Source organism: Hemitrygon akajei, chromosome 8 (assembly GCF_048418815.1).
Source record: "Hemitrygon akajei chromosome 8, sHemAka1.3, whole genome shotgun sequence".
Lineage (NCBI taxonomy): Eukaryota > Metazoa > Chordata > Chondrichthyes > Myliobatiformes > Dasyatidae > Hemitrygon > Hemitrygon akajei.
Genome location: NC_133131.1, coordinates 45,576,331 through 45,683,144, shown reverse-complemented (window position 1 = coordinate 45,683,144; position 106,814 = coordinate 45,576,331). Strand labels below are relative to the sequence as shown.

General features: G+C 42.9%; 1 protein-coding gene across 1 annotated transcript; it reads left to right on the top strand.

The window, feature by feature from the left end:
• Positions 1-55,071: 55,071 nt before the first annotated feature.
• Positions 55,072-97,038, top strand: LOC140731857 (cytochrome P450 2D4-like). The gene is made up of 9 exons (XM_073053778.1): positions 55,072-55,495; positions 71,300-71,468; positions 73,704-73,856; positions 80,209-80,369; positions 87,074-87,247; positions 87,993-88,134; positions 88,531-88,718; positions 96,262-96,403; positions 96,821-97,038. Exons 1-9 carry the CDS (start codon positions 55,286-55,288, stop codon positions 97,000-97,002), a joined length of 1,521 nt encoding a protein of 506 aa, XP_072909879.1. The 5' UTR covers positions 55,072-55,285; the 3' UTR covers positions 97,003-97,038.
• Positions 97,039-106,814: the final 9,776 nt, after the last annotated feature.

The following is a 106,814-nucleotide window of genomic DNA, read 5'->3' as shown; positions in this document are numbered from 1 at the left end:
CCATGTGCCTGTCCAAGAGGTTCTTAAATACCCCTAATGTTTTAGCCTCCACCACCATCCCTGGTGAGTCATTCCAGGCACCCACAACCCTCTGTGTAAAAAAACTTGTCCCTGATGTCTCCCCTAAACTTCCTTCCCTTAATTTTGTACATATGCCCTTTGGTGTTTGCTATTGGTGCCCTGGGAAACAGGTACTGACTATCCATCCTATCTATGCCTCTCATAATCTTGTAGAACTCAATCGTCCCCTCTCATCCTTCTACGCTCTGAAGAAAAAAGTCCCAGCTCTGCTAACCTTGCCTCATAAAACTTATTTTCCAATCTAGGCAACGTCCTTGTCAGGAACGCGGCCGGATGGACCCAAACGCAGGACGCAGACACTGAAGTACTAGGGGGAGGACAGGATGGGGATGCCATGGCATTTAAGGGTAGAGCTGGGGTTCAGGTAGATTGAGTGTCAGGCAGGCAGAGCGGAGCGGGCTCCCGGAGTCCGGGCAGGCAGAGCGGAGCGGAGCGGGCTCCCGGAGTCCGGGCAGGCAGAGCGGAGCGGAGCGGGCTCCCGGAGTCCGGGCAGGCAGAGCGGAGCGGAGCGGGCTCCCGGAGTCCGGGCAGGCAGAGCGGAGCGGAGCGGAGCGGGCTCCCGGAGTCCGGGCAGGCAGAGCGGAGCGGAGCGGGCTCCCGGAGTCCGGGCAGGCAGAGCGGAGCGGAGCGGGCTCCCGGAGTCCGGGCAGGCAGAGCGGAGCGGAGCGGAGCGGAGCGGAGCGGGCTCCCGGAGTCCGGGCAGGCAGAGCGGAGCGGAGCGGGCTCCCGGAGTCCGGGCAGGCAGAGCGGAGCGGAGCGGGCTCCCGGAGTCCAGGCAGGCAGACAGGTCTAGGTGGCTAGATAAGCTGGCGGAGAGCCCTCCTTGGGCGGGCCGCATATGTCCCGGGTAGGGCTGCCTCCCAGGCGGAAACACCGGAGGCCAGGGCACGATGCGGACCCCTAGGCGGGTGCGGGGCACAATCCCAGGGTTCAGGCGGAAGAGGAGGATGGGGCAGAACCCCTGCCAGGCAGCGACAGACCGGCCGGGCCTGCCCAACAGAGGCAAGGGGTAGGAACGGGCAGAACTACCGCCGGGCAGTGGCAGGTCGGCCGGACCTGCCCGACAGAGGCAAGGGGTAGGAACGGGCAGAACTACCGCCGGGCAGTGGCAGGTCGGCCGGACCTGCCCGACGGAGGCAAGGGGTAGGAACGGGCATAGGTCCAGGGTGATCAACACAACAGCCATGATAGCGGGAAAATTGGCAACGGCCGACAGTGCGAACAACACTAACGAGCGGAGAAGCGGGACCAGCGCATGGGAAGAAAGGTGGGGGAGAGGACCAACCTGGCAGTACTGGTACGGGGCAGAGAAGCCTGATGAGGAGTAGATCTGAGCCCGGGCAGGATAACAGAATGCGGAGACGAGTTCAGAGCCGACAGAAAACAAAACAACCACCCGCCTGTTCCCAGTCCCAAGGCCCCTTATAAACACCTGCAGCTCAATGAGTTACAGGTATGCCTCCCTGAGCCAGGAGGGTCCTAACTAGTTCACGGGTGATGAGAGGGACAACTGCAGGACCCGGAGTCCGGAGCCCTCGGACCGGATCAAGACCCGGAACGTGGATTCAGGACCAGACCGGACCCTGACAGTCCTGCTAAATCTCCTCTGCACCCTCTACATAGCTTCCACATCCTTCCTATTATGAGGTTACTAGAATTGAACACAATACTCTAAGTGTGGTCTCACCAGAGATTTGTAGAGTTGCAACATGACCTCTCTACTCTTGAACTCAGTCCCCCTGTTAATGTAGCCTAGCATCCCATAGGCCTTCTTAACTATCCTATGAACCTGTGCAGTGACCTTGAGGGATGTATGGATTTGAACCCCAAAGTCCCTCTGTTCATCCACACTCTTCAGTAACCGGCCATTAACCCTGTCCTCAGCCTTCTGGTTTGAACTTCCAAAATGCATCACCTCACACTTATCTGGATTGAACTCCATCTGCCCCTTTTCTGCCCAACTTTGCATCCTGTCTATATCCTCTTGTAACTTTCGACAACCTACAGTTCCATCCACAACTCCGCCAATCTTCGTGTCATCCGCAAACTTACTCACCCATCCTTCTGCCTCTTCATCCAGGTCATTTATAAAAATCACAAAGAGCAGGCGTCCCAGGACAGATCCCTGCAGCACTCCACTAGTCACCGACATCCAGGCAGAATACTTTCCTTCCACAACTACCCTCTGCTTTCTTCCTGTAAGTCAATATTTTTATCCAAACAGCCAAGGTTCCACTGATCCCATGCCTCATGACTTTCTGGATGAGTCTCTCATGGGGGACCTTGTCAAATGCTTTGCTAAAATCCAGGTAGACCACATCTACCATCCTACCCACATCAATTTCTTTCGTTACCTCTTCAAAAAAGCCACTTAGGCTCATGAGGCATGACCTTCCATTCACAAAACCATGTTGACTATCCTTGAGTAGACTGTACTTCTCCAAATGCTCAAAGATGCTATCCTTAAGGATCCTTTCCAATAGTTTGCAGACCACCGATGTAAGACTCACTGGTCTATAGTTCCCAGGACTCTCCCTATTACCTTTTTTAAACAAGGGAACTACATTTGCCATTCTCCAATCCTCAGGCACCTCCCCTGCAGCCAAAGAGGATTCAAAGATCATAGCTACTGCTCCAGCGATCTCTTCTCTCACTTCCCACAGCAACCTGGGGTATATCACGTCCAGCCCTGGGCACTTAACAATCCTGATATTTTAAAGAAGATCCAGCACTTCTTCTTCATTAATCTCCACATTGTCCAGCACACAGGCCTCTTCTATTTCGACCTCACCCTGATCAAAGTCCTTTTCCCTTGTGAATACTGAAGCTAAGTATTCATTTAGGACCTCCCCAACCTCCTCTGCCTCCAGGCACATGTTGCCTTCTTTATCCTTTAGTAGCCCCACCTTCATTCTTGTCATCCTTCTGTTCTTCACATACACATAGATTGCCTTGGGGTTCTCCTTAATCCTACATGCCATGGCCTTCTCATGCCCCCTTCGAGCTCTCCTAAGTCATTTCTTAAGCTCCTTCCTGGCTACCCTATATTCCTCATGAGCCCCTCCTGCTTCCTGCTTCTTATACCTAACATATGCTTCCTTCTTCCTCTTGACAAGTTGCCTCACGTGTTTCGTCAACCATGGTTCCCTTTTCCTACCATTTTCTCCATGTCTCAGTGGGACAAACCTATCCTGAACCCAGCATAAGTGGTCCCTAAACTTCCTCCACATTACTTCTGTGCTTTCACCCTTGAATATCTGTTTCCAATTTACTCTCGCTAGTTCCTGTCTCATCCCTTCATAGTTAGCCCTTCCCCAGTTAAGCACTTCCCCATTTTGTCTATTTTTATCCTTTTCCATAGCTATGCTGAAGCGAAGGGAGTTGTGGTCACTCTCAATGGAATGCTCCCCCACCAGGAGGTCCGCCACCTGACCAGGTTCATTACCCAGACCTAGATCCAGTATAGCCTCTCCTCTCATCGGCCAGTCCACATACTGTGTCAGAAATCCTTCTTGAATACACCTGACAAATTTAGTTCCATCTATCCCCCTTGCAGTCAGGAGGTGCCAGTCAATATGAGGGAAGTTGAAATCACCCATAACTACAACCCTGTATTTCCTGCACAATTCTCAAATCTGCCTGCTTATCTGCTCCTTGATGTCCCGAGGGCTATTTGGGGGCCGATAGACTACTCCCAGCACAGTGATTTTTCCCTTCCTATTTCTGACTTCCACCCACACTGACTCAGTGGACACTCCCTCTGCAGCGTCCTCCCTTTCTATAGCCGTGATACTATCCCTGACCAGTAGTGCTACTCCACCCCCCCACTTTCTACCTCCCATCCTATTCCTTTTAAAACACCTGAAACTCTGGGACCTGCATCAGCCAATCCTGCTCTTCCTGCAGCCAAGTTTCAGTAATGGCCACAACATTGTAGTTCCACGTACTGATCCATGCTCTAGGTTCATCCCCTTTATTCCTAATACTCCCAGTGTTGAAGTAGACACATTTCAACCCCTCTGACTGGCTACATTTATGTTTTGCCCCCTGCCTGTCCTTCCTCACTAACTCAGAACTCATAGCATCATGCCCTTGTCCTTCTCTACAGTCACATTCTGATTCCTACCCCACCTGCCAAACTAGTTTAAATCCTCCCCAACTGCTCTAGCAAACCGGCCTGCCAGGATATTGGTCCCTTTTCAGTTCAGGTGCAGCCCGTCCTTTTTGTACAGGTCAGACCTTCTCCAGAAGAGATCCCAATGATCCAGAAATCTGAACCCCTGCCCCTTGCACAAACTCCTCAGCCACGCATTCATCTGCTATAACTTCCTGTTCCTATCCTCTCTGTCTCATGGCACAGGCAGCAATCCCAAGATTAACACCCTTGAGGTCCTGCTTTTTAACTTCTTTCCTAACACCCTGTATTCCTTCTTCAGGATCTCATCCCTACTCCTATCCATGTTATTGGTCCCCACATGGACCACGACATTTGGCTGCTCACCCTCTCTCCTGAGGATACCGAGAACTCGATCCAAGATATCGTGGACCCTGGCACCAGGGAGGCAAGAGACCATCCAGAATTCTCAGTCTCTCTCACAGAACCTCTTATCTGCCCCCTCAACTATCAAATCCCCTATCACTACTACTCTCTTCTTTTCCTTCCTTCCTTTTTGAGGATCCAGTCTCGGTGCCAGAGACGTGACCACTACAACTTGTCCCTGGTAGGTCACTCTTACCAACAGTATCCAAAATAGTATACTTATTGTTGATGGCAATGGCCACAGGGGTGCTCTGCCCCTTCCCTCTCCTGACAGTCACCCAGTTGCCTGTCTTCAGACTTTTAGGGGTGACTGTCTCCCTGAAACTCTGATCTATTACTGCCTCTTCCTCCCGAATGATCCAAAATTCATCCAGCTCCAGCTCTAGTTCCCTAACTCGGTTTGACAACAGCTGCAGCTGGATGCACATTTTGCAGGTGTAGTCCTCAGAGACAATTGTGCCGTCCCTGACTTCCCACATCCTACAATCAGAGCACTGGACTGCCCTATCTATTGCCTCCACTACCAGCTCTTAAGTTAATTAAATTAATTAAAGAAACTTACCCGGCCTTACCTCACTGGGAGCAAGCTCATCCTCCGCCTCTTCTTGCTGAATCCTCTCAAGCCAAAGCCTCAAAGCTCCACTCCTTCACTGGCCCACTCACTCACTGGCTGCTCTGCTTGAGCTACTCCTCTTTTTATTTGTTTGAGCTTTTCAATTTTTGATTGCCCAATCAGCTGCTTTCTGCTGAGTCTGAGCTATTCAAATCTTGTTTGACTTGATTTCACAATTCAACTGCCAAAACCTCTTGAGCCAAAGCATCAATGCTCCACTCCTTCACTGGCCGCTCTCCACTGTGACAGTAACTGGAATAACCACGTGTTACAACAATGGTGTGCAGAAGAACCTGCAGGAATGCACAACACATTGAACCTCGAAGTAGATCTGTGACACCAGAAGACCATGAACATACACTCAGTCACCACTTTATTAAGTACAGAAGGTACAGAAGGTGAGCCAGCACTGTCGCCTAGCAGTCAGCACGATCTTTTACAGCACCATCTGTAAGATTATGGTTTGATTGCTACCACTGTCTAAAAGGAGATTTTACATTCTCCTGTGACATAGTGTGTTTCCTTCAGGTGCTTCATTTTCCTTTCACATTCCAAAGATGTACATTTAAGGTTACAGAGTTGTGGACATGCTACGTTGGCACTGGAACGATGATAACACTTGCGGCCTAGTCAGCTTAAACCTCTCTGATTTGATTTGAAAAATGGACACATTTCACTGCATGTTTCGATGCACATGACAAATAAAGCTAATCTTTCCATCCATTTTTCTCTCTTTATACTCCTCACTTATGATACAACCAAGTACTTTCGTAGGTCATTTTTTTAAATGGGAGTTGTTGGTTAAGAGTTAATCACTGTTCTATGGATCTGGTGGTATATTTGGGTCAGACTGGGTAATGATGATAGATTGTGTTCCAGATGAGGTGCTGTTTATGATCTTCCCCTGGTATTTGGAACTCATACTGAGGGCTAGATGCAAAGATAAATTTAATTTGTGCTGGCTGAGTTGTAAAGCCTAAATTCCTTCAGTGTTAGTCTTCTACTAAGTTCAAGTGGTTTGGCTGTGAACTAGAATGATGAAGTATCTTCAAGGCAGGAGACAAATCCCAAGTTCTCTCAGGAGGGTAGCAGAGTGTACTAGGAGCATCACCCGAAGTGACAGCCATTTGATGCTATGACACAGGACATAATCAGTGAAGAAGGGAAGTCGCGTTGAGAACTTGTTCTCCAGAACTAATTGTTCTAGTTTAGTTGTAGAACTTTCACATCTGGGTAACATCTGCTAACATCTATCTTGCAAGCTGTGGCATAAATCCAAGTCACCTAATTTCCTTTCTTTTCTTTTTCAATCTTATTATTATTATTATTATTATTAATATCAACATGATAAGATTAATACATAGATAGTGGGATTACAAACTTACAAATTTAAACTGAACATGAAAGGATACACAAGCAATAGTTACAATATAGTTAAGTCTTCCCAAATCATGGATGAAACAAATATCATATAAACAAAGCAAAACTAGGTATATCATATTATATGTAAATAAAAACAGAAAAGAGAAAAAAAAAATAACCCTAAGAAAAACTAATCTAACAACCTAATAACTAATAAAGAGAAAAAAAAGAAGAAAAAAAATAATAATGAATAATGGGCTGTTTATAGTATCTATAAAAAAAAATACAAAATCATCAGTGTCGCCAACTCTGATCCTCTCAACATATGTATAATCAAAACCGGAAAAACGAATAGGTTTGGAACAGGGTCAAATTACATCATATGAAAATATTGAATAAATGGTCTCTGTGTCTTTTCAAATTTAATAGAAGGGTCAAATACAACACTTCTAATTTTCTCCAAATTTAGACATAACATAGTTTGAGAAAACCAATGGAATACGGTAGGGGAATTAATTTCTTTCCAATTCAACAAAATAGATCTTCTAGCCATAATGTAAGAAATGCAATCATTCAACAAGCAGAAGAAGATAAATGGATTGAGTCCATCATTGGTAAACCAGAAATTGCAGTAATAGGATGAGGTTGTAAATCAACGTTCAATACCGTGGAAATAATATCAAAAATGTCTTTCCAATATTTTTTCAAAAGCAGACATGACCAAAACATATGAGTTAAAGATGCTATCTCAGAATGACATCTGTCACATATAGGATTTATATAGGAATAAAAATGAGCCAATTTATCCTTGGACATATGAGCCCTGTGCACAACTTTAAACTGTATTAATGAATGTTTAGCACATATAGATGATAAATTGACTAATTGAAGAATTTTATCCCAATTCTCAATAGGGATAGTAAGGTTAAGTTCTCTTTCCCAATCATTTTTAATCTTATAGAAGGGCTCTGAACATATTTTCATAATTATATTGTAGAGTTTTGATATTACACCTTTCTGAGAAGGATTTAGTTCTAACAAATTCTCCAAAATACCCAAAGACTCAAGATTTGGAAAGGTAGGAAGTATAGTGTTTAAGAAATCCCTAATCTGTAAATATCTAAAAAAATGAAATCTAGGAAAATTATATTTATTAGATAATTGTTCAAAAGACATAAAACAATTATCCAAAAATAAATCAGAAAATCGTAGTAATCCTTTAGTCTTCCAAGCCGAATAAGCTTGGTCTATAATAGAAGGATGAAAAAAGAAATTGGATACAATAGGAATAGTTAAAACAAATTGATTCAACCCAAAAAATTTCCGAAATTGAAACCATATACGTAAAGTATGTTTAACTATCGGATTGTCAATTCGTTTCTGCAATTTAGAAAGAGCAAAGGGAAGAGAAGACCCTAAAATAGAACCCAATGAAAATCCTTGTACAGATTTAGTTTCCAGGTTTACCCAATGAGGACTAAAAGATAAATCCCAATCCTTTAACCAAAATATCAAATATCGGATATTAATTGCCCAATAATAAAATCTAAAATTAGGCAATGCCAATCCACCTTACTTCCTTGCCTTCTGTAAATATTTTTTACCTAATCTAGGATTTTTATTCTGCCATATATATGAGGAAATTTTTGAATCAACATTAGCAAAAAAAGATTTCGTAATAAAAATTGGTACCGCTTGAAATATATATAAAAACTTGGGTAAAAAAATCATCTTAATAGCATTAATCTGACCTATCAGAGATAAAGATAATGGTGACCATTTAGTGAACAAACATTTAATCTGATCAATTAAGGGTAAAAAATTAACCTTAAATAACTCCTTATAATTTGTTTGTAATTTTAATCCCTAAGTATATAAAAGAGTCATTAACTAACTTAAAAGGTAAATTTCCATAAATTGGAACCTGTCTATTTAAAGGAAACAATTCACTCTTATTAAGATTTAATTTATACCTGGAAAAATTACTAAATTGAGCCAACAATGATATAACTAAAGGAATGGATTTCTCAGGATCAGAAATATATAATAATAAATCATCTGCGTATAATGATAACATACGTATATCCATCCCATGAGTAATGCCAAAAATGTTCGGTGATTCTCTAATAGCAATTGCCAAAGGTTCTAAAGCAATATCAAATAATAATGGACTAAGAGGAAACCCTTGCCTGGTACCCCGAAATAAACGAAAAAAGGGAGATCTTTGATTGTTAGTAAAGACTGAGGCTACTGAAGTATGATATATTAGTTTAATCCAGGATATGAATGTCAGACTAAAATTAAACTTCTCAAGCACGGTAAATAAGTATTGCCATTCAACTCTATCAAATGCTTTCTCCACATCTAATGAAATGACACATTCTGAGGTGCTATGTGAAGCAGTATAAACAATATTCAATAATCTCCTAATATTGAAAAAAGAATAGCGATTTTTAATAAAACCAGTTTGATCTTCCGAGATAATTTGAGGTAATACCTTCTCCAGCCTGGATGCCAGTAACTTGGAAAAGATCTTGGAATCTACATTCAATAAGGATATTGGTCTATAGGATGCACAGTCAGTAGGGTCTTTATCTTTTTTCAATATTAAAGAAATGGAAGCTCTATAAAAAGATTGTGGCAGTTTACCCAATCTAATTGCTTCTTCAAAAACCCTGCATAACCAAGGAGAAAGAGTAGAGGCAAAACACTTAAAAAATTCCACTGTATACCTATCTGGACCTGGTGCTTTCCCAGAATTCATAGAGGAAATAACCCCTTTAATTTCTGCATCCGTAATAGGAGTTTCTAATATTGAAAGGTCATCTGATGATAATTTTGGAAAGTTCAATTTCCCAAGAAAATCATGCATGTTATTATGATCATGAGGGAATTCAGAATGATACAGGGAGGTATAAAAATCTTGAAAAGATTTGTTTATCTCATCATGGTTAACTGTCAATTCACCATTCTGTTGACGAATCTTAATAATTTGATGTTTAACCAAAGCATTCTTCAATTGATTAGCTAACAGTTTACCCGATTATCACTATGTATATAAAAATCAGATCTGGTTTTCATTAATTGATTTTCAATTGAAGATGTAAGTAATAAACTGTGTTCCATTTGAAGTTCAACCCTTTGTTTGTAAAGCTCCTTACTAGGAGCAGTCGAATATTTCTTGTCAATTTCTTTAATTTTATCAACCAATAAAAGAGTTTCCTTCTTAATACGTTTTCTCAAACCAACGGAATAGGAAATAATCTGTCCACGTATATATGCTTTAAAAGTGTCCCAAAGTGTTCCGCAAGAAATTTCATTTGTGGAATTAGTTGAAAAGAAGAAATCGATCTGTTCCTTCATAAATTTAATGAAATCTGGATCTTGCAGTAAGGTAGAATCAAATCGCCACTGCCTAATACTAGAAGCTGTATCCATTAATTTAATAGAAAGTTTCAATGGAGTATGATCAGAGATGGCTATAATGTCATAATTACAACCAATTACAGATGGAATAAAATGAGAGTCAATGAAAAAATAGTCAATTCTCGAGTAAGAAGATAAACATGTGAGAAAAATGAAAACTCTTTGTCCTTAGAATGCTGAAATCTCCAAATATTGAAAATTCCATTATCAGTCAAAACAGAATTAATGGAAGTGGCTGACTTATTAGGTAAAGTCTGAGTGAATATAGATCTGTCCAGCAAAGGATTTAAACAACAATTAAAGTCACCACCCATTATTAACATATATTCATTTAGATCAGGTAGAGAAGTAAATAAGGACTTAAAAAAATCAGGATAATCCACATTTGGAGCATAAACGTTAACCATAGCAACCTTTTTGTTAAAAAGTAACCCAGTAATTAACAAAAATCTGCCATTCAGATCCGAAATAATATCATGTTGGACAAAAGTTATAGAGGAGTCAATAAAAATTGAAACTCCTTTAACTTTGGCATTCGAATTCGAATGGTACTGTTGACTCCACCTAAACCTAAAAAAACGCTGATTATCCTCTTCCTTCACATGAGTTTCTTTTACAAAAATAATATGTGCATTCAGTTTTTGGAATACTTTGAAAATCTTTTTCCGTCTAATCGGATGGTTTAAGCCATTAGTATTCCAAGAGACAAAATTAATGGTCTGAGCCATGTTTCTAAAATCAACCCTTTAGTATATAAAGAGTTAACCAAATTATGAACTCATGCACCCGGAAGAGGAACAAAAATATGGGGTGGACCTGGAAGTGACGACACCGCAGACATTTTAATAGTTTAAAATCAGCCCAAATGAAAAAACTAAAAAAAACTAGTAAAAAGAGCAATAGAGTTAGAAAGGAATCCTCCACCCAACACCCATGAAAAAAAGCCCTTCCTGAGCCTGGAGGAGGCCAGGAAAAAAAAGGAATGACACTAAATCTACCCCCATGTCTCCAGAAGGCAACTCCAAATATATAAAGGAGGGAAAAAAGAGATCCACCCAAACTCCAAAAAAGTAATTAACACTATACTAAAACAAACTTCTTAATATAATTGCTAGTAAAAAAAAACCCAAAAAGAATATAAACACTAGTATCTTATAAATCGGGTTAAAACCCAAACAAAAAAAAGTTAAAATGTGATCAGAAATGCATTATAGGAAGAAGACGAGAGAAAAAAATGGCAAAATCAAAAAAAAGCAAGAAATATTTTAGAGAAGAAACCGCCATCTTAGTCACACAAAAAATGAAAAGGATATATATCAAACCGTTAAAAAAATTCACCTTCAAAGGATTAATAATAATGACCAAAAATAAAGTACAATGGTTAAAGTAAGTAAATTGAAAAGATTAGTATGTCGAAAAAAAACTTTAATTAGAATATAAAATTTAGAATAAACCTACACCAATAGCCAGGAACAAAATCTGGTTTTGGAAACAAAAACTATCTTGTAACAATCAAAATCACTCATTTGTTAGAAACGAGAGACCAAAGCAGTATGATAATTCTCATCCAGAAAGCTTCGAGCTTCAGATGTGGAGAGAAAAACACGCCGTGGTGCATTCGGAGGCGAGATTCTAAGTTTCACAGGGTATAAAAGCGCTGGTTTTAGATTTTTCTCATAACATTCGGACATCAGAGGTTTAAAAAGGAGCCTTGCCTTCATTACTTCTGGGCTAAAATGTTCCACTAATCGGAATTGGAAATCTTTAAATTTAACCATCCCTAAACGCCGAGCCACACGAATAAGTTGCTCTTTAATATGCACATAATGAAATTGAACAATTACCACAGGTGGTTTAGATGAAGAACTTGATGGTCGATGCATAATTCTATAGGCGCGATCAAGTAATGGAGGACTGTCTGGGAATACAGAAGGGAACGCATCCTTTAAAAGTTGAGCAAAATACTTCGAGGGGTTCCCTTGTTCGATACCTTTCGGGAGACCAAGTATGCGTAAGTTCTGTCTTCTGGACCGATTTTCAAAGTCGACACTCTTGGCTTTAAGTGTTTCCACCTGTTTAATTGTCAAAGATAACTTCTGCTCCAGTTTTCCGATTATCAAGTCTCGCTTCCGAGCGTCCTCTTGCTAAGTTGCGATTAGAGTTTTCTGCTGTTTAACTACTGAATTAGTCTTATCCATAGAATCCTGGAAAGCCTTTAGATCTTGTTTGAAAGTTTGTCATTGTTCTTCAAATTTTTCATTTAAGAGCTCCAATAACATATCATAAGTCAATTCAGTACGCTTAGGATCGGTCTCTTTTTTTCTTTCCGTTGTCGTTAGGATCTTTCCCAGGGTCTCGCCCTTTAGATCTTAAAGCCATTTCTGTACTCATTTCTTCAAATTTCACAGTACACTCTTAAAGATAAGTCCAAAAAAATAGCAAGAATTTTTTGGTGTAGGTAAAAGTAAGTTAAATAAGGGTGATCATAGGTTAAAAAAAGTAAAGGTAATGGAGCGAATCTGAAACAGTACTCACTCCATGAGTGTCTCCTGGTGACTCCCCAAGTCACCTAATTTCCAACAGACTATTATTAATCAGTATCACAAACAGAAAAGATTCTGCAGATGCTGGAAATCCAGAGTACCACACACACAATGCTGGAGGAACTCAGCAGGTCAGGCAGCATCTATGGGCAAGAATAAAGAGTAGATAGTTGATTGCTTTTTTCCTCTTCCTACATCCTGCCAGGCCTGTTGAGTTCCTCAAGTATTTTGTGCCTTTTAATCAGAGGCACTTCCTATCATTTTGTCTTTGATAACTTAATGAAGTAGCACTTGCATATTAACACCTTGTTCACTGAAGCTCAGTATGGACTCTGTGTAGAATGGGGATGTTCAGGTGAATACACACCATCCTTACTGAGGAGGAAAGTGCAAGCAGCTTCTAGCTGTCAGTATCTTGATGGTGTATCCTGGACTCGGCACATACAGTAGTTTCACTTATAAGACCATAAGACATAGGAGCAGAAATAGGCCATTTGGCCCATCGAGCCTGCTCCACCATTCAATCATGCCTGATCCCTTTTTCCCCTCCTCCACCCTACTCCCTGGCCTTCTCCCCATAACCTTTGATACCATGGCCAGTCAGGAACCTATCAATTTCCACCTTAAGTACACTCAACAACCTAACCTCCACAGCTGCCTGTGGTAACTAGTTCACCACTTGGCTAAAGAAATTACACTGCATGTTTGTTTTAAATGGACGTCCTCTACCCTGAGGCTGTGCACACTTGTCCTAGACTCCCCCACCATGGGAAACATCCTTTCCACATCTACTCCGTCTAAGCCTTTCAACATTCAAAAGGTTTCAATAAGATCCCACCTCATCCTTCTAAATTCCAGCAAATCCAGACCCCGAGCTTTCAAATGTTCCTTGCATGATACCTTTTCATTCCCAGAATCATCCTTGTGTACCTCCTCTGAACTTTCTCCAACACCAGCACATCTTTTCTTAGATAAGGAGCCCAAAACGGTTCAGAATGCTCAAAGTGAGGCCTCGGCAGTGCCTTATATCACCTCAGAATCAGATTCAGATTTAGATTCAGTTTATTGTCGTTTAAAAACCACAAATGCAATGCCGTTAAAAAATGAGACAACGTTCCTCCAGAATGATATCACAAAAGCACATGACAAAACAGACTACACCAGAAAATCCACATAACGTGTGGCAATCCCCAATCCAGAGTCCGGAGAGGCTGCTGCATATTAATATCGCACTACTGTCTTAGCGCGTTCCCCAGAAAGGAGCTCCAAATCCACCAGACAAACAAGACCAAAAACTAAAGCTACAAAACCTGCACAAAACCACAGAGTTACAACATATAGTTACAACAGTGCAAACAATACCATAATTTGATTAAAAAAAACAAACCGTGGGCATGGTAAAAATAGTCCAAAGATGTTAAAAGACTAAGTTCGAAAGAAGCCACCACACAGTTTCCACAAGTCCTCAGGGTCCTGATAGACTCGTCATCCCACGCCGGCGGCAGAAGGGAATACCCCGGCTATGGACTTTAATGGTGCTGCCCGACTCAGTCTCACAGACGCAGCACACAATGAAAGCTCCGTTGAACCCAGCCTCGCAGACACAGCACACACTGAAAGCGACCTGACAGCAGCGGACTCCGAGTCCGTCGAACCTCCGAGCCTCTGACCATCCCCTCCAGCACAGCTTCTCCGAGCACCATCCTCTGCCGAATGTATTAAGATGCCCCTGCCAACGGCCATCATCAACGTGATCTCGAGGACTGGGGGCCTATTCTTCTCAGCAGAGACCCAGACCTCACTGCAGCAGCAGCAACGAAGAAGGCCTTCCTGGAGATTTCCAGATGTTCCTCCGTGCTCCCATGTCCGTTTTTCATCAGATTAGGATTGTGCATGGCACACCGCTTGACAAATACCAGACATCAACTCCGGAGAGGCTACTGCAGACTGCGTCGTGCCGCCATCTTGAAGGCTTAAGCATCATATCCATCTTGAAGCCATCTTGAAGGCTCAGCATCATATCCATGCTTTTATATTCTAGACCTCTTGAATTTAATGCTAATATTTCATTTTCCTTCCTCACCACTGACTCAACTTGCAAGTTACCCTTTAGGGTGTTCTGCACAAGGACTCCCAAGCCCCTTTGCATCTTAGATTTTTTGATTTTTGCCCTGTTTAGGAAATAGTCTTCACATTTACTTCCTTTATCAAAGTGCATGACAATGCATTTTCCAGCATGGTATTTGATTTTCCACTTACTTGAGCATTCAAGCTAAAGAAATTTCTCCATATCTGTTTTAAATGGACACCCCTGTACAGGTGACCCTGCTTTACAAATGTTCGCTTTAGGCCACTTCGCTTTTACAAAAGACCATGGTAGGGCTCTGAAAACCTGTGCCAACCAACTGGTGGGTGTGTTCAAAGACATTTCCAGTCTCTCATTGCTACATTCAGAAGTTCCCACCTGCTTCAAAAAAGCAACATTCAAACCAGTGCTCGGGATGAACAGGGTGAACTGCCTTAATGACTATTGGGAAGTAGCACTCACACCTTCGGTGATGAAGTGCTTTGAGAGGTTGGTTATTGCTAGAATCAATACCTGTCTGAGCAAGGACTTGGACCCACTGCAATTTGCCTATCGGCACAATAGGTCTACGGCAGATGTGATCTCATTGGCTCTTCATGTGGCCTTGGATCAGCTGAACAATACTAATACTTATGTCAGGTCTCGGCCCGAAACGTTAACTGTACTTTTTCCCATGGGTGCTGCCTGACTTGCTGACTTCCTTCGGCATTTTGTGTGTGTTGCTTGGATTTCCAACATCTGCTGACTTTCTCTTACTTATGTTGGGCTGCAGCTTATTGACTATAGCTTAGTGTTTAATACAATCTTTCCCACAAGTCTGATCAAAAAGCTCCAAAACCTGGATCTCTGTACCTCCGTCTGCAACCGGCTCAAATGCCATCTATAAGTTTGCTAATGACACGATTACTGTTGACAGAATTTCAGATGATGATGAGAAGCCGTACAGCAGTGCGATACCTCAGCTAGTTCAGTGGAGTTGCAGCAAAATCCTTGCACTCAATGTCAGGAAGATCAAAGAATTTACAGTGGATTTCAGAAAGGGTAAGACGAGGGATGACACACCAGTCCTCTTAGAGGGATCAGAAGTGGAGAGTGTGAGCAATTTCAAGTTCCTGGGTGTGAACATCTCTGAGGATCCATTCTGGACCCAAAATACTGATGCAGTTACAAAGAAGGCACAACAAAGAAGGATTTGTTTCCTTAGGAGTTTGAGGAGATTTGGTCTGTCACCAAATACACTTGCAAATTTCTACAGATGTACTGTGAAGAGCATTCTAACTGGCTGCATTCCTGTCCAGTATTATGGGGGGCTCTACACAGGATCAGAGTAAGCTGCAGAAAGTTGTAAACTCAGCAAGGTCCATCATGGGCACGAGCCTCCCCAGCATCTAGGGCATCTTCAAGGATAGATGCCTCAGAAATGTGGCATCCATCATTAAGGAGCCCCATCACCCTGGACATGTCCTCTACTCATTCCTACCATCAGGGAAGAGGTTCAGGAGTGTGAAGGCACAACCTCAACAATTCATGAACAGCAATTCCCCTCTGCGTCAGATTTCTGAATGGCCATTAGAACCATGAACTCTACCTCATGACTTTTTCTTTGCTCTACTTATATACTTTAACTTTTTATTATTATGTATTGCACTGAACTGCTGCCAACAAATTTCAGGACATATGATAGTGATATTAAACCTGATTCTGATCTCCAATGTAAACGTATGCAGGGACGGTGAAGTACGAGCCGGCAAGTGAAAGGTCGATCCAGGTGAGAAGGAGTGATCAGCAGACAGAGATTTAGGGTTTAAGATTCAGGATTGTTTATTGTCATTCTTCAGTATACAAGTGTAAAGGAGAACAAAATGATTGTTTTTTCCAGATCTGATGCAGAATATAAATACACAATAAGCATGAAGAACATAAATAAGAAAACCACAATAAACATAACCACATGCTGGTGGCATCCGTTAGTCTCGCGAGACCATGGATCTGTGCCTGGAAAGTCTTGTGTTGTCTTGGTCTGTGTTGGTAGAGCAGCATCTGTTGTGGCTGTAGAGGCTCACATGGGAGTGACCGTCTCGACTGCAGGGACTGCACTTGAAGGCGCTGTCCTCCAGTGTTGTCTTGGTGCTGTTTTTCGGCAAGTGCACTTTTCTTCAGCAGCAAGCCTCAGCTTCTCTTCTCTTTTTAGCCCTCTGCGTAGTTCCAGCCTCCAGCGAGAGCGATCGCTTGCAATCTCCTCCCACCTCTCGACATTCCTGTTCAGTGACTCCATATCTCTCTTGCAGACATCTTTGAAACGAAGATGGGGCCACCCTTGTGCTCTCTTGCCGGAGGCCAGTTCACCGTACAGCAGGTCTTTCGGGATCCTCCGGTCTAACATGCGGTGTATGCGGCCCAGCCAGCGGAGACAACGTTGTTGCAGCAGGGTGAAGAGGCTGGGTATCTGGGCGCGGGCCCAACACGCTGCTCTTCTTCAGGCTGATGGTCAAGCTGAAGTCCTGTCAGCCTCTGGAGAGGCCGCCCATGAGGCGTTGCAGTTGCTCTTCAGTGTGTTGCCAGTCATCGTCTGCAAACAACATATCCCTGATGAGTACTTCGCGAACCTTGGTTTTCACCCTCAGCCCGGACACACTGAACAGCCTCCCGTCCAATTTGGTGTGGAGGTAGACACCATCAGTTGATGTTCCAAAGGCGTGCTTCAGCATGACTGCGAAGAAGATGCCGAACAGGGTGGGGTAAGCACACAGCCCTGCTTCACGTCGCTGCGGATGTTGAAGGCCTTCGAAGAAGAGCCGTCAAACTGAACGATGTCCTTCATGTCTGTGGGGAATGACTGAACTATCCCGAGGAGCCTCGGGGGACAACCGATCCTGGCGAGGATTTCGAACAGGCCGTCTCTGCTCACGAGGTCGAAGGCCTTCCTGAGGTCAATGAAAGAGATATAGAGTGGGTGTCTTTGCTCTCTGCATTTCTCTTGTAGCTGTCGAAGAGAGAAGATCATGTCGATTGTGGAACGTTCTGATCTGAAACCACACTGAGACTCAGGATATACCCTTTCAGCTATTTTCTGCAGTCTGTTCAGGACCACGCGGGCAAAGACCTTCCCAACGATGCTCAGCAAGCAGATTCCCCTGGAGTTGTTACAGTCGCTTCGGTCCCTTTGTTCTTATATGGGATGACAATGTTGCAGTCTCTCTTGTCTTGCGGCACAGCTCCCTCAGTCCAACACTGGCACAGTAGTTCGTGCAGGTGGTTTAGCAGGATGTCCTTTGCGCACTTGACGGCCTCTGGTGGAATGCCATCCATTCCTGGTGCCTTTCCAGTGGGCAGGCTGTCGGTGGCTTTACTCAGCTCTTCGGCAGTCGGCAATGCATTCAGTGCCTCCACGACAAGCAGGCATTCCACGGCGTCTAGCGCGCTGTCTGAGATGCTGTTTTCTCTGGTGAAGAGTTCAGAGTAATGCTCCACCCATCTCTCCATTTGCTTGCCTTTGTCATTGATGGTCTCGCCTGTTACGGCTTTCAATGGTGCTGTCTTGCTCTGGGTTGGACCAATGGCTTTCTTGACCCCTCGTACACTCCACGGATGTTGCCTGTGTCAAATGATGACTGAATGCTTTCGCATAGTTGTAGCCAGTAGTCATTTGCACAGCATCTGGCTGTTTTCTGGGCCTTGCTTCGTGCTGTCCTTAGTGCTTGCAGTGTTGCCTGGGCGGGGTGGCGTTTGTGTTCTAGGAGTGCAACATTCTTTAGCTCAATGACAGCGGTGAGCTCACTTCAAACCAGTCCTGTTTCTTGCCCCGTTTCTTCCCGAAGGCCTTGAGTGCAGTGCTGTGGGTAGTGTTCCTGAGAGAGTCCCATCTCTGCTGAGCATCTCCTTCTGCTGGGCCTGCAAGGAGAGCATCCTCCAGTGACTTGATGAACTCCACCGCTTTGTCTGGCTGTTGTGTCTTACCGGCATCGATGCGCTGCTTGCCTGGTGGCTTGGCGTAGTGCATCTTCTTTGGCCGAAGTCTGATCTTGCAGCAAACCAGAGAGTGATCCATGTCGCAGTCGGTACTCTGAAAGGAGCGAGTCAGGAGCACGTTTCTGTGATTATCAGGTCTAGCTGGTGCCAGTGTTTGGAGCAGGGATGTCGCCAAGACACTTTGTGCTGAAATTTGGTCTGGAAGTAGTTGTTGGTGACACACAATTCGAGGAGAATGCAAAGCTCGATCAGTCATTGCCCATTGTCATTCATGCTGCCAATCCCATACCACCCCTGGCAGCTTGGCCCGGAGTCGTGGTCGGTGCCCACTCTGGCGTTGAAGTTGCCAAGTAGCAGCAACTGTTCCTGACTTGGGATCTCCTGTGTCATCATTGAGAGCTGGTTGTAGAACTCGTCCTTCGCGTCTTGTGTAGAGTTGAGGGTTGGGGCATAAACACTGACAAGGTTGACAGACCCGTCGGATGTGTAGAGTGGAAGTGAAAAAATCTGTTCTGTTCCTTTCTCACTGGGCTCTACCATCTTCAGCGAGTTCTTCACGGCAAAGCCAACACCATGCTCTCTGGTCTCGTCTGAGCCCTTCCCCTGCCAGAAGAAGGTATAGTCTCTCTCACATAGGGTTCCCGATTCTGTGAGATGTGTCTCTTGGAGGGTTGCGATGGCCACTTGGAGTCTCAACAGTTCATTGTTAATCACTGCTGTCTTGTGTGTGTCGCTGATCTCCCGAAGGTCATCTGATATACCAGTGGTCATGGTTCGTATATTCCAGCTTCCTAGTCTGAGTGCTGGCTTCTTTCTTTCTCTTCTTGTTGTGCCTGGTGCAGTGTTTACAGTCCACAGTTCCGGCTACTTGTATCGTTAAGCCCCACGCACCCAGTGGAGTGGGCGGACTGTGGCGGGACAGTGCCTAATTGGCTGGGGGTTGCCCAGCTTGAGGTGGGTGGTAGTTGTTCAATGAGACGCCATGGTCCCTCCCTCTGTCAAAAGCAACCCCTGGCGCCTTGCTCTATGCCAATCGAGCGCAGACTTATAACTGGTAGACTACTGCTTTCCGTGTTGTGCTGTCACGGTGAGGCGATGCTGGAGTGTCCTCTCCAGGGCGCAGGCCTGGGCAAGGTTGTATGGAAGACCGGCAGTTGCCCATGCAGCGAGTCTCCCCTCTCCATGCCACCGATGTTGTCCAAGGGAAGGGCAAGGGCCAACACAGCTTGGCACCAGTGTTGGCGCTGGAATTGCCAGAACGAGGTTGAAGGCAATGCCGGACTGCCTTAGGGACTCCAGCTCCAGATTTGACCTCAGGGTTTACTACCGAAGCCTTTCCCAAGAGTGGGTATGGCTTCATGGTGTGGAGGTTTGAAATCAGAGTTTTCCCTCTCTTAGGTGGACTGCCCTCTCAGGCTGACAAGCTCCATCTACCCAAAGCACTGGTTTTAATACATCAGGACCCGTCTTCACTCCTTCCTCTGTCAGTAGAAACAGTTCCGCTGGGCTTAGACGCTAAGCCACACGAGAAGGCCAGGAGTTGGACTTGGTTGTGAGGAGCACTTTCAGGTAGTGCTTGCCTCCACTACCACTCCTCAGCTTGATGACCTTGGAACCTATAAAAACATAAGATTAGCTTATATAAATTAACTGATTATTCTGTATGTACGTACATAAAGTGAAGCGAGGTACGGGAGTGTCTGTACATAATGAGTCTCTGACAGAAAACCATAAAGTAGTGCTGGTGGGGTTTGTGGTGGAGTGGATGAGTGGATGGAGCCATTGACCAGCCTAATCGTTTGGAGGAAGTAACTCGGTTTGAGTTTGGTGGTCCTAGCATGGATACTCTGCAGCTTCTTCCCCGATGGGAGTGGAACAGTCTTTGAACAGTGATGTCAGGATGCTCTCAACTATAAGAAGGTCATGAGTATTGATGTGCATGATCCAGCTCTCTTCAGCCTCCTCAGAAAGTAGAGGTGTTGGTGACCTTTCTTGGCTGTGGAGGATATGTTCTAGGACTATGAGAGGTTGTGTGAGATGTGCCCACTTGCAGTTTGAAACTGCTCATGCTTTCCACTGCTGTGCCACTGAAGTGAAGGAAGGTGTGAGTGCTGTGAGTTTTGCTGAAGTCGATAACCATCCGCTTTGTCTTGTTGGCATTGAGGAAGGGATATTTGCCTGGCTCCAGGCCTCGAGCTCTTCCTCCTCCTCTCAGTAGGCCATCTCATCATTGATGTCGTTAAGCCCAACCACTGCCATGTTACTGGTGAAGCTTGGATCCTTGGCCATGTCTGAGCAGAGGGTACAGCAGTTGAGGGGAGGGAAGAGTGGAGATCGCAACAGAGGCTGATAGGTGGGTATAAGAGAGAGCTGCCAATGGTGCACCTGTTAGGAGAGGAAGGTGCAGCATGGGACCAAATACAGGTGGACAGATGGGAATAGTGGAAGGAGTGTGTGGGTGATGGACAAGTTCAGTGGATGGAGGGCGGCAAAAAACTGAGTAACAAAGGTCTAGGGGTGTCGGAGGAATTGGGCTGAGTGGGAGACATTAAAAACAATAATGTCTCGTTGGGAGTCTGCCATACTTTGAAGTAGCAATAGAGAGAGCAAAATCTGTGTTAAGTGAGAGCCTTGTTGGGAATGAGGCACTTAAAAGAAGTGAGGTTTTTTTTTGTAATTCAAATTTTTATTATTATTTATTCCTATTTTACAAAGCAGCACAGCATATCATAGAGCAGATACAGTACAGCATATTTACACAGCCATCGCATGACGGGAAAACATATAAAACTGAGAAACTGAAAAAACTTCTAATTTAAGTTTAAATTAACATACAATCAAAATTAATCCCACATGTCTTGTGCTTTTCCCTCACTGTTATTTCTTCCCAACATGTGTTCATATGATAAAATCTTAACCATTTCCTCAGTCCATTCCCTCACAGTGGGACATCTGGGTTTTTTCCAGTATTGCAATATAATTCTTGCAGCTGTGTTGAGACCCACCTTTAAAATAGTAAATTCATCATTGTTTACATTAGGTATCATTGTCCTATCACCCAGGAGACAAAACCGTGGGCACAAGGGCAGTGTAGGATCCGACCAATTCCCCAACAAATCAAGAACTTTACACCAAAATTGGTGAACCATAGAACACCCCCAAATCATGTGAAAATATGTGCCCACCTCATTTTTACATTTCCAGCATAAATGATTATCAACAACCCCTATTTTGTAGAGTCTAGTTGGTGTCCAATAATATCTGTGTACTATCTTATACTGAATAAATTTCCCTCTTGCTTCCCTAATATGTCTACCCACATTTGATAAAATATTTGACCACTCATTATCTTCAATATCACTTCCGAGATCCTTCTGCCATACTGCTTTGAGATTGTTACACGGTTCACCCATAGAATGCTTGAACATTTTATAAAACACTGATGCTTAATGAACTTCCTGTGGTAGTGTAAAGTATTCAGTTGAAAGGTTACTTTGTGGGCCACCATTCTTGAATATGCTCCTAACGCAATGTCTTATTTGTAAGTAACTTCCAGAAATTCCCCTTATCTACAAAGTTATATTTCCTCTGCAAATCCACATACGACATAAAAATCCCATTCTCTCAGAGATCACCTACTGTATTTACACCTTTAATCTTCCATTCTTTCCAGTACACCATTCTTTTCCCAATGCATATTTCAGGGTTATTCCAGAGCGAGGAGTGTAACTGGTTTAAATGTGACATTCTACAAGCTTTATGAATTGTACTCCACACACTTCTTGAGTGAAATAGTATACGATTTAGATTAGTCCTGTTTTCTACATGTTGTGAGAGAATGTTAAGGGGAGAATGTGGTGCAGCCAAGCTGCATTCTTTTATCAATAACAGGATCACAGGATCCATTACTTGGTTAAAGTCTCCTGATAAAATTATTTTTCCTTCCTTGGCACCTAAAATTTCATTCACCTTGTTAAGAAAGTCTGGGTCTTCCTTATTAGGTGCATATATGTTACAAAGTACCACCTTCACCCCATTAGTAAGTGCATCTATACAAATTATCCTGCCTTCCTTGTCCTTAAATTCTCCAAGCAATACTGTTATGAGTGATGGACAGACCTGATGGACAATGGGGTGCAGAGTTAACCATTTCCTCCCCCCTCCTGAGAACTACGAACTATTGCTGTTGCTATGCTGCTATTGAGAGAGAGAGATAAAGCCCAGGCAAGAAAATCTGCTACAGATAAGAGGGGGAGAGAGACTGTTAATTTACTGTATTATGACTCTTCCTGGATTATTCACCTTCCACTACAAGAACTGTACTTTGCTCGTTAACATTCCTCAGGAGACAGCAGGAGTGGCCTGATTTGATGGACACAATCATTCAGAGTTGATGGATAGCTGAGACCCCGTGAGTGGGGATAAAAAGACAGGTCTGGAGAGACACCCTTCAGACACACCAGTGGACACTGACTGAGTGTTGGGAACCCACAGAAAGGTGGGGGGGGGGGCTTCGGAGACCGAACCAGGAGATCGGTCAGTAAAGCTCACAGTGTTACAGCAGGGCCGGTGGGGACTTGTGTGTGTGTCCACTCATGCCAGAGTGATGAGTCCACCACAGAAGAACGGTCTAGCTGAGGAACAGAGGGGTCATAACTGAATGACCACAATGATATGACGGATTAAGAAAGCAAAGGAAGGTTTGGCTGCTGTTGCTGTTACATCTCGCTCTCTCTCTCTCTCCCCAATGATTTCAATACAACAACCATAACTACCTCAGCATTTATGAACTGAACTCTATACTTTCCTATGACAATTCATTTACCCCTAGACATCGGTAGAGCTTGTTTATTATTGATTATTATTATTCCTACACTTTTAGGTTTATTACTGCTAACTTGTTTTATTTGTATATTTGCATTTTTGATATTGTATTGTGTAGTTTACTAATAAACACCTTTAGTTTGGTACCACCAGACTCCAACAGATTCTTCTTTCTCTGCTGGTCAGACACCTCATTATGGGGTATGTAACAATACAAAATTAAGTTCTCTGTTAACTAAAATCATTGTCCCATTTTGTTTGCTATTAAGTGATGAAGAATACCTGGCCCACCCAATCTCTTCTAAATTACAGTGCTTCAACATCTTTAAAATGTGTTTCCTGGCCAAATGCAACATCAATTTGTTTACCTTTAAGGTATGATAAGATCTTTTTCCACTTGATTAGGTTTCCACACCCATTAATGTTCCATGATATGAAATTAACCATTTTCAAGCACACGTGCAAAAATATACATTTCTCTGGATGACTGAGTCTGGAATGCAATAAATCCAAAAAAAAATCCAAAAAAAAATCCAAAGAAAAACCTGCTGTACTCTATCCCCATGCTCAATTACCAACAAACACTGCAAATGCTGCACTTTCAAACAACAACTAAACAATCAACATAACCCAAAAACATAGCGATAATATATTCCTGCTAGATTAACTAACAAATAAAAACAAACAGGCAGGATAAACTCTGCACAGAAACAGAAAAGAAAAAGACACATGATATGGTCCGCAAAGTACCGTGCCAGCTAGTAAGCCTAGCACTAAACAGACCGCTTTATCCAGCTCCCCACCAACCCTGTTGTACCTAAACAGTTATCTCCACCTATTACTGTCAGTCAATGCCAGCGCTGCACTTTTCCTGAATGAATTTCTCTGCTTCTGCAGCAGTAGTAAAGAACTTGTTCTTTCCTTTCCACGTGAATCGTAGAACTACTGGATAAGTGAGTGTATACCTCACGTTGAATCTTTGCAGCATTTTCCAAGCCGTAGTAAATGCCCTCCGTTTTTCAGCCAATTCTCTGGACATAACTGGAAAGAAGGAAACTTTGCATCCCTCCCACTCAACTCCTCGTTTTGCTTTGGCCGCTTGCAGCACTTTCTCTCTTGCCGAAGAGCCCAAGAATCGTATTAGGACTATTCTGGGGGGGGGGGGGGGTGGCGATCCTCGCCCAGCCTAGGAGCCAGGGCCTGATGCACCCTCCCAATCTCAAACTCTGCGTTCAGTTCGATGCCAAATCCCTCGGATATGATTTTTGTACACATTTAATCAGACCGCTTGTTTCCACACCCTCTTTTAGACCAATCAGCCTGACGTTGTTGCATCTGTTCCTGTTCTCAAGCTCCTCAGCACGGTTCCACAGCAGATCCAAGCGTTTATTATTCTGCTCGCTGGCACCCACCAGTTGCACAGTGGTGTCCTCCACACTGGAGAAGTGACCCTCGGCTTCCATCAGCCTCTCTTGAATGACTTTGACGGAGTTCTTCAACTCCATTGTCGGTTCCTTAATTGGAGATACATCAGTAGCCACCACGAGTAGAGTGGAACTCATATGACTAACCTCAGCCAGTAAATTTTCCATGTTGGAGCCTTGGTCCATCTGTGTCATTAGTGTGCCTTGAGCTTCAGATTGTGGGCCCTGTCTTGTAGTCACATGGCTCACTGTAGAAGGTCTTGGCATCGTACTGAATTATCTCACAAAGTTGTTATTTTTTAGTGAAAAAAACAAACAGTTTTTAACTGTGGGACAGCTGTATCTGGATAAGGCGGGATAAATATGCTCTAATTAATAGAATTTTATGGTGGGTTGTGGGAGCTCCACTAACGTGCAGCCATCTTGCCCGGCACCCACGTGACTCCAGCCAAGAAGTGAGGTTTAAGCAGAGTGGCCATTGTTGGTGTGGGCAGTGTTAAAGTGGAGAAGTGAGGCTTTGGCTCGAGATTTTTTGGCAAGAAGAGGCAGAAGCACAGGTGAGTAGCAGGTAAAAACAGATAAAGATTTTTCATGATATGTAGCATTAGTTTTAAATAACTAACAACATACTAAAGCACAACAAAATAAATCAAATAGGGATGCAGATCAGGTGATGTGTTGCAGCTGTATGCTGGGGGAACCGGTAGACCCCATTGTGGGTCCTGGTGACCACATCTACAGCAGGCTTTGGCTGCTCAAATAGCTCAGACTCAAAGTTGATGACCTGGAATCTGAGCTTCAAACACTGTGATGCATCAGGGAGGGTGACACTGTGTTTCAGGATGCATTCATACCCACTAGATTAAATATTTCTAATTTAGTCTGTGGCCAGGGACAAGACAGCGAGACCATGACAGAGGCAGGTAGAGGGATCTGAGAGGTACTGCTTAACCTTGACTTTGGCCAGCAGCTCCGAGATTGTTGCTTCCTGTGAGAATGAGAGTGGGGGCTGTAGGAAGGATGAGCAACCAAACTGTGGCACTATGGTTCAGGGAGCCATACAAGAGGGAGAAGGGAAGGGAAATGTAGTTGTGGTTGAGATAATGTAGTTAAAGGAAGAAAACAAAATTCTCTGTTGTAAGAATCAAGAGTCCTGAGAGCTGTGATGTCTGCGTTGTGCCAGAATCAAGGCATCCAATCTGACCTGCAGTAGAACTTGGAATGGGAAAAGAAATAGCCAGTTGTCATGGTCCTTGAGGGTATCAACTTCATAGGAAGGACGAAGACAGATGTTCCATTGAAGGAATTTAGCAGCTAGGGGGTAAATTAAAATGTGGAAATTTAAAAAAACCTCTGAAAAATCCGAGCCACTTGCTAATTGGCAAAGGATTAATAGGATCAGGGAGCTAAATTTGTGGCTGAACATTTGGTGTGGGAGAAGTGGACTTAAATTTGTGGGGCATTGGCACTAGTATTGAGAAGTAGGGAGCCATTCCGATGGGATGTGCTCCAGCTGACCCAGGCTGGGATTAGGGTCCTGGCAAATCGTATGACTGGGGCAGTGGATAGGACTTTAAACAGCAGTGGTGTGGGTTGGAAAAGTGAGTATAAAGTAAAGGGAAGGAGGATGCAGGAGTGGTTGCAAAAGTCTGCAGAATGAAGAAAAAGATGAAGTTTAGAAAGCGATAAGAATTTTAATCCAGTAATAATGGGCAAAATTGAAAAGGGGATGAATACAGGACTGAAGTGGTTAGATTTGAATGGATGCAGTATATGGAATAAGGAAGATGACTTTGTAGCACAGTTAGAAATTGGCAGTCATGACATTGTGGGCATTACTGTGTAATGGCTAAACGAACAATGGGGAGCTAAATATCCAAGGATATATGTTGTATTGAAGAGATAGTCAGACCACAAGACCATAAGACATAGGAGCAGAATTGGGCCATCTGGCCCATCCAGTCCGCTCCACCATTCAATCATGGCTGATCCTTTTTTCTCTCCTCCTCCACGCCAGTTCCCGGCCTTCTCCCCGTAACCTGTGATGCCATGTCCAATCAAGAACTTATCAATCTCTGCCTTAAATACAGCCAAAAAGCTGGCCTCCACAGCTGCATGTGGCAACAATTTCAACAAATTCACCACACTTTGGCTAAAGAAATTTCTCTGCATCTCTGTTTTGAAAGGGTGTCTCTCTATCCCGGGGCTGTGCCCTCTCGTCCTAGACTCTCGCACCATGGGAAACATCCTTTCCATATCTACTCTGTTTAGGCCTTTCAACATTCAAAAGGTTTCAATGACATCCCCCCTCATCCTTCTGAATTCCAGCGAATTCCAGAGCCAAATATTCCTTGTCTGATAATCCTTTCATTCCTGGAATCATCCTTGTGAACCTCCTCTGGACCCGCACCAATGCCAGCACATCTTTTCTAAGATGAGGGACCCAAAACTGTTCACAATACTCAAGATGAGGCTTCACCAGTGCCTTATGAAGTCTCAACATTATATCCTTGCTCTTGTATTCCAGACCTCTTGAAATGAATATTAACATGGCATTTGCCTTCCTCACCACCAACTCAACCTGCAAGTTAAACTTCAGGGTGTTTAGCACAAGGACTCACAAGTCCCTCTGCATCTCAGATTTTTGGATTTTCTCCCTGTTTTGGAAAATAGTCTGCACATTTATTTCTACTACCAAAGTGCATGACCAGGCATTTTCAAACATTGTATTTCATTTGCCACTCTCTTGCCCATTCTCCTAATCTGTCTAAATCCTTCTGCATCCTACCTGTTTCTTCAACACTCTCTGTCCCTCCAACAATCTTCATATCATCTGCAGACTTGGCAACAAAGCAATGTATTCCATCATCTAAATCATTTATATACAGCATGAAAAGAAGAGGTCCCAACACCGGCCCCTATGGAACACCACGAGTCACTGGCAGCCAATCAGAAAAGGATCCTTTTATTCCTATTCACTGCCGCCTACCAATCAGACAATGCTCAAACCATGTTATTAACTTTCCTGTAATACCATGGGCTCTTAACTTGATAAGCAGCCTCATGTGTGGCACCTTGTCAAAAGCCTTCTGAAAGTCCAAATATACAACATCCACTGCATCCCCTTTATCTATCCTATGTCTAATCTCCTCAAAAAATTCCAACAAGTTCATTGGGCAGGATTTTCCCTGAAGAAAACCATGCTGAGTTTGTACTATCTTGTCCTGTGTCACCAAGTACTCCATCACCTCATTCTTAACACTTGACTCTAATATCTTCCCAACCACTGAGATCAGGCTAACTGTCTATAATTTCCTTTCTCCAGCTTTCCTCCTTTCTTAAAGAGTGGAGTGACATTTGCAATTTTCCAGTCCTCTGGCACCATGCCAGTGCCCAATAATTTTTGAAGGATCATTTCTAATGCAACCAAAGTTCTCTAACGCTACCTCTTTCAGAACCCTAGGGTGCAGTTCATCTGGTCCGGGTGACTTATGTACCTTTAGGTCTTTCCGCTTTATGAACACCTTTCCTCTTGTAACAGTAGCTGCACCCACTTCTCTTCCTTCACACACTACAACATCAGGCATACCGCTAATGTCTTCCACAGTGAACACTGATGCAAAATCAGTGTGGGCAGAGGGGGGTGGGTGGTTCTGTTAGTTAAAAATGAAATCAAATAGTCAAAGAAGGGACATAAGATCAGAAAATGTAGAATCCTTGTGGGTAGATTTGAGGAACTGCAAGGGTTAAAAAAAAACAGTGTTGGCATTTATATACAGACCTCCAATCAATAGCCTGAATTTAGGACATCAACTTAAATGGTAAATAGAAAAGACATGTAATAAGGACAATATTGTGGTAGAGATTATTAACCGTTCATCAGTGGAACTAGGTTAGGAAATTCATAATTACCGTAGATTTCACACTACGGAGCGCACCTGATTAAAAGCCGCTGGCTCTAATTTTAGAAAGAAAATCAATTTTGTACTTGTACAAGCCGCACCGGATTTTAGGCCGCAGGTGTCCCACATTGTAATATGAGATATTTACACAGAAAGATATTACATGTGAGGATTTTTTAACTTTTAATTAAATCCGTATGGTAACATAAACAAATACATATTGCAAATGCTTTTTTTCGAACCGTGCCTCTAACACGGCTACTTTTAAATATACATACGTATCGGTAACACACAAATTACGTTGCGTATACTTTTTTACTGAACAGTGCACGAACAACATTCCAACATCTCCTAATGACTGGTAAAAAAATATATACTGCAGCCTACCAGGAAAAGTTATTGATCGCCTTTAACTTAAAAGCAGTGATTTCGCTCGGGTCTAATGCGCTCGGCTAATGTGCTCGCCCCCACCTTCCCGTTTATCGCAAACCGGTATTTCCCACAAGACGCGGCAAAACCGGATGTGATGTCATAGTATCCCAGGATGTACAGAAAACAAATATACTTAACACTTTTAACTTTAACTAGAAAATACTAACAAATGAATTACAAAGCGAAAATATTATAAACTAAAAAACTGCCATAAAGGCAGCACAATGCTTTTCTTCGAGTGTTTTCCATGTTGATGAGGGTGAGTACAAATGACTGATTTACAATAATTTAATTGTGAAAGTGCGCTTGATTTATCGTACAATTTCATTGGACCTCTGTGAACTACTCATCAATTTTATTGGTCTACTGTAACGAGGCAAAATGTTTTTGGCGGCATGAAAAAAAATCATGCATTAGCCGCACCGTAGTAAAGGCCGCAGTGTTCAAAGCTGTTCAAAGCGTGGGAAAAAAGTAGCGGCTTATAATCCGACATCTACGGTAATCAAAGCTCACACTTTATTGTCTCTGTACCAAGAACAACATAACTATGTCGACCCCAGGCCAACAACTTAGAACATGAATTCTACTGTTCCTCTGTACTAATACTCACTCAGTCCACTTTTCCAATTTATAGGAGATTTCTGTTGGCCAGGTGATTGATCCTTTCTTCTCCCAGACCCTGGCATGGGTGTTCTTCCTTGAGATGGGGAGTCTCTTGAGAAAGTTATCACTGATAGAACCCTTGAAATGTCCACTTTTATACTTGTTCCTTACCAATTCAAGTATTGCATTCCAGTGTCATTGGCTATAGGTCATCCGATTGACCTTTAACACCTTTTTTATTGGCTCTAGTCCAGACCAGCAACTATTTACTGCCCTCTTCCCAGCAGCTGACAATTGGTAATTTATGACTCTTCTCTTCAGTAACCAACTCAAATCACTCCAGACAAGCACCAACCCCAACATTCACAAACCTGCATGTTATATCAAAGAACACCTCACATGTAACTTCTTTGGAAATTATCTCTGGCTGAGCAGATTACCTGAAGCATCATTGGGTCCACTTTAAAACACAGAAAGGAAAGCAACCATATCTCACAAAATGGAGGACCTAAAACAGTTCCACAAAATGGCACCCTCCATCTCCAAGCATATGGCAGGAACAAAGACAAATGATCTGTCTGCTTCCACTGTCCTTGGCTCGTTTGAGTTCAATATGTTCTTCCATATTTTAAATTCACCATGGCCAACAGTGATGGGGGATTTCAAAATGCAGATAGATTGGGAAACTCAGGTTGGTGCTGGATGCCAAGAAATTGAATTTTTAATATGCCTACAATTTCTCCTCCATAGATGCTGTCTGACCTGATGAGTTCCTCCAGCATTGTGTGTGTGTTGCTCTGGATTATTGCAGCTGTAGAATCTCTTGTATTTACAATAGAGTTTTATGGGAAAACTAAACATCAATAGACAAAGACCCACAAACAATTCTCTCCTACTACCTAGAGGCAGCGTGGGTGTGCAGACACCCAACAATTCAGGGTCTGACAGGGGTGTGTTTTGGGAGTTAGAGGCTGTAACCCTTTACATCCTTACTAATCAAGAAACTATAATCTCCACTTTAAATATACGCAAATGAGTTGGCCCCTACAGCCATCTGTGATAATGAGTTCCACAGATACACACCCCTCTGGTTAAAGAAATTTCTCATTAAGTTTGTTCTAATGGAATGTCTTTCTATTCAGAGGCTCTGCTCTCTGGTCCCACTACTGGAAACATGATCAGTGAGTCCAACCTATTTAGTTCTTTCAATATTCAGTAGGTTTCAATGAAATACCCTTAATTCTTCTAAACTCCCATGAGTATAGGTTCAAAGCATTGAAATTCTTCTCACGTGTTAACTCTTTTGATCCTGACATAGAACATAGAATAGTACAGCACAGTACAGGCCCTTCAACCCACAATGTTGTGCCGACCCTTAAACCCTGCCTCCCATATATCCCCCCCCACCTTAAATTCCTCCATATACCTGTCTAGTAGTCTCTTAAATTTTACTTGTGTATCTGCCTCCACCACAGACTCAGGCAGTGCATTCCACGCACCAACCACTCTCTGAGTAAAAAACCTTCCTCTAATATTCCCCTTGAACTTCCCACCTGTTACCTTAAAGGCATGTCCTCTTGTATTGAGCAGAGGTACCCTGGGGAAGAGGTGCTGGCTGTCCAGTCTATCTATTCCTCTTAATATCTTGTAAACCTCTATCATGTCTCCTCTCATCCTCCTTCTCTCCAGAGAGTAAAGCCCTAGCTTCCTTAATCTCTGATCATAATGCATACTCTCTAAACCAGGCAGCATTCTGGTAAATCTCCTCTGTACCTTTTTCAATGCTTCCACATCCTTCCTGTAGTGAGGTGACCAGAAATGGACACAGTACTCCAAGTGTGGCCTAACCAGAGTTTTATAAAGCTGCATCATTACATCGCGTCTCTTAAACTCTATCCCTCGATTTATGAAAGCTAACACTCCCATAAGCTTTCTGAACTACCCTATCTACCTGTGAGGCAACTTTCAGGGATTTGTGGACATGTACCCCCAGATCCCTCTGCTCCTTCACACTACCAAGTATCCTGCCATTTACTTTGTACTCTGCCTTGGAGTTTGTCCTTCCAAAGTGTACCACCTCACACTTCTCCAGGTTGAACTCCATCTGCCACTTCTCAGCCCACTTCTGCATCCTATCAATGTCTCTCTGCAATCTTCAGCAATCCTCTACACTATCCACAACACCACCAACCTTTGTGTCGTCTGCAAACTTGCCAACCCACCCTTCTACCCCCACATCCAGGTCGTTAATAAAAATCACAAGTAGGGCTCCCAGAACCGATCCTTGTGGGACACCACTAGTCACAACCCTCCAACCTGAACGTACTCCCTGCACCACAACCCTTTGCTTTCTGCAGGCAAGCCCATTCTGAAATCCACCTGGCCAAACTTCCCTGGATCCCATGCCTTCTGACTTTCTGAATAAGCCTACCGTGTAGAACCTTATCAAATGGCTTACTAAAATCCATGTAGATCACATCCACTGCACTACCCTCATCTATATGCCTGGTCACCTCCTCAAAGAACTCTATCAGGCTTGTTAGGCATGATCTGCCCTTCACAAAGCCATGCTGACTGTCCCTGATCAGACCATGGTTCTCTAAATACCCATAGATCCTGTCTCTAAGAATCTTTTCCAACAGCTTTCCCACCACAGATGTAAGGCCCACTGGTCTATAATTACCCGGACTATCTCTACTACCTTTATTGAACAAGGGGACAACATTTGCCTCCCTTCAATCCTCCGGTACCATTCCCATGGACAATGAGGGCTTAAAGATCCTAGCGAGAGGCTCAGCAATCTCTTCCCTTGCCTCGTGGAGCAGCCTGGGGAATATTCCATCAGGCCCCGGAGGCTTATCTGTCCTGATGTATTTTAACAAATCCAACACCTCTTCTCCCTTATTATCAACATGCTCCAGAACATCAACCTCACTCATATTGTCCTCACCGTCATCAAGTTCCCTCTCAGTGGTGAATACCGAAGAGAAGTATTCATTGAGGACCTTGCTCACTTCCACGACCTCCAGGCACATCTTCCCACTTTTATCTCTAATCGGTCCTAACTTCACTCCTTTCATCCTTTTGTTCTTCACATAATTGAAGAATGCCTATGGGTTTTTCTTTACCCAACTCGCCAAGGAATTCTCATGCCCCCTTCTTGCTCTCCTCAGCCTCTTCTTAACTTCCTTTCTTGCTACCCTATATCCTTCAATAGCCCCATCTGATCCTTGCTTCCTAAACCTCATGTATGCTGCCTTCTTTCACCTGAATAGATTTTCCACTTCACTTGTCATCCATGGTTCCTTCACCCTACCATTCTTTATCTTCCTCACCGGGACAAATTTAATCCTAACATCCTGCAAGAGATCCCTAAACATCAACCACATGTCCATAGTACATTTCCCTGCAAAAACATCATCCCAATTCACACCCGCAAGTTCTAGCCTTATAGCCTCATAATTTGCCCTTCCCCAATTAAAAATTTTCCTGTCCTCTCTGATTCTATCCTTTTCCATGATAATGCTAAAGGACAGGGAGCGGTGATCACTGTCCCCCAGATGCTCGCCCACTGACAGATCTGTGACCTGACCCAGTTCATTACCTAATACTAAATCTAGTATGGTATTCCCCCTAGTCAGCCTATCAACATACTGTGACAGGAATCCATCCTGGACACACTTAACAAACTCTGCCCCATCTAAACCATTGGAACTAATCAGATGCCAATCAATATTAGGGAAGTTAAAGTCACCCATGGTAACAACCCTGTTATTTTTGCAACTTTCTAAAATCTTCCTCCCAATCTGCTCCTCGATATCTTTGCTGCTACCAGGGGGCCTGTAGAATACCCCCAGTAGAGTAACTGCTCCCTTCCTGTTCCTGACTTCCACCCATACTGACTCAAAAGAGGATCCTGCTACATTACCCACCCTTTCTGTAGTTGTAATAGTATCCCTCACCAGTAATGCCATCCGTCCTCCCCTTTCTCCCCCCTCTCTATCCCTTTTAAAACACTGAAATCCAGGAATATTGAGAATCCATTCCTGCTCTGGTGCTAGCCAAGTCTCTGTAATGGCCACTACATCATAATTCCATGTATGTATCCAAGCTCTCAGTTCATCACCTTTGTTCCTAATGCTTCTTGCATTGAAGTACACACACTTTAGCCCTTCTACCTTACTACCTTTACACCCTTTATTCTGCTTCTCTTTCCTCAAAGCCTCTCTATATGTTAGATCTGGCTTTACTCCACGCACTATACTTGCAATTCCCGCATGACCTTTCTCCTCCTCCACCTCACTACGAGCTCAACATCATTCTCGTAAACATCCTCAGAATCCTCTCCAATGCCGGCACGTCCTTTTTTAGAAATGGTGCTCACAATAGTCCAAATGCAGTCCAACCAGTGTCTTACAGAGCCTCAGCATTACATCCTTGCTTTTATGTTCTAGTCCAGTCAATATGAATGCTAACATTGCATTTGCCTTCCTTACTGCTGACTCAGTCAGTGATGGGAGATCTGGGCGAGAATGGTTAGGACCCAAGTGCTGGAGGGTCCGAGACTAGAATCGGGACATGATACGAGGCTGAAACAAAGGCAGGGTTCTAAACCAGACGCTAGATGAGAATCCAATATAGTACTGATGGCTGAGCATTGAACCTCAGTTCAGGTGTTCTTTAAATATTAAATTCCTGGAGCCAAAAACATGGCCACCATTTAGCAGGACAGGCCTGAATCTTTAAAGGGGCTATGCCAGCTCTCCACATTCTGGAGAGTTGGAGTACCTGTACTCCAGGCGCATATCGTAACAGGACCACCTCCCACATAGCTGACTCCTGACGGCCCTGGCTGCTCAGAGAGATGATAATGGTAGTCATGGATGATAGCCAGATCCAAAATGCCCCTTTCAGAAACCCAGCACCATTCCTTGGGTCCAAATCCTTCCCAGTCCACGGGGAACTGCTAAACACCATGAACAGTTCAATAATCCAGAATTTACAGTGAAGACCTGTTGATGGTGGTGGGGCTATTGAATTGGTGTTTATAGGTTTTAGTTTGGAAATGTGGAAACTGGGATTGATCTTGAGGATCTTGGGGAGCTGCATGGTGTAAGCCACTGGGTTTACTTTCTTGAGAACCTTGAACGGTCCGATGAACTTAGGTGTCAAATTCCTAGACTCCACCCAGAGTGGTAATTTCTGAGTAGACAGACAGACCTGTTGCCGATGCTGCATGGCTGGTCCCTGCCTTTTATGGTGGTTAGCCTTTATCTCAGCCTTCCAGGTAGAGGCAAACAAAATTTCCCTGCCCTTGTCTATTTTTCCTTGTGGCGTCAGATGTGATCTTCAGCCGCAGGAACCACAACCTCAGCCTCCTGCTTAGGGAAGAATGGGAGGGGATTACCCAAACTGGCATTTGAATGGGGACATCTTGTGTGTAGAATGCTGTGAAGTGTTCTGGGCAACCTCTACCACATCCAACGGTTGAACCACTCATCTGGTTTTCTGAGGTCAACAATATGTATAGACATCTTTAAGGTTCGTTCCATATCGTCGTTAACTCATTCTGTCTAGCCATTGGACTGTGAGTGCAACCCAGAAAACAAAAGACTCGCTGTTGCCCCAATAATCATACAGAAATCCTTCCAAACATGTAATGTGAACTGTGGACTGCGATCTGACAAAATATCCACCAGAAATCCATGGATTTTGAAGACCTGGTGCAGGACAATTTCAGCTGTCTCTGCCTCAGCTGGTAGTTTGTCGACGGCAATGAATTTGCAAGGCTTCAAAAAAATGATCTACGATTACTATGATGACAGTCTTCCCATTGGAAGACTGAAGACCCCTGACCAATTCCATGGCGATGAGCACCCATGGTCTGTCCAGGACAGGTGGAGGGGGGAAGGAGCCCTTGAGGTTGGGTACAGAACTCCTTGTTCTGGCAGCACATCTCACATGCCCATACATATTGTTCGTGCCATTCTAGGCCCCCGGTATCTTCTCTTAATGAACTCGAGGGTGCTGGCAATCTGTGGGTGAGCTGTCAATCTTCACATGTGTCCCCACTGAAGTCACCTGAGACTGGATGGAACTTGGGACAAACAGATGACCTGAAGGATTGCTCTTGAGAATTTGCACTTCTGCCTGGACCTTGCAATCAAAAGTGTTGATTCCCCAATGAATTGTCGCTATCACTTTAGCCTGGAGCATAATGGTGTTAGGCTGCTCCTCTCTTTCAGGTTTATCAAATTGATGAGACAAGGCATCCAGTTTCTGATTCCTTGACCTGGTTGATAGGTCAGCATGAAAGTGAATCAACAAACTCACTCGTAAGGCCAGTGATGTTGTGGGGGTGGAACTGGACTCTCTGATGGTGGTGTCTGAAAAGAAGATGTTGTCCAAGTTGCATGCCATATTGGACAATGACTCCCATCCACTCCTTAATGTACTGGTTAGGCACTGGAGTGCATTCAGCCAGAGACTCATTCCACTGAGATGTAACACTAAGCATTAAAGGATGTCATTCCTGCCTGTGGCCATCAAACTTTACAACTCCTCCCTCGGAGTGTCAGACACCCTGAGCCAATAGGCGGGTCCTGGACTTATTTCCACTTGACATGATTAACTTATTATTTAATTATTTATGGTTTCATGTTGCTATTTTTCTTCACTATTCTTGGTTGGTGCGGCTGTGATGAAACCCAATTTCCCTCGGGATCAATAAAGTATGTCTGTCTGTCTGTCTGTAAAGAAAAGAGACCACCTGGCCTGCCTGGAATTCAGTTTTTGGCCTCCTGAATACAACTCAGGTTCTTGTGGTCTGAACATACAATAAAAGGGTTTTTGGCCCACTCCAACCAGTGACACCATTCCTTCAAAGCCAACTTTACCATGAGCGGCTCTCTATTTCCAGTGTTGTAGGTCACCTATGCTGGGGATAGCCACCTGGAGCGGAACACACACGAGTGCAGCTTATTGTCTGAAGGAGTCCATTAGAACAACACTGCACCCATTCTGATGTCCAAGGTGTCGACCTCCATGATGAAGGGAAGGTCCGGGTTAGGTGAAACAGAAATGGGAATTGTGAATTGCTGTTTGAGCTCTGCAATAGCAGCCTCCACTTTGTTCATCTAAACAAAAGGGCCTATGGATCTTTTAGTTAGTGCTGTCAGCAGCGCGAAGTTCCTGATGAACTTTCCGTAAATGTTGGCGAATCCCAGGAATCACTGGACTTTTTTCACACTGGATGGTTGTGGACAATCTCTGCCTACGTCTTAGTAGGGTTCCCCTTGAGATTGCCATTAGAGATGATAAAATCCAGAAATGAAACGGTGTTTATGTGAAATTCGGACTTCTCCAGCTTGAGATAAAGTCCACAATCTAGAAGTCTCTTTAAGATGTCCCTGAATTGAGCGACATGCTCCTCCATGGACCTGAAGAAGATTAGAATATCATCGAAATAGACAGAGGTGTATTTATGGAGAACATCCCGGAGCATGCTGTTTATCAAGGCCTGGAAAACTGCAAGGCCAAAGGCCATGAGCAGGTACTCATTGTGCCCTGTGTTGAATGTAGTCTTCCACTCATCACCCTCCTTTATGTGGACCAGATTGCACATACTCCACACGTCTAGCTTCAAGAATGCTCTTTCCCCTTGAGGAATATCAAAAGCAATGTTCGTGAGAAAAAGGTGTATTGATTTTTGGCCATTATACAATTTATCCCTCTGTAATTAACACATGGTCGCAGGCTTCTGTCCTTCATCTGTACGAAGAAGAAGCCTGTGCCGGCTGGTGAGGTAGAGGGCTGAATGAATCCACCGGCAAGAGCCTCTTTATATACTCCTCCATAGTGCTTCTCTCTGGGCCTGAGAATGTGTACAATAGACCCCATGGAGGATGGGTACCCAGCAGGAGATCTACAGCATAGTCATAGAGCTGGTGCGGTGGAAGAGTCGATGCCTTTCCATTGCTGAAGGCCTCTTCCAAATCCTTGTAGATGGAAGGGATTTGGACTAGCTTGGGTGCTGCAACTACCTGCAAACCTTCCTCCGAGGAGGCTCCTGAGGCTCCTTAGATAGCAGGGGTGATTTGGCAGACCTCAGAGTCCCTCCATAGATTCCCTAGAGTCTTTCATTGAAGCAGAGGCCAAATCGGAGTCCAAATGCTCATCCGTATCCTCAGACATTGGCGGTGAGGCACTACAAATAGTCCTTGAAATCCTAGGATGATGCTTAAAGCTCCAAGTTTGGGAGCCTCTCCCTTAAACGGGATCTGGCAACTCCATTTCTTAGGCTCAGCCGGAGCTGGCTTGTTTATCCTTGGAAGCCGAACAGGTCTTCCAAAATCTCCAGTCTGCCCTGAACAAAAGTCTGCAACTTCATCAGCTGTCGGTCTCGGGGGAGTCTGGGGGTGGGAGCACCAAGCCCACCACTTCCTTCTTGCAATGATTTGACCATGCAATGATCCACCCTTCTTTCCAGTTTACAGAATGGTTATGCTGAGACAAACAATGGAGTCCAAGGATCAGGGGTATGTGAGAGGATCCGATGATATAGAGACAAATGTCCTCGGTATGTTCTGCTATCTTCAATCACAAAATCGACGTCTGCTGCAGGATCTGCTCGGAACCGGGAGGGTGACCGTCCAGGGCTGTTGTGGGCATGGGCTGGCTCAAATCCTGCAGAGGTATATTGAGTCATGGGGCAGTCCCCAAATCCAGGAAATTGTCAGCTGCTCCAGAGTCTACAAATGCATTCACTTCTCGCCCCACACCTTCAGCTCGGCACCAGAATCCGTGGATTGGGAGTAGTGGCTGCTACCGTCAGGGTCCTCCCAACACTGGACCATCTTGACAGGTTCCCGACGGCTGCAGATTCAGACATTCACCCTCCCCAGGTGAGCTGCTTCCCCGCAGTAATAGCAGCAACCTTGACTCCGACACCAGGACCTCTCATTGGCGGAGAGTCTTGTGCAGAACATTTACACGGGCTCGACAGGATCCTGAGCAGGAGACAGGAGGCTCATCGTCTGAGGTCGGGAAGTGGAACCATGATGCATTGACGCCAGGCTCGGGAGAGCCCTTTTCCACCTCTTGAGGTGATTTCACTCTCGATCCGCCAGGTAGTTATCGAGGCGGGAGAACTGGTTGATCAGAGCCTCCAAGTCCTCTACAGCTCCCCGAAGGCAAGGGCATCCTTTAGTTTGTTGCAGAGTCTTGTACATAGTGGCCAAGGTCTCCCCGTTCCAGCCACTCCAAAGAACATTGGGTCCGGAAGCTGCATCAAGAGGATGTTTAGGATCCAAGTGTCAGAACCTAGAATCTTTCTCAATCTTTTTTATTAAGTTTCAAGTTGATAAACATAACAATGATAATGATGCAAAGAGATCAGGATTACATTAATAACGGTTAACGTATACAGACACAGACTCCGAGTAAGATGTGTAATCTAAGCCTCCCAATCTCCTAATAACTGAACATGAAAAAGATTCAAAATAATTTATACAGGAAAAAAAGAGTCCCCCTAAACAAAAAAAATCCAAAAACAAAACAAAACAAAAGCTGGGCTGCCATGTTTGATTGGCTAAAATTATTATTTGTCATTAACTCTGCTCCTCTATACATGAACAAAAAGTTATTGAGAAGGATTCAAAAGAGGTCAGCTTACATCATAAGAAAATGTTGAATAAATGGCCTCCAAGTTTCTTCAAATTTAACAGAAGGATCAATAGTACCACTCCGAGTTTTTCACCAAGTTTAAACATGTTATAGTTTGGAAAAACTATTGAAATATAGTAGGGGGATTAGAATCTTTCCACTTGAATAAAATGGATCTTCTGGCTATTAATGTAACAAATGCAATTAAACGGCAAGCTGAAGGGTATAATTGACTAGAGTCCATTGCTGGTAATTCAAAAATTGCAGTAATAGGATGAGGTTGTAAATCAATATGCAAAACTACTGAAATAATATCAAAAATATCTTTCCAATATTTTTCCAAAAGAGGGTAAGACCAGAACACGTGTGTCAAGGAAGTTACCTCAGAATTACATCTGTCACAGACAGGATTTATATGGCAATAAAAACAAGCTAACTTATCCATAGACATATGGGCCCTATGAACCACTTTAAGCTGTATCAAAGATAAATAGCACACATTGAAGAAGTGTCAACTAGTTGGAGAATTTTCTCCCATTTTTCTATATGTAAAGATACCTGAACTTCTCTTTCCCATTCATTCTTAATTTTATCAGATGTACCTGGACATATTTTCATAATCAGATCATCAATAATTGCTATTAAACTCTTCAGATAGGGGTTTAAAACTAAAAAAACTCTGTAATTTCAGTTTGATGTGGTATCAGAAAAGTAGGTAAAATAACATTCAAAGTTTCTAATCTGTAAATATCTGAAAAAAATGTGATCTAGGCAAATTATATTTATTAGACAACTGTTCAAAAGACATGAGGCAGTTATCCATGCATAAATCATGAGAACATGTTATTCCCTTCGTTTTCCATAAAAGAAAAGGTTGATCAGTTCTGGTTGGTTGGAGGAAAAAAATAGATCTAATATGATTTGATAGGATAAATTTATCCAATCCAACAAATTTACGAAATTGAAACCATATTCGTATTGTACATTTAATTATTGGATTAGTCATTTGTTTATTCAGTTTAGTACGTGCAAAGGGATGCGAGGCCCCTAAAATAGAAGCCAATGAGAACCCCTGTACAGACTCGCACTTGAGGTTCACCCACCATGGACATTGAATTTCATCCAGATCTTGTGTTCAAAACATTAAATATCGAATATTAATTTCCCAATAATAGAATCATAAGTTTGGCATTGCCAAACCGCCATGCTGTTTTGATTTCTGTAAATATTTCTTACTTGACCTAGGATTTTTATGCATTTTTATAAATGAAGAAATTTTAGAATCAGTAATATCAAAAAAGGATTTAGAAATGAAGATTGGTACCACCTGATATAGATAGAGAAATTTAGGTAAAATAATCATCTTAATAGCATTCATTCTACCAATCAATGATAAGGACAATGGGGACCACTTAGTAGGCAGTTGTTTAACATGATCAATTAAGAGTAAATGTTAACTTTAAATAGATCCTTATGCTTCTTAGTGATTTTAAGACCCAAATAAGTAAAGTAATCAGTAACCAGTCTATATGGTGACTGACTACAGATTGGAACTTGCATATTTAATAGAGAAAGCTCAGTCTTATTGAGATTCAATTTATAGCCAGAAAAACTACTAAACTGAGCAAGTAGTGATATTACTACAGGGATGGATTTCTCTGAGTTAGAGATATATAATAACAGGTTATCTGGATATAGTGGTACCTTATGCGTCCCATTCCCACGAATAATACTAAATATATTGGGTGAATCACAAAGAGCGATTGCCAAGGGCTCCAAGGCAATATCAAATAGTAAAGGTCTTAAAGGACAGCCATGTCTAGTACCTCAAAAAAGCCTGAAAATAGGGGATCTCTGGTTATTAGTAAGTACTGGAGCCAAAGGTGTATGATATATCAATTTAATCCAAGATATGAAATTTGCACTAAAATTATATTTCTCACTGAGCTATTTCCTTTAAATGACCTAATGTCATCAAATGCCAAATTTCCGTTCCAAGTTGTTACAAATCAATTTACATATCTAGCTGTAACAATTACTAAAAACTTCAAGAATTTATTTAAAGAAAACTTAAACCCCTTATTGAATTATGTGAAAAAGATGCTTTCTAAATGGTCTCCTCTTTCTTTATCCCTAATTGGCCAAATTAATTCGATTAAAATGAAGATTCTTCCTAAATTTTTATATCTTTTTCAGGCTTTACCTATTTTTATTCCTAAGACCTACTTTGATTCTTCAGATTCAATTTTAACATCTTATATTTGGAATAATAAACAAGCTCATTTAAGTAAAGTTTACCTACGAAGAAATAAAGAGATGGGTAGATTAGCCCTACCCAATTTTAGGTTTTACTATTGGGCTGCCAATATAAGGAATATTACTTTCCAGTCCTATTATATTTATCGTAAAGATTGCCCATCATGGGTCTCCTTAGAAGTTAAATCTGTAAAAAATTCCTCTATTGTCTCTCTTTTTGGATCATACTCTTCTTTTTCAGCAAATAAAATAACAGATAACATAATTGTTACGCAAACTTTAAGGATTTGGTCTCAATTTAGGAAATTTTTTGGTTTAGCGAATTTTTCATTATCATCTCCCATTCTCCTTAATTTTTTTTTATCCCTTCCATGACTGACAAAGTCTTTAAGGATTGGGATGAACTAGGTAATAAGTGTTTTTGGGACCTGTTTATCTCAGGATCTCTTGCTTCATTTGACCAATTGTCAACTAAATTTGCACTCCCAAAAACACATTTTTACAGATACCTTCAAGTTAGAGATTTCTTACATTTCTAATTAACTACTTTTCCTACAGGTCCTGATAAAAATTTACTGGATGATCTTTTAAATTTAAAACCTTTTGTTAATGGTTCTATTACCGGTATCTATAACTTGTTGATTGACTCTAGACAAGACTTTTTAGATAAAATAAAAAAAGCTTGGGAGGATGACCTAAATTGTCAGATTTCTGATTATAGATGGAATAAAATTCTTAAATGGGTTAATAAATCATCTTTCTGTGCTCGTCATTCTCTTCTACAATTTAAAGTGGCTCATAGAGCTTACATTTCTAAACAGAAGCTGTCCAGTTTTTATCTGAATTTTTCTCCACTTTGTAATAAATGCAACTCTTCTGATGCCTCTTTAATTCATATGTTTTGGTTTTGCCCTAAAATTGAAAAGTTTTGGCGGGAAGTATTCTATACCTTCTCACAACTTTTTAGGGTCCAATTTGACCCAAATCTCCTTACTGCCTTGTTTGGTGTTATTGCAAATGAAGATATAACTTTAAATACTCCTAACCTACAGGTTTTAGTTTTTAAAGAGCAAACATGAGGTAATCTGCAGATGCTGGAAATTCAAACAACAACACACACAAAATGCTGGTGGAACACAGCAGGCCAGGCAGCATCTATAGGGATAAGTGCTGTCGACATTTCGGGACGTGTTGTGGTTTTAGTTTTTACCTCTCTTTTAGCAAGAAGAGCAATCTCGATTAAATGGAAGGAGTCTACCCCTCCTACACATCTTCAATGGCTACGTCATATTATGTCTTATTTAAATTTAGAAAAGATCCGCTGCTCAGTCTTAAATTTGAAACAATCTTTTTATGATATCTGGGGACCTTTCCTAAATTACTTTTCCAATTTATAAAGTTTAACAGTGCACAGACTTTTATGTATATTTTTATCTTCTCTTCTTAAGCGAATATGTTTTTTTTCTAATTATCCATTATCATCCATCAGCTTTTTTCTTTTGTAGTTGGTAGGGAGTTGACTTTTTTTATATAAAAAATTTCTTTTATGATGTATGACCTATCTATAAATTTTTGATTACAAAGTGATATATCTTTATGTGCTATGCTATAACATTTTGATCAATTTTATTACAATATATGAATGTACACAAGATATGTTGAGATGTATCTATGTGTTGCACTCTGTAAATCTTGTTTTTTTTCTTCTGAATAAAAATATTGTAAAAAGAAATTATATTTCTCAACCATGTTAAATAAATATGCCCATTCAACTCTATCAAACGCCTTCATGCATCAAGCTGAATAACATATTCTGTGAAGTATATACCATGTTCATTAACCTCCTAACAAAATATGAGTAACTATTTTTAATAAATACTGTCTGGTCATCAGAGACAATTTGTGGCAATACATTTTCCAATCTAATTGCCAATACTTTGGAAAAGATTTTGGAGTCCACATTCAACAAGGATATAGGTCTATATGATGCACATTCACTGGGATCTTTATCATTTTTAGGAATTAAAGAAATATATGCTTCATAAAAGGATTGTGGTAATTTACCTACAAATAAGGCATCCTTAAAGATTCTACATTACCAAGGAGGATGTAGATTTGAAAAAAAAATTAAAAATTCTACAATATATCCATCTAAACCAGGTGCTTTACAAGAATTCATCAAAGAAATTGCTTTCTTTATTTCTCCTTACATGGTGGGTACATCTAATGCTAAATGTTCATTAAGTGGTAATTCCGGAATATTCAATTTCCTTAAAAATTCATGCATTATGGCAGAATTGTCAGAAAATTCTGATTGATATAAAGAGGTATAAAATTCTTGAAAAGATTTATTAATTTCGTCATGGTCAACCATTAAAGTACCATCCCGTTTACAAACTTTAATAGTCTGACATTTAGATGAAGCAACTTTCAATTGGTTGGCCAGTAATTTACCTGATGTACCACCATGTATATGAAATTGACTCCTAGTAATTGATTTTCAATCAGAGATGATAATAACAAACTGTGTTGCATCTGAAGTTCAACTCTCTTTTTTTATAAAGCTTCAGATTTGGAGCTGCAGAATATTTTTTATCAATTTCATTAATCTTATCAACCAATATACATATTTCATTATTAATTCATTTTTTCAATCCAGCAGAATATGAAATAAATTGCCCACAGATGTATACTTTAAAAGTATCCCATAATATCCTACTGGAAATTTCTTCTGTAAAGTTAGTTGAAAAGTAAAATGCAATCTGTTCTTTAATAAAGTTAACAAAGTTTAAGTCCTGAAGCAGTGCAGAATTGAACTGCCATTGTCTAGCACTCAAAGTTACATCAGTTAATTTGATTGATAATTTCAAGGGCACATGATCGAAAATGGCAATTGCATCATACTCACAGGCAGTAACAGATGGAACCAATCGAGAGTCGATAAAAAAGTAATCAATTCTAGAGTAATTATGATTATACATGAGAAATGAATGAGAACGCTTTAACATTATGATGTAAAAACCTGCAAATTTCTAAAATTCTGGAGTCAACTAAAAAGGAATTATTAAAAATAGTGGATTTGTTTGGAAGTACCTGATTGGATGTAGACCTGTGCATCGAAGGATTCAGACAACAGTTAAGATCTCCACCCACTATCAATGTATATTCATTTAAATTAGGAAGAGATGCAAATAGATGTGTAAAGAATTCAGGATAGTCAGCATTTGGTGCAAAGATATTAACCATAACAACTTTTTGGTTATAAAGTAAACCAGTAATTAACAGAAATCTACCATTTGGGTCTGAGATTGTTTCATAGTGAAGAAATGAAATCGAGGAGTCTATAAAATAGATACACCTTACACCTTAGCCTATGAGTTGGAGTGAAATTGTTGCCCCTTCCAAAACCTAACAAAACTCTGATTATCCTCCTTCCTCACGTGAGTTTCCGGGGAAAAGATAATCTGAGCATTCAATCTATGAAAAACATTAAAAATCTTCTTCCATTTAATCGGATGATTCAAACCATTCATATTCCATCAGACAAAGTTAGTAATATTATGATATGGTATGTAAAGGGTTAACCTTACTGCATAGGAAACTCATGAATCAGGAAGAGGGGAAAAGGTTTAATGGGGAACTGGAAGTTACGACAATTCAGCCATATTTGTAGTTTCAGATCAGCCTAGATAAAAGAAAAATTAAACTAAAGATAGCCCCACCGCCCATCCACAAAAACCAAAAAACTGGCCTATAGACAGCCAGTAAGCTATCTAGAAATTCCCCTACCCCCACTCTGTTGAAGGTAAATCTCCAAAATTGAAAAGAATGCAAAATACCACCCAGAGTCAAATCATTGAGAAAAGAATGCCATCAAAAAACACCAAATGTAAAAAAATATCAGCCATTTGCAAAACATTTTGAAAGGCGATTTCTTGGAAAGTGAAACAGAATACAATCTTATTAATATTTCAGGGGAAAAAATAATCAATCACCAAATCAGATTCTTAATTATTTTCAAAAATGAACAATTGAAAATAATAAAATAAAATAATAAAGAAAAAAAAGGAACTTTAACATAGAAGCATGATAAACATCCATACTCTAAAACAAAGTATGAGTGTTATCAAACCAAGGGCAAAAATCCTTAAACTTCAAAAGTCCAGCTTTATGAACTGGTTATTTGCTTATAAACCAAATGAATACAGACATGAAGAAACAGTAAATTTATTAGACAGCTGAGATTGAATGTTGATCCTCAAGGAATTGATGAGATGCTTCCATGGATTTAAACCATTTACGTGATTTATCAGGCAGAACAACTCTTAAACGAGCTGGTTGAAACTTTCTTTGATAAAGCTCAGACATCACCAGTTTAAAAAACAATCTTTCTCGCATTACCTCAGGACGGCAGTCTTCAACCAGACGAAACTTGAGGTCTCCGTGTTCAACAACCCCTTTCCGATAGGCAATTTCAATTAAATGCTCCTTGGTATGCACATAGTGGAATCGGAGTATAACAGGTCGAAGCTTCAACTCTTTAGGAGGTTTAACTCTCAAAGCATGGTGAGCACAATCAAATATAGGGGGAGTAGAGAGAACTTCAGAGCCAAACACATCCATTAAAAATTGAGAAAAAAATTTAGTAAGGTCACCACTCTCAATGTCTTCATGGAGTCCTATTATTCGCAGGTTCTGTCTATGACAGCAACTTTCCAGGTCAATAATCTTGAATTTATACTGTTCCAGTGTTTGAGTGGTCGAAGTTCATTTCTTTTCCAACACATCCAATCTACCACCTCTCTGTCTTCCAGCTTCATTGAGTTCAGAAATTTGCCGCTGTTGTTTTTCACTCTCCCACTTGAGTGCTCCCAGTCTACTTTCAATCTTCTTTAACCATACTTCCAAAGTAGAAAACCTTTTATCGAGTCTATCATCCAGGAGCTTCAACATAGCCTCCAAAGTGAGTGGAGACTGTTCAGGCTGTTTAGAATCACCTTCTCTCCTTCCACTTCCATTACTGGCTTCCTTGCCTTCGGCTGAAGCCTTTTGTCCCCGGTATTCATTTCCAGCGATTAAAATCAAAGTTCAGGCATATAAAAGTGTTATAAACACTTTAATATAGATAGTGAAAGGGTGGTAAAAAAATTGAAAATGAACAGAGTAAAGCCAAAATGCAACTTACTCCATCTAGTGCTCCAAGAGAACTCCAGAGGCTTGAATCAATAGGGTTCTAAGCTCGATGTGAGATGAGAACCCAATCTTGAGCTGATGACTGAGCACCAAACATCAGTTCAGGTGCTCTTTAAATATTAAACTCGTGGCACCAAAACAGGGCTGACAATTAGCCGGGTGGGCCTGAGTCTTTAAAGGGGCTGCACCAGCTTTCTATAGTCTGGAGAGTAAGAACGTCTATACCTCGGAGGCTGGCGTGATGTAACGTTGAATCAGGTTCATGAGTCTTCAAGTGAGACAGAAAGCACTGACTATGAATGGGTATTGATCTTTTACTTACAATAGTGAAAATTCGACCAAACATTCATGATCCCCAAGTTACAGAAACTACAATGCTTAATATTCACTGAACATCCTTAGATAAAAGCACTCACAGGGCATACCTTCCCAATGGTCTTGTGCACTGCTCACCTTAAACAAGGGAAGAGAGAGAAAGAACCCTCATGTCCTCTCTATACCAAGGATATTTGAAACTGGATACCAGGCAGCTAACCAATGGGAAAAGCAGATGCTGTTTCTAAACTAGCCAATTACGACAAAGCAGCTTTCGACAGGCAGAGTAAGCCATGCCCCCACAGGATACATCTCCTCAAAAGTTGCAAATACAATGATCCAACCCTCAGACTAGTATGATTCTCGTGAACTCCCCACATATAAAATACAAAAGTACAAAACCCAAAACTGTAAACCAAACAATCACCCCAGTACACTGCAGTAGTCCACCAGCCCCTTTGTGCCCCAAAAGGCCACCAGCCCTAGGAGTGTAATAGCCAATTAGCTGTCCCCCTCTTAATCTTATACACTGACTCTGAGATATCATCAACCAGGTGAGTGATGTTACCCCACGGGTCAGGGATTTAGGTGTAGTAGCAATCTTGACCAATAACAATACAAGTGCCACCTTCCTTGGTGAACACGTAATCTAAGGTAATCAGACTCGGTTCCTGAGACAGTCTGGTGGCTCATGTCGAGAAGAGCTATCATTCAAAACTTTCCTTCCTTTGTTATAGCCCTCTTACCAACCAGCATGGGCACTGGGGTGGCACCACATATCAACTGCACCACCCAGTGGGAACCACGTGTAGGCTTACGAACTGCGTATTCAGCATCTAACAAGTGCCCAGCTTCATAATACCATTTGGCATGGACACAGCCATCCCAGGATACCATTCCTGCTGACACTTGCCATCCACCTAGCATCTTATACCTGTACTCAACATACCTCATACACCACCGCTCTGGCAAGTGAGGAAATCACTTAAGTGTCAGGACCTTCCAATTAAACAAAGAGTACATAGGGAAATACCAGCCCTTAAAGCACATCCTCCAGCAAGGTTATTAAGGCTCAAGTTCCTTAAGGCTGTTACCATACTCTGGGTCAAAGTCTGGCTGGAATAGACGACTCCCTCCCACCTCCTCCAAAACAGAAGGCCAAAACCCAAAAAGCCAGATAATTTCCTTATTAAATGAATCAATAATAGTGGCATCCCATCTGCGGTGCACTAAGGAGTCCTCAATAAAATTCAGCAATCTGACCCGTTGATCCGATGTGCAAATTCAAACGCCATCTCCAGGAATGTATCACAGGATCTGCCATAACAACTCAGCATCCACATTTTCCATTCTGTAATGTAGGGAGATACAAATATACTTGCTCCTGATTAGTCACTGGATACTTAGAAAACACAAAAGCAACAAAATTACTAGAGTTTCTCCCCAAATACTCAATTCCCTCTGGAATATGGGCATCTCATATCCGGAATAAAGTTGCCCAACTTTCTACCCCATCAATTCAAACTTCATATGGCCAGTATAAAATATGCCATTCTTAAAATCAATTGCAAGGGGAAACAAGTAACAAATTAACAGATTGAGACATGATAAACACGTAACAGATTTTTAAAACAAAGTAACTGACTAAAGAAACACATAAAACAACGTAACAGATTAGAATACAAAACACAAAGGCCAGGCTGTTCTCCTCTTCATTTAAACTTCTTTTGGAACTGCAAAATCTTAATACAGACAGTTAATTTCTCACAAAGAAACAGCACACTTATTACAAAACAACTGAGAAGGGGAAAGCAACTGGGTGGGGCCCAACACATTTGCATAATCTCTTGAAGGCAAAGTTCTCCCACACACGCACAAGAGCACACTGAGGGATGTGGCCACACCCCACAGTAAAATCATACGCACTCTATTTACAGGCACGAGGGATGAAGGTCAAATCACCTCCTCCCTACAACAATGAGACACGAAGGTGCCAACCACTCCCTGATTGCCACAGCTGGAGAATATTAGCCACTGCCCTTTGTAGGGAATCGTGAATGGAATGTGCAGAATCTGGCAGAGGACAAAGGGAATCCTTAACTGCAGAGGGCATGTAGAATGACACTTCTCCGTCAATAGTCTTCCCATCTTGCTTCCTCAGAGAGTACTTACTCCACATTGCATAGAGGATTGAGGTGAAGCGAGAGGCTCCATCAGTCAGAGTAGATCATGGATATTGTGCCCTAGCTGTCTCGATACACAACCCTGGGCAGATTGATATGGAAAATAGACAATAGGCGCAAGAGTAGGCCATTCGGCCCTTCGAGCCAGCACTGCCATTCAATGTGATCATGGCTGATTATCCACAATCAGTACCCCGTTCCTGCCTTCTCCCCATATCCCTTGACTCCGCTATCTTTAAGAGCTCAATCTAACTCTTTCTTGAAAACTTCCACTGCCTTCTGAGGCAGAGTATTCCATAGATCCACAGCTCTCTGTGTGAAAAAGTTTTACCTGAACTCCATTCTAAATAGCCTACCCCTTATTCTTAAACTGTGGCCTCTGGTTCTGGACTCCCCCAACATCGGGAACATGTTTCCTGCCTCTAATGTGTTCAATCCCTTTATAGTCTTATATGTTTCAATCAGATCTCCTCTCATCCTTCTAAATTCCAATGTATACAAGCCCAGTTACTCCAGTCTTTCAACGTATGACAGTCCCGCCATCCCGGGAATTAACCTCGTGAACCTACACTGCACTCCCTCAATAGCAAGAATGTCCTTCCTCAAATTTGGAGACCAAAACTGAACACAATACTCCAGGTGTGGTTTCACCAGGGCCCTGTACAACTGCAGAAGGACCTCTTTGCTCCTAACCTCAACTCCCCTTGTTATGAAGGCCAACATTCCATTAGCTTTCTTCACTGCCTGCTGTACCTGCATGCTTACTTTCAGTGACTGATATACAAGAACACCTAGATCTCATTGTACTTCCCCTTTTCCTAACTTGACATCATTCAGATAGTAATCTGCCTTCCTGTTCTTGCCACCAAAGTGGGTAACCTCACATTTATCCACATTAAACTGCATCTGCCATGCAGTTGCCCACTCACCCAACCTGTTCAAGTCACTCTGCTTTCTCCTAACATCCTCCTCATATTTCACACTGCCACCCAGCTTTGTGTCATCTGCAAATCTCCTAAAATGGAGCACAAGCTGTTGCCCATATAGCAAGCTCCCCTTCTCCACGTATCTTATGAACCTAAAGGAATGTCAGAGACCGATACAGTTTGGAACCAGCAACATCGCAGGAGTTTCCAGTCAACATTGAACTCAATGTAGACCCACCTTAGGGACTCCAGCTCTGGATTTCTCCCTCGGAGTTTACTCCCGAAGCCTTCCCCATGAGTGGGTATAGCAGCAAGGCAGTGGAGGTTTGAGATCAGAGTTTTCCATCACCTAGATGAGCTGCCAACCATGGCTCATGAGCCCCATCTGCCCAAAGCAACTGGTTTTAATGTGCCAATAACCCACCCTTGCCCCCTCTCCTGCCAGCAGAAATAGTTCCGCTGGGATTAGTAGCTAAACCACACATGAAGGCCAAGGACCTGGACTTGGTTGTCAGAGGCTATTAGAGGTGTACACCAATGGGAGCATTTAATAGGTAGTGGGAGCTTGTCCCCATTACCACCCCAGCTATAACAACATTAAGGAACCCGAGGGTCGGGGTGGGAACCCCATTGACATGCTCATCTGGAAGCCCAGCTCTGAGCAATACGAGAAACATTTCCTCATGGGACATGTGGGGTCCCCACTACCTGTTGTTTATTCTCCAACTGGACGTTGGAGAATTCAATGTTCATACCAAGGGGCTGGAGACTACCCAGACAGTATTGAATTCTCTAACTTCCAGTGATTCCCTCCCCCTCCCTTCCCCCATCCCAGTTCCACTCTGCCTCCTCCTCCAGCTGCCTATCACCGCTCTCGTGATTCTGCCTTCTTCTACTACCCATAGTGCTTTCCCCTTACATTCCTTCTTCACCTCTCATGCCTCTCCCCTCCCTGCTTTCCCTCCCACACCCCTTGATCTTTCCTCTAATTGGTTTTTCACCTGGCACCTACCAGCCTTCTCCTTCCCACCCTCCCCCCACCTTCTTTATAGGGCCCCTGTCCCCTCCCTCTTCAGTCCTGATGAAGGCCCGAAACGTCGACTGTTCATTTCCATGGATGCTGCCCGACCTGCTGAGTTCCTCCAGCGTGTTGTGCGTGTTGCTTTGACCCCAGCATCTGCAGAGTATTTTGTGTTTATCTGTTAGACCCTACCCACCCTCAGCCTGACCCTGTTAAGGTTCGAGCCATGATACCACGGGGTGATGATCCTACTGTGGGGCTGGGGGATGGTAACGTCTGGGTGGGTAATGAAAATGAAGGAGGGAGGCTAACTTAAACCCTTCGGTTTAATCCTAGAAATGATTGCTGTCTCCCTTGCGTGTCCGAAACAGAATGGACCAGGCCGGTGATCATGCATTCCCACACCCACCTTGGGAGTCATCGGTCCGCGTCTTCTTCCTCCTGGGTAGGTGATAGGTGCTGACAAAGGGGTGTAATACCATCGTCTCTTAAATGCCTCAAAGTTTTCTACTTCTATCACTACCCCAGAAGAGAGTTCCACGCACTCATCACTGCCTGTGTAAAAAACTATATCTGACATGCGCCCCCCCCCCCTTACTTTACTCCAATCCCATTGAAATTTTATGCCTCCTGGGATTAACCATTTCCAACCTGAGAAAACAAAAGTCTCTGGCTATTTACCAGGAAATCTGCAGATGCTGGAAATTCAAGCAACACACACAAAATGCTGGTGGAACACAGCAGGCTAGGCAGTATCTGTAGGAAGAAGTACTGTCGACATTTTGGGCCGAGACCCTTCGTCAGGACTAACTGAAAGAAAAGATAGTAAGAGATTTGAAAGTATGAGGGGGACGGGGAAATGCAAAATCATAGGAGAAGACCGGAGGGGGAGGGGTGAAGCTAAGAGCTGGAAAGGAGATTGGCAAAAGGGATACAGAGCTGGAGAAGGGAAAGGATCATGGGATGGGAGGCCTAGAGAGAAAGAAAGGGGGAGGGGAGCACCAGGGGGAGATGGAGAACAGGCAGAGTGATGGGCAGAGAGAGAAAAAAAGGGGAGGGGGGAAATAAATAAATCAGGGACAGGGCAAGAAGGGGAGGAGGGCCATTAATAGAAGTTAGAGAAGTCAATGTTCATGCCATCAGGTTGAAGGCTACCCAGACGGTATATAAGGTGATGTTCCTCCAACCTGAGTGTGGCTTCATCTTGACAGTAGAGGAGGCCATGGATATATCTCCCTCCTGGCACTTATCCTTGTAAGCGGAACAAGTGCTACACCTGCCCTTACACTTCCTCCCTCACCACCATTCAGGGCCCCAGACAGTCCTTCCAGGTGAGGCGATGCTTCACCTGTGAGTCGGCTGCTTTGGTATACCATGTCTGGTGCTCCCGGTGTGGCCTTTTATATATTGGTGAGGCCCGACACAGACTGGGAGACCGTTTCGCTGAACACCTATGCTCTGTCCACCAGAGTAAGCAGGATCTCCCAGTGGCCACAGATTTTAATTCCACGTCCCATTCCCATTCTGATATGTTAATCCATGGCCTCCTCTACAGAATAAGAATCAGGTTGGGTTTATTATCATTGACAAGCGTCATGAAATTTATTGTTTTTCAGAAGCAGAACAGCATGATAGAAATCATTCTACATTCCATAAATAAACAGTGCAAATGAAGACAGTGAGGTAATGTTTGTGAGTTTATTGACTGTACAGAGATCTGATGGAGAAGAGGAATAAGCTGTTCCTAAAATTGTGAGTGAGTCTTCAGACTCCTGTGCCTCCTCTCTCTGGGTCATTAATGATGGGTGTCACCTTCTTGATGCTCCTCTTTCCAGCATTGGTGGAAATGATCTTATGCACTACTAACCAATTGGTCCCTGCTGTCGCTATGTTCATCTGTTCCATGCGTTACCATTGGGATAAGGATTATCAGGATTATTTTAGTGTTTCAATACTAAGGGGCAGAAGTTTAATGTAAGGGGGGAGTTTAAAGGGGATGTGCAGGAAAGGTTTTTTACACTGAGTGGTAGGTGCTTGGAATGGACTGCCAGGGGATTTGGTTGAAACAGATACTATGGAGGCATTCATGAGGTAAACACTGGAATATATGGGGAATAGAGGGATGTGGATTAGTCGTATGCAAAAGCGAGTTCGTTTCGTTTGCCATTGTGCTTGGCTAAGACATTATAGATCGATGACTCTGTTCCCATGGTGCATTGTTCTGGGTTTTACGTAATGTTCTGTGTCTCTTCAAATATGTTTATTTCAAGATCTATAAAATTTACAACACTACCATAAAACACTAGAAACAATAACAATAACTAACACAAACTAAATTAAAATATTCCCATCCTTATCAATGATGCATTGATATCCAAACCAGGTGAGACGAGTTGTTCTCCCGAGACTCGAGATCGTGATCAGCCATTTACGAGTAGCTCTCGGTTAGGTTTCACTGCTAATGTAAAGGTTTATTTGTAAGTTTTCACTCCTAATGTTATAGTTTCTCTGTAGCAGTGGTGTTTGGGTTATGACTAGAGATAACGGGGGCTCTAGAATGTGCGCCATCCAATGAGAGGTGTGTTGTTTTTTTCTTGTGTCTGAAAGAAGGTATTCGCGGGTTATTTGGTTCGGCGGAGGATGGAGAGAGAAGACGCCAAAACGGAGAGGTGGTAGACCGCAGGACTGAATGGGCGTGGAATGGGGTGGGGAGTCGACGACGCTCGGGGGAAATCAATGGAGAATGACCGGACGGGGAAGTCGTGAGCTCCAATGTGCGAATTAGACCGTTTCATTAAAATGGGCCCTTTTCGTTTGTTTTCTTCACTAACCCTCTAGTCAAATTAAGAATTATAGAGCCCAATTGTTTAATTGCATACTGTGCACTGTTTGTTATTTCGCGGTACTGATTTGTAACGGGAAAACATCACGCAGCATCCACACAAACGAGATTTCACAAGTTTGGCGGGCCGGAGAGAGTCTTTCCCTAGACTAACGCAGCCTACCGAACCTGAGGGTTACATACGCATCCATTAACTCCAGACCACGGTCAGCCATTTCGCATCCTCTTGACTCCAGAGCACGGTCATCCATGTACGCATTCCCATGATTCAGATCACGGTCAGCCATTTACGCATCCCCGTGACTCCTGATCAGGAACTCGGAAGAAAAGGAGTGAAGCGGTGATTGATCTCACATCTGCTGCAGTACCGGCTGTGTACAACATTGTGTCAAGACACCAACTAAATACAAGCGAGAGGAACAGTGTCTCCTGTTACACCCGGGTGTTCTATTAAGAACACTGAACTCTCCAATTTTAGATAAAATGCTTTCTCCTCTGCCCCCTTTTCTCTCTCACACTGATCTTCACAGTTCCTCCAACACCCACTCGACCAATACACCTGATCTTTGTTACCAATGTTAATTTTCGCCTGCCCCGTCCACTCCATCTGCCCGTCGTCCACAAACAATCCTCCCACTAGGTCCCCACCCTCCTTCCGCTGTTTCCATCTGTCCAACTCCCTTATTTGGCCTGACGCTCCACTTTTTCGTCTTCTAAATGGTTCCACACCTGCCGGTTCCACCAATCAGCTCCTGTTACTGCTTCTGCTCTTTCCTCCTCCATCTGCCAATCACCCCTCCTCTGCTGGCTCCACCAACTGCTTGCCAGCTCCCCGCACGCCTTTATATATCTCCCCCTTCACCTGAATTCCCCTCCAGAAATACTGTCTGACCTGCTGACTTCCTCTGGTGATTTTCCTCCTGATCCAGAATCCAGTAATTACAGTCTCTGGTCTCCGGGACACACTCGTTCCATTAAGTGTGAGTGTGGACTGGCAGTGTAGACATCTCCAACACCCCCAATTCACCTTCCTCTCGTGCTCTGCGCGCAGTTTGTTTAGTGCTCGTTTGCTCTGGAGAACATGGACATCTTGGCTTTCCCGCAGCTCCTGTTCAAACTCTTCGACAGGTTCGCGGCGCTGGCCGTGTTCTGCACCGTCTTTTGCCTGGTCTTTGACTTCATGAAGAGGCGCAAGACGTGTGGGAACTACCCTCCCGGGCCCCGGGGCTTACCTTTCGTCGGGAACATCCTGCAGGTGGATCTGAGCAACCCTCACCTGTCATTCGCAAAGGTAAAGATCGAGAGAGAGTGAGGTAGTGTTAAGATCGTGGCTCCCAGACCCCAGGACACCATTAACCCTTGCCGTTTCTTATCTGCCATTGAATGACCTTCACTCCCATACTTCTATCCTGTTAATTGTGTCTCCTTTACACCCGTTCAATTTTATCCTCCAGTTATCCTTTGCTCCCTATTTTCCTTCATATACATGTTTTAGTTCTCCATATCTTTCCCTGGGCTGTGATCCAATGTTTCAGAGCTCCTTTTATTATTAAAGTATTTTACATTAAATTCTTGTTCAACCAGTTTCCCGTAGCTGGGGGCGGAGACTTCAAAGACAGGGTTCTTTCGGTTCTGAGGACTGAGGGGAAGGAGCGGTCGGATTTGGAATGTCTAATTAGTCCCCGTCTCTCAGGGAAGAGTGAGGAGAGTGAGAGTGAGCCCTGGGCACCTAAGCAGAGAGAATCGTTGGGAAAGTTCAGTGGGGACCCAGTGAGGGAACGGCCTGATGTCTCTGGGGAACACGTTCCCAGACATATACCGAGGAACCTGAAAGCTGTGCGGTAATTTAAATGTGTGTGCGTGTGTGTTTGTAATAGGCACAATATGAATATTTAGAATGAAAGTCACAGAATCTCGTTGTAACGCACATTAAATGTTTGTGGAACGCAGCAGGTCAGGTAGCATCTACAAGGAGAAGCACTGTCGACGATTCGGGCCGAGACCCTTCGTCAGGACTAACTGAAAGAAAAGATAGTAAGAGATTTGAAAGTTAGAGGGGGAGGCTGAAATGCGAAATGATAGGAGAAGACCGGAGGGGGAGGGTTGAAGCTAAGAGCTGGAATGGTGATTGGCAAAAGGGATACAGAGCTGGAGAAGGGAAAAGATCATGGGACGGGAGGCCTAAGGAGAAAGAAAGGGGGAGGGGAGCACCAGAGTGAGATGGAGAACAGGCAGAGTGATGGGGGGGGGGGGGGAGAGAGAGAGAGAGAGAGAGAGAGAGAGAAAGGGAGGGGAAATAAATAAATCTGGGATGGGGTAAGAAGGGGAGGAGGGTTGGAGGAACAACACCTTATATTCCGTTTGGATAGCCTCCAACCTGATGGCATGAACATTGATTTCCCTAACTTTCTGTTAATGCCCCTCCTCCCCTTCTTACCCCATCCCTGATTTATTTATTCCCCTCCCTTTTTTCCTCTCTCTCTCTGCCCATCCCTCTTTACCTGTTCTCCATCTCCCTCTGGTGCTCCCCTCCCCCTTTCTTTCTCCCTAGGCCTCCCGTCCCATGATCCTTTCCCTTCTCCAGCTCTGTATCCCTTTTGCCAATCACCTTTTCAGCTCTGAGCTTCACCCCACCCTTCCTGTCTTTTATCATTTCTGATTTCCCCCTCCTCCTCCCACTTTCAAATCTCTTACTATCTTTTCTTTCAGTTAGTCTGGATGAAGGGTCTTGGCCTGGAACGTCAACAGTGCTTCTCCCTATAGATGGTGCCTGGCCTGCTGTGTTCCACCAGCATTTTGTGTGTGTTGTTGTTTGAATTTCCAGCATCTGTAGATTTCCTCGTTTGCAATTTTAATCACGTTATTTATTAATTGAAGGTTATTGTGAAATACAACAAAGAAAATCTTTCACGTTTTATAAACTTTACCTCGTCTATCTTTTTTACAAATCCATTGTTTATTAACATTGTCCAGATTCATTTGGCATCAAGATGAAATATACATCTTCATCCTCATTAGATCATCAAAATGGTCCACCTCGGGACTTCCGGTGAGGCACGAGGCAAGATGGCAGCACGGCACTGAGCATTAACATATAACCCTCCTTTTTCAAGTTCTTTAGGGCTCATAGATGGTCTTAATACAAGGTTGAGTTGGAGAAAGATCTTACTAAAGACATGGCCTCAAAAAAAGATTCAAACTCAACCAGAAAACAAGGTACCAGCAGACGACACCAAGCTAGCGATTCATCCGAGGAAATAGCTATGCTAATTAAGCAAACAATGGCAATGGAGATGGAATCGCTGCAAGAAACAGTAGCCCACATGCTAAAGGAGTCGCTGGAAAAGCCTCTCGACCCCATACAGAAGCATATGGCAGAGAATGGCAACATTCTCTGGTCGTTAAAGGAGGAAGCGGACATTCATGCTAAAAAAATTAGCACGGTCTTCAACAAAATAGACAACATTCAGGTTTGCTTACACAAGAATGAGAAAGTTTCTATTTCCTGTCTCGCGGAGGTGACTAAGATATGGAAAAAACTAAACGACTTGGAGGACAGATCCAGGAGAAACAATGTGCGGCTGGTCAACCTACCGACAGGCGCTGAGGGCGACGATCCAAGAGGTTACCTCCAGAAGATGCTCCCTAATTGGATTCCAGCACTCAAGAATTCCCACAGCACTCCATCGGAGATCGATAGAGCACATAGGATCTTTTCCAACAACACTTCAAGACCGCGGACCATAATTTTTAGGCTTCTACGGTACACCGACCAGCAGGCTATCCTGGAGGGCAAGAGGAAAGCCAAACCTACTCTCCCTGATGGCACTCAGCTGCAGTTCTTTGCCAACTACAGCCCCGGCAGGGATACAAGGAGATCCACGCTAAGCTTCGACAGAAGGGCATCGACTCATTCCTCCTATACCCGGCGATTTTGAAAGTGAATATCAAGGGCATGAAGATGTCATTTAACTCAGCAGAGGAAGCGAAAGAAGCTCTGAAATTATCGGTGCTGGGAGATATGGAAGAAGACCATGGGCAAAGTCCACATGCCCCTCAGAAGGAGATGGAACTGCATTAAGAGCTTGGACTAGCCTGTATGCACAATCTAACAGGCACGGGAAGAAGTTAACGTTATAGATGTGACGTTCTCTGGTTATTCTTTTACTGGAAAGTCATTCGCACTTTTGATGCCTTGCCCACTAGACCATGCGCCAACACAGCTTTTCTATTTAGTTAATTTTTGTATTTAGCACTTTTAGCACTGTATTTTGTATTTAGCACTTTTGTATTTAGTTAATTAAGGGGCCAATTTGTTTCTGAGTATTGCAGGTCAGAGTTCTCAGGTGATATTCTATATACCAATTGTCATACTTCATCAAGAATGAAGCTGAAAAACAGCAGTTTGTTCTGAATAACTTTAGAATGTTACGTCTCCAGTAGACTTGTTTACGTTCCTGGGCACCAGGTAAGATAGCACTGGAGCCATCGCCAAGCGACGATCTGTTAAAGTGACAGTTTCTCGCTAGAGAGCTGTTGGGGTCTTGATAAAGTGTTAAACTATATTTGAGAAGGAAATGGTTTTAATTATATAGGTTAACAGGTTTGTCCAGGTTTTTTTCTTGGCTCTTTGATATGATTGTCTATGAGAACTGCTTTACCTTTCTAATTTGTTGTTGCTAGAGGGGGGCAGTTAATGTCAGTGTTTGGTGTCTGACATTGCTAATTGACACTCACAGATGTTACAAAGTAAAGGGTTGAATGTGAGGGGTGGTGGGAAGGGGGTAACTCAGGGCTCCACCACCAACTTACAACAACAGATCCAGGGGAAGATGAACAACACAGATAAATTAGAAAATCTTACCATTGTATCATTTAACGTTAGAGGATTAAACTCTCCCTACAAGCGTTCAAAGGTTTTGGATTTCTTACGCAGGAAGAAAATAGATATCACGCTGTTACAGGAAACATATCTTAAACCTAATGACATTCCCAGGGTCAAAACCGCTTTTATAAACCCGTTGTGGCATCAGCTGATGGTACTCGTACCAAAGGAGTTATGGTATTAATGAGACGTAATATTAATGTAGCAATTGAAAGGTCTGGCGCCGACAATAAAGGTCGTCTAGCTTTTTGCTGTACTGTACATCCATTCAGAGTAAAAAAGTTGCATTCATTAGCCTATATGCCCCAACTATATTCAAAGTTGATTTTTTTTCCCTCAATTACCTCACAATTACTGAAGTTAAGTGGCTACCAACTAAATGTTGGTTCGGACATGAATGCTTTGGTAAACATTAACCTCGATAAATCTTCTTCAGCTATATCAAGCTCTCAAGAATCTGCTTTGAAAGCACTTAACCTTTTTCTAATGGATTTAAATCTAACTGATGTGTGGAGGGTGCATAATCCATCTGTTAAAGACTATACCTTCTTCTCCACAGGACATAAAACTTTCTCTCGGATAGATTACATTCTTGTATCCTCCAGTCTGCTGCCTTTAGTACACTCATATCTGATCACAACCCAGTCATATCTACTTTTAATTAAGGCAAAATTAAAAATAAGGCTACTAGGTGGAGGTTTAACACTCTTCTAAAAAAACAACGAATTTCTATCACAACTGAGAACAAAACTGACAGAATTTATAAATTTAAATAAAAATAGTGTCTCAGATGTGACAGTGATTTGGGCCTCCATCAAAGGTTTCTTACAAAATAATGCCATATGGTTCAGTGCCCAGCTACATAAAAGCCAGCTTCAAAAGATTTCCACCCTAGAAGAACAATGTAAGGTTTTGGAGAATGATCTCAAAAGGAGATACACCATAACAAAAGAAAATGAGCTCAAAACAAAACAAGCAGAATTAAACGACTTATTAAGAAGCAGGGCAGAATATATGATCCATATAACCAAACATAAGTATTGTGCAGAAGGCAGCAGACCGAGCCATCTTTTGGCACTAACGCTCAAACAACAGGAAGCTAAAAGGTTTATACCAGCAATTAGATGTGCTAAACGTGGAGTAGTATCTTCAACAGAGGAAATAAATGAGACATTCAAGAATTACTTTAAAGAATTGTATACAAGTGGCTCAGTTCCTTCTGAGAATGACTTCACTGATTTTTTTAGTGGATTAGACCTCCCTACCTTGTCATTAGAGGACACCAAAACTCTAGACTCTCCTGTTATACTGGATGAGCTACTTAAAGCAGTCAAAGCTACAAATAGATGTATAGATGGTATACCTGTGGAACTTTACCTAGCACTTTGGGATATTCTTGGACCAGTATGGTTAGAAACATTAAATTATGCTTTTGGAAATGGCACTTTCCATAGAGATCTGAACACAGCCCAGATCACAGTTATACCTAAGCCCGGTAAGGACCCCTTGGAGTGTGCCAATCACTGTCCAATCTCCTTGATAAATGCTGACCTCAAGATATTTTCCAAAGTCTTAGCCAGTAGACATGAGACAGTAGTTGGGAAAATAATTAACCCAGATCAAATGGGCTTTATCACATCTGATAATATTCGCCGGCTCTTACACATACTGAGTGCAACACTTAAAATCTCACCTGCCTGTGGCCTGCTGTTTCTTGATGCTGAAAAAGCGTTCGATCCTCTTGAATGGCCATATCTTTGGAGAGTTCTTAAAGAATTTAAGTTTGGCGATAAATTTATCAATATGATTCAAACATTGTATGCTAATCCTTCAGCCCGGGTATATGTAGGAGGAGGTTTCTCAGAGTTATTTGACATAGGACGGGGCACACGACAAGGGGACCCTTTGTCCCCTTTAATTTTTACTATATCTATTGAACCGCTTGCACAGTTAATTAGAAACTGTCCTCAGATCTCCCCTATTACAATAGGTACAACTTCACATTCGATATCACTTTTCGCAGACGACACACTATTTTATATGGTAAATGTTCAACAAACTCTCCCCTATGTTTTAAAAACACTGGAGCAATTTGGATTTCTTTCAGGATGCAAAGTTAATTTGTCAAAATCAGCACTGATGCTGATTAATACGGATAAAAGTAAGGTGTCTCTCCCTCCCCAAATTACGGTTACAAATGAAGTCCGCTACTTGGGTATTAAAGTTAATACTTCCCTGTCATCTGTGGTTAAAACAAATTACTCTTTAATTTTGAAAAAAAAAGAAAAAGATATTAATAGATGGAGACACCTGCCAGCATCAGTCCCAGCCTGTATATCGATCATTAAAATGAACATCTTACTCCCCATTAATTTTATCAGCTAAATGATCCCACTTGCACCTCCAGCAGGATATTGGTAATAACTGGACTCCTTACTACGATGCTATGTTTGGAACGGTAAACGACCCAATATAAAGTGATCAACTCTACAATTCAAAAAGTCCAATGGGGGATTGGCATGTTCAAATTTTAAATTGTATCATTGGGCATTTGTATTAAAAAGTCTTAGCTATTGGATGGAGGAGGATAAAGTTTCATTATGGAAAAATATAGAACAAGAGCTAATAGCACCAATAAGGTTGAAGGACTTTCTCCTTATAGGTATGTCTACCAAAAAATGTGATTTGTATTACGGTCCAATTTTAACCCATATGCTACAAATGTTTAGAGCAGCAGAAAATTTCCTAAAATTTAAAAGCATATGGTGCAAATCATCTCCATTATGGAACAATAATCATTTTCTATCTGGGGGGAAACGATTCACTAACAGAACTTGGGAGGATAAAGGTATTGCTACTCTTCAAGGTATTAATGTGGCAAGTACTATCCTTAGCTTTCAAGAACTGATATCTCGATATAATATTGATAAACACTCTCTTCTACTTTAGAGTAAGATCAGCTTGTAGAGCCTATGGCGTTCCCTGGGGGTCAGATTTAAAGGACCATCCCATTTTAAGTTGGATACAAGGTGCTCCAGGGCAGATAGTGTCATATGTCTATGATAAATTAAACTCCCAGAATTATATGCCCACATCAGGAATGAAAGCCTGGGATAGGGACATATCTGAATTGGGACAAGACTTAGACTGGGATGCGATTTGGGATAATGCTGCCGGTGCCTCGAAAAACCCAAATCATCGGTATATACACTTGAAATTTTGTCATAGAGCATATTTAACACCGAGAATTAGACATCAAATGGGAGTGGTTCCTGACCCATATTGCTCATTTTGCCCCCACGGAACCATTGGCTCTTTTATACATGTTGTATGGGAATGTCCAGGGGTTTTCGGTTTGTGGGGGAAGGTTATCAGTACTCTTACAGAACTAATGGGGGTACAATTACCAACGGACCCCGCTGTACATCTTCTAAGTGGTGACTCTGTGGCGACCCACTTTCTGCGCAGGCGAACCGGCCGACAAATAGCCAGCGCGCGGGGAGAGACGTTGGTGATGCGCCTCTGACGTCATTTCCGCCCGGAGAGGGCGGGCGCTAGGGATTAAATGCCAGCGCCGCGAAGTTTGAATAAACTCGTCTCCAAACGACTTACCGACTGCGTGTCGTCTCTAGCTCTGTATGTAGTACATCGCTACAACTCTCCCTTACGGAAAAAGCACGCAAAGTCTGGCTGCAGGCCTCGCTGCTGCTCAGAAGATTGTAGTCCAGCGATGGAAACCTCCCCATGATATTTCAAGTACTCACTGGCTTCGGAGCATTCTGGACATTTCTTACCTGGGATTATCGTCAGCAAGAGTAAATGATGCACGACCAAACTCAATCTTGATGTGGACAAATTTGATATCTAACTTAAAAGATCTTTTGTTAAAATAGGAATGCTTTGTCTGTGTATGCGCTACTATTCAGTTGGTGGGTAGAGGAGGGTTGGTGAAGAAGGTTGGGGGGTGGCTGGGTTAAACAGTCAAAATGTAATTGGCAATTGGTTGTATTGAATGCAATTTGTTGATGTTTCAATAAAAAATTAGTAAGAAAAATGGTCCACCTCTAGTCTGTTTCTGGATTTACATTTGAATTCGTAAGACTGACTGCACGTTCGCAGTCCGCACTAGAAGCTGGCCGGCGGTTTATTAACAAAGAGCTGCCGACTTCTATTGTTTATTGTTACAGTTTGTCAGCGTTCAAGTAACAATATAAATACGTCGTACAATGTTTCAAAGGAAAGGCTGTGGTATGTTTATTTAATTCATCATCATCATCGGGTGCCATACCCAGTCTGAGCTCTGACTGCCTTGGCCCACACACTCCCGTTTCGGGTCAAACATCGTACAATGTTTCAAAGGAAAGGTTTATTTATTTAGAAAATCCAAATGATATGCATTAACGCACAATTGATTACCGTCCTGAAGAAGGGGTTCGACCCGAAACGCCAATGTTTATTCATTTCCATTGATGCTGCCAGACCTGCTGAGTTCCTCCAGCATTTTGTGTGTGTTTACTCCTAAAAAGCTGCAGATACGGGATACCTGAAAGTAAAAACGGAACTTTGGAACTATTTAGCTGGTCAGGCAGCGAATTGGATTAAAAACATTAATTTCTCGTCAGAATCTGTCTCCGTTGGTTATCTCTGAATCAGTTAATCAATTCTCTTTCTGTCTTTTATTCCGATATTTATCTGAGGTGCGTTCTTCCCCATTTCCATATTTGTTGTACCTTTTCCTTACGCTACATTCCGTAAATGTTGTGAAGCTATCGGTCCGTCCAAGTAATGGGATACGTAGCCAGCTTTACAATTTTAATCCTAATTATTAACCCTTGCTGGCCGTCTCCGTCACTACTGGGCAACCTGTTGGGTCCCCGCAGAGCGCGGCTGCACGCTGCAAAGCGGGGGAATGCGTGTGCCCGTGTACAAGAACATCATCGCCAATCGCGTGCACGGGGGATTCTGTAAGGGATGTGAATAATTTAGAGCTGAATCACATTTATTTTCAACGTTTTAATTCTTCTGTGTTTTCGTGTAGATTTGTTTTGATCGTTAACGTTTGTATTTTTAAAAACTCATGGTTTGGAGAGCGGCGTCGGAGTCTCCGTGGCGCGCCATCCAAACTGGAGCCGGTCCTCTCCCCCGCTCACCTCCGCTGTTCGTCCGGCTGAAGACAAGCCGTACTGTGTTTGACTGCAGATTTCTGCAACATTCATATACTCTGGTTCTTGGACTATATTTCTATGTGATGTATTTTACTGATATACCTGCTTGCTATTTTATATGTGCTGTGTGCGCTTTGTGTTGGTTCTGGGTGTTGCACCTTGGCATCGGAGTAACGCTGTTTCGTTTGGCGGTATTCGTGTATGACTGATTGACAATTAAACTTTAACGATAAAATCAGCACCATTTTAATCACTTCTAAATGTTCCTAGGTGTTCTGATTGCCGAGGGTAAAGGAGGAAAATATCAGCGCCCAGGCATTAAAGTAACCCGGGCTGAGGACCGTGGGCTTCCCGTTGCTTCCTCTCAGATCATATGAATTAGTCAATTAAAAGCAAAGTCGGCCATTTGGCGCCTCGTACCTGCTGCACCATTCATTAAGTCATAGTTGATCCTTTACCTCAGCAGCATTGTCTTGCGCTTCATTCCTTTAACATCTGCAATCTCTGCCTTCGATGTACTCAGGGAATGGAGGCGCACAGCCGCTCTCCGGTGACAATCGATCTTACAAAGGTCCTTTGTGCGCTGCAGAGAGCTTGATCTGGAATTTCCAAACCCACAGTTGTTAACGCAGCTTAAATTATTGTACAGAGAGCAAATTGCATAGGAATACAATTCTGGCAATTAGAGAACTCGCCCACAGTTCCTTTTATTCATTTCAATGGGATCAAAATACTATTGTTCAGTTCGATGGTGCGCAAGCCTGTTTAACCAGGTTTGTCTCAGATCCTACATCATCACCATTAACATGTGCCGTGTGACATGACATGGGCGATCACGGTCTTCCATCTGTTTTTTGTAAACCTGAGAAATTCTCAAAACCTTTGCTTGTCCATCCCTTAATGTGGCTCATGAATGTCATTGCTGTCAACTGCAACTTTTTCTTCCCTCATTTTCTCCCGTCACTTCAAGATGTTCCGGGTTCTCTTTCCTCAGTACATGTCCCAGAAATCCCGTCTGCCATTTCCTGATTGATGATATCAGCTCTCTTCTTATTCCAGCTGTCTGCAACACTTCCTCGTTTGTTACTCCGACCTTCCATGACATTTTCATCATTCTTCTCAAAAGCACATTTTTGCACCTTTGTGACTTCCTCATTTTGATTTATAATCATATAACAATCACAGCACGGAAACAGGCCATTCCGGCCCTCCTAGTCCGTGCGGAACTCTTAATCTCACCTAGTCCCACCTACCCGCACTCAGCCCATAACCCTCCACTCCTTTCCTGTCCATATACCTATCCAATTTTACCTTAAATGACACAACTGAACTGGCCTCTACTACTTCTACAGGAAGCTCATTCCACACAGCTATCACTCTCTGAGTAAAGAAATACCCCCTCGTGTTTCCCTTAAACTTTTGCCCCCTAACTCTCAAATCATGTCCTCTCGTTTGAATCTCCCCTACTCTCAATGGAAACAGCCTATTCACGTCAACTCTATCTATCCCTCTCAACATTTTAAATACCTCGATCAAATCCCCCCTCAACCTTCTACGCTCCAATGAATAGAGACCTAACTTGTTCAACCTTTCTCTGTAACTTAAGTGCTGAAATCCAGGTAACATCCTAGTAAATCGTCTCTGCACTCTCTCTAATTTATTGATATCTTTCCTATAATTCGGTGACCAGAACTGTACACAATATTCCAAATTTGGCCTTACCAATGCCTTGTACAATTTTAACATTACATCCCAACTTCTGTACTCAATGCTCTGATTTATAAAGGCCAGCATTCCAAAAGCCTTCTTCACCACCCTATCTACATGAGACTCCACCTTCAGGGAACTATGCACTGTTATTCCTAGATCTCTCTGTTCCACTGCATTCCTCAATGCCCTACCATTTACGCTGTATGTTCTATTTGGATTATTCCTGCCAAAATGTAGAACCTCACACTTCTCAGCATTAAACTCCATCTGCCAACGTTCAGCCCATTCTTCTAACCAGCATAAATCTCCCTGCAAGCTTTAAAAACCCACCTCATTATCCACAACACCTCCTACCTTAGTATCATCAGCATACTTACTAATCCAATTTACCACCCCATCATCCAGATCATTTATGTATATTACAAACAACATTGGGCCCAAAACAGATCCCTGAGGCACCCCGCTAGTCACCGGCCTCCATCCCGATAAACAATTATCCACCACTACTCTCTGGCATCTCCCATCTAGCCACTGTTGAATCCATTTTATTACTCCAGCATTAATACCTAACGACTGAACCTTCTTAACTAACCTTCCATGTGGAACTTTGTCAAAGGCCTTGCTGAAGTCCATATAGACTACATCCACTGCCTTACCCTCGTCAACATTCCTCGGAACTACTTCAAAAAATTCAATAAGGTTTGTCAAACATGACCTTCCATGCACAAATCCATGCTGGCTACTCCTAATCAGATCCTGTCCAGCCAGATAATTATAAATACTATCTCTAAGAATACTTTCCATTAATTTACCCACCACTGATGTCAAACTGACAGGTCTATAATTGCCAGGCTTACTTCTAGAACCCTTTTTAAACAATGGAACCACATGAGCAATACGCCAATCCTCTGGCACAATCCCCGTTTCTAATGACATCTGAAAGATCTCCGTCAGAGCTCCTGCTATCTCTACACAAACTTCCCTCAAGGTCCTGGGGAATATCCGGTCAGGACCCGGAGATTTATCCACTTTTAAATTTCTTAAAAGCGCCAGTACTTCCACCTCTTTAATTGTCATAGGTTCCATAACTTCCTTACTTGTTTCCCACACCTTACACCATTCAATATCCTTCTCCTTAGTGAATACCGAAGAGAAGAAATCGTTCAAAATCTCTCCCATCTCCCTCGGCTCCACACATAGCTGACCACCCTGATTCTCTAAGGGACCAATTTTATCCCTCACTATCCTCTTGCTTTTAATATAACTGTAGAAGCCTTTCGGATTTACTTCCACCTTATTTGCCAAAACAAACTCGTAACTTCTTTCAGCTTTTCTAATCTCTTAAGTTTCCTTTTACATTCTTTATATTTCTCGAGCAATTCCTTTACTCCATGCTGTCTATATCTATTGTAGACATCCCTCTTTTTTCGAACCAAGTTTCTATTATCCCTTGAAAACCATGGCGCTTTCAAACCTTTAACCTTTCCTTTCAACCGAACAGGAACAAAAAGATTCTGTACCCTCATAATTTCACCCTTAAATGACCTCCATTTCTCTATTACATCCTTCCCATAAAACAACTTGACCCAATCCACTCTCTCTAAATCCCTGCGCATCTCCTCAAAGTTAGCCTTTCTCCAATCAAAAATCTCAACTCTAGGTCCAGTCCTGTCCTTCTCCATAATTATATCGAAGCTAATGCTATTGTGATTTGATATTGTCCAAAGTCTGCTTCGATATGTTAGTGTGGAATGAATGTAACACCACAACACTGAGCTTTGTACCCATAGAAATGATGTTATTCTTTAGTATCCTGCTTAAACACTCAAACGTGCATTTAGCAATCCCAATCCTCCTCCTAATTTCAAGACCAACCCTCCAGTCAGATGCTTTTGTGCTCCCTGCATAATTGAATTTCTATGTTTGTTTAATTGTTTCATTGCCCTCTTTCAGTTTGCATTTCTGTATTTCTTTCTTCTTTGTGACAACCATATATAAGAACATAAGAAATGGGAGCAGCAGTAGGCCATATGGTCTGTATAACCTGCTCTGTCATTCAATAAGATCATTTCTGATCTGGCCAAGGACTCACCTCCACCTACCTGCCTTTTCCCCATAACCCTTAGTTCCTCTAATATGCAAAAATCTATCCAGCCTTGTCTTAAATGTATCTACTGAGGTAGCCACCACTGCTTCATTGGGCAGAGAATTCCACAGATTCACCACCCTCTGGGAAAAGCAATTCCTCCTTATCTCCGTCCTACATCTACTCCCCCAAATCTTGACGCTATGTCCCCTAGTTCTAGTCTCAACTATCAGTGGAAACAACTTTCCTGCCTCTATCTTATCTTTCCCTTTCATAATTTTATGTTTCTGTAAGATCTCCTCTCATTCTTCAGAATTCCTGTGAGGACAGTCCCGGGTGACTCAATCTTTCATAGTCTAACCCCTCCCCCCATCTCTGGAATCAACCTGGTGAACCTCCTCCAAAGCCAATATATCCTTCCTCAAGTAATGAGACCAGAAATGCACCAGCACTCTAGGTGCAGCCAACTGGTTTCTCTGCTTCAGATAAGGAGTGGAACAGTCCTATGATGAAATCAATATTAAAACAATGCCTTAAATCAAACAATATCCATTGAAAATGAAGTAAGATTCTGGCTTGCATTTCCACACGCCCTTTGCATGTCCCCTACGTTTCTGCAACGTCTTTACTTTCTTATAAGGTTAAAGTCCACTACTCTCTGCAGTTTCATTGTTCCAGCTTATTCGAATTGCTGTACCAGACCACAATGTGACCGTTCAGAACACTTTCAACAGTTTATCTGTATAAGTTTGTTAGAATGTTTGGTTGAGGGTAGCCATGGGAACACACGTGGGTCCCAGCTCTGCCTGCCTCTTCATTGGCTTCGTAGAACAGTCCATGTTTGAAGCGTTCCCCAACTCTTCCTCCGCTACATTGAAGACTGCATTGGTGCTGCTTCATGCACCTATGCTAAGCTGATCGATTTTATCAACTTCCACCCCCACACTTAAATTCCACCTCTGACACCTCCCAACCCTTTTTTGATCTCTCGGTCTCCATCTCTGGCATCTTCCCCCTTCCTTCTCATTCTTGAAGAAGAGTCTTGGCATTAAACATTGACTATCTATTCGTTTCCATAGATACTGCCTGACCTGCTGAGTTCCTCCAGCATTTAATGTGTGTTGATTTGGATTTCCAGCATCTGCGTACTTTCTCGTGTATATACCCTGGTGTATGTATCTTAGCTGTCCAAATGTTCCAGGGTTGAGTGAATAAACAATCAGATGGCATCTACTGTGAATTTGATATGCTGGTAGGCAAATTGGAGTGAATCCAAGTTACTTCTCAGTCAGGAGTTGATAGGTTTCATCGCCAACCTCTCAAAGCACTTCATCACAGTGGATATAAGTGCTACTGGACAATAATAATAGAGGCAGGTTACCACATTCTTCTTAGCACCAGTGTAGGTGAAGTTTGCTTGAAGCAGGTAGGTATCTCTGACTGCCAAAGTGAGAGGTTAAAGATCTGAGTGAACACTCCAACCAATTGATGAGCACAGGTCTTTAATACTTGGGCTAGTTACTCTGCCTGGGCTGTATGCTTTTGGGGAGTTCATCTTCCTGAAGAATGCTCACATGTTGGCCTCAGAGACTGAAATCTTAGGATCCTCAAAGGTTGTGGGAGTTTGTGATGGATCCTTCATGTTTTAACGGTCAAAGCAAGCTTAGAAGTCATTGAGCTCATCTAGAAGTGAAGTCCTATTGTCACCTATGTCACTTGAAGTGGTGAGAGCATTCAAGACCTGCCACAACAGTGGAGCATCCTTTGTTGATTTAAGTTTAGTCTAGAATTTCCACTAAGTATGCCTGCAGAAAAGGAATCTCAGGGTTGGATGTGGTGATGTGTGCGCACTCTGATAACAAATTCAACTTTGAACTTTGAGGCGGCTTTCCAGAGATCATACCTTGACCTCTTGTAACGTCCTTGGCCACCAGACTAAAATGCCTCTGATCTGACCCTCAGTGGATTGTGGAACTCATGGTTCATCCAAGGCTTCCGGTTGGGGAAGACTCTGAATAATTTCGTGGGGCAAACTCATCTGCAACTGTTTTAATAGTGTTTGTAACAACCATGGTGTGTTCATTCAGATCCACAGATGAATCCCTGAATACAGTCCAGTCTACCGACTCAAAACAACTGGTAGTTGCTCCTCTGCCTCGCACAACCACCTCTTTGTTGCCCTAATCTCTGAAACTTTGTTCTTTAGCCTCTGCCTGTATGCAGGTAGGGGAAGGACAGCCAAGTGACTGGATTTCTTGGAATGTGGTCTGGGCATGGAATGGCAGGCATCCCTTATCTTAGTGTAACAGTGGTGTAGAGTGTTGGGACCTCTGGTGATACAGGTTATATACTGATGGTATAGGGCAGGGATTTCTTCAAGCAAATAGAAGTCCCTAACTATGTCTTGAAATGTGTTGGGACAGACTGTTTCTTGTTTGGAGATGGCATCGTGCAGTATCTCAAACACTTGATTATAGTAGGCCTCTGGTGGTATGTGAACTCTGGTGAGGATGACGGATGATAAATGGAACTGATGGTGTTGGATCGTTAGCTGTTAAAGGCTGGGGGGAGCATGAGTTTGACAAAACCACCACATCGGAGCACCAATGGGAGTGTGTGATAAAACACACGTCTCCTCCTTTTGTCATTTCTGACCCGGCAATTCGGTCCATCCTGTGAATCGAGAAACCTCCGGGGCTGATCACCATATCTAGCGTGCACAGAATGTATGTCACAGAATGGTGACATAGGCATTGAGAACATTTCTGCATTGGTGCAGAGTGAATAGGTGCTGGGTCTGACTGAGAACTCAGCGATGGTGCAGAGTGAATAGGTGCTGGGTCTGACTGAGAACTCAGCGATGGTGCAGAGTGAATAGGTGCTGGGTCTGACTGAGAACTCAGCGATGGTGCAGAGTGAATAGGTGCTGGGTCTGACTGAGAACTCAGCGATGGTGCAGAGTGAATAGGTGCTGGGTCTGACTGAGAACTCAGCGATGGTGCAGAGTGAATAGGTGCTGGGTCTGACTGAGAACTCAGCGATGGTGCAGAGTGAATAGGTGCTGGGTCTGACTGAGAACTCAGCGATGGTGCAGAGTGAATAGGTGCTGGGTCTGACTGAGAACTCAGCGATGGTGCAGAGTGAATAGGTGCTGGGTCTGACTGAGAACTCAGTGTTGGTGCAGTCTCTGTTGTTTTCTGCGTTCAGACTCTGAGAGTTACAGTAACGTCCTGGTGCTTTCTCTTTCAGCTGTGGAAGAAGTACGGCGATGTGGTGAGTTTAGAGTTTGGATGGACAAACCTGGTGGTGCTGAGTGGCTACAAGACCCTGAAAGAGGCTCTGGTGAAGAAATCGGAAGATTTTGCGGACCGGCCCAACCTTCGAATCTATGAAAAGTTCTTTGAGCAGCATGGGGAAGGTGAGTGTGAGTCTGGGTGCAAAGACTATTCTGGGTACCAGATGGGAGGGATTGTGAACTGTTGAACTTTCGATGTTCTCTGTGAATGAGTAATGAGCCCAAAACCTCACCAACATTTTGGGGGAATGTCACTGGGTGCAGGGAAATGCAGCCAGTGGCTCTCGAGGGGATCAGCAACTGTGTCCTCAAGATGATGAAAAATTATTGAAACGTCAATTGGTCCCAGAATATTGTCTCCCTTTCTCCCCAGGCACACTGGTCACCAGATACAGTGAGTTCAGTACCGCTGTTTGTACTGTGGTCTCTGGATTTCCAGCTGAATTTCCCCTGGACGCACTGGCTCCAGTCTCCCAGGATACACCAAGTACTGTGGCCCAGAGGGGGTGAGAGCTGGGGGAAACTTGAACAAGTGCTGCCTGTGTGTACTTTATTTTCTGGTGATGATATATTACAATAGATTATGGTGGGTCTTTTGCATGCTAACCCAGACAGCTCAAAATATTGTACTGATTCTTTAGGATCTGGGTAAATAATCTAATTGTAAATTAAAATGAACCAGTCCTAGAAGTCAATGAACAGAGAAAGAAGCCCTTCAATAGTTCAATAGTTCCATTTAATATCAGAGAAATGTATACAATATACATCATGAAATTCTTGTTCTTCGCAGATATCAGAAAAGCAGAGGAGTTCCCCAAAGAATAAATGACAGTAAAACTGCTGGAACCCCAGAGAACCCCCCTAGTCCCCCCTCCCACACACCAGTAGCAGCAAAGCAACAATGCTCCCCCACCCCCACTTACTTCAGCAAAAAAAACATCAGCAACCTCCACCCACCAAGCAAACAATAGCAAACCCCCAATAAAGACCATGATCTGTAGTGCAGCAAAAACTCCAGGTGTGGCCTCACCAGTACCCTGTACAGTTGCAGCATACTCTCCCTGCTCTTAAATTCAATCCCTCCAGCAATGCAGCCCGACATCCCATTTGCCTTCCTGACAGCCTGCTGCACCTGCAAACCAACCGTTTGTGATTCATGCACAAGCACTCCCAAGTCCCTTTGAACAGCTGCATGCTGCAATGTTTTACCATTTAAATAATAATCTGCTCTTTCATTTCTTCTTCCAAAATAGATGACCTCGCATTTACCAACATTGTATTCCATCTGCCTCACCCTTGCCCACCCACTTAACCTATCTATATCTCTCTGCACACTCTCTGTATCTTCTGCACAATTTGCTTTACCTCTCAATTTAGTAACATAAGCATTACATTTAGTACCCTCTTCAAGAGTGTTAATGTACATCATGAAAAGTCATGGACCCAGCGTTGACCCCTGCAGCACACCGCTCACCACTGATTGCCAACCAGAGTAACACCCATGGATCCCAACTCTCTGCTTTCTATTAGTTAACCAATCCTCTATCCATGCTGATGCATCACCCCCAACACTATGCATCCTTATCTTATGGATAAGTCTTTTATGTGGCACCTTATCAAATACCTTCTGAAAATCCAAGTAAATAATGTCCACCTGTTCCCCTCTATCCACTGCGCTCGTTATATCCTCAAAGAACTCCAGTAAGTTTGTCAAACAGGACCTGTCTTTGCTGAATCCATGCTGTGTCTGCCTAATGGATCATTTCTCCCCAGTTGCCTTGCTATTTCTTCTTTAATGATAGTTTTAATGAGAGCATGCGATTTGTCGAGTATAGGGCCCCTAACTGCTGTTCAGTTGTTCCTAATATTCCATTTTCTCCCATGATATTTCAGTCAGTGGCACTGGCATAGAGTTGGCTCGTCCACAGGGCCCTGAACCCTTGAAATCTCGAAGGTGCACTTGTCTTCTAGGCTGCGTCCTTGGGATTTCAGAAGCCATCCAGTTGTGAGCCCCCAGTAGAGGGTCTCACCAACACAAAGAACCAAATTCTGAGGATAAATCCAGGTCAGGGTCTCCGACAGAACCCCATCAACCCTGAAAAGGAAAAAGAGAGAGACCTCAAAGTTTGAAATTAAGCTGTTTCTGCACATGAGCTCGAAGGAGTCGTGGTTAAGCACCATTGTAGCTCCGCCCTTTCTTATATCCTCAGCCCACCATCTCCATGGTGACCATCAATGTCCCAGTACTTAGTCTGTAGCCTTCTCTATCTTGCTATTTCAAGTGCTCATTTAGATACTTGTTGAAGGACTGGTTGAAAATGAAGATGAATAAATGACATTCTTGCTACACCCATCCAGGTATCGTGCTTGCAAAGTACGGAGACTGGTGGAAACAGCAAAGGAAATTTTCACTCTCGACCCTGAAGAACTTTGGGCTCGGAAAGAAGTCCCTTGAATTGCGAATTGTGGAAGAGGCTGAATTTTTAATTCAAGGTTTTGAAAGTGAAAAAGGTGGGTGATCCTGAGGAAGCAGCTGCTGTTCTTCGATCCTGTGCTACTGTTGGTGTCTGGAACCTTGGTAAACCCAGTGTGTCACAGAAGGACAGAAGGGCAGGGGCAAGCACCTGCAGTTCGGGTAATTGATTTATTATTGTCACACTCAGATGGTGGTGTGAGTGTGGAATGAGCTGCCAGCAGAAGTGAAAGATGTAGTTTCTTTTTTTTTTGGTAATTTATCTTTTTATTGAAGTTCATCATCAAACAAGCATTTGTATAAGATGTACTTCAGATATTGTACATATATATCATATAATCATATATGTCACAAATCTCTACAAAGTATTTATCTGAGGTATACACTTATAGAAAAGAGCGAAAAGGAAAAAACTATGTACAAGTAGGGAGTGATCTTTTTTTTTACAACATATTCATTGATTTGTGAGAATAAAATCAGGCCTATTATGTAGTTTTCCCAGTATGAATCAAATTGTTCCAGTTTATGATTAACAGATGCTGTTATCTTCTCCATTTTGTAAATGTCCATTGTAATTTCCATCCGTGCATTTAAAGATGGGCTCTCCTGTGATAACCATTTCCCAGTAAGAGTCTTTTTACCAGCCACCAACAGTACATTCATTAAATATTTATCTCTTTACAACCATTCTTGAGGTATATATCCAAAATATATGGTCTTACTCTCTAAGGGTATTTCACATTTAAAGATGTCTTGTAGGGCATTGTGTATCCCCCTCCAATAGATTTTGATAACAGGGCAGTCCCAAAAAATATGATAAAGATTTGCATTTTGATTTCCACAATTTCTCCAGCAAACAGGGAGGTTATTATCATAATGGGTTTTCTGAGAGGGTGTAATAAAATATCAAGTTTTTCCATCCAAACTCCCTCCATTTCTGTGATCTAGTACACTTCCATTGATACGTCCATATTATTGTCCATTCTTCCTCAGATATAATTATCCCTCCTTCCTTCTCCCATTTTGTTTTAATGTATGAAGTCGAATGTGTTTTAAGATTTGACAACCCCTTATACATGCTTGAAATGATTCTACTACCGTTATCTGAATTATATGCTTTTCTAAATAGCCCTATCAAGCATGTACTTGCCTTGGTTACATTTTTAAGTGTCTTATTAACATATTGTCGCATCTGTAAATACCGATAAAAATTTTGGTTTCTAATAGGTGTTTCTCTTTAAGCATTTCAAAACTGAACAGTGTTCCTTCTTTCATTACGTTGCAAAGAACTGCTATTCCTTTAGCTGTCCAGTCCTTAAATCTAGCATCCAATTTATTTGGTGTAAAATCCGAGTCATATGCACACCATTTAAGAATTGCAATATCTCCCTCTAGATTATAGACAATAGCCAATAGACAGTAGGTGCAGGAGTAGGCCATTCCGCCCTTCTAGCCAGCACCGCTATTCACTGTGATCACGGCTGATCATACACAATCAGTACCCCATTCCTGCCCTCACCCCATATCCCTTGACCCCGCTATCTATAAGAGCTCTATCTAACTCTCTCTTGAAAGCATCCAGAGACTTGGCCTCCACTGCCTTCTGGGGCAGCGCATTCCACATATCCACCACTCTCTGGGTGAAAAAGTTTTTCCACATCTCAGCTCTAAATGGCCTACCCCTTATTCTTAAACTGTGGCCTTTAGTTCTGGACTCACCCATCAGCGGGAACATGCTTCCTGTCTCCAGTGTGTCCAATCCCTTAATAATCTTATATGTTTTAATCAGATCCACTCTCATCCTTCTAAATTCCAGTGTATACAAGCCCAGTCGCTCCAATCTTTCAACATATAACAGTCCTGCCATTCCGGGAATTAACCTTGTGAACCTATGCTGCACTCCCTCAATAGCAAGAATGTCCTTCCTCAAATTTGGAGACCAAAGCTGCACGCAATATATTATATTATATTAATTTCTTTTATAGTAGATTATATTCTTTTATAGTAGTTTTCCATATTTTAAGAGTCAATTTCACCCATGGGTTATCAATAGTATTTATGTACCTTTGCAGGTTGTTATCAGCCAAAATTGCTTGTATGGGGATGGGAAGTACCCGCTCCTCAATGTTTTTCCATTGAGCGTCATATGATGGGTTGCACCAACATATCACAGCTCTCAATTGTGCTGCAAAATAATAATCTCTAAGAAAAGGTAGACCCCATCCCCCCTTTTCCTTTACTAATTGCAAAGTTTTGAGATGAACTCTAGGCCTTTTACCTTGCCAAATATACCTTGCTAACATCTTGTTCCATTCATTGAATTGATATTAATTAATTTCTATTGGTAGGGTCTGAAAGAGATATAACAGTCTGGGCAGTATATTCATATTAATAGACTCAATCCTTGAACTGAGACTGAAAAAAGGAATCAGGTTCCATCTTGCCATATCTTCCTTAAGGGTCCCTAATTTTATGAATTGTATTTTCTGCTATCTTTTTTTTCAGTTTCCACACCAGTATTTTCATAGATTTTGATCCACTTTCATAATGTCTCTTTCAGAAACATTAAATTTTTCCTGATTTCTTGCATAGCCGAACTATTAATTTCATTCCTATTTTTTAAAATTTCCCCTAAAGTATCCTGTGCCAAATTCAATTTGTGTTTTTTCTCTAGTTCCTTCAGCCTATTTTGTAATTCCTCTAATGTTTTATTCCTTATTTTTTTCTTATATGAAGATATCGCTATAATTTTCCCTCTTAAGACAGCCTTCAGAGTATCCCATAAAATGGGAGGTGAAACCTCTCCATTATCATTAAATTCTAAGTAGAGACCAATTTCTTTTTTAATTTGTTCCTTAAAGTACGAATCATTGAGTAGACTTGAATTCAGTTTCCAAATAGTATTCTTTGGTTGTAGGTCAAAATCAACAGATAAATATATAGGTGCATGGTCACTTACATCTATTGTCCCAATTCCACAGGTGTTTATTTTGTCTTTGTCTTTTTCAAATGTTATGAAATAGTCTATTCTTGTATGTACAGAATGGGGAGCAGAATAATGAGTGTAATCCCTCCAACATCCTCAAAAAGTGTTTTAACTTTCTTATGTAAAGATTTTGTTTCATAGGTTTTTCTATTCAAAGAGTCTAAGTTTGGTTGTAAATGTAAATTTAAGTCTCCCCCACATATCAGGAGACCTTCTGTTTCCGCTACCATAATATCAGTAATTTTCTGAAAGAAACCAATATCACTTCCCGGGGGTGCATATATATTCAATAGAGTAACTGAATTTCCGTCTATATTCCCCCTTACCAGAATATATCTGCCCTCTTTATCTCCCATTTAAATTTTCAAAATTTAGCTTATGTGAGATAAGAATAGCAACCCCTCTCCTATGTTCTGATTCATATGAGGAGAAAAACAAATTAGTGAAGCTCATTCTCTTTAGTTTTCTATGCTCATTATCACTTAAATGAGTTTCCTGTAAATATACTACATGGGCTTGTTCTTTTTTTTCATTTTGGATAAAATTCTATTATGTTTGATTGGATTTAATAGCCCATTGACATTAAAAGAAATGAATTTTACTTTGTCCTTAGCCATCTGTACTTATCTGTCAATGTATCATTGAAATTAGCAAAATAAAACTTAATCGATCTACTCCCTGAACAAATAAGAACCAAGAAATGCAAATAATAACAAAAATGGCAACGAACGTGTGATTCCAAGGCTGGGGTCTCTAGTAGATGACACTGCGCTGAGCTAGAGGAAATGTCTAGCTGTGGGGGATATCCCCTCCTACTTGTGAGTTGAGTGCCCCCATTGCAGTATTCATAAAAGTCAGTGAACAAATCCATTACACAGAAAAGATTTCCCTGTGTACTCCTCCTATACACACACACACACATATTACATACATACACACACATATATATATATATAATTCTCATTTTGGTGGGGAAAAAGGAGTAATCGAGCGAATAAAGAATAACAACTAAGTAATATAAAATCCACATTATAATTAGTATTTCTCGAGATAGGTATATTACCATCTACGTTTGGTTTCGTTTAGCTTCTCAACATTTTTAAAGTTAGCCGATCCTTATGGCTCTTCTGGAGGGGGTGAGGGCTGTCTTTGGAAAACTCCTGGTCTCTTCCTGATATACTTCTCTCAGCCTCCTCCCGTCTCCTGCCTTATCGATTCTCGTACTATTTCCCAAGCAGAGCGGGATAATTCCGCTGCCAGGCTTTCCCTCGGTTTGATCACGTTGACAGGCAACCCTCTGGCCTTCCTGTCTGGAGTCGCCTCTTCCACTGTCTGATACAGTTGGATCCTATCTTGATAAAACACTCGAAGTTTAGCAGGGTTCGGAGTTTGAAATCTAATCCTTTCTTGTTTCAGTATTCGCTTGACTTCAGGGTATTCTTTACGTTTCTGCAGGTCCACGGGGGTGGGGGTAATCTAGGTCGAAATATATTAATTTATCATCTAAAAACACCCTCTTCTTTTCCCAGGCTGTTCGTAGAATATCCGCCTTGTTACTGTATGGAAGGAATTTAATTTTTATTGAGCGTGGCTTATCTGCTCTATCTCGGGTAGGCTTCGGGATGAGTGCACGATGCGCACTGTCAATTTCCAGCTCCATAGTCGAGGGAAGCTCCAGCCTGTCCCGCAGCAACTTTCTGACAAACTCCGTCATAGACAAGCCCTCTGCTCCTTCGGGAACATTGTATATTCTGATATTTTTCCATCGTGATCTTCCCTCCAGGTCAAGCAGTTTACCTTCTTGTTGATGTAATATTTTTATCATCTTACTTAGTATCCATTCCAAGTTTTGAAAGCGATCTTCCACCTTCTCAATTCGAATCTCTGCCACCGCTAATTTTTGATTGACGTTGGCGAGTTCTGACTTAATATCATGTAGCTGCTGTTGTATATCTTTCTGGAACATCTTTATCTCTTTCAAAATTTCGATCATATTTGCTGCTTCGCCTGAACAAGGCCCAGCGTCCGCCTCACTAGCATGCGGTCGGGTCGGAGAGCCACTCGCTGCTCTCCTCTTGGCTGCAGGCTCCACAGTGTCGCTTTTTTATTTCCATTCTTTTTCCTCATTCTTGCCCCTCTTATCAGTTGAAATATTTTTGAAAAATATTATATTTGATCAGTTAACGGGTCTTAATACGTGTTTTTCCGGAGGAGCTAGTGACCTAAGCTGCCTTCTTGATGATGATGTCACCGGAAAACCGAAAGAAGTAGTTTCAATTGCAACATTTAAGAGACATTTGCACAGATATATTGATGAGAGGGGTGTGGAGGGCAGAGGTCTGATGCGGGTAGATGGACTAGACAGAAGGCCATGTTTCTATGGGTTAGATGGGCTGAATGGCCTGGTTGGGTGCTGTAGTTCTCTATGGGATGTACTAAGATACAGTCTAATGCTTTGTTTTCTTGCCATCCATCCATACAGACCATTTCATCACACCATGGGAAAATACAACAATGCAGAATGTAGTGTTACTGTGTCAGAGAGTGCAGTGCAGAGGCAATAAGGTAGATTGTGAGATGAACAAATCATCTGATTATACGAGAGGCCCATTCAATAGACACACAACAGTGAGATAGAGGCTGCCCTGGAGTCCTGAGGTATGCACTTTCAGGCTGTTAGATCTGCCCAATGGGAGGGGAGACAAGACAATGTTGCCCTCTCCACTCTCCTCTACATGGGCATTTCAAAGGGATTGACCATTTCAGCTCAAATCATCTCCAGTTTCCTAATGTTTTTGCCAATGGAAAGAGGGGCTTTGGATTCAAAGCTATCACCCAGGGTGGAGGATGTGTTAATGTTTAATCTTTCCCTTTAAGATGTAACAGGCCCTCCTGTAGAGGAATGAAGCTCTGTCAGCTGCTTCTGTTGGTGTTCAGAAGCAACTGGCAACTATTTCTATTGATGTTGCCCTTCCATCAAAGTGAAGTAGCTCCAAATAGCTTCATAGGAGAGTATCCAGATCAAAAGCACCAAATTAGTCAACAGAGGAACATTAGGCAATGTGAGCAAACACTGGATAAAGGTTTCCAGAGGTTCAGAGCTGGAAATGACCTGGGAGAATGGACACACAGAGAGGGAACTGAATATCCCTCCCTTATAGTTGATTTCAATGTTGGGTTTTACTCATAAGGCATCCCCTTAACTCTTGATTCTCCTGTAGCCCAAGTGAATATAGAACTGAGGCAGTGGAAGGTGCAGCTCGTGTTATAATAAAGAAAATGGCAGAAGGCTTAGGAGATTGGGCAGAAGAACAGTTCCCAGTGAGTTATAGTGCAGGAGAAAATGGTGGAGATTGCAAAAATTGAAAGAGGTTGAATGAACTAATTTCTTATCATTTATTCAGGTCTCCCTTTTGATCCACATTTCCATTTAACTTATGCGACCTCGAATATCATCTGCTCAATTGTCTTCGGTGAACGCTTTGAATACAGTGATAAGAAGTTCCGTAGACTTTTGCACATACTTGAAGAAAGCTTTGTGTTGAATGGTGGATTTTGGGGTCAGGTAAGGACTGTTCATTCAATAATTCACGAACACTTGTGGACAGTGTAGAATTCTGCCTTATTAGTCAGCCTCAAATTCCCATCGGTTTGTAGTAGTGCAGAGAGAAGAACTGAGTCATTAATGCAGGTGGACAACCAGCAGCTGAGCCCACCAGTTCTGATACAAACAGAAGAAGCAAGTTATCTGAAACTGTTGTCTTTGATGTTGGTTCCAGAAGGTTGGAACAGGTCTGGATGGAAGTTGAGGTGATAATCCTTAAGCTGATGTATCAGTGTTGGAGACCACAGACAGATTGTTCAGAATGGAAGACTAAACTTATGATTTTTCTCTCTCTGACACCACTAACACTGTCTGATACGCTGGATATTTCCTATTTGTACATGTTCCTCCTTCTGTCTCTCTCCATCTCTCTCCATTCTTGATAATCAGTTGGCTTCGATGACAGTCAATAAAACCATCAGTTGACAAGTTCACCTTATTCCTTTTGCCCGATTGATCCACCTGTACATACATCATTTCTGCAATCTACAATTTTAAACTAAAGTTTTCTCTCTTTCACAACTCTAAGCTCCGGACAAAGTCTACTTTTCTGAAAGTACCCTGGCCTGCTGAATGTTTCCAGCATTTTCTGTTTTTATTTCAGATGTCTAGCATCTGGAGATTTTACTTTGAGTTTTCCAAAGTTCTGAGGACAGATATCTTGTGAAATATTAGCAAGTGGTGGAAATAGAGCAGATGTCAGGAAGGGATACCTTAAAGGAAAGACAACAGGGTTAGAATTGGGTTTCTGAGTAAAGAGACTCAGTCCTTGTACTTGTGCTGCTCACAGCTGAGGGGAATGAAGAAATGCATTACAGTGTCCTGAAGGTGTTGGGTTGGGAACGATGGTGATAACACAAATTATCTGGGGTGAGCTTCCCTCAGGTTCAGCTTTCAGAAGATACCTGCACTACAAGCAGGGGGGCTAGCTTCCAAACTGGCACCCATCAAAAGAGGAGAACAGTTTGCTTGGCACACATAGAACACTTAGAACAGTTTGGCAAGGGAACAGATCCACACTGCCCCCCCACCTCCCCCAGCTGTACATTCCAGGCTCCCTCCACTCTTTGTAAACTAAACATATCCTGCACATCTTTAAACTTTTCCTCCTCTCAACTTAGATACATGCCCTTCAACATCTTTACCCTAGGAAAACATACTCATAATCTCATATCTGCTCATAATTTTATAAACTTCAGTCAGTTCTCCTCTCAGCTTCTGATGCTCCAGTGAAAGCAGTCCAGGTATAATCCAGTCCAGATCGTGGGGTGCGAGACAAAAACGAGGAAATGATTCTGCCTCAGATAAAGAAAGTACTGCTGCCACTAACATGTGGTAGTTACTGTTGTAGGCCTCTTGCCCTTAATTACTTGATCGAGCGCTCAAGAAACATCCAAAACTAGCTGATATATTGAAGCCCAAACATATACAAGGCAGCAGCAGTTTGAGATCAGAGTGTGAGAAATGTGTCACCGTCTGTGGAATTATTGTGACAACCCTGTGTATCTTAATGATATTCAGACAATCTTAATATTTATTCTGAATAAAGAAATTCAGTAAATCATTTAAAATTTGACCTTTATAATTCTAATGAGGCAATGAGTTACTTGTGTTAATGTGCAAATTTGTAAGTCGGTAGCAGATATTTGTAGTAAGCACAGCGTTGTGATTGTGGGAGATTTTAATTTTCCACACATAGACTGGGAAGCCCATACTGTAAAAGGGCTGGATGGTTTGGAGTTTGTAAATTGTGTGCAGGATAGTTTTTTGCAGCAATACATAGAGATACCAACTAGAGAATGTGCAATGTTTTGATCTCCTGTTAGGGAATGAGATATGTCAGGTGACGGAGGTACGTGTTGTGCAGCACTTCGGGTCCAGTGATTAGTTTCAATACAATTATGGAAAAGGATAGGACTGGACCCAGGTTGAGATTTTTGATTAGAGAAAGGCTAACTTTTAGGAGATGCAAAAGGATTTAGAAGGAGTGGATTGGGACAATTTGTTTTATGGGAAGGATGTAATAGAGAAATGGCAGTCATTTAAAGGTGAAATTTTGAGGGTACAGAATCATTATGTTCCTGTTAGGTTGAAAGGAAAGGTTAAAAGTTTGAGACAGCCATGGTTTTGAAGGGATATTGGAACTTGTTTCAGAAAAAGAGAGAGATCTACAATAAATATAGGCAGCATGGAGCAGATGAGGTGCTCGAGGAATATAAAGAATGTAAGAAGAATCTTAAGAAAGAAATTAGAAAAGCTAAAAGAAGATGCGGGGTAGCTTTGGTAAGTAAGGTGAAAATAAATCCAAAGGGTTTCTACAGTTATATTAATAGCAAAAGGATAGTGAGGGATAAAATTGGTCCCTTAGAGAATCAGAGTGGACAGCTATGTGTGGAGCCAAGAGAGAAGGGGGAGATTTTGAACAATTTCTTTTCTTCGGTATTCACTCAGGAGAAGGATATTGAATTGTGTAAAGTAAGGGAAATAAGTAGGGAAGTTATGGAAACTATGACAATTAAAGAGGAGGAAGTACTGGCGCTTTTAAGGAATATAAAAGTGGATAAATCTCCGGGTCGTGACAGGATATTCCCCAGGACCTTGAGGGAAGTTAGTGTACAAATAGCAGAGGCTCTGACAGAAATATTTCAAATGTCATTAGAAACGGGGATGGTGCCAGAGGATTGGTGTATTGGTCACGTTGTTCCGTTGTTTAAAAAGGGTTCTAAGAGTAAACCTAGCAATTATAGGCCTGAAAGTTTGACGTCTGTGGTGGGTAAATTAATGGAAAGTATTCTTAGAGATGGTATATATAATTATCTGGATAGACAGGGTCTGATTAGGAACAGTCAACATGGATTTGTGTGTGGAAGGTCATGTTTTGACAAATCTTATTGAATTTTTTGAAGAGGTTACTAGGAAAGTTGATGAGGGTAAAGCAGTGGATGTTGTCTGTATGGACTTCAGTTAGGCCCTTGACAAGGTTCCGCACTGAAGGTTAGTTAGGAAGGTTCAATCTTTAGGTGTTAATATTGAAGTAGTAAAATGGATTCAACAGTGGCTGGATGGGAGATGCCAGAGAGTAGTGGTGGATAACGTGTCAGGTTGGAGGCCAGTGATTAGTGGTGTGCCTCAGATATCTGTCATATACATTAATGATCTGGATGATGGGGTGGTAAATTGGATTAGTAAGTATGCAGATGATACAAAGATAGGTGGCGTTATGGATAATGAAGTAGGTATTCAAAGCTTACAGAGAGATTTAGGCCAGTTAGAAGAGTGGGCTGAAAGATGGCAGATGAAGTTTAATGCTGATAAGTGTGAGGTGCTACATTTTGGTAGGAATAATCAAAATAGGACATACATGGTAAATGGTAGGGCATTGAGGAATGCAGTCGAACAGAGTGATCTTGGAATAGTGGTGCATAGTTCCCTGAAGGTGGAATCTCATGTGGATAGGGTGGTGAAGAAAGCTTTTGGTATGCTGGCCTTTATAAATCAGAGCATTGAGAATAGGAGCTGGGATGTAATGTTAAAATTGTACAAGGTATTGGTGAGGCTAAATTTGGAGTATTGTGTAGAGTTCTGGTCACCGAATTATAGGAAAGATGTCAACGAAATAGAGAGAGTACAGAGAAGATTTAGTAGAATGTTACCTGGGTTTCAGCACCTAAGTTACAGAGAAAGGTTGAACAAGTTAGGTCTTTATTCTTTGGAATGTAGAAGGTTGAGGGGGGACTTGATTGAGGTATTTAAAATTATGAGGGGGATAGATAGAATTGACATGGATGGGCTTTTTCCATTGAGAGTAGGGGAGATTCAAACAAGAGGACATGAGTTGAGAGTTAAGGGGCAAATGTTTAGGGGTAACACGAAGGGGAACTTCCTTACTCAGAGACTGGTAGCTGTGTGGAACGAGCTTCCAGTAGAAGTGGCAGAGGCAAGTTCGGTATTGTCATTTAAAGTAAAAATGGATAGGTATATGGACAGGAAAGGAATGGAGGGTTATGGGCTGAGTGCAGGTCGGTGGGACTAGGTGACAGTAAGCATTCGGCATGGACTAGAAAGGCCGAGATGGCCTGTTATATGGTAATAAATTCATCCATGTTAGCAAATTAATGTATTTTAAAAAGGCCGTAAAACTTGGTAGCTGAAAGGAACATGTTGCAATTCATTATTAGATTGATGATTGTAGTTAATATTTAGATAGTTGGCAATGAAATGGATGTCAGTTAGTAAAGCCTCTGGGTTAGTTTTTATTTGTGAAGATGGCTGTCAGTTGTAGGAAATTTCAGATCAGTCTCATCACTGAAAAGATCGAAGTATATGGTGAGGTAGGTAGCTGGAGGAGGGAAGAGTAGGAATAGCCACAGAGGCTGGGAGGTGAGAAGTGGAGGTGACAGATAATTGAATCTGATGGGAGAGTCAAGTGAGGGAGAAGAGGAGAGGACCCGAGATGTGGGTAGTTGGACTGGTTGGAGGAAGGGAAAGAAACTGTATGAAGGGGGTTACCTCCACTTCCTATTCCTCCATCTGCGTTCACCACCCCAAACCCACATGCCTCACCTAAATCCACCTCACATTTGCCCGCTCTTGCTCCACACCATCCTTTCATCTCTTTTACCAGCCTTTTCTCTTCAATCTTTCAGTCCAAGTGTAGGGTCTCAATATCAAACCACACACGAGATATCCCTCTCCCAACATTGCTGTTGTTTCTGTCTGTCAATTGAAGCTTCATTTTCTCCACATACTGGAGGTGTTGGAGCCTTATCTACTCTGACCTTCTCCCTGAGCTGGATTTGCTGATGGGACCCACCCACCCCGTCCCATTTCCGGATTTTTCTTTATGTTTATCCATTTTGGGCTCCAGTCACTTGGACAGGCAGTATGGCATTTTCAATGTATACTGAATAACAGCCCTTTTTTTTAGATGTGCCAACTGTCACTCAAAGCTGGATCCTCCCTCCAGGGGAAGCACCGGACTGTTGTAGTAAGATTGTCGTCAGCTGCCTCAATGAGCCGTCTCCCAAGCTGCCTGTATTCTGCCGATTGACACAAATATTGTGGGAGATTTCAGTTTAATGTCCACACTGCTGGTCACCACTTGCACTCACCCTTTGGACAGTTGGTCAAAGTTTGTACCGTCCTAAGCTAGATACAACAAATATTGCCAGGCAAGCACAGAGGTAAGATGCTGTACTTTCAGAAAGTTCCCTTCATCTCTCACACTGGGACTTTGGTGCCAGATTAATTGGTTTTCCCAGTCTTTGGGTATTGCAAAAAATAAATGTGGCACAATAACTTGTCCAGTGAAGATTAAAGGGAGAGGCACAGTTAGGCACAGGAGTACATTCAGCCAGAGACTCATTCCACCGAGATGTAACATTGAGTGTCATAGGAAGTCATTCCTGCCCGTGGCCATCAAACTTTACAACTCCTCCCTCAGAGTGTCAGACACCCTGAGCCAATAGGCTGGTCCTGAACTTACTTCCACTTGGCATGATTATCTTATTATTATTTAATTATTTATGGTTTTATATTGCTATATTTCTACATTATTCTTGGTTGGCACGGCTGTAACAAAACCCAATTTCCCTCGGGATCAATAAAGTATGTCTGTCTGTCTGAGAGCAGGAAGTGGATTCAGTAAAGCAATACACACATAAAGCTGGAGGGACTCAGCAGGTCAGGCAGCATGTATGGAAGTGAATAAACAGTCAAAGTTTTGGACCGAGACCCTGCTTCAGAACTGAGGAAGAGCTTCAAGGGAACAAAAGGCTGTTAAATGAACCCTGTGGGCCAGGCAGCATCTGTGGAGACAGATATTGATATTGAAAACTGATATTTCAAGTCGAGACACTTCACAAAGCACCTCCACCCAATTCTTTCTCTGTTATGTTAACAACTGCATCGGTTTGTTTCCTGCACCTATGCAGAACTTGTTAACTTCAACTTTCCTACCAACTTACAGCCTGCCTCAAGTTAACTGGAACTATTTCCCACACCTCTCTACCTTTTCTTTGCTCCTCCGTCTCCACTTAGGGAGGCAAACTATCCACTGACATTTGCTGAATTTAGCTGAAGGTCATAACTGGAAGCCTCAACTGTCCATTTGCCTCCATGGATGCTGCATGACGTGCTGAGCTCCCGCAGCAGTTTGTTCTTCAGTCCGTACTCCAGCAACTGCAGTCTCTTGTGATTTGTGCTTTAAGGGAGAAAATGAATCTGGGCTCCAGCGAGTTTAACAGACACGGGGGATTTTGGAGCTTCTGTGTGTGGAATGAAGCGTGGAACCTGGGCAGCAATGCATCGGGGGGGCGAGAAGGCGGGGGGCAGTGAGACCTGGGGCTGCAGAGTATCAGGGGGTGGTGTGACTTGGGGTCCCAAAGTATCAGGGGGTGGTAAAACCTGGGGCCCCAAAGAGTCAAAGGGATGATGGGAACTGGGGCCCAGTGAATGTAGAGGGGTTGTGAGAATCAGCTAGAGGCTAAGCCATTGGGTTTTCAAACACTCAGATGGATTATCGTTTCTGGCTTCACCAATCCAGTCCACCTTACCCTGCCTTGATTCTGTATTTCTGTCAACATTGAAATTTCCGTTCATTATTTTAAGGAAGGTCAGAGAACTGAAGAGGATGTATTTAATTTCTAACTCTGTCTCTGTTGCAGTTGGTGAATACGTTCCCCTTCCTGTATTACGTCCCAGGACCGCAAAACAAAATATTTCAAAATCAGGTCAAAATGGCTCAATTTTTGCAAGAAATAATCACAAGTCATAAGGAATCATGGGATCCAAATTATACCAGGGACTTTATTGATGCTTTCTTAACACAACAGGAGAAGGTAGGTGGTGATTACTGAAGCATCTGAGAGGCAGTGTTTTGTGTCCTTGTATTTCCCACCTTTCTCCCATTGTTGGTCCTTTGCAGGAAACGTCACTGCAGCATCCCACACTCAGTACTTGTTTAGGTAGCAAGACCACATCAGCTTTCCTCAGGTTCTCACTTGTCTAAACTTTGTGGCTGAAAACCCACAAGAAATCCTCCTTGTGAGCTCCCCAGGACTTTCTCACCTTTCAGAGTCCTACAGTACGGAGGCTGCCTCTATGCTCAACTCACCCATTCTGATCGAGATGCCCAACTCTGCTAATCCCAATCCCTTATTCCTTTCCTTCCTTGTACTTCCAAATAACGTTGTAATTCCACCCACCTCTACCACTTCCTCTGGCAGATCGTTCTATATTCTCACTATCCTTTGTGTGGAAAATCTCTTGCAAATTTTCCCCTCTCATCTTAAACCAATGTCCCCTAGTTTTATGCTTCTAACTCTGGGGGGAGCATTGTGACTATCCGCCTTATCAATGCCCTGATAAATCTCTATAATATCACCCCTCAGCATCCTGTTATCTGGAAAGTCTATCCAATCTCTCCTTGTAGCTCTCCCTCCTTTCCTAGAGATTCCTGACCAGAACTGCACGTTCATTGATACCTCACACAATGTTAAACTCTTTAGCTGACTTCAGCACTACTCCTACAAAATAATCCTTCAGTTCTATACATTAACACCACTTTCCCTAACTGCATCTTAGGTGAGGAACACACCGAACACAAGCTTCCTGGAGAACAAGATGATTGGGACATTACTAAGCCTCTTTGCTGCAGGTACAGAGACCACGTCCACCACCCTAAGCTGGGGCTTGCTCTTCATGGTGTTACATCCAGATGTGCAGTGTAAGTAGAACAACGTCTCTGCCAGGCCCATTACCAGCCATGCATTGGTGTGAATGGAAGGTGTGGAGAAAGGGTGCAACAGTATCAGAGAGGGTGAAGAACATTATTAGTAAAACTATTAATTTTCAGGCTAAAGATCCAAATATTAACAACAGGATTTGAATCTCTAAGTTAATGAAAACCCATTGTTTAAGTGCTACTCACCTGGCATTTCTATGACTTTTCTACATATGGATTGGTTGCTGCACTTCCTAACATACAACAGTGACGACATTGCCAAAGTTTCCTTTAGTAATAGGACACATTGGGATTTTTGAGTGGATGAAAGATATGAGTAAAACATGAGTTCCTCCTTTCAGTCAAAGCTTGAAAACTGTTCTTGTTTTGTTCCTGCAGCTCGGGTTCACGAGGAGATTGACAGAGTGATTGGGAAGGGTCGAAGGCCAAGATTGGAAGACCGGGAGGAAATGCCATTCACTAACGCTGTTATCCATGAAACACAACGCTTAGGGAATATTGTTCCAATCTCACTGCCGCATGAAACGTACAGAGATACCACGGTCATGGGTTACACCATCCCAAAGGTACAATCTGGAGTTAATCTTAATCGTTCCCTTTCTGACCTTCAATTCTCTGAATGATCTGAAAGCAGTTACCTAAAAATTGGGCTTCAGATGTTGTTGGTGTGCAAAGTGGGAAATAATGCTCGCAGGAGTTTCTACAAACAATTGTGAGGTTATCGTGAAGTACCTGAAAAGTATCTGTGTGTGGTTCACCTAGAACTATGCAGTAAAATGAGAACTATTTCACAAGGCACACAACCCACTAAGAGGAATGATATCCACTCTGCTATACATCAACCCCACGAGAACATCAGCCCTCAAGACACTTTCCCAGTAAGCAGAAACAGCACCCATACGTAATGACGGGACGAGTCAGCAGTGTGGGAGAGGTACTTCAGTTTAAGGTCCATAATCACTGACATATACTGTGAAGTTTGTTGTTCTGTGGCAGTGGAAGACAAAAACAATACTACAACTTACAAAATATATAAGTGCAAAAGTAAATAATGAGGCAATACAAATGCCATACCCTCTAATCCTATCCATTCAACTAACTGGCAAAAGGTCTCTCAAATGTAATTACAGTTCCTGCCTCTGGCAGTTTATTCCAGATACGGTGATAAATGTCCCCTGCAGATCCCCTTTAACCCTTCTCCCTCTCACCTTACAGCAGCATCACAGGTCACAGCGTCAGGCTGATGAGTTGCTAAGGTGGGAAGAGAATGGAGGATCGAATTTAATCCCCATAAATGAGCTTCTGGAGGCTTGTTGGACAGTGTTGGACAGATTCCAGTCTTCACTTTCAGTTGGAGATAGTTAAATATTGGAAATAATCGAGATAATCAAGGAATTTGTGCAGGAGGTGAGATAAGACCTGGGGTCGATCTGTCACAATCAAACTGAATGGCAGAGAAGGCTTGAGAGAGTGAGTTGCCTACTCCCACTCCTATTTTCCTGCATCCTTATGTTCGTCAGTAAACATTTTTATTCCATATTTCATTCTGGATCTCCCACTTGCTCACTGGAAATCCCATTTACTCCCTCTGGATCATGTACAACTTTCCCCTTCCCCAGCTGGTGTTCTGATCTCACTTCTCTTAGCCTGTCTAGTTAGGAACCCCACTACTCCTCCAGGCAGTGAGAACAGCGAGAAGAGTTTAAAAGGAGACAGCTTTATAGAGCGGGGTCAGAGGAGCGGGTGACGGAGTAGAGGGAGACAGAGTAGGAAGGCTTTGGCTCAACGGGGCTTAGACGATAACGCTTTGAGGTGAGGTAGGTTGCCTGTGTAGAATACAGACAGGAAGTATGTGAGTGAGGCCTGTGCTTTGTGCTTAATGTTAGATGTGGGAGGTCCGGGAGACTCCCAGCCTCCCCGACGGTCACATCTGCACCAGGTGCATCGAGCTGCAGCTCCTTAGGGACCGTGTTAGGGAACTGGAGATGCAGTTCGATGACCTTCGTCTGGTCAGGGAGAGTGAGGAGGTGATAGAGAGGAGCTATAGGCAGGTAGTCACACCGGGGCCTGGGGAGACAGATAAGTGGGTAACAGTCAGGAGAGGAAAGGGCAGGAGTCAGAGTCTAGAGAGCACCCCTGTGGCTGTACCCCTTGATAATAAGTACTCCTGCTTGAGTACTGTTGGGGGAGACGGCCTACCTGGGGGAAGCAACAGTGGCTGTGCATCTGGTATGGAGTCTGGCCCTGTGACTCAGAAGGGTAGGGAAAGGAAGAGGATGGCAGCAGTGATAGTGGACTCTATAGTTAGGGGGTCAGACAGGCGATTCTGTGGACACAGGAAAGAAGAACGGATGGTAGTTTGCCTCCCAGGTGTCAGGGTCCAGGATGTTTCAGATCACGTTCAAGATATCCTGAAGCGGGAAGGAGAACAGCCAGAGGTCATGGTACATATTGGTACCCATGACATAAGCAGGAAAAGGGAAGAGGTCCTGAAAGCAGACTACAGGGAGTTAGGAAGGAAGTAGAGAAGCAGGACCACAAAGGTAGTAATCTCAGATTACTGCCTGTGCCACATGACAGTGAGTGTAGGAATAAAGTGAGGTGGAGGATAAATGCGTGGCTGAGGGATTGGAGCAGGGGGCAGGGATTCAGATTTCTGGATCATTGGGAGCTCTTTTGGGGCAGGAGTGACCTGTACAAAAAGGATGGGTTGCACTTGGATCCCAGTGGGACCAATATACTGGCAGGGAGGTTTTCTAAGGCCATAGGTTTAAACTAGGATTGCTGGGGGGTGTGAACCTAACTAAAGAGCAGGAGGAAGAGGTGGTTGGCTCACAAATAGAGAAAGCTTGGAGACAGTGTATGAGGGAGGATAGGCAGGCGATAGAGAAGGGACGTGCTCAGACCGATGGATTGAGATGTGTCTATTTTAATGAAAGGAGTATGATGAATAAAGCGATGAGCTTAGAGCGTGGATCAGTACTTGGAGCTATGATATTGTGGCCATTACAGAGACTTGGATGGCTCAGGGGCAGGAATAGTTACTTCGAGTGCTAGGCTTCAGATGTTTCAGAATGGGACGCAAAAGAGGTGAGGGCGTGGCACTGTCGATCAGAGATAGTGTCACGGCTGCAGAAAAGGAGAAAGCCATGGAAGGATTGTCTACGAATCTCTATGGGTGAAAGGGGTCAATAACTCTACCTGGTGTTTTTTATAGACCACCCAATGTTAACAGGGACATCGAGGAGGAGATAGGAGACAGATTCTGGAAAGGTGTAATCATAACAGGGTTGTGGTGGTGGGAGATTTTAATTTCCAAAATATAGATTGGCATCTCCCTAGAGTGAGGGGTTTAGATGGGGTGGAGTTTGTTAAGTGTGTTCAGGAATGTTTCTTGACGCAATATGTAGATAAGCCTACAAGAGGAGAGGCTGTACTTGATCCGGTATTGGGAAATGAACCTGGTCAGGTGTCAGGTCTCTCAGTGGGAGAGCATTCTGGAGATAGTGATCACAACCCTATCTTCTTTATCATAGCATTGCAGAGGGATAGGAACAGACAAGTTAGGAAAGCTGATAGTAAGGGGAAATATGAGGCTATCAGGCAGGAACTTGGAAGCATAAATTGGAAACAGATGTTCTCAGGGAAAAGTATGGAAGAAATGAGGCAAATGTTCAGGGGCTCTTTCTCTGGAGTTCTGCATAGGCATATTCCAATGAGACAGGGAAAGAATGGTAGGGTATAGGAACCATGGTGTACAAAGGCTGTTGTAAATGTAGTCAAGAAGAAAAGAAGAGCTTACAAAAGGTTCAAAAATCTAGGTAACGATGGAGAGCTGGAAGATTATAAGGCTAGCAGGAAGAAGCTTAAGAATGAAATTAGGAGAGCCAGAAGGGGCCATGAGAAGGTCTTGGCAGACAGGACTGAGGAAAACCCCAAGGCATTCTACAAGTATGTTAAGAGCATGAGGATAAGATGTGAGAGAATAGGACCAATCAAGTGTGACAATGGAAAAGTGTGCATGGAACTGGAGGAGAAAGAAGAGGTCCTTAATGTGTACTTTGTTCCAGTATTCACTACGGAAAAGGATCTTGGTGATTGTAGGGATGACTTACAGCGGACTGAAAAGCTTGTGCGTGCAGATATTAAGAAAGAAGATGTGCAGGAGCTATTACTTCAAAAGCTGGAGCTTTTGGAAAGTATCAAGTTGGATAAGTCACTGGGACCAGATGAGATGTATCCCAGGCTACTGTGGGAGGTGAGGAAGGAGATTGCTGAGCCTCTGGCAATACTCCTTGCATTATTGATGGGGACGGAATAGGTTCTGGAGGATTGGAGGGTTGTGGATGTTGTTCCCTTATTTAAGAAAGAGAGTAGAGATAGCCCAGGAAATTATAGACTAGTGAGTCTTACTTCAGTGGTTGCTAAGTTAATGGAGAAGATCCTGAGAGGCAGAATTTATGAACATTTGGAGAGGCATAATATGATTAGGAATTGTCAGCATGGCTTTGTGACAAGCAGGTCATGTCTTATGAGCCTGACTGAATTTATTGAGGATGTGACTAAACACATTGATGATGGTGGAGTAGTAGATACAGTCGGCCCTCCTTATCCGCGGATTCCGTATGCGCGCATTCAACCAACCGCGGATCGGGAAATCCCGAAAGTTCTCTCTGCAGCACTCGTTGCTTGAGCATGTACAGACTATTTTTTTCTTGTCATTATTCCCTAAACAATACAGTCTAATAACTATTTACATAGCATTTACATTGTATTAGGTATTATAAGTAATCTAGAAATGACTTAAAAGTACAGGCAGTCCCCGGGTTATGAATGAGTTCCATTCCTGAGTTTTTCTGTAAGTCGGATTTGAAGTCGGAACAGGTACATCCGGTATTAATTAGCGTCAGTCAAACGTTTTTTCTTAGTATATAATACATATTTTACCTTTCTATGCATATGAACCACTTAAGAAACATACATATTTCAATAATTTAACCACTGCGTTGCTTAGTATTAATTGTAACTTTCATCGGGGTAGAGCCTTTCACATGTTCCATTAAAATTGTTCCGTTCGTTGACCGACTGTAGCCTAACGCTTTACCAATGACTGATGGCATTTCACCTCTTTCTGATCGCTTAATTACTTCCACCTTATTTTCAATCGCAATTATGATTATTTTCAAGAACAGAAACACTGCGGATTCAGAGCTGCGCCGCTAGGTCCAAATGTCCACCGCACGGAAACATGTTAAATAAAGTCCGGGGTTCCGCTGGGCCCTAAAGACCACAGAACTGATACATGTTAAATAAGGGAATTGAGCATCCGCGAATTTTGGTAACCACGGGGGGCCCCGGAACCAATCCCCCGCGGATAAGGAGGGCTGACTGTAAATGGATTTCAGCAAGGCATTTGACAAGGTACCCCATGCAAGGCTTATTGAGAAAGTAAGGAGGCATGGGATCCAAGGGGACATTGCTTTGTGGATCCAGAACCTGTTTACCCACAGAAGGCAAAGAGTGGTTGTAGACGGGTGATTTTCTGCATGGAGGTCGGTCGCCAGTGGTGTGCCTCAGGGATCTGTTCTGGGACCCTTACTCTTCGTGATTTTTATAAACGACCTGGATGTAGAAGTGGAGGGATGGGTTAGTAAATGTGATGAGACAAAGGCTGAAGGTGTTGTGGATAGTGTGGAGGGCTGTCAGAGATTACAGCGGAACATTGATAGGATGCAAAAATGGGCAGAGAAGTGGCAGATGGAGTTCAAACCAGATAAGTGTGAGGTAGTTCATTTTGGCAGGTGAAATGTGATGACAGAATATAGTGTAGCCCCCTGGCTAGCCTCAGGCTCACTCAACTGGCTTCCGTCTAGGGGCAGCAGCCTTCAGCCCCGCCAGACTGGATAATCAGCTTGTGTGGATGCTGTGTGATATCCGAACCCCGCCAAGTAACAGACAGTACACCATATGCAATTAAATGATTACACTTTATAGAGATTACTAGAACTAAGTGATTAATAATGATACAGTACATATGAAGGAATATAAAGTATATATGAAAAGTATAAAAGTATATATGAAATAAAGAAAAGGTGCCAAAACTTATCAAAGTCCAAACCACATCGTGCACAACCGTTGGGAGCTCAAATTTCGAATTCTTCTTGCCACCATTCGATCCCCTCAGACCTCCTCGACTCTCAGCTCAGGACCACCCGAAATGATCAACCGAGCACCCCCGGCACGTCTGTCTTCATCTCCTCTCCTCGCCGAACCTCCTGGCCTCGGACCCCCGCTCGGGGTCTGTTTCGTTACCCAGCTTACAGCATCGCGTCCTCTCTCTCTCAACCCCTTGCGCCGACTCCCCAAAAGCCCGCCAACAATAGCTTACAGACCCAGAAGAGAGAGAATAACATTAATCCCAATTGGTTAACAAATGAATATAATTCTCGTTATCGGTAATTTTAACCCAAACAAAACTGTGAGAAAAGCACTTATCATAACGAAGAAGCATTCCTACTTTTAACAAAAGAAAGAAGCCATTTTGATTAACATACGCAGTAACAAAGAAAAAGAAGAAACCCCCTTATGATAGTATTAATGTTAAGACTCTTGGCAGTGTGGAGGATCAGCGGGATCTTGGGGTCGGAGTCCATAGGACACTCAAAGCTACTGCTCAGGTTGACCTTGTGGTTAAGAAGGCATATGGTGCATTGGCCTTCATCAATCATGGGACAGAGTTTAGAATGCCCAGAGGCAATGTTGCAACTATGTAGGACCCTGGTCACACCCTACTTGGAGTACTGTGCTCAGTTCTGTTCACCTCACTACAGGAAGGATGTGGAAACCATAGAAAGGGGGTTTACAAGGATGTTGCCTGGACTGGGGAGCATGCCTTATGAGAATAGGTTGAATAAACTCAACCTGTTTTCCTATGACCGATAGACACTGAGATGCGACCTGACAGAGGTGTATAAGATGATGAGAGGAATTGATCATGTGGATAGTCAGAAGCTTTTACCCAGGGCAGCGGCAGTGGAGGCTGAAGTGATAGGGTCTTTTAAGAGACTCCTGGACAGGTATATGGTGCTCAGAAAAATAGAGTGCTATGTGTAACCCTCGGTAATTTTTTCGGTAAGGACATGTTCGAAACAGCTTTGTGGGCCGAAGGGCCTGTATTGTGCTGTAGGCTTTCCATGTTCTAAGTTCTATGTTTAATCATTCCTCTTTGGAGTCCATCCCAATTTCCCTCCTCTGCCACCCAGCATTGCAAATTACACCCTCCCCATCTCTTGCAAAGAGATCTGCTCTGCCAGGTGCCTACTTTGAACCCCCACCTGCTCACCTTCAATCTCCATTACACCCCAATCCAGAACAATCCCCTTCCATCACCCTATACTCAGGCATGTCATCATTTATCTCCCTGCCTTGTTATTCCACATCAGATGTCCCCCTGGACATCAATTGGACCAGGTGAACCAGGGAATCCTCTTGGACCTTCATACCTGCTCTGTCCAAAGTTACCTTGCTGGCCTCTTGGTCCAGGCTCATTGTCTGCAACAGTGGGACCTGGCTCTAGACAGACTATTGTTCTCTTAGACCAACGAGGTGCCGGTCCTGCAGGAGTCACTGGGCAGGTGATGATGAAATCAGTGCATTTGCTTGGAAATTATCCTCATTACTGGAGAAATTAAGCTGTAATGCAGATCACTGTGATGTATAGATGACTGGCACTTGGAGAGGTACATGGATAGGAAAAAGTTCAGAGGGATTTGGGTCAAATGTGGATGAATGGGACTAGTTCAGATGAGAACCTCGGTTAGTACAGGTCAGTTGGGCTGAAGGGCCTATTTTCTGTGCTTTATGACATTCTGAGTGAAGATTGCTCTATTCACTTTGAGCCAACAAACCTCTCAAAGCATTGCCAACATAGTAGTAGTGAAGGTGAAGCATATTGTGGAATTAGATTGAATATCTTCTGTCTATGATGACTTACAATCACTGGGCTACAAGGCATAGATCTCAGTCCAAAGACCAGAATATAATTCTCTTCATTGCTCTGTGGGTCTGTTACTAATGTTTCCCTAATGTACCTCTTCGATTAATATTTAGGGAACAATGATTATTCCAAACATTTCCTCTGCCTTGTTTGATGAAGATACTTGGTTGACTCCACATCAGTTTAATCCAGGACACTTCCTGGATTCCGATGGGAAGTTTGTGAGGCCAGAAACTTTCATCCCATTCTCGGCAGGTAATGTAGGGTTTGTGGATCATCAAATGTACCAACGTTTGCAGCTGTGATTGTGGATATCCAAGCTTCAATCTCCCGTGCTCTGGAGAGGGAGGCTGCTGGCTGATTCCTGCATTTGTAGCATTCTCTTCATTAACTTCTAAATTTAAGTTAACTCCCAAAAGCCTTTCCTGCCACCCCAGTGCTGAAAGAGAACTTCATGCATTAACTAACTACAATGAATAGAATAAACATTTGTTTAACTATGATAAAGTCTGGAAGTGTACTACTTTTCTAAGAGATGAGATGGGGTTGGATAAGGCAGAATTATATTCGGACTTCGAGACTATATAGGTAGTCGTTTTTGTTCAGCGTGACCCTGCAGTGATTCTCAGTCTTTTTCTGTGATACTAACCTGTCTTGTCCTGCACCCTACAGGTCATCGTGTGTGTTTGGGGGAGCAACTGGCAAAGACGGAGCTCTTCATCTTCTTCACGTCCATGCTCCAAAGATTCACATTGTTTCTCCCAGAAAATGAGCCAAGACCAAGCTACAAGGAGGCTCGATTTGGAGTTACTCTCTGCCCACTGCCATATCGGCTCTGTGTTAAAACCAGATAGGGATGGATATTCACAAAATGCTGGTGGAACAAAGCAGGCCAGGCAGCATCTATAAGGAGAGCACTGTCGATGTTTCCGGCCGAGACCCTTCATCAGGACTAACTGAAAGGAAAGATAGAAAACTTTCAAATCTCTTACTTTCTTTCCTTTCAGTTAGTCCTGACGAAGGGTCTCGGCCCGAAACGTCGACAGTGCTTCTCCTTATAGATGCTGCCTGGCCTGCTGTGTTCCACCAGCATTTTGTGTGTGTTGCTTGAATTTCCAGCATCTGCAGATTTCCTCGTGTTTGCTTTAGGGATGGATATTCCCTATCTGGGGTCAGGGGGCTTTTTGCTAAACTCAAATTCAAAATGCTGATTTTTTTATTAAAGATCTTTATTGTTAATCATTAACTAGTACTAATTTACCAGTCCTCTTGAGAAACAATCCTGTCCAAGGTTAGGAAACCTATCATTGAATTAATTGGGACTATGACCTAATCAGAAGAAACAATACTTCTTTATTTATACAGCATGGAGTAGGCCTTTCCAGCTTTTCGATCCACAGCAACCACTGACAAACTCAATTAACCCTAACCTAATCACATTTACAATAACCCATTATCCTACCCAACAGGGTATGTCTTTGGATCCGGAGAAACCCACACTTTCCATGGGGGAGGCCATACAGCAATTCCTTACAGAAAGAGACCGGAAATGAGGTCCAAACTCCAGAACATCCTGAGCTGTAATAACATCGTGCTAACCATTTCACTACCATGGTTCCCTGTTATTGTGTTAAACTGAGGCTCCTACAGTCCATCCTGATGGATGTAGTTCTGAAATTAACAAATGTAGATGTGGGCATCACTAGATGACGGGCAAAAAAACCCCAATATAAACATTAGAAGGCAGCAAAGGAGTGGCGTTACAAACATGAAAGTGTAGTGACCATTCCTCATCCTCGATCTGAGAGGGATCTCTTCGCAGACCAGTCTTTCATTGACAGACAACTTACTCATCTGCAACTCATCTAGTTTGTGAAGAATTATGCTTATGTTTGGAAATCCTTTATCGATCCATAATCTCTATTACAATTACTCCTCAAAATAAATGTGTTCTGCTTGTTTAATCTTTTTTGGTAGCTGAAACCATGTCTTCATTAGTTGGGAGGGGGGATCTCATCACTCAAAAGAGTAATTATTGGCAGCTACAATCCTTCAGAAAAGAGATAAAGTAGTTAATTATTCTTTGCATTATAGAATGATGCAGTATAATCTCCCTGACGTGAGGGTGCTGTCTGATTTCTATGAGACTTAAGGTCTTTACTTCAGAATGGACACACTCATTATCATCACAAGATATAATTTATGCAGAAGAAACAGGGAGCGATACTCTTGAACTAGAAAGTGAACAAGGTAGTAATTATTTTTTAAGAGTGAAATCCTTACTGATGCACAGTATTCCAAACGTACTTTCATGGTTATATTTTGTGTGATGCTCCAGAGCAAGACCCCACAGCTTCTGGCATCCAAACTCTGGTTCAGCAGGAACCATCTTCCAAGATTTGGGGAAAAATCACTGAAGATGGTTCTTCTTTTTGCTAATAGTGAAGCAGGATTTGTGTTGGTTGAGTGTTCTGAGCAGCCATTGGGTAGATAATTCATTCTAGTTGCTGTGGATCAGGATTTCCTAAACATTAGCTTGCAGGATGAGTTGGTAGTAAGGTAAGCTAATGCAATGTTAGCATTCACTTCAAGAGGACTTGAGTATAAAAGCATTAGTGTATTGGTGTATCCACACTGGGAGTATTGTGAGCAGTTCTGGACCCCTTATTTAAGAAAGGATGTGTTGGCATTAGAAAGAGCCTAGAGAAGGTTCAGGAGAATGATGTCAAGGTTGAAAGGATTAACATATGAGGAACATTTCATGACTCTGGGCCTCTATGTACTGGAGTTTTTACAAGAATAAGAAGGGAATCTCATTTTAAACCTACCAGATATTGAAAGGAGCATATAGGTTGGACTTGCAGGAAATTCAACAGTGGAAAAACCTAGGACCAGAGGACAAGGCCTCAGAACAGAAGGACATCCCATTGCAACAGAGATGAGGAGAATTTTTTAGCCAGAGGGTGGTGAATCTGTGGAATTCAGTGTCTCAGAAAAATGAGAGGATCCTATCGAATATTGAAAGGCCTACATAGAATGGATATTGAGAGGATCTTTCCAATGGTGATGGAGTCTAGAACCAGAGGGCACGGGCTCAGAAGACAAGAACATCGCCTTAGAAAAGACATGAGGAGGAATTTCTCGAGCCAGATTTCATTGCCGCGGACAACTGTATACAACAAGTCATTGGATGTATTTAAAGCAAAGGTTGATAGGTTCTTGATTAGTTAGCAGGTTAATGGTTACAGGGGGAGGAAGGGGAATGGGGTTGAGAGAGACAATAAATCAGCCATGTTCAAATGGTCCAGAAGACTTGATGGCCTGAATGGCCTAATTCTGCTCCTATCCCTTAAAGTCATAGGTGGGATGAAGGTGGCTCCATTCCCAATGACTTGGCTTGTCCCATCACCAACTTCACCAGTGGGTACATTATTCAATCATGCTTTGGACCTACCAAACCATGAGATTTCCTCACTAAGCAATGTCTTCAGAATTACCAAGTAGGTCCTAGACAATTATTCTGTCAGTGTATTCATTCATCAACTGATTTTTAACTTACAGCAATCAAGCAGAACAAACTTTTACCGAAAGCTGATCAATTTCTTTTAGCATATTGTTTAGTTTTGACCAATCGTTCTGAATATTGTGTTAATTTGCATATTCTGTTATATAGCTGAGTGATGGCTTAATTATACAATGGATTGTTGTTACCTTATATATTGGTTTCCAAACTTGTTTGAAGATATAAAATAAAGGACGCGTAAAGCAAATCCATCAGAGTCTGAACCTGAAGTGCAATTGCCGATGAGCTGAGATAGTAACTCTAATCAGAATAAATCTCATTTCATACAATAAATTGGTTTATTGTTGTCCTTTGTACCGAGGAACCACAAAGAACTTGGCTTTCTGTTCCATTCATACAGATCACTTCATCACAGCAGTACAAGAGAAAAGCAGTAAGAGAATGCAGAATGCAGCGTTACAGTAACAGAGGAAGTGCAGTGCAGGCAGACAACAAGGTGCAAGGGCCATGATGAAGTGGATTGCAAAGACAAAAGTCCACGTTATTATAAAATAGGACAATTGAGTAATGTTCTAGCAGCTGGATTGAAGCTGTCCTTCAGTCTGGTGGCAAGTGCTTTCAGGCTTTTGCATCTTCTGCCCGATGGGAAGTGGGAGAAGAGAGAATGACTGGAGTGTGAGGGTCTTTGATTATGTCCGCTGCCTCACTGAGGAGCAGGAATGGAAGAATGAGTTCCTGAGCTTGGCCAAACTGCCTGAAGAAAGAATAAAGTCTGAATTTGATTTGATTACACCCGTGTAGGTTCTGCTGACTCCTGAGCAACCCTAATTTACAGCAAGGTTCATAGCAAGTTCCAAGATGGCGGCACGAAGCAGCTTGCAGCGGCCACTCCGGAGCTGATTATCTGTTATTTGTGAAGTGGGGTGCCGTGCGCAATCATAATCGATTGAAAACAGACGTGGGAACACAGAGGAACATCGGGAAATCTCCAGGAAGACCTTCTTCGTTGCTGCTGCTGCTGCTGTGAGGTCCGGGACTCTGCTGGGAAGAACAGGCCCCCAGTCCTTGGGGTCGAGTTGCCGACGGCCGTTGGTGGGGCCGTCTTAATATGCTCGGCAGAGGATGGTGCTCGGAGAAGCTGTGCCGGAAGGGATGGTCATCGGCTCAGAGGTTCGACGGACTCGGAGTCCGCTGCTGTCACGTCGTTTTTGGTGTGTGCTGCGTTTGCGAGGCTGGGTTCACGGAGCTTTTGTTGTGTGCTGCGTCTGCGAGGTTGAGTCGGGCAGTGCCGTGGAAGTCCATAGCGGGGGTATTCCCTTCTGCCGCGGGCGTGGGATGGTGTGTCTTTTGGGACCCTGGGGACTTGTGGAAACTGTCTGGTGATTTCTTTTGAACTTATAGCCCTTTAACATCTTTGGACTATTTTTGCTGTGCCCATAGTCTGTTTTTTTATCAATTATGCTATTGTTTGCACTGTTGTAACTATATGTTGTAACTATGTGGTTTTGCGCAGGTCTTGTAGCTTTAGTTTTTGGTCTTGTTTGTCTGGTGGATTTGGAGCTCCTTTCCGGGGAACACGCTAAGACGGTAGCGTGATATTAATACGCAGCAGCCTCTCTGGACTCTGGATTGGGGATTGCCAAACGTTATGTGGATTTTCTAGTGTCGTCTGTTTTGTCATGTGCTTTTGTGATATTATTCTGGAGGAACGTTGTCTCATTTTTTAACTGCGTTGCATTTGTGGTTTCTAAATGACAATAAACTGAATCTAAATCTGAAGTTGAGAGGGGGTGGGGAATGCTGCAGGAGATGGGGTGGGTATTACGGGAAGTTCGAGAAATTGATATATCCAACTGCATCTCTTCCATTTCACACATGTCTACTCTCACTCCATCCTCCCACCACCCTACCAGGGATAGGGTTCCTCTTGTCCTCACCTACCACCCAGTAGTCTCTGCATCTAGCACATAATTCTCCATAACTTCCGCCAACTCCAATGGAATCCCACCACAAAGCACATCCTCACCCCCCCCCTCCCCACCCACATTCTGCTTTCTGCAGGGATCGCTCCCTCAGCGACTCCCTTGTCACTCATCCCTCCCCACTGATCTCCCTCCTGGCACTTATCCTTGTAAGTGGAACAAGTGCTACACCTGCCCCTACACCTCCTCCCCCACTACCATTCAGGGCCCTAAACAGCCCTTCCAGGTGAGGTGACTCTTAGCTGTGAGTCTGTTGGGGTCGTGTACTGTGTCCAGTATATCAGTGAGACCTGACGTAGATTGGGAGACTGCTTCTCCAAGCACCTACGCTCTTTGCGCAAAACAAAGCAGCATCTCCCAGTGGCCACCCATTTTAATTCCACTTCCCAATCCTTTTCCAATATGTCTATCCATGACCTCCTCCACTGTTGTGATGAAGCTGCACTTAGGTTGGAGGAACAACACCTTATACTGTGTCTGGGTAGCCTCCAACCTGATGGCATGAACGTCAATTCTCAAAGTTCTGGTAATGCCCACCCCCTCCCTTCACCATTCTCCATCCCCTTTTCCCTCTCTCACCTTATTTCCTTGCCCACCCTTCACCTCTCTCTGGTGCAACACCCAGGTCATGCACTCCTCTCACTGTTGCCCTCAGGAAGAAGGTACAGGAGCCTCAGGATTCACACCATCAGACTCAGGAACCCCTCCACCATCAGGCTCTTGAACCAGTGGGAATAACTTCACTCAACTTCACTTGCTCCATCACTGAAATATTTCCACAATGTATTGACCATTTTCAAGAACTCTTTCTCTTGTGTTCTAAATATTTATTGCTTATTAATTTTTTAATTTTATATTTCACATTTTTCATTTTTTATTTGCACAGTTTGTTGTCTTTTGAACACTGGTTTTCCAACCTGTTGGGGGCAGCATTTCACTGATTCTGTTGTGATTATTTGATTTACTGGGTATGCCCACAAGAAAAGGAATCTGGGGGTTATTTCTGGTAACATATATGTACTTTGAAAACAAATTTACTTTGAACTTTGACAGAAAAAAATAAGGCAGACGGAAGTGACAGTACTGATTCAGGAAAATCTCCTTTGGATCGCTTTAAGAGATCAACGAGTGAAGCCACTTGCTTAAGTGTGAATGAGGTAATACATGACTGCGGAGGTTCCCGAGGCCACCACAGACTGAGTGAGGGAATGAAGGGAACCCGCAAGGACATCACCAGATTGTAAGGACCTGTGATACTGAGGGTCCTCAGCTCCTACACTATGGATTAGAATAATGTTGTAGCTAAGGGAAGAGTTTCTGATCTATATTTCTGTGATCAGCATTTGGTTAGACCAATGAGGAAGTAGGCACTTCTTGACTTTGTTCTGGGAAATGGGAAGGGGTGAGTTGAGCAACTTTCAGGATGAGAACACTGGGACAGCACATTGCAGTGTTCTGGAGTCAATACTGAATTCTACAATTTCAGGCAAGTTGATAGCTCAACTTATCAGCCAACCATCTGTGATTTCACAGAGACACAAGAGAGACTGCAGGTGCTAGAAATATGGATCAACGCACACAAAGTGGGAGGAACCCATCAATCCAGACAGGATCTATGGAGGGAATTGAACAGTTGATGTTTCGGGCCAAGTGAAGAGACTCATCAGAACCCCCGAGCTTCTGGCTAACTTGCCGAGTTCCTCCCTCATTCTGTGTGTGTTGATCTGCGATTTTGTCTCAGTCTTCACGTTCTTTTCCCCCTTTGGGAGGGCAGGACACACCCAGAAAGGCCTGTCAGGCTTGTTTTCCTGGTCTACAATTCACAACTCTTACTTATTTTCTCTCTGTTCTCACTGGCTAACTGCTTCCAATTACTCACTGACCAGATCACTTAGTTTACAGTTTATCCCCATGGTTATCCCAGCTTTGTGATACTGTTGTGTGTGTAAGTAAGCAGGGTCAGGTTCTACAGATACATCTGAGTGATTTAGAATAGTACTTTACAAAAAGTAGTTTGCAACTATTTGTTCAGTTAAATCAAACATTGACATCTCACATTGGAAGCAGCAGATCAGGCGTTTCCAAAAAGTAGACAACTTCATTAAATATGGCCGACACTTTATCTAGGAGTGCATAATCCTTGTGTTTTTGCAGCTCATAACTGTAGCACAAAACTGGGGTGACCACGGGGAAAAACAGCAAACAAGGTTATCTGGTCTGTTTATCTCATCGGAGTCATCAATTGCCAAGGACAACTGTGGACTGAAAAAGCATGGGATACTTATCATAAGATAGTTATCAGCTTCACATTGGGCATAATATAAACATTGCAGGACCTTGGGTGGGGGGACAGGGGAGGTCATAGAAAAATTGCCAAGATAATTCACAACTGTGTTGTTGATGAGTTCACTTCACTGAACGCCCAGATCAAGGTTTGGTTTGAACACGCTATCTTCCTGGGGAGTCCTGTCAGAGGCTCCAGTGATGAGAAAAGCACACCATTATAACTTATCTCTACATAATTACATATATTATTACATTAAATGGGATCACTTTTGGCAAAACTAGTAGCTGCATCACCACCTCCAAATCAAAACATCATTAACAATTACGTGTTGAAGTGCCTTTCCTGATTTGGGAGGTGGGTACTGATATCCTCACACCATGTCACAGTCTCACTTGTGTGTCTACAGTGTCCCTTTCACTTTGAATCCACATATTGATGTCTATAGTGACCAGAAGAATCCATCACCCAGAGACATACCCTCTGTAGATTGGGAAACGGCTTCGCCAACCACCAACATTCCATCTGCCAGAAAAAGCAGGATCTCCAGGTGGCCATTCAGTTCAATTCTACTTCCCATTCCCATTCCGACATGTCACTCCATGGCCTCCTCTACTGCTGCAATAAGGCCTCACTCAGGTCAGGTTGGAGGACCAACACCTTATATTCCATCTGGGTAGTCTCCAACCTGATGGCATGGTTTCTCATACTTCTGGTAATTGCAACCCCACCCCACCTCTCCTTCAGCATTCCCCATTCCCATTTCCCTCTCTCACCTTATCTCCTTACCTGCCCATCACCTCCCTCTGGTGCTCCTTCCCCTTCCCTTTCTTTCATGGTCTCTGTCCTCTCCTATCAGATTCCCCCTCTCTTTCACCAATTGACTTCCCAGCTCGTTACTTCACCCCTCCGCCTTCTGGTTTCACCTATCACCTACTACCTTGCACTTCTTCCTCCCCTCCTCACACCTTCTAACTTTGGCTTCTCCTTTATTTTTTCCAGTCCTGATGAAGGGTCTCAGCCCAAAACATTGACTGTTTCCTCTTTTCCATGGATGCTCCCTGGCCTGCTGGGTTCCTTCAGCAGTTTGTGTGTTGCTTTGGTTTCCAGCATCTGCAGATGTTCTTCTTTTAGTTTGAGTAGGTTCACTGCCTGAGAGGGCTTGGAGTGATGAACTGGGAGCCTCAACGTGCTGAACCTGTACACCAGGCGATCTCCTGGGGGCCGGCTAGACAATGATTATCCAGCACTCCAACTGCCCCACCATTATTTCAATCCTCAGTCCTGGGCTGAAGCTCTGATAGACCCCGGATCTTAGCAACCTGCTCCCTGCCTTCTTCCTCTTCACCCGAGTCACCCATCTGTCTCTCTCCACACAGGACTCAGGGGGTGCATGATCTGCAGAAATCCTACTCCCTGCTCTGCCACAGGAAAGATGAAGTCAATCGGTTCTGATGAAGGATCTCAGCCCAACACATGGACTGTTCATTTCACTCCATAGATGCTACATGTCCTGCTGACTTCCTCCAGCATTTTGTGTGTGTTGCTCAAGATCTCCAGCATCTGCAGAATTTATTGTGTCTCAAGTTAACTCTGCTCATGTAGAAGAGTGATCATCTCAAGCCTCATATCATAACAAATTTGCCACCCGTTGACAGGGTGATTAAGAAGATAGGGTGCATTAGCCTAGCCTTTATTAATCTGGAGTTTCGGTTCAAGAGCTGTGAGGTAATGTTGCAGCTCTATAAAGCCCGAAATAGACTATACTTGGGCTGTTGTGTTTAGTTCTGATTGTGCTGTGTTTAGCTAGGTCTTTTTGGAGAGATGGAAAACGAGAGGTGACTTGTTAGATGATAAGAGGCATAGATAGAGAGGACAGCCAGCACCTTTTTCCCATGATGGAAATGGCTAATATGAGATGACGTACTTTTAATGTGATTGGAGGAAAGTATAGCGGGGGGTTGTCAGAGGTACATAGGTATTTTACACAGAGAGTGGTAGGCCATGGAATGCACTGTCAGAGGGAGTGGGAGAGGTGGATACATCAGGGATGTTTAAGAGACTCTTAAGTGGATGAAAGGAAACAGAGGGCTATGTGGGAGGGAAGGGTTAGGAACGTCGACACAACATCATGGTCTGATGTTCTCCATTCTATCTCCCTGATAGAGTAGAGCTAAATTCTGTCATCAGCTCCTGGAGAGAATATATCCATAGAGAGAGGGAACCTGGGACAAATGGTATCTCTCTGCTCAGTTAGCACAGCAACCTGCTCCCTGTTAACTTAGAGCTTCAGGTTGCTCCAGTGTGGCAGAGGCAAGACCTGTGGCTGGGGCAGGGTAAGACTGAGCAGAGCCTCTATCAGTGCCTCCACATCAATGTCACTGAACCAATCGAATGTGCAGGAATGTGAGAAGCTATCAAAAGTACCTGCAGTGGACTCAGCCTAATACATCTTGGGCACATTCTTCCCACCAGCGGTAATATCTACAGGAGGCGCTGCCTCAAGATGCCAACTTCCATCCTGAAAGATCCCCACCATCTGGGCCATGCCATCTTCTCCCAGCTACCATCAGGCAGGAGGTACAGAAGCCTGAATTCCCACACCATCAGGTTCAAGGACGTCTACTTCAAATATTTGGTTCTTGAACCAACGAATACCCCACTATTCATGAAAGTTTGGCCACATTATGACCACTTCAATCACATGGTACTAAAATGGACTTTGTTTTATTTTGTTTTACTTGAGTCCTATCTTGTACGTTTGTAAAATTTTAGTAAGCTTATGTTAAATTTATGTTTTTCTTGTGAATGCGATGTATATGATGCTATGTACCGACAATGCTGCTGCAAATCGGTTTTTCATTGCATCTGAACATA

What these genes read in the sequence shown, in the direction of transcription:
- LOC140731857 (XM_073053778.1), top strand. Translation starts at nt 55,286, where the DNA reads ATGGACATCTTGGCTTTCCCGCAGCTCCTGTTCAAACTCTTCGACAGG. An exon ending in CTCACCTGTCATTCGCAAAG is followed by an intron (nt 55,496 to 71,299) that starts GTAAAGATCGAG and finishes TTTCTCTTTCAG; the next exon opens with CTGTGGAAGAAGTACGGCGA. An exon ending in TTTCATCCCATTCTCGGCAG is followed by an intron (nt 96,404 to 96,820) that starts GTAATGTAGGGT and finishes TGCACCCTACAG; the next exon opens with GTCATCGTGTGTGTTTGGGG.